General features: G+C 43.0%; 1 protein-coding gene and 1 long non-coding RNA gene across 3 annotated transcripts; one reads left to right on the top strand and one right to left on the bottom strand.

Annotated features, from left to right (window-relative positions):
• Positions 1 to 29,213: 29,213 nt before the first annotated feature.
• Positions 29,214 to 93,819, top strand: CXADR (CXADR cell adhesion molecule). Of its 2 annotated transcripts, XM_074997498.1 has the most exons (8): positions 29,214 to 29,387; positions 56,587 to 56,756; positions 57,419 to 57,623; positions 63,133 to 63,288; positions 63,737 to 63,859; positions 64,205 to 64,343; positions 68,864 to 69,050; positions 93,171 to 93,819. In XM_074997498.1, exons 1-8 carry the CDS (start codon positions 29,330 to 29,332, stop codon positions 93,210 to 93,212), a joined length of 1,080 nt encoding a protein of 359 aa, XP_074853599.1. In that variant the 5' UTR covers positions 29,214 to 29,329; the 3' UTR covers positions 93,213 to 93,819. The 2 variants fall into 2 exon arrangements, with proteins under 2 accessions (XP_074853599.1, XP_074853589.1); XM_074997488.1 differs by lacking the exon at positions 93,171 to 93,819 and having other exon boundaries at positions 29,215 to 29,387; positions 68,864 to 71,028.
• On the bottom strand, positions 36,691 to 44,233 carry LOC142007655 (uncharacterized). The gene is made up of 3 exons (XR_012643973.1): positions 44,172 to 44,233; positions 37,418 to 37,483; positions 36,691 to 36,749 (listed from the first exon to the last, which is right to left on the bottom strand). It is a non-coding gene; the product is annotated as an uncharacterized LOC142007655 (long non-coding RNA).
• Positions 93,820 to 144,179: the final 50,360 nt, after the last annotated feature.

Below are 144,179 nucleotides of genomic sequence, written 5' to 3'. Positions count from 1 at the left end.
CATACTGTGCCTCTCCCTTGTAAAATTTCATCCCCCCGCCCCGCCAGCAAGAAGGTCTGCCCCCCATTTTGTGCACTTCTGCTTTAAAAAGCTTATTTTTTTCCTTGATGCTAGTATGTAAACTATGATCCCACTGACTTTGGACTGAGTAGGTGGATAGACCTGGGAAAGGGAACATCAGCTACCAGGAGATTACTAACTCTTTACTGAAGTTGTAGATACAAGTAAGTGTTCAGCTGTAGGTTGAAAAACAAATTAAAGCTATAAACAATTAAATTTGCTTCAGAAGATCATGGATGCAAAAGAAAGGGATAATTGCACTGTCAGATGGCTTGAGGTAACCCCTCTGTGCCATTTGTTTTTTAAGGATGAGACCCAATAATTCTTAGTATGGCCAACAGAAAGGATGGACAGAGCACATGACCTTTGGTTCAGAGCCGTTAAATTAACGCTGTGAAACAAGGACAGCGGTAACCATTCAAACTACAATTGCATCATGTAAATAGATAAGCAGAATGCCCTTCTCACTCACTGAAGCTTAAGACAGTTATATTGTTAAGGACGCTATTAATTATATTTAACAGTCTTCTGTCAGAAAATTGTACACAATGGACAAAAAGCTGCTATAGGTAGAGCCTGCAGGCAGAGCCATGTGTCATTACGTAGAATAGTGGCAAAACAGCTAATTTTCACTTTTCAAGCATTGACTGAGATTTTTATAGTGAAAATTTTGATCCAGACTCAAATGTTAACCACTTCCATTGCTGATGAGGATCTCAGAGGGGTAAGCATTTAGTCTGTAGCTTCACTAAAAATAAAAATAATAATAGAAAAAAAAAGCAAGCAGTCCTGTAGCACCTTAAAGACTAACAATTTTATTTATTAGGTAATTCGCTTTCATGGGCTTGCTAGTGATGATAGCTCTTCAGGGCAAAACTGCATGCTCATGCTTTGTTTCTCATTTTAGGAACCTGAAGAACTGGGGGGAGGGGTGAAAGCTATTTCACTTTATGATTTTTTTAAGCAGGCTTTCATGAGCTTTTAATCTGCCAGTGAAATTTGATCTTTTAGTCTTTTTGGCTTCTGATGTCTCCCTAGCTTTCATTTCTGACCACCAAAAGCTACCTGCAGAGATCTGTATTGCAGTCTATGAATTTAGTTTCCTTGCCTGACTTTAGCTATTGGTGAAGAGGCCTGTGAGGGTTTTTGTGAACGGTGCTAACACAAAATCAGTAAGGGCCCTATTTATTGCAAACACTTGTTATGGAGCACAGTGCTTTGGCTCTGCCCTACTCATGGTAGTAAGCAATGTGTTTGGTAACAGGTGTATGCCATACCATTACTTTGTATTTGGTTGTATTACAGTGATAACTGAAATTAGCATAGTATAAGTGAAATACTTTGTTCTTTTCAGGAACAAGTAGCGTATTCGTTGCTCTCAGAATGAAGCAAAGAAGGGAGAAGAGAAGATCACATGAAACATACCCTTACCAAATGTTCTGCTGAAGTCTTTTTCATTCCTTGTAACATCATCCGTGAAAAGCTTCTATTTGGGATTTGATCCAAATGGTGATTCAGTTGTGAGTCTAGTGTGAAATGATTGACATCCTTGATGACATGTTTAGAAATGTTGGTTAAACAGCCAATAGATGAGACTTGCTAGGATGTTCTGTATATACAGATAAACTGTTGGTTATATTTTGACCAGTGATTCTCAACTAAGGGTACAGATATCCCAGGGAGTACTCAGAGGTCCTCCAGGAGGATCAAAACCAAAAGTGAGCCCCAGAGCAGCTGAGTTCTGCTCCTGCCAGCACAAGCAATTCCATCATCCAGTTTCACCCATACATGTGTTCAGCTCTTAAAATTAAGTTGCTTTTCCCACAGCTCCTAGTGAGAAGCTGTTCCAGAACCTCACCCCATAATGGTTAGAAATCTCCTAATTTCCACCCTGAATTTGTTCATAACCAGTTTAGTCTCCCCCAAACCAGCAAAGAACAATTATTTACACAGGTTTTATTAACAAGCAAAAGTGATTTTATTAAGTATAAAAGGAAGGATTTAATTGCATAAGAGATAGCAGACAGGTCTTACGAAAGCTCATTAACCTAATAAATGAAATCATTAGTCTTTAAGGTGCTACAAGGCTGCTTGTTGTTTTGTTTTTTTGAAGCTACATACTAACATGGCTTCCCTTTGGCCCTCAGAGACAGGTTACTGTTTAGGTTACTAAACAAAATAAAACAGACCCACCCCCTGCCATCCCCGATCCCTAGGATTAACCCACCTCAGATAACAAGCTCTGTGTGCTGCTCCTCTGCAGTCTCTGCCTGCCCCGCTTCTCAGCGCAGCTGCGCGGCTCCAGAAGGAGCAAACTCAGCCGCCTTTTCCCCAGCTCTCCTGCTCACTTCCCCCACCTGCAGCTTGGGCAGCTCCCTGCCCTGCCACACTGAAATAATGGCACTAAATTGAATTGGTTTAACAGCCTGACCCCTCCCTCCGCCCTGCCAGCCATTAAACCAATTCAGTTTAGTGCCATTATTTCAGTGTGGCAGAGCAGGGAACCACAAGTGGCTCCAAAGCTGCAGGTGGCCAACCCCTGCCCCAGCCTGACTACACCCTGCATCCCACGCTGACTTTGGCTGGCTTGGCTAATATGGTACTAGTAGGCATCCTTCAGTCTGCATAGAATATGGTACTGCTGCTACAGGAAAAGGCTTTGAGGGCTGAATAATAAGGCTTTGTGGGACAGATTCTGGCCTGCAGGCCACATGTTGGCCACCCATGTTCTAATCCATTGACACATTACATTTACCTCCCACCAGTGCCTGAGCACAACTGTTTGTTTTCTCCCTTCTAAGCCAGAATTTAGCACTTAATGAGCAGACATTAGAAACTTCAGAGTCTGTCCTTCCCTAAGGAGTGCTGCTCCCAGTTGTTATGAATAATACCTTGCAAAGGGGTTATGTGTTCCTTGGTTAACAGATGAAGCTCAACCAAGTTCATGTTACGCCTTCTGTTTAAATGGCGAAACCTGATGATGCTGACAGCAGCTAGAAGAGTGTCCCAAAAATCCCCTAACTTCTTTTTGAGCTATTTTTCTTGCTTTTATTTTGTCTTACAGTTATTATTCTGGAATGCTAGTACTTGCATGAATAACATGGTAGCCTTCTACCTGGTCATTTCTTATCCCTTGTTTGTAACATCACAGTGATTGTAGCAGAGAGTTTGTAAACATTAGAAATTTCCAGCAAATGTAAGTTATGAATTTCATAAACCAAAGAAATTCCTCTTGTGTTAGGAATAATAATAGAGTCCAGATGTATTGGTAGGAAGAAAGCTAATAACTGAGAAAGATTAATTCAAAGTGCACAGGCCACACAACAGGAAACATTATTAAGCAGAATAACCAGTTCTCATAGAACTCTACACCCACAGACCTCAAAAGGGATAGAAAATAAGTAGTTACATACGATAGATTGTATAATTACCAGTCATTACACACATCTTGGGTGTGGCTTAACATACCCAAGATGTATTTCATTAACCCATTATGCACACCCAACCTTGAGTTTGTTCCTGCAGTTATAAAAGATGCTATAGTGACAGAAACAACTATTGGTAAATAATTCACCAAAGAAAACAGTGGCATTCTAGTGCTTGCATTTGATAGAACTATAGACTGGTTTTAGCTTCGGATCTCCTAGGCCGTGTCTACACCTGCCCCAAACTTCGAAATGGCCATGCAAATGGGCATTTCTAAGTTTACTAATGAAGCGCTGAAATGCATATTCAGTGCTTCATTAGCATGCGGGCGGCCACGGCGCTTCGAAATTGACGCGCCTTGCCGCCGCACAGCGCGTCCAGACGGGCTCCTTTTCGAAAGGACGCCACCTACTTCGAAGTCCCCTTATTCCCATGAGCTCATGGGACTTCGAAGTAGGCGGCGTCCTTTCAAAAAGGAGCCCCGTCTGGATGCACCGCGCGGCGGCAAGGCGCGTCAATTTCAAAGCGCCGCGGCTGCCCGCATGGTAATGAAGCGCTGAATATGCATTTCAGCGCTTCATTAGTAAACTTCGAAATGCCCATTTGCATGGCCATTTCGAATTTTGGGGCAGGTGTAGACGTAGCCCTAGTGCAACAGATGACAAAATATTAGGAGACAAAGGTATCTGTAGCATCCAACATGTTAAAGCTATTTTGTCTGTAGTTGTAGCAGATGAAACTACTACAACAACTGTAAGATAGAACTTTTAATTCCTTAAAATACCTAATTTCTCTTTTCTTCTCTAATTCCCTTCCCTCTTTCCATGACCCTCTTCATATTTTTTTCCTACCCAGCCCCTATTATTTTTAATCTCCTTCCTTCTCCTTGTTTGGATAGCACTAGGGGTTCCCTGCTTCTTTTATTTATTTTTTTTAAAATAGCCCTGTTCTGGTGCTGGTAGAGCTATAAAAAAAGGAGAGGCTCTGTTACTGGCTTTGGCAAACAGCTGTGTTATTGTTAAACAGATAAGTGGAATGAGCTGATAGCAATAGCTTCTCTTCTGATACTCACCCACCATTGAGTAGCTAAGAAAAAGTGAAAGTACAGTAGTATCAGTGCTTCATTTGAAATGAAAGCAGTGCCCGCACTCACGCCATTAGGTTCTGGGGCTCAAAACATTTTTTTTTTAAATTCAAAACTGATGCAGTGAGACTGAGGTGCCAAGGCTTTGAACAACCAAGTCCTGAAGTTTCCAGGCTCAGTCATAGAATCATAGAATCATAGAACACTAGAAGTGAAAGGGATCTTGACAGGCTATTGAGTCCAGCCCCCTGCCCTCACAGCAGGACAAAGTACCATTTTGACCATCCCCAGTAAGTGTCTATCTAACCTGCTTTTAAATATCTCCAGAGATGGAGATTCCACAATGTCCCAAGGCAATTTATTCCTATGTTTAACAACCCTGACAGTTAAGAAGTTTTTCCTAATGTCCAACCTATGTCTCCCTTGCTGTAGTTTAAGTCCACTCCTTCTCATCCTTTCCCCACAGGCTAAGGAGAACAACTTTTATCCCTCCTCCTTGTAACCCTCTTTTAGGTACTTGAAAATGGCTATCATGTCCGCTCTAATTCTTCTCTTTTCTAAACCAAACAAGCCCAATTCTTTCAGTCTTTCCTCATAGCTCCTGTTCTCTAGACCTTCTCTAGTCCTGGCATATATTAAGCCCTGAAAACTGGGATTATCTCAGTGCAAACATCAGAATGAGTGTCATTAATAACAGGTGAAAAATAGACCCATGTTTCTCAAGTTGAGAGTTCTGATCCCTGCAAGCAAGTTGAAAGGTTATTTTAGGGAAGGAATATAATATACCCTTACTTCTGCCTTGCCTAGATAGACACATCTTTGGTGATTGTCACTAAACATGACTTGCATGTTTAATGCACATATAGTGATGCATAGCGGCTACCCATGTGTTGTTCTTGACAGCCGGCAGAGGCTGTGTTTGTTATACCTCAAGGCAAGCAGAAAGGCTTAGACATCTGAAGCAGGGATAGGCAGGGGCAAAGAGTAATCAGCTGTTGGGGTTACCGCTGAGGTGGGTATTGATGGTTAGTGCTAGTGTGGCAAACTTCAGCATTGCTGTCAGAGATGGGCAGTGGGAAAGCAGTGGCTGCTAGCCAAGTGCCCAGCTCTGAAGGCAGCACCCGACCAGTAGTAGTTGTCAGTGCCGTCCCTACCAATACACAAGATATGTGGCCACATGGCAGTTTGGGGCACCAAATTGTCCCAAAGTTCATGGTGCCCTGGCCAGGTGTGTGCTATGTAGGGTGGCACCAGCTCTGATGGCCAGCCCCAGCCCCAGCCCCTGGCTGCCCCCCTCCTGCAGGCTGAACCCACCAGAGCCATCCCTAGCAGGGGTGCTGAGCCTGGGAGAATCTAACCTCTTGGCCCTGCTCCATCCCCTCCCCATCCTCATGCCTTCTCTGCCCATCACCCCTATTTCACCTGTTCCCCCAAGCCTGTTCCCCCAAGAGATGTAGACTTGGGGACTAGTAGATGGCTTGGCACCACCAATTGGGGTTGGGGTTGGGCTTGGCCCTGCACTCACCAGCAGCACCAGGGAGCAGAGCAGCTCAGCCCCAGCCTGCTCCATCCCTCTGGAGCCTAGCTGCAATGCTCCACTTCCTGCTGCTGGTGAGTGCTCATCCCTTTCCTCAAGCCCCCTTCCCCGAGCCCCATGGCTGGGAGCTAGGGGAACCTAGCAGGCTGTGGCTGGGTTGTTCCATGTGGCTGCAATCCTGATTAAAATGTGAGAAAAGGGCATTTGGGCAAACTCCACAGGAGGAAGCACAGTCATCAATAATAATCAGCATGATGGGACAATAGATAAAGGATGAGAAGAACAACTCAAGAAACCATTAGGAAACTTCAGAAGATCACAAGCACCCCCAAAGAGAAAGCAAGATCTGCTGACCCCTTTGTAAGAAATCTGCTTTAAGAAGAGGGATGCTCTGCAACAGACTTTGGGTTCGTCTGTCAAGTCCACTGGGATCTGAGCCCGGGCTGAAGGAACCTGGTCCTGATCCATCCTTGTATTTCATTAGCCTGATCAACTAATTGAAAGTGAGCAACAGACTGGTAAAAACAAAAAAGCAGTCCAGTAGCACTTTATTAGGTGATGAGCTTTTGTGGGACAGACCCACTTCTTCAGACCATAGCCATACCAGAACAGACTTGAGTCTGTTCTGGTATGGCTATGGTCTGAAGAAGTGAGTCTGTTCCACGAAAGCTGACCTGATGAATTATTTTGTTAGTCTTTAAAGTTCCACTTGACTGCTTTTTTGTTTTGATAGCATATAGACCAGCACGGCTTTCTCTCTGTTACTATTCAACAGACTGGTAGCTATAACATCAACCTGCAAGACTCTGTGGCCATGGCGACACTAGCCCCCTCCTTTTGAAAGGGGCATGATAATGACCCACTTCAGCAGATGCTAATGAGGAACTTCCATGAATATGCAGCACCTTATTAGCATAATGGCGGCCATGCACCTTTTGATACAGCCTCTTTCTAAATGCATGCCACCCATGTAGACAGGGGCCTTTCGAAAGGACCCTTCAGACTTCAAAAGCCCCTTATTTCCAAAACCAAATGGGAAGAAGGGGCTTTTGAAATCTATGGGGTCCTTTTGAAAGGCCCCTGTCTACACAGTCAGCCTGCGTTTCGAAAGCGGCTCTTTCAAAACGTGCACTGCCACCATTATGCTAATGAGATGCTGCATATTCATGACATATGCTAACTGCTTTTCTACTGTATTCTCAATGAACATGGCATATTGCCTTTTCCCTTGAAAAAGATTCTGTGTGCTGCTTATAACATAACAATGTCAGAATGCCATTCTCCATTTCCAGGCTGCCCATTTTTTACTGGGTGATAGAGCTTCAGCAAGCTGGTGTGGGTTTTGCCGAGTCAGTTTTAGGTCACTTTACCAATATATATTGAGCAATCACTGTTTGCCTCTGGGGGAAATCCTGCTGATACTGGGACAGAAAAGTTGTGAATCACCTGAGCAATTGTTGAAGAATAACACACAATGCTCTGTTCAAGACAGACTTTTTTTTCATCTAGATCTTCTTTCCTGTGTTCTACACTGGTTGTTTGTGTGAGGTTTTGTTTGTTGGTGTTTTTGTTGTTTTCCCATTCTTAGTCCCCATGATTTGTCATCTGAGTAATGTGTGATGTGATGTATCCCAAGGTTCATTCTGATAATCATTCAACCTTTGACCAACACATATTGGAGAGAGCTACAAATACTCTGACTGTCAGTTTTCATTACTGAATTGCTACATTCCTGAATGGATTGTACTTTTCCCTGTCAAAACAAAAAGCAGTCAAGTAGCACTTTAAAGACTAGCAAAATAGTTTATTAGGTGAGCTTTCGTGGGACAGACCCACCTCTTCAGATCATAGCCAGACCAGTTCCTGGTCTGGCTACAGTGTGAAGAAGTGGGTCTGTCCCACGAAAGCTCACCTAATAAACTATTTTGCTAGTCTTTAAAGTCCTACTTGACTGCTTTTTGTTTTGATAGTGTACAGATTAGCACGGCTTCCTCTCTATTATTTTTCCCTGTGTTTGACTTTGTCAAGTGAAATAAATGGGTTGTTTAGAAAGTCTGGCCTGACTCAGAGGAAGACAGAGAAAAAAAGGCATAGTTCAGCAGGCTTTTTTTCTACTGAATTGTATTTCTTCTGCTTACTTTCATTTCACTCTTTGTTGATACCCTCTCTTCACTTATCTTTAAAAAATTATATCTTGTTTCTACTTTTTCATTTCTGTTTTTGACAACTGTAAAGCCCTCTGCACCTGCTCTCAGCCTTTTTTATATGTAATTTTTTAATTAAGCACAAAAGTTTGTCCAAAAGACGTCTTTGTATTTCTCTTTTTCCTGCTTTATATCAACATATGCTAGTATAAACTTACTACTTTGGTTACAGTAACTTCAGAGGTTTAACGGCAACCTACAAAGGCATATGTGAAGTATTTTTTAAAGGTGGGGTGGGGAGGGAAGTTAGTGCTTTTTGTTGTTAGGGTTTTTTTAGGGTTATCAAGCAAAAAAATTAATTGTGTGATTAACTGTAGGGCTGCTGGGGTTCTCCGAGCCCCAGCTGGGGTCCCCACAGTTGCAGGGATGCATAGGGACTCTGTGCCCAAGCCAGCTCCCAGATGCAGAGCTTCTGGGGTCCCTGGCGGGGGTTGGCAGTGGGGCTCTGTGCCCCAGCCACTTGCAACCATGGGGCTGTCAGGGTTCCCCCAGCCACAGCTGAGGTCCCCGCATCTGTGGGACCCTGGCTGGGGTCAGTTGCATGGCTCCAGCCAGCTGGGGAACAGATTCTGCCAGCAGCCCCATGTCAATTAAAGTGCATTAATACTTGCAATTAACACATTAATTTTTTAGCAAGTTAATTCTGCCCTGCATTAATCACAGGCATTAAAGCATGTTAATTGACAGTCCTAGTCTTTTTTTGTTTTGTACCTTTCTGTTTTTTGTTTTGCGCCTTAGTGATGTATAAACGGTCTGAATATCTTTATGATTTTCTTTTGTTCATTTTGTATTTGAACCCTGATTTTAGGCATATGAGTGGGTTTGGTTTGATTTGGTTGTTTGTTTACCATGGTAGTTATGCCAGTAGAAGTCATGATGTGAATGCAGATATAACAGTATAAATCAGCATGGTTAAAGCAATACAGCTTTCTGTTGTAGATGAGGCCTTAGAAATAGCAGGAATGCCAACAATGGTCTTCCCTAATCTTTTCTGGAAGACTACAAGTGGCACAATGTATGTTTACTGTGAATTTACAGCATCCTAACTGAAGGGTGAGGGTGCTGTATCTTTAACAAAGGGACTTCTTTTATTCAAAATACTTATCTCTCATTGAAGCTAAACAGCTGTCAACAAAACTTAACAAAAAACCTGGCTCCCAATCTCTAGGTAATGTGTCATCAGAGTTCCATATAAATCCCCCAGTATGTCTGACAAAAATCCATTTCACTATTTATAGCCTATCTTTCACTCCCCTGGTGCACAGAATGCTTCTTATATTAGAAATCCAAGTTCTGACTTGGTCAGAAAATTCTCTGAGGACTGCAGAACCAATGACGTATTGACACACAGACTAAAAAAAGTAGTTCCAGGCCACTTTAATCATAAATGAAACAAAGAAAGAATGGCTATGGTCTGAAGAAGTGGGTCTGTCCAAAAGCTCACCTAATAAATTATTTTGTTAGTCTTTAAAGTGCTACTTTACTGCTTTTTTGTTTTTAAAGAAAGAACAAGCATGTTGTCATTGCTTTGTAAGTCACTTTTAAAACCTGAGGCTAGGTCTACACTGCGCTTTGCTCAGTACCGCTGCCAGCAGAGCTATGCAAAATGAGCTCCTTGGGATTGCAAATGGCGTGCCATAACCCTGCGAGATTTCAGCGTTGGCAGAAGAAGGTGCCGGCACTGCAGAGGCCATGTGGACTCAAGTTTGAGGCATAAGGGACTGGCGATGGAGGGGGTCTTAGCGGCAGAGGCACGTCGACATAGCCTCTACAGTGCTGGCATCCCCCTTGGCTGCAGCCAAACTCTTGTGGGGCTATGGTAATGAGCTTTATGAGTAGGCAAATAGCATACCATTTGCAATCCAGAGAAGCTTATTTTGCACAGCTCTTCCAGCAGCAGTGCTTGCTGGGTGGAGCACAGTGTAGACATAGCCTGAATGTAGTCACAATTTAGGACTTAACATTTCTAAGAATTGTGGTGTCATGTTTTCCAGGACAAGGGATGAGCTACCCTGTATGAGCTATCCTGCTGTTTAGTACTTTTTCCCCTCCCCCAGCTTTCAAAGTATGGTGTCTTGAGTTTTTTTTTCTCCTCTGTCTTATCTAGTTCTTAAATAGCTCCATTTCTGACAGTGAGGGAGTCGTGGGCCTTCAGGAAAAGGGACTCCTTAAATGAACTAATCAGATATCTTTAAAAAGGAGATTTTGGTTTCTTAGTAGCCCTCCTGGTCATTAATGACTGGCGCTGGCTTCTGTGCCGGCTTGAATTTAAATAGTCCCTTCAGGGTCTTTGAGCTAAATAGTTTTTTTTTATTTTATTCATTTGGTTGCTTCTTAATTCTTTCCTAGGGGAACTCCAAACTAAGCTCTAATGTTTAACTTGACTCATAAACTATTATGCCCTCCTCAGTGTTTGTTTGTATATTAGTGAAAATGTTGAACTCCATCCCCAGTTTGCTCTTATTGCAGTATTTTACCCGAGATTTTTCCTGCATTGATCTTTCTTTACATTATATTAACAATAAACCAAAAGTTTCCCAATTAGCTCAGAACAGGATAATGTTCAAAATCAAACATGGTCTTGTTTTATTCAGTAGAGTCTGACAGACTGCACTGGGCCCCGGACAAGCTGTTGAGGGGTGCTATGAATCCTTGGAATGGTCAAGGCTTTGGTCAGAAGGGGTGGGCTGGGGCTGATCTCCCACAGCCAGCCCTCTGTGCCTCGTGGAATGTGCTGCCCAGGGCTCTGGCAGCTATTTAAATGGCCCAGAACTCCAGCTGCTATCATTACTGCTGGCTTAGGACTCCTGGACCCTTTGAAATCACCACGCCCTGGAGCAGCTGACCCCTTCCCCATTGGTGGGCCTAACTACAGTGTTGCCATTTCTCATTATTTTTTTCATGAGTTTTATGCTAATTATTTTCCTTAAAGTCCCACCTCCTGGAGTCAAGTGAATATGTAATAATTTTAACCTTCCTTCTTAAAGAAAAATTAAGTTTTTAGTCATTGCAGCTGTTTCTATAAAATGTTTCTGCAAAAATTTCAAAATGTTCTCCCAGTGCACCCTAAAGGCTCGAAAAGCAGAAGGCAAATAAAAAAACCCCATGAAATCTGGCTTTACAATGGTGACATTATGTAAAGAATAAGAATCACATGATTTTTGATGAGCCTGACCCCAGATTATTGAACAGGTGGTGTTGGCAGCACTATCTATACACCATCCACCCTTCTTGTCTCCAACCAACATTTAAAAACTTAACAGGATAAAAGCAGAGACTTCATTCCATAGTTAGGCCCCTTTAAAAAAAGGTGACTTGCTTTTTAGAAGGGCTGGACACCTGCCATTTACTTCTCTGTCTCTTATGCCTCTCTCTTTTATGAGGAATGTAGGGCCTTCACCACCACCTTCTGAAAGGTTAGTGTAGGTTTCCATAAACACTTTTTTTTGGAGGGGGAGAGGGTGAGCACAGAACCAGGTCATTAGCCTAATCCAAACCCATATCGGGGGGCCAATTGTCTACCTTTAGACTGGTTTCTCACCTTCTATTTGTCTGGCGTGGGTGACCCTTACTAGGAGTTATGCTCCCTTTGGCATAGCAGTCAGGGTTGTGGGCCTGCCCATCATATAAAGACAAAGTCCCCAGGCAAGAACTTTGCAAAGTACTTCCCTGGTGCCTAAATATGCGTGCACGTCTCTAACTACACACTCAGGTTTGAAAATGTTATTCATGAGCAACAGCACAATGTGTTTCATTCCCACGTCAGCTTGCCAATGCAGCATGGTTAAAAAGTTAACCCAGGAACCAATCCCCCAATAAATCCCATTGCCAACTCTGTCCACATTTCTACGCAAGTGATACCATCATAGGACCTAGACACATAAACCAAACCAGCAGGGGCTCATTCATGTGCACATCTGCAATGTTATTTATGCCATCATGTGCCAACAATGCTACTCTGCCATGTACGTTGGCAAAACCAGACTGTTTCTACGCAGAAGAACAAATGGACACAAATCAAATTTCAAGACCCGTAACACTCAAAATTCAGTAGGAGAGTATTTCAGTTTCCCTGGATACACTGTTACAGGCTAGAAAGTTGCTATATTTGAGCAAAAAAACTTCAAAAACAGTGTGAAACTGCAGAGCTAGAAATTGTATGGAGATACACATCTCATAGAACTGGAAGGGACCCTGGGAAAGCATCAAGTCCAGTCCCCTACGCTCTTGGCAGGACCACGCATCAACCCATTTTTTTGTTTAATCTAATTGCCCCAGATCCCTAAATGGCCCCCTCAAGGATTGAACTCAGAACATATGCAAACTTGAAACTGTCAGGCTAGGTTGCAACAGAGACTGGGAGTTGCTACCTCACTACAAAAATTAACTTCCCCCTTTTGATATTCTCACCTATTCATCAACTGTTGGGAGTGGACCACATCCACCTGTACTGAAGTGGCCTTATTAGCACTAGTTGTCTGCATAGCAGTGCAATGCTCCCATCTTTGCATGTGTACCTATCCCTGCCAAACTAATATTCACACCACATGCAGCAGACAAAGTGGACTCCAGGCCACAAAAGCTTATGCCCAGATACATTGGTTAGTCATTAAGGTGTGTTACCTACCAGCTCTGTGTTTTTGGGGAATCAGAGCATGACCAACTGTCAGCCCTGTGCTCTTGGGGAGTCAGGCAGTGATACTTATGGAAAACAAGAACAACAAGAAGTCTTATGGCACCTTATAGTCTACCAGATATTTTGGAGCATAAGCTTTCGTGGGCAAAGACCAGCTTCATCAGAAAACAAATCCCTTCTCCCAGGCCTCTGCTTGAATCAAGACAAAGCACTGAAACTGGAAGGGATGGACACCCCTAAATCCCACCAGCAAGGGTAATTGGTTAAGGAAACATCCCTAGCCTCATCTGCATTGGAGATGGAACACAAAGACCTCTCTATTAGCATACTGAATGAGAACAGCTCTTCCAAAGCAGGAGCCCCACTGAACTATGGGATATGGAAAGCAGAGAAGCACTGTCTGAGGAGAAATCTCTGCTCCAGGTGCTAATGAACCCAGGCCTACCCACACCCAAATTAGTCATTATCAGACCAGTTCTAGTAATGGATCCTATCGACACCCAAAATACTGAAACTGCCTAGTTGCATTATGAGCTGGTTCAAAGAACATTACCCATAGCCAGGCATGATCAGTCTCTATTGTCTCACCTCTGTTTACCCATAATTAAACCCAGTGTTCTTCTTGAACCATTGTCCTGTCTCTACAAAAACATTTGCTCTTGCTCAAGAAACTGTTTTGATGCTTGAATGTAAACTCTGCATCAGTTCCACTGAGACCTCTTCATCTCCTGCCTGATAGTGCTGGGGGCTCTGCTTGTCTCCTGCCTTCTGGATCCCTAATCAGTGCAAGCTCCATGGAGTGGTGAGATCTCTCTCTCTCTCTCTCTCTCTCTCCCCCTCTTCCCCTCTCTCTCTTTTTCTATCTCTAGGTATAGCTTCCTGACCTTGCCTTATGTAGTTAGTTTCATGGTTTGCTAGCCCTAACATTTGTAATCAGTTTACTTACTATTGTAACTGTTAGATATATATTCACTGCTCAGAAATAAATAACTTTCATTGTTAACCTGGTTGTTTCTCTCTTTCTTCCTCTCTGGCTCACTCTTCCTCAGGGGCATTGTTTTGGCTTCCCCATTCACGCTGCAGCAACTCTTCTTGTACCTGAGATAAAAGACACTTTTGGTGCCCAGAACTCCTGGGGGGTTTCCCCATCGAGTGGGTTACTAGTAGAATGATTGTGCTGTGAAAGTGGGGCTTGGGGAGCGGGTGCTGAATCAGGGTAGCATACGAGGGTGGCAGCTGAGAGTGTTGTTTAACCCAGCCATTGAGTCCAAGGGCACATAAGAGCCACAGCTTGGCACTGCTGTGAAACCCAGCCCACTGAGTACAGGGAAATATAAGTTGTCAGCTTGTTAGTGCTGATTAACCGGTTCTGTCAGATGAGCTCTGGTTCTCTGTGCGTGTGTGTGTGTGTGTGTGTGTGTGTTTATCTGAGCCCAGGGTGGGAAGAACTTAATCCTGTGGACCCTGGGTCGGTCAGAATAGCTCCATGGGGAGGGAATTAGCAGAGGGGAGACATAAAGCTCTTTAGGAACCCTAGTGTCACAAGCAGCACACTGATAGCATTATTCACCTCTCCCCACTGTAACCCCAAATAAATGAGCATTTCCCAGAGTAATGGGCAAATCTGGTAACAGGTGCCACATGACAACTCACTGTTTTTGCTGAAACAGATTAACATGGCTGCCCCTCTGAAACTTGAAAAACAACAAGTAGTCATGTTGCTGAAGTAAAATCTTTTACTGCACCAACTTCTGTTGGTGGATGGGACAAGCTTTCAACCTACCCAGGGCTTTCTTCAGGTCTGGGGTAGAGTCTTAAACAAAGTTCTGTGTAGCTTGTAAAATTGTTCCTTCCACCAACAGAAGTGAGTCCAGTAAAAGATATTTCCTCACAAACCTTGTCTCCCTTATAATGTATCTGACTCCGATGGAGCTAAAACCTGCAGTGTGAAATATTCACCCCAGTGAATTCAGTGGGGCTTTGCCTGTGACTTCAGTGGGACCAGGCTTTCACCTTTCTGTGCTATCTTTAGGCAATGAGGAAATGATTTAATTCAGTTATTCATTAAGCATTCTTAATTGATTGATTGATCGTTCAGTCATGAGCTAACTTGGGTATTACTTTTAAAAGCAAAGTCTCCCTTGATTTATTTTGTGTATGCCTCTGGAAAGCTACATGAGTTAAAGTCCAAGATCTGCTTTACACCAGGAATTTACAGTCATAAAGCTGTGTGCCTCAGGAAGGTGAAAAATACACACCGCTGAGTCACATCGGTATGCTGGCCTAGGGTATGTCAATACTTAAAACGTGACAGTGGCATAGTTGTGCCAGAGTAGCACTTCAGTGTAAATGCTACCTACACTGATGGAAGGGATTTTTCCATTCATGTAGTTAACCCACTTTCCCAAATAAGGGTACCTAGGTCAATGGAAGAATCCTTCTGTCAACCTGACACTGTCTATGCAGGGCATTAGGTTGACTTAATGATACCACTCAGGCATGAGGAATTTGCATACCCATGAGCAATGCAGCTAACCTGACAATTTTTTAGTGTAAATCAGGCATTAATCCTCAGTGTAGATGGCACTGGGTTCCTGGACCTATGTGCTGACAGGATTCTATGCCCACCTCTGTAACTGGCATATTGGATGATGTTAGACAAGTCACTACGCTCTTCGTGCCTTAATTTCCCAATCTGTAAAATGGGGATAGTGATACTGATCTCCTTTGTAAAGCACTTTCCCATCTATGCTGAAAAGCACAATAAAAGAGTGAGGTGGGATTATTACTCAGACCTGGCCATTCTGTAATACAACTGGATTTCTGAACTTTCAGAATGTTGCAACTCACAGCAAGGTTGGCAGAGAGGGGACAGACAATCCAATAGAACACCTGTAAAAACTCCTTTAATTTAGTTAGCATTTTTATATAATGATATTAAAGCATGTTATCAAATATTACTTAGTTTTTCAAAATAGCCCTCTCAAGGCAAGTAAATATTATTACACACAGTATTCAGAAAGTGAAGATTCATGAGTGAATGGCAAAATGAAGAATAGAATCCAATTGCCCTCATTTCTGGCCTCCTATTATAATCACTACACAACATTCCATACAGCTTTGAACTCCTGACTATGTTTTGGTTGTCATCCTGCAGGATTTCAGTTATCAATGAAAGATTAAAAGATAACTCAAGATGACACTCACCACTTAAACCTGCCTAACAGGAAGAGTGAAGCCAGGCCATGCAGAAGAAAGGAGAAATGCTTTTCATAGTTTTGTAGAGTACAGGACCAGAAGGGACTATCAGATCATCTCTGACTTTCTCCATAGTCATTAATTTTCACTCAAAAAGAAGCACTTCAGTCCTCAGGAGACTCAACTGTGTGCCACAAGCAGAGTGGTTCTTAGGGAGGTGCGGGGCCTGAGGGGTAGAAGTGCCGAATATGTTACTTCTGGGACTGATCTGTCATTTCCAGGACTGACAGCACGGCCCAATCATGCTGGACCGTGGGGACCCCCAAGACATAGAGCTTAAAGCGGTTGCCCCAATTTGCCATCCCCTAGTGACAATTCTGGCCATAGGGAGACAACAGGAGAGACTTAGGCAGGTTTACAGTAGGAACTTGAAGTAGCACAGCTGCACCACTGTAGCACTTCTGATGAAGATGCTTTAGGTAGGGATGTCAATATTGTTCAAAAAGTTACATTAACCATTTAAATTATTAAAAATCATCCTGTTTAACCAGCAATTGAGAGTAAGGTTGGCAGTGCGGGGATGGGGAAGTACTCAAAGCTTTTTTGCATCTGTTTTCATGGACAACTCCCAGACTACTGCACTAGGCAAAGCAGTATGGGAAGAAGGTGGGCAGCCCTCGGTGGCAAAAGAAAAGGTTAAGAGATATTTAGAAAAGCTAAACATACACAAATCCATGGGTCTGGATTTAATGCATACAAGGGCACTGGGAGAATTGGCAAATGTCATTGCAGAACCATGAGCCATTATCTTTAAAAACTCATGGAGATCCGGGGAAGTCCTGGATGACTTAAGAAAGGCAAATGTAGTGTCCATCTTTAAAAAAAGGAAAGAAGGACAATCCAGGGAACTATAGACTGGTCAGCTTTACATCAGTCCCTGGAAAAATTATGGAGGGGATCTTCAAGGAATTATTTTGAAGCACTTGGAAGAGAGGAAATTGATCAAGAATAGTCAACATGAATTCACCAAAGGCAAGTCATGCTTGACCAATCTATGATGAGGTAACTAGCTCTGTAGCTCTGTTGACATAAGGAAGTCAATGGATGTGATGTACCTTGACTTTAGCAAAGCTTTTGATACAATTTCCCATAATATTCTTGCCCATAAATTAAGGAAGTATGGATTGGATATATGATCTGTGGATAAAAAAGCTGGTTGCATGGCCAGGCCCAATGTATAGTGGTCAAAGGCTCAACATCTGGTTGGTGGTCAGTTTCAAGTGGAGTGCCCTAAAGATCAGTTCTAGGGTTGGTATTGTTCAACATCTTTATTAATTACCTGGATGAGTGGATGGATTGCACCCTCAGCAAATTTGTGGATGACACAAAACTAGGGGGACAGGTAAATATGTTGGAGGGTAGGGATAGAATCCAGAGTGACCTAGATAAATTGGAGGATTGGGCCAAAAGTAATCTGATGAGGTTCAACAAGGACAAGTGAGGAGTCCTGCACTTGAGATGGAAGAATCCTAAGCATTGTTACAGTCTGGGGAGCAACTGGCTAAGTAGTAGTACAGCAGAAAAGGACCTGGGGATTACAGTGGATGAAAGATTGGATATGATTCAGCAGTGTGCCCTTGTAGCCAAGAAGGCTAATGGCATATTGGGGTGAATTAGGAGGAACATTTCCCGCAGATCTAGAGAAGTTATTATTCCCCTATTCAGCACTATGAGGCCATATCTGGAGTATTGCATCCAGTTCTGGGACCCCCCGTACAGAAAGGCTGTGGATGCATTGAAGCGGGTTCAGTGGAGGGCAACAAAAATGATTAAGGGGCTGAAGCACATGCCCTATGAGGAGAGGCTGAGGGATTTGGGTGTATTTAATTTGCAGAAGAGAAGAGAGAGGGGGCTTAAGTTCCTGAAGGGGAGCTCTAAAAAGGATGAAGAGAGTCTGTTTTCAGTAGTGATGGAAGGCAGAATGAAGACCAATGGTCTCAAGTTACATCGGGAGAGGTGTAGGTTGGATATTAGGAAAAACTATTTCACCTGGAGAGTGATGAAGCTGAAGCACTGGAATGAGTTACCAAGAGAGGTGGTGGAATTCATCCTTAGAGGTTTTTAAGTCCCAGCTTGACAAAGTCATGGCTGGGATAATTTAGTTGGGGTTGATCCTGCTTTAGGCAGGGGGCTGAGCTAGATGACCTCTTGAGGTCCTTTACAGCCCCAGGATTCTATAATTCTAACCAGTTAACCAATTAAAGGGAGAAAGGCTGGGGCTGCTCTGCCCAGCATGGGACTAGAGCTACTCTAGCCAACCAGTTGGGGGCTAGTGTTGGCCAGCTGGCCAGCATGGTTGTACCCACTCCAACTGAACTGGGGCTCCTGCGTGCAGGGGTTTTACCCGCACTAACTGTTCATGGTAAAATTAATGCTTAACAGTTAATGGTTTTAGCTATTTAAAATGTTACCTTCTTAGGTCTAAGCTGATGAGCATCCTCCCTTTGGCTTATTAACTCCACCTTCACAAGAGGTGGTAGCTATGCAGGTGGGAGAAGTTCTGATATACCATTGTACACACAAGGGGTCATGTTCCACACTTCTGAGTGACTGTATTCATACCACAGTTAGGGTTATCATATTTGACCTTTCAGGAAAAAGGACACCCCTCTACCAACTCACACTCTGTGTCTACATTAGCCCTCTGAAATACATTGCCATTACATTGAAATTCAGTGCCTCATTAGCACGCCAGCAGCCACAGCACTCAGAAATTGCAGATAGGAATAAGGGGATTTTGAAGTTGCTGGGGTCCTTTTGCAAAGGAGCCCCATCTGGACAAGCCGTGTGGCAGCAAGCCGCGGCAATTTCAAAGTGCTGCGGCTGCCGGCATGCTAATGAGGCGCATGGCCGATTCAAAGTTTTGGTCTAGTGTAGACGTAGCCACAACGTATTAATGTACTCTATATACTATATATTATAACATAGTAATACAATGTGAATTGATAGATACTGAAACATATACAGTCCACTCAGAGTTGTCCTCTTTGTTATATGGTAACCCTACCAAAGTAAGAGATTAGTGTAGATCTGGACCAAGATACCACTAGTGTCTGAGGCACCTGTAATAGCAGAGAATTGGTGGGTGAGATATGACTAGATGATGCCAGCAGGTGAATCATTCCTAAAGCTAAGAGAGGAAGGCAAACACTTGCTGCTCACCCCTGGTCCTTGCCAATCTGGCCTGGGAAAGAATTCTTTGCAGAGTTTAATAAGAAAGTTCAAATGCGGTTTCACTTCCTTATTCATGTTTACTTGCAAAAGTAGCTCTATACATAACACCAGATTACCTCTGAATGAAATGAAACCTGAAATAATAGCTATCTCCAAAAAATACCCACACTTAAAATATTGTAAAACTTTACAGGTCAATATTCTTCTATTTTTAATTAGTTAAAAGCTGGTTCTTTGGGTGGTCATTTAAAAAAAGGTTCCACTGTAAATGATTACACAAGCCATTTTTTTCAGAAGTTCTTATCTGCCAGAATAAAATATTGTTTATACTGTCAGCACATTTGCCAGAGTTATCACAATGCCAAGAAGATATTGAAACTTGCCAAACCTGTGTGTTGTCTTGCAAACAAATTGCACAATCCTAACTACCTTTAACAAACGTTTGATTGACCAGGCTTTTAAAGGTTTTACCATGCTGTGATGCTACTGAGTTTCAACCAACAAAGGTAGCAGTTTTTAAGTCCACCTGAAACTGGCTTGCAATAAAGACCAGATCCTGTTGTATGTAAATAAATAAATAAATAAATAAATAAAAGTAAGACAAAATGCCTTAGGAAGAAAAAATCCCATCACCCTGATTACCATGCCCCCTTCAAAGTTGGGGACAAGGGTAGACAAGCACAAAAGCACAAAAGGTGCATGATAACTTTTATTGGATATACTTCTGTTAGTGAGAGCCAACCCTTCAAGCTTACATGGAGCTCTTCAGCAAGAGAGGAGATGTCAGTATTCCATTCTACTCAGTCATTGTTTATCCCACATATAAGCAGAGTAATGTCTAATATAAATTATATTTGGAAAATGCAAATCAATCAATGAAGTTAAAAAATATATAGTGCTACTGTTTTACAAGGAAGAACCACTTACCTTTTCTGTTTTGTAGACAAGAAGTAAAGTATTTTTTTAAAAACCTTTTCTGTTCCTTTTTAGGGAAAATGGTGTAATGCAACTATCTTAATTTTGGTCACATTTTAATAAACAGCAGAAGAGAGTATGGGCCTTGATGTTAATTTCTTTTTCCAGTTTCACTGACTTTAATGTTCTGTTTTATATGAGCCACTGATTTTAAATAAATATGACACATAATATTATTATTTTAAACCAACTGTTTCCATATTTTACTATTGCAAAGGCATTGGAGTGTAAAATATTTTCCCACTTAAGCATTTTGCTGAAAACTGTCTCCAGGCAAAGAGCAGTGGTAGCAAGGTTTGAATTATGATTCCCTAATAATTAACACTTTAATGAGGTACTAATTTTGAAAGCTTTCATACTCTTTAAATACTAAGTTCAATCAGTATTGGTATAAGAAAAAACACTCCTCTGGAATTAATACACTTCTTTAAAAAACAGTTGATTTTGGCCAATTTATCCTTCAAATTATTACCTTTTAACTTCCATTCCCTCTCACCCAATAAGGTATTGATTTAATTAGAACAATGTAAATCATACCTTTATACAAGAATAGCCATCTAACCTATTTCTTTTGTTAGGCCCTATGCATGGGCAGTGGATAAAGCTCTTGTTTGAGGAGGTAACCTCCCCGAAGTGTGGCTCTGTCCATACTCCACCTCTGCTCTGCTGAGACCCCCATCTCCTGCCCACTGCCTCACTCCCTTTCCACTCTCTCCCTCTTCTTTCTGCCCACAACTTCCAGCCAAATCCCTGAACCCACATGTATCAAATGCCTCTGCGGGGGGAGAGGGACTTCTAAAATGTCTTTCTAAAGAAAATGGAGCATGCCAGATTATGAAGACTGAACATACAGAAGGATCTCAATTAAAAACACTACATTTGGTAACAAAAACTATTTATTGCAGGGTTTTTTATATATTTTGAAGTTTGTCATAAATTTATGTGCACAGACTCTGTAGTACGGGCAAGTCAGTTGTCTAGCTGAATACAATATTAAAGTAGTAAGGAACAGATGATGCAGCCCTCTCTGTTTTACATTTTCATCAGCATTTCTAAGCTGATTTTATACTTTAAATACACTCTTAAATTCTTCATAAAGAAATCATTCCAGATGACTACACATTTAAATTCACTGAAATTAAGACATTATTTGAATTAATCAGAGCAGCTCAGTGTGTTCATAAAAAAGTACATTACTTTTAGAAAATGGGAACACTTATTTATTTTATGTGATTTTCATAACAAGCCATGTTTATGAAATGTCACTATATATTTATGTTAAAACATGTTTCCAAAATTTTAGGCATATCAAAGGAGTTTATCTATTATTAAGGTACTGATTTTGGGGGAAGGTTCTCTGAAAACTAGTTAATCAAATAGTCAGAAGTACAAGGGAAATTCATTTGTTCAGCTAACTGGAAGAAAAGGAATGTTGACTATTTAACGAGTGTCTTCAGCAGGGAGGGTGACAGAGGAGTAGGGATGAATAGAGAGGACATGGAAACTTTGGAAGAAAAGTTTTGTACTACATCAGCAGTTCCCAAACAATGTTCTGGCAGAACACTGGTGTTCCATCTGCTATGGGAAAATGTTCCACCATTGAAACTGAGTAATGTCACTCTCTTTCCCATTCTCAGGGAAAAAAATAAATTTCAGGATACAATTTTCATGGTTTTAAAGCACTTTAAAGACTAACAAAATGATTTATTCGGTGATGAGCTTTCTTGGGACAGACCCACTTCTTCAGATCAATTCCATTTCCAATACAGACTGACATTTATAAGTGCAGAGTCCCCCCAAAAAAAAATTGCAATAAAGACCTGAGAATTTGTGTCCTGGAACACAGAGAATTTAACAACAGATTAGAGTGAGAGATTTCTGAATCAGAGTACATATTCAAATTCGACACATTGACACGTGGTATGAACAGAGACATAAACTGCCTCAGGCATTACAAGGACTGCTTCCCTTCCTTTGATGCTCATAAATATCTCAGACAAGACAATTAACTTTCCCTCACCTCTTACTCCCTTCCTTCAATCCTATTGATTCGTCAGTTTTTATTGCAAATTTTTTTTTGGTGCTCTGTACTTATAAATGTCAGTCGGTATTGGAAATTAAATTGATCTGAAGAAGTGAGTCTGTCCCATGAAAGCTCGTCACCAAATAAATCATATTGTTAGTCTTTAAAGTGCTACATTTCTGCTCTATTAAAAATTTAATCCACCTTTCTCAGAGATGTGAACAATCCAGTCCTGAGTGATATAGTTCAGTGATCTAATTCTCAGTGGAGACAGCACTAATTGAATGAAAGAACTCATCTGCTTGCATGACTACCATATTTTGGGAAGTTGGATTACATATGCTGATAGGAGAACCTTCCCATCAATGCAGGATATGTCTGTGCTGATGTGCTCCATCTGTGCTACTACCATGTTTCATATCAAGAAAATTTCTTGCTGGAGACATGCAAGACATGCAAGTCCTCTGGTGGCAGCAGACATTTTCAACAACTTGCCAGCTACATTTGTTCTAAGTTTAACTGATATAATGCTAAAAATGGTCACCAGAGCTAGAAAGCCATTTACACTCGAGTGCCCAGGGTTGCCAACACTACTACAGCTGAGCCACAGTGGCTGTGTCTACACTACCACCTTCCTTTGAAGGAAGGATGGTAAGTAGGGTGTTGGGAGTTTACTAATGAAGTGCTGCCGTGCATAGGCAGCACTTCCTTAAGCAAATTCCCTCCCGCAGCAACTCCAAAGTTTTAAACTTCAAAGTACTGGCACGCGTCTAGCCGCGGTGTAAGTGCTGGGGCAACTTCAAAGTAAATAAGGAATTCATCTGCAAACATCTGGAAGAAAATAAGGTGATAGGTAACAGCTAGCATGAATTTGTAAAGAACAAATCATGCCAGACCAATCTGATAGCTTTTCCTGACAGGATAACAAGTCTTGTGGATAAGGGAAAAGTGGTGGATGTGGTATACCTAGACTTTAGCAAGGCATTTGACATGGTCTAGCACAATCTTCTTATCAATAAACTAAGCAAATACAACTTAGATGGGGCCACTATGAGGTGGGTGCATAACTAGCTGGATAACCTTTCTCAGAGAGTAGTTATTAATTGTTCCCAGTCATGCTGGAAGAGCATAAGAAGTAGGGTTCCACAGGGATCTGTTTTGGGACCAGTTCTATTCAATATCTTCATCAACAATTTGATATTGGTAGAGAGAGTAAGCTTATTAAGTTTGCCGATGATACCAAACTTGGAGGAGTTGCAACTGCTTTGAAGGATAGGGTCATAATTCAAAATGATTTGGGCAAACTGGAGAAATGGTCTGAGGTAAACAGGCTGAAGTTTAATAAGGACAAAGGCAAAGTACTCCTCTTAGGATGAAACAATCAGCTTCATACATACAGAATGGAAAGCGACTGTCTAGGAAGGAGTAATGTGGAAAGGGGTTTAGGGGTTGTAGTGGACCAAAAGCTAAATATGAGTCAACAGTGTGATGGTGTTGCAAAAAAAGCAAACAAGATTCTGGGATGCATTAACAGGAGTGTTGTTATCAAGACATGAGAAGTCATTCTTCCACTCTACTCTGTGCTGATTAGGCCTCAGTTGGAATACTGTGTGCAGTTCTGGGCAATACATTTCAAGAAAGATGTGGAGAAATTGAAGAAGGCCCAGAGAAGAGCAACAAGAATGATTAAAGCTCTAGTGAATATGAGCTATGAGAAAAGACTGAAAGCACTGGGCTTTAGTTTAGAAAAAGGAAGACAGAGGGGATATGATAGCAGTTTTCAAGTATATCAAAAAGGTTTACAAGGAGGAAGGAGAAAAATTGTTCTCCTTGACCTATGAGAATAGGACAAGGAACAATGGGCTTAATTAAACTGCAGCAAAGGAGGTTTGGATAAGACATTAGGAAAAACTTCCTAACTGTCAGGGTGGTTAAACACTGGAATCAACTACGTAGGGAGGCTGGGGAATCTCCATTGCTGAAGATTTTTAAGAGCAGGTTAGACAGACACCTGTCGGGGATGGTCTAGACAGTGCTTGGTCCTGCTAAGAGGGCAGGGAACTGGACTTGATGAAATCTCAAGGTCCCTTCCAGTTCTAGTTTTCTACTAGTCTATGATCTATTTTATTGAGAGATGATTTAGTATGTTACAAAGAAAGACCATATATAAGATACAAACAAAAGGAATGAAGCTGAGGCTTGAGCTCTCAAGTCTGAATTTGTTTGCTTTTGAGCTCTTATTTCTCTGCTTTAACGTTTCATTAATGTTAGAAATTTTTTTTCATGAAATAATGACTAGTTTTGAGCGGTATAATTAAATAAATTGCAGGAAAAATCCTGATGTAAATGGCAATACTAATTATGCTAGATCATCTCAAAGGGAAAGCTAAACAAGTGCCAGGCCCTGTGAATTTTCAAGTATTTAAAGTGCAAGTGTTAACAGTACTCTGTTGCATTCTTAGGCTAAATCTACACCGCCACTTTACTACTCTGCAACTTTCTGGCTCAGAAGTGTGAAAAAAACACACCCACCCAAGCACAGCAAGTTACAGTGCGTGCTACTATAAACCAGGCTATGGTGCTTGGAGCCATGCTCTAAGAGCACTTTTCTACTTCCCTCATGGAGCTGGTTTACCCAGAGCACTGAGAGAGGTCTGTCTCAGCACCCTTGCTGTGACCACACTGCCGTGTTAAAGCACTGCTGCAGCTGCAATATACACTTTTAAACTCAAACAAAGCCTTGCAGAAAATGACTTGCTTCTGCTTAAGATCCTCTAGCCTTATCAGAACACAGACTCACCCTTGGCAGGTAAAAGCCATAGCTGTATTTACAGCAACCAACTCTTTCATCATATGTCCTAGGACATTCATACAGTCTTTACCCACGTAGAAATGGAGACCTCATAGATCAATGGGAGGCTCAAAGCAATGGTACACGACAGCTATGTCTACACTAGAGAGTTTTGCTGGCTAAATGGCCATTTTGCTGACAAAACCCATGGAGCATACACATTCTCAAGGTGTTCTGCTGACAATCCAGCAGAACACTGAGATACATGCATTCAAGTTATGCGAATTTTGGGTTAACACAGCTCAGAGTGGCGGGCAGCTGGCATCTGGCTCTAGGCTGCCCACCACACAGGGAAGCTAGAAAACTGACTAGTACAGCAGCACTGGTCAGTTTCCCAGCTTCTTTAAGTGGTGGCAGTCAGGAGCCAGGTGCCAGCTCCCTGCCACTCACAGGAGAGGGGAAACTGACCAGGGCAGCAGTGCTGATCAGTTTCCTGTCTCTTGGGCAGAAAGCTAGGAGCCAGGCTTCAGCTCTCAGCCACTCACATGAGCCAGGAAACTGACCTGCGCATCAGCACTAGTCACTCTCCCCGCTCCTGTGAGAGGCAGGGAGCTGGAGCCTGGCTCCTAGTACTGTGCTGCTCACAGGAGACAGGAAACTGTCCCACACTGTTGTGCTGGTAGTTTCCTGGCTCCCCCATATAACATGAAATTTGACTTCTTACACGGGGTTGCGCAAGAATGCAACCTCTGTGTAAGTAGGGGGCCTACTGTAAGTTGACAGCATAAGACACTTCTGTCAACAGCTGTACCCTGCTCCCCATGAGGAATAACGCCTCTGTTGACAGAGATCTGTCAACAGAAGTCCAGTCTGGATGTTCTGGGGAGCAGAGAGGCTCTCTGTTGACATACAGGGCTTCTGGGACACCAGGCAACCCTGTCTGCTGTGCCTCCAGTTTGCTGTTTTGTAGAGAGAGCTGCCAGGCAGTTTAGCTGCAATCCGTCGATGGAATTTTTGTACAAAGATATCTTCTGAGAAAAATTTCTGTTGACAAATCCCTGTCATCTAAAGACGGCGTACAAATTTATGATGGGATTTTCCATGCCACTGAGCAACATAGTTATACCAGCTTAGCCCTTGTTATACACACGCTATGTTGATGGCAGTTTGACTGCTTCTCGAGGAGGTGGAATACCTATGTCAATGGGTCCAATAAAAGATATTAACTCACCTGTCTTAACTAAGAAGAATAGTGGATATAGCTGTACCAGTGACTAACATGTTCTGTTAGCTAACAGGTTAAAAAGGACACTTTTGAACAGTGGCCCATTAGGTCTATTAACATCTACCCAGGACAGAAATGACATCGGTTTTCAGGGTCTCATTTGAAAGATTCACAAACAACAAATTGTACAATATGTTGAAGTATTTTATGAAGGTGGATAAAAATCTTTAGCTGAACTCCTGCAAAAATTCAAACCTGTGTTTCCTAGATGTCTAAAGCCTGTTCTACACATAGATTTTATGCTAGCATAATAATTTAATTTAGGGGGTAGTTCTCTACTCCAAAAATAGTTTTACTGCTATAGACAGTAGTATGGATGCGGAAATATGAGTATAAAGGTGCCTTTACTGGTATAGTTTTTTCCTTCTTCCTGTTGGCTGAATGTGAACAGACTAAGTACCTTTATACCAGAATAACTGTGTCCGCCCTTGGCATTTATATTACTTTGGCTAAAATGATGTAGTTAAATCAGCAGTAAATATTAATAGACATTAAAACAGTTTATATGTATATACGTATTAGCTGCTTATATCACTGGACTATGACTGAGCCAACACCACCCGACTCTCTCTTGCACTGTATATCAAAGGTCTCAACCTTTTTCTTTCTGAGGCCCTCACTCCCACAAAACTCCATAGCCCTTCTATGCCTTAATGACTGTTTTTCTGCGTATAAAAGTCAGGATCAGCATTGCGGGTAGAAGTAGGGCAAATGCCCAGGGACCTCATGCCACAGGGGGCCCTATGAAGCTAAGTTGCTCAGGCTTTGACTTCAGCCTTCAGGCTGTGGAGCTTTGGCTTTTTGTCCCAGGTCCCCAGCAAGTTTGATGCTAGCCCTGCTTCATAGATCCTCTGAAATCTGCTTTCAGCCCCCTGCCTGTCCCATCAGAGGGCCCTGCTTGAAAACCACTCTTAGATATAGTTGTGGAATTGCTATGGTCTTGTTGTCTATGGCATACAAATCTTATTTTTCCCTGGCTGCATCCGCTATTTTGTGCTCAGCACAAATTACTGGATCACAGAGGAAACTCACATTGTATTCTCTCACAGAAACTTTCCTTTTGTTTGTTCTTATTTTCTGTTTTCCTTTAAACTCAGGTCAATAATTCAGAGTGAAAGTATGAGGTTGTTCTATATATGGAAAATGAAAACAAGATATCTTTATGGGACTGGTGATGGTGTCTGAAAGTCAGTGAGGAAATGCTGAATATAATGTTTGTTCTTCAATATCAGTTCACAGTACTGTGTAATGTTTATCCCATAGGACATCATCTAAACTGGCAAAAATGGGACCCATAGCTCATCACCAATGGTAAAAAGAGTTCTGCAATGCGGATACATACTCCTGTGACTAGCCTACACTATAGCTTCTCCAAGTGTTACCAGATGTGTTCGTTATGCCTTCCATTTTTACCCAGATATAAAGTCCATGAGATCTCCCCTCAAGGAAGACCTTTTGGCAAAAACCTACTATTGCTACTCCACTGATGCCAACAATGGTAACTCCCGTATAAAGGGTGCAGGTGCTTTTAATCACACCAATGAACCTAACATTGTTCAAAGGATGTTTTAGATGCCAGAATCCTCCTAACACTCAGCCTTCGTTTATACTGTAGTGGAAGATGGACCTGCTCAGGTTTGATCTTCCGCGGTTTTGTCTTGCATATGTGCAAAATGGCGCTTTCCAGGGTCAACATCAATCCTGGAATTCTTTGCAATCGGCAAGGATTAAGGAAGGTCAACAGGAGAAATGCTCCTGTTGATTTTCTTCCGTGAGGACAGCCCTAGCTGTTAACCACTGATATGTCGATTTTAGCTATACAATTGATGTAGCTAAAATTGTGTATCAGTGGTCAGCCACTATGTCTAGTGCAGGCATAGCCCCATCTTTGCTTATTGTCCATGGAGCTGAACTGCTGTTGCAAAGGTGGACACTTTCTTTGGAGGAGGGGGAAGGAGCACTGGTGCTGATACAATCTGAGAGGCACTTCAGTGAGGGAGTCACCCATGTGCCAGAGCCAGGGTAGAGGGGTGAGTGGGTAGCTGACTGTGAAGAGACTAAGTGAAGGATTTCCCTTCAGAGGGGTGGCTCTGTTAGTGTGTAGCTTCACAACAACAAGCAGTCCTGTAGCACCTTAAAGACTAACCGTTTTGTGTACGAGGGACGTAATGAGCATCCCCACGTCTTCCGATTCAGGGGGGGAAGGACGTAGCTTAGTTGTAGGAGGTAAAAGGAGAGCAGTGGGGCGGGGGCATTAGCTGTACAGGAGGGGAAGCGTTCGAATGCAGCTGCCAGGGGAGGAGGTGGGCGTCCGAGTGGGGCAGAAGGGGGCGCGGCTCTGCGGGCTGTAGCGAGGTGTCCCGGGGCGCAGCTCGGGGACTAGCTTTGCCAGGCGGCCGCTTTAGGGGCCGGTAGCTGCGCAGGGGGAGGGACGGGCTGCCCGGGAACGGCGGCCGAGCAGTGCTCCAGGGGAGGCTCTTTGTGTCGCCGCTCAGGAGGGGGCAGCCGCCTCTGGGTGTCCGTCCTGGGCAGAGGGGTGTGCGCGCGCTGCGGGACGGTGCCTGCGGTGTGTGCGTGAGCGCGCGCGTGGAGGGACGGTGTCTGAGGGGGGTGTGTGTGTGTGGAGGGACGGTGTCTGGGAGGTGTGGCTGTGTGTCGCGGGGAGGTGCCTGTGCGGTGCGCGCGAGGGGGAAGTGCGTGTCCGTCCGTCTGTCCCGGCAGGAGGTGTGTGTGTGTGTGTCTGTGCTGTGCCTGGGGGGGGGGGCGGGGCGGACAGGCAGCGCCCGCGGGGCTGTGGCCGGCCGGAAGTGACGGCTCGTTCACCTGCTGGGAGTGTCCGTTGGGAGCCCTGCGAGGACGCCGAGCGTTGTCCTGCCATGGAGCTGCCGCCGCCGGCCGCGCTGCTGCTGGGGAGCCTCCTGCTCTGCGGCGCAGGTGAGAGCCCCGCCGGGGTCGGTCCCCCCAGCCCAGCGGGAGCCGGGCGGCGGCGGTTTGGGGGCGGCTGTCCCGGCGGCGTCACCCCCCACCACACAACACACACACCCGAGCGGGCCGGCGGGGTCCGGCGCTCGCGCGGAGGGGGAAACCCGGGCGAGCGCCTCGGGAAGCTGCGGGCGGGAAGGGGCTTTGTGAGCGCGGCGCGGCTGGTGCGGGCTGTGGGCGCCGGTACCTGCGGCTCCTCTCTCCCCGAGCTCGCCTGGCGCCGCACCTCGCCGGCCGTGGGAGGCTCCTTCCACCTGCGGTGCGGGGAGCGGGGATCGTGGGCGGAACTGGCTTCCACCACCAGCGCTCACGGCGGGACGGCGGCCAAGCGGCTACAGGACTTGGAAACGCTTTTGTCTCTGGGCAGCCAGAGCAGAGCCTTCGCTGGGCACAGCCCGCCGCGTCCTGAGTGATCCTAGTCCTTGCCTTGGCTAGGCTGGCAGGAGGAGTTAATTTGATTAAAGGGATCTCACCCACCACAGCTCATCTTCTCAAAAAATACAAGTGCTGATCTTTGAGGGGCTGCGGGCTTTGTTTTGAGAAGGCGGGCAGGCGTAGTTGAGTGCTTTCAATTTATTTGTAGTCACAGAGAGGTAGCCTTGTTAGTCTGTATCCTGACCAAAAAAAAAAAAATTAGTTCTGTAACGCTTGAAAGACAAACAAAAATGATCTGTTAGGTGATGAGCTTTCCTGGGGCAGACCCCTTCTTCAGATTTGGAGTACTCTATATACAAAAAATGTTACTTTCTCTCCGCAATGTGTACCAGGAAGTATAATCACTATCATTTTGCAGCTGTTAACATCTCATGTTGATATAAAATGGAGGTAAACAGCAATGTCTTAGTGTTAATTTGAAACGACTAGCAGAAAATATGATTTATAGTTCATGTTATAGAGCACTATCTCCAGATCTGAAGAGTTGGGTCTGCCCCCGGGAAAGCTCTTTACCTAATTTATTTGTAGTTATTGTACAAATGATAGATATTTTAGATATTGGAACTATTTGAAGGATGGGTTCCTTGTTTTTCCACAAAAATGTTTGCTCTACATGATAAAGTTTATCAAGGTAATGGGTTAATTCTACTTAACTTTAGGAAAACTGCTACATTTAGTAATTTGTTGAAACTCTTCCTGTTTTCCAAGCTTTCATATATTTCTTACTGTTTTGCATCAATTTTAGTGTAATAAAAGAGACTGTTAAACACCTGTGAAGGTTAAAAGCTAGAAAAATGCTTTTCATCAGTATTAGGATGACACTATCTGTTTCCTGTTGAAATGTTAATACTATTGTTGATGTCACAGCTGTGTTGGAGAATTACTCATGGGATCAAAATTTGTTTAGGAGTGGCTCCAAATTAATCTATTGTGTGATAGTTCATGAGTAATTGTAAACTTTTTCTTGTCAATTTCATGCAAAATTACATGGGTAGTTTGCCTTTTGCTACCTGTTTTATTGAATATACTATGGTTGTTTAGGAATGAAAAAGATGAATTTAGTTTTTTCATGTATTTAGAATAGGCACTGTTTGTAATTTAACTAATTAAGTTGTAAATTTAGAGACCTGTTTCTGAGAAATTCTTGGATAGTTCTGCTCACTGTGAAGTATGAGCACAAATGTTGTACATAAACACAAAACACTTGATTCAAATGAAAACTCAGTATACAAAAAAAATGTTATTTTCTCTTTGCATATTATTAAAGTGTACCTGCAAATAATTACTATCATTTTACAGCTGTTAGCACATCATATTGATATAAAATGGAGATAAACAGCAATGTCTTAGTGTTAATTTGAAACTGAGTAGCAGAAAATGATTTATAGTTCATATCTTCAAGTCATGATAACGATTTACTCTTAAAGTAATCAGTACTGTATCAAGTTGGGATGCTATGGTTTTGGCTACAGTTTTGAAAAATAGTTTTCAGATCATCTTTAAATGTGACTTGCAAATGTGTCTCTTACCTCCACTTCAAACTAAAATATTAATATTACATTAAAATACTAAGGAATGTTAAGGTTGCAAAGTCAACCAGTCAAACAATTAGGAAATGACAGAATTAATACTGCACATTCCAATCTTAAATGAGCCCATTTCAAGCCATGTGTAAAAGGTCTCTTGCCTCATCCTGTGTATATAATGGGTTTTGTTAACTCCAGCTATTCAATGTTTTGTTTTAGCTTCACTATTTAATTTGTCTCTACATGTCTAATTTATAACCTTATTGCTTTGTTTTGAATACAGAATTAATTTCTTCATGGTCTTTTCTTAAAGAGCTTATCACTGTAATATAAGTCTGCTTCATAAACAATTTTTGTAACACTTGGGTAAGGTAGTATTCTGTGGAGCAACTGGTGCACAAGGAGATTAAGGTGTAGAAAACATGCCAGTTTTGCATTCCCTGTTTGAAACTCAAGGCTACTAATTTTTTTTCAGGACATTTAACATATGTCCAGAACAGAACTGTATTAGTTTCCATTGCAGTTCTGAATGGCCAGCTGTTCTGGAAATCAGGCCCTAAATCTGTCAGACTATGCTCTTGAGAAATGAACAAATAATTTAAGGGCTATCAATGAATAAACTGATTTAAGTTGGGGTAGTCACTTTTTTTTTCTTTTTTGACAAGCCATAGTCAAAGTCCAGACACTAGAGAAGCAGTTTTAATATTGCGATGACAATAATTTCAAAAGTGTCTGGCACTCTGGATTTGGCCTGTGGTCTGCCTGTTGACTACTTCTCATTTAATTGGTTTGTCCAGCATCATATGGAAACCCTGTGGGAGATCCAGAGATAAAAATCAGTTCTTCAGGATGGCATTTAACTGCTTTTGCCAAAAGACCATCCTTTCTTTCTGGATTCTCCTGCTTTAGACATTCATTTCAACTTCTCTGAAACAAATGATACAGAAGTCTTACAGACAATAGCCTAATTTTCTATGCAACCTTGATTCATTTCTAGAACACCACTTATCCAGTGCACTGAATTAAGCAGAGGTCTTGCAGAGAGAAAGGGGTGTGATCATATAATTAAAAACTTTATAGGCATACCTGCATGGAGTCTGAATTAAGGTGGCATGGGCAATCTTAATTCTAGCTTTTGGGGAAGTAACTTTTTTTTTTTAAGCAGGTGGGTGGTGGTATGGGGGGAATCCCATAGAAATATATGCTGGAAGGGATCTTGAGAATTATGATCTCTTCTCCCCACCTGTTCCCAATTCATAGGGAAAACTCCATAAATTCTCTGCCCTGGTACCATTTCCTTTTCCTTTCCATAAAATGGAGCCAAAGAAGAAGACTTGGTGGTTCTTATTTAATAAGAAGAAGTTTCTTCTGGAACATCCATGAAATTGTTGAGGCTTCTATGAGGTGGAGGAAGGAGGATGTTTTTACAGTGCCTTTAGACAGCTGTGCTGAGGCAGCACCAAGTTAACTTCCAGTGGTTGGGATTCCACATCCTTTCATATAAGCTATTCTAGAATTTGACTACCTTTTAGAGTCAGTTTTCTTAATATCTGACCTAACTGCCCACCCGCCCATTAAGCCTGTCACCTCTTGTTCTGCTTTCAGTGGAGATGGAGAACAATTGATTGATTCTCTTAATAACAGCCCTTAATATATTATCAGATCTTGGCTACGTCTACACGTGCCCCAAACTTCGAAATGGCCACGCAAATGGCCATTTCGAAGTTTACTAATGAAGCACTGAAATGCATATTCAGCGCTTCATTAGCATGCGAGCGGCAGTGGCACTTCGAAATTGACACGCCTCGCCACCGCGCATCTCGTCCAGACAGGGCTCTTTTTCGAAAGGACGCCGCCTACTTTGAAGTCCCCTTATTACCATAAGCTGATGGAAATAAGGGGACTTCGAAGTAGGCGGCGTCCTTTCGAAAAGGAGCCCCGTCTGGACAAGCCGTGCGGCAGTGAGGCGCGTCAATTTCGACATGCCACGGCCGCTCGCATGCTAATGAAGCGCCGAATATGTATTTCAGCGCTTCATTAGTAAACTTCGAAATGGCCATTTGCGTGGCCATTTTGAAGGTTGGGGCATGTGTAGACATGGCCCTCCTTTGTCTTTTTTCTCAAGACTAAAGATGTCCATTTTTTAATCTTTCCTCATAGATGAGGTTTCACAAACCTTTTACCATTTTTGTTGCTATATGCTGGACTCTATCCACATCTTTCTTTTGTTTAGGCATGGCTTGATTCAGTTTAAATCAACAGGTATTATAAATGTTGATTTCAGCTGATGTATTGAAATCAAGGGAAAAAAAATCCATTAGTAACAGCACAAATGCAACTCCATGCCTCTCTCCCTGTCCTCCTCTGCAGCTTTCAGTTGCAGGATTGTGTGATGACACCCAGGTTTGTCATGAGGATTGAAATCCTTGGTGTTTGGCATTAAATCACAAACCTCTCTCTCTTGATCCACAGATGCGCAAAGTGGGGGGGCATGAAATTTTGTAAGGGAGGTGCAGGACAATTGGCTTCTGGGTATCAGGACCATCAGTCTCATTAAAAATGTTGAAATATGTTACTGTTTTATGTGTGTTCACGTTTATATACCAATTAATAGTTTTTACATTCTACGCTCTTATTTTTGTACATGTGCCAAAGTGATAGTTTTATCATACGACCAGAACTGAAATTGTTTGGCTTGGAATACATTGGACACATGCGGGGGGTGGGCGGGGGCGGTGTCCTGCTAATTGCCCGGATGAAAAGCGGGGCCTGTCTGAAAAGGTTTGCTCAGCTCTCACTTAAACTAAGGGACTAATCTATGCTATTATAAAAGGAGAGCTGTCTGTCCACCCGTCCGTTCCATTGTAGGAGTTCTGTCTGCTGCTGTGTGTGTGCACCCCACTGCTTGATGGGAGAAGCATGTGGTGGCCCTGGCGGCGGTGCCCCCCGCTGGCCGCTGTGGTGGTGGCAGCCCTGGTGGGCCGTGGTGGCTCCAGCTGCTCTGGTGGCCCTGCCAGTGGCAGCGGCTCCAGCAGTGGCTCTGAGTCAGCAGCATTGATTTAGCATGGGGTGGGGCTTGAGGTGCCCGGCCCTGATGGAGGACACATACTTAGGCTATAGCTGCCACAAAGGGGCGGGCCTCACTAGTTGATATTAGTAGGCAGCCACCCTTTATGTGGATCAGACTAGAATGAGATAGCCCTCTCACTTTCCCAGTGGGTTTTGCATGCTAATTGGCAGAGTGTATGCGAGACTGTGGAATCCTGGGTTCAATTTTGACTTGTGCTCTAATGGTCACAGACCCTTCTATTCCTGACCCCGTAATTGTTTTTCTCTCACAGTTCCCATCTCAGGCTTTGTCTACACTGGTAGATATAAAGTGCTGGAAGTTACAGCACTGCTCACTCAGCGCAGCAGTGAAAGCACTGTTGTCTGTCCACATTCTCAGCTTCCAACACAGTAACATGACCGCTCTTGCGACGTTTGCAGTGGCATTTGGAGCAGCATCTGGGCAGCTATCTCACAGAGCACCTTTTCATCTTCTGCCGCAGAGACTTGTGGGAAGGTTGCAGTGTATCTTAGGTCGTGTCCCAATGTCATGTGGTGCATCACTTTGCACCCCAGCAGCCTCTTTGCTTCTGTCTGCATGTGGCACCATTTTTCAGTGGCTTTTGTGCAGAGCTTTCTGCCACCTGGGTTTGTGGAAATGGATCCAGAATTACTGAGGAAATGCAGACAGATCTCACTAACACATCATGAATGGCAATTGAATTACTCTTTAAGCTACAACATGTTATTCGGATAATGCTGCTCTAGGCATACTTATTAGCTATGACACAAGATGTCTTCTGGCACTCATGGAGGTGCTAAACACAGTGAAACACCACTTTTGGGTTCGGAAAGCATACACAATGTAGTGGATCACATTGTCATGCAATTCTGAGATAACAAGCAGCTACTTCACAACTTTTGGACGAGGACAGATGCTTTCATGGTACTGTGGAATGAGCTCACCCTGACTGTGCTGCACCTGGATGTGTGAATGAGAACTGTCCTGCTGCTGCAGAAACAAATGGGCTATGGGTACATTACAGTGATCTGTCAAGAAAACTCCCTGTTGGAAGAGTTTTTTCCCAACAAAACTTCTGTCGACAGAGTGCAGCCACACACAAAAGCCAAATGGAAGAGCGCTCCACTTTATCGACAGAAGGGACTCACTGTCCAGCCACTTTGTTGACAAAACAGGCACCCGGAAGCATAGCAGACAGGGCTGTCATTGTTCTGGATACCCTGTCTGTTGAGTGAAGGCCTCCAGAGCGTCCACACAGAATCCGTTGACAAAAAACACTCTCTCTCATCTGGGAGAAGCAGAAAGTTGTCAGTGAATGGGCCAGGTTTTGTCAAGATACTGTTGACAAATCCCATTTTCTGTGGACGCTTTTCTAGTTTTGACGACAAAACTGGTGTTTTGCTGGCAAAAGTTGCTGATGTAACCAAAGCTGTGGTGACTGCATTGTGCTAGTCCACATGACTACTGAACAGCCTGAGACCAGGTCTATTATAGGGTCATAGCATGGAGTTGTAAGAATCAAGGGTGCATTGAGCCAGCAATTTGATGCTGAAAACCAGTAATGTTTGTTGCTGTGCACAGGAGTGCAGTAAGTGGGATCCTAATAGGTGACAGTGATTGGTCCGTAGAAGGCACTAAATAGAAGAGTGCCTGTTGCTTTATTGGGCTAAGCTTAGTTGCTTCCATGTAATGGAAGATTGCTTTGAAACCCAAGAATTTCATTTACTAAAAACAAACACTGAGCATTTGCACTTTGTGGGAGGGGAAGGAGGAGGTGAGGCCCTGGCATGTTTATGGATTTGTATGTCTAAATATCATATGCATCCCTGCGATATGATGTGTTGTACAATTGGTGCTGTACTTCATCAGGACTAAACTATGCAGGGTTGGGGGTTGAGTGCAGGTGGGAGTCTGCAGGCCTGTATGGTGAAGGGGCAGGTGTGGAATGCAGTGGGTTCTGGCGGAGGACAGGTTGGTGGCCAACATGTTTTAGCAATGACTGGGAAACATGAAAGGATGGAAAACACATCTGGGCCATTAGCAGAGGTGGGTAGGAGGGTGTGGTTGGTAGTGGAGCTGCTCCATCTGCAGTGCAAAGAGTGCTTAAAGTGTGACAACTCAGCACTCCATAATGTTTGAGCTGCTCTGTGGCTTTGTTCCAGCCCTCAGCATCCTCCCTCCACTCCTTCATTTCTTTCTTTTTAGCAGCAGCCTGCAGCATGACTTCGCACAAGCCCTCTTTGTTTTTCTGAGGTTGTTTCCATGCCCTGCACAGCCGTTCAGCTGGAGATAACAAGAAAGGATGGGTTCCCAAGGTTAAGTCTTCGAAGCCAAAATGCATTATTTTACAAGAGAACGTTATTAATGCGATGTAGAGTACTAACACAACCCATTTTAAACATGATCCAAAGATGAGTGCACATAAGATGCAAGACCCCCAAAATGGTAAGTTAACCACTAGGGCAGGAGAATTCATTTTTGCAGTGCCTTCTTGTAGTCTAGGCACATTTTTCTTGGGAAGAGCCAACACCGCAAGGTGCCTTATAATCAGTATCCACACATTTTCCACAAGCCGTGTCCATCCTGGAAGATATTTTGCTGCTGAAGGTGAGCTGGGAAGCAGGAGAAGATCTACTGTGAGATTGCAGCTGCTGTCCTGGCTCTTAGGCAGCTAGCCTTGTGCAGTTCTCCTCCCTTCCATCCTTCTTATGGCATAGTGGTATGGGAATCCTTAGTGGGACGAGGAACAAAGCAGCTCTGCCAAGGAGCCTGCAGAAACAAATTGCCCAGCATCTAAAGGACACATCTATGAGGCCAATTACCATCAAGAGAGTTCTGTATCTGACTAGCCCTGTATCAGTATTGGCACTACACAGACTCAAGTCTGCTTTTTGCAATGCTCCTGCCTTCAACAGCTCATTTCAGCATGTCAGAGAATCAAAGCCACTTACCAGGGGCATCCTTTGTTGTTTATGCTTCCCCAGCCTCCAGCTTCTGCGACTGTTTTGCCTCCTCCCCTGTAGAAAACAACATGCATTTGTGGGCATTGTTGTCTTCTGTCTCTGGGTCCCCATTGCCTTCAGTACCCTTGTCCATTATTTGGTTCTCTTGGTTCAGTTCATTTTGGGACAGCACCTGAGGCCCAGATGTTCAGCATGGTAGTGAAGTTGCCCCAAGTATAGCCTCTACCTCTTTGTAGAACTGGCCGGTCATAGATACAACACCAGAATGGCGATTTGCCTCCCGTGACTTGTGCTAGGTGTTCTGCAGGTTTAACCCTATGCTGCAGTGCAGCTTGGTCATGGCCTCTTTTTATTCATGCATTTTGATATCTGCTCATAGGTATTATAATTCCTATGAATGGTTGCAGATGGCACTGGGCAGTCCCCTCTCCCCAAATGCTGATGTGATCCAGTACCTTTGCATTGTTCCAAGTAGGGGATCACTTGGTGCGTGGAGCAGGTATGGTCATCTGGTAAGATGAACTGAGAGGACTCTGTGTTGTCCAGCAAACAGGAAGGGGACTCTCAAGATTCCCAAAGAATGTAAAGGGTGGTCATCTGAAGGCAAGGAAGCAGAGCTCAGACTGATAACCACAGACTGAAGAAGATGCATTGTGGGACAGACTGAAAGCTAGTTACAGTACTCTGATACACCAGGAGGTCCACACCCTCACACCAGCATTGGAGTTGCTGTACAGGAAGCTCTCCAGTTCTCATCAAGGTGGATTACCTAGAATACAGCAGTTGTGAAGTTAGTGTGCACTAACTATCTTGCCAGTGCAGACACCTCAGGAATTAGATCTCTGAGAGCTGGTTTACTGGTCTCTAATTTGCCAGTGTAGACAAGCCCCATTCTCCCTTCACTTTCCTCCTAACTCGTCATCCTTTTGCATTCCAGTCAGGTCATTCCTTCTCCATTGTGCCTGAGTTGAAGCACCAGAGGGTTCAGAGCAATGGATATACAGTCTCCCTGCTGATTGTAGTGGTGCAGAATTCGGCTTACCCTTGCAGATGTGGAATAGATCATGCTTATTTATTCTGCAGGAATGGTGCATGTACAGTTTGGATGATATGGAGGAGCTGTGTGAGGATGGCTGGTGAGCATATGGTAATTACAGATAGTTCTTTGGAAATTTAGCTACTACTAAAGTGCTAACTTTTAATTGAGTGCATGAAAGTTATATTTTAGGGTCTTTTGAACAGATTTTTACCAGGCCAGCACAACTAGGCACCTGACAGCAGGGTGTTTCCTCTGCCAAATTTCTAGACTGTGTTTCAGGAGAAAGAGGTACTAAAGCTTCTCAATAAAGTGAATATAAAAGGGGTGGTTTTCATATGAGCAAATTTCTAAACTTCTGGGTTTTGTTGTTTTTATTTTGTTCTTTAATTCAGATTGAGGTAAAAATGCAGTATGAAAATTCCAACCCAAATGGTGAAAGGTTGGGAAACATGTAAACAAGTGAAAACTGAATCTTATAATGGAAAGCGTTTGGGCAACTTTAAGTACAGGTTGAACCTCTCTAGACCAGCACTCTGGTCTGGAAAAATCTATGGTCTGGCATGGTTTACTAGTTGTACCTCCACTTATGGGTGTGACCAAATTTCACACAGTCTCATAAAGTTTATTGGCAGCCACCAGTTCTGGCTGTCAGTGTTCTGTGCTGTTCTTTAGCTCTACATTTAGTACAGGTATTCCTAAATGTTTTCTCAGCCCCCAGTAAGCAGCAGAAGAGGAAATATTGCCTAGTAACACTACTAACACATTTGTTGTCTCTAATATCCTGGGACTGGCACAGCTACAAAAACACCGCATACAAAAATAGAACTATGGCAGATGTGTATCTGATCAATTAAAGGTTTCTTATCTCCTCTTGTTTTCTTGAAAGGTGAAGATGTTTCCTTTAATGGTTTGGGGGGTGGAGAAGAAATTATTCTGCCCTTGCAGCATACTCACCAGTGAATCAACTCTTAGGGTACATCTTTGCTGTAGGGAAGATTGATCACAACAGGATCAATCTTCTGAAGTTGGATTTAGTGCACTGAGTAGAGACATGCTAAATTGAACTTACAGGGTTCCTGTGTAGGCACTGGTACTCCTGTCCCTCATTAGGTGTAAGGGAAGTTGACGTGCGCAAACATGCCTATCCATCTACCTTAGTGGAGATGGCGCAGAAGCCTGAATTATGGTACCTGGACTCCAGCTATATAATTAACGTAACCAGAATTACGTACCTTAATTCAAACTGTATTGTAGACCTGCCCTTAGTGACTTCATCTGTTTCTTCACTTTCCCAAGCAACTACTAAATAATTACCATGGGATTTGGGTTGAATATCACTTGCTGCTGCTTTCTGTATTCAGAGAGAAGTAGTGCATTCGTTCACAGATGGAAGCATATTTCTGCAGTTGTAAGAGCTAAAATTGTTAAAGTGAAAGCCACAGAAATTGATGGCTTAGCTCCTCCGTGCAACCTATTTGAGGGAGCTTCCCATGTGCTGCTAATTACTGGGTGAATACTTCTTGTCATCACATTACCTATAGGTCATTCTCTGGTAAAAGGCTTTGTCTTCTTCAATCCTTTTAGCTGATGTTCAGGATTATTTGCGGAGAGTTAGCTCTTCTCAATATTGGTTGACATTTTTTATTAAAAAATAAAAGCTTCACTGTGTATGCCTAGCTTAAGTAACTTAATTTGAATTGTTATTTTAATGGAGATAATGAAGAAATAATCTTCATATAAGTAGCTCTTTGGAACAAATCCACTAGATTAACTTATTTTAAGAAGGAAAAAATATATCCTGCTTCAGCAAAAAATTGGGTTTTCCTACTTCATATCTTCACTTATGATATATACACTAATATCTTGACATAGTATTTCCAGAAAACTCTTCCCTTTACTTGATGGAAATAGAGAATTTTAGTTTCAAATAGTAACCTTAAAACTGTTTACTCTATGTGGTCTGTGCTGAGATTTCTCTGACTACTTTTCTCCTTTTTTCCTCCCTTCCCCCATCTACCATCTGTAAAGGCCCATACCCTTGGACTCACTTTATCTCTTAGCAGTTCTAGAATAACCAAACATTTTAACACTTCCGTGGTGTCATTACTTCTAACCTACTCTGCTTGATGTCAGAGTACCACATTTTACAGTGTCTCTACTTGGCTATTTTTGTACCTTTGCACATTCCAAGGTTAAAACAATCAAAAGTTGATTTCTTAAAACATTTCAGTAGGTTCACTTTTGCTAAATAAAATGTTTGGAAAGTAGACGGTATAGTAGCTTTTGAAATTACAAATTTTAGAGGCAATTTAGTCTGATTTGCTTTTGTTTGCCTATTGCTTTTTTCCCCTCTGCCCTAGAGAGCACACATGTATGTACCATTGTTTGGCTAACTCAGAGTTCTTACTCATAGGGTCTTTTGCTGTCATGGGTATATCATCCAAGGGCATGAAGTCTGAAATAGCTGTGCTGGCAAAAACCTATAGAGTAGATGCAGTTATACTGGCAAAACTGCACTTTGCTTGTATAGTTTGTTTTGCTGAAGAGAGCAAATGAAGTAAGCTACACTGTACTGTCAAAACCCTGATTTTGAGTGTATAAGTTACATGCATGCTAGGAGTGTGTTACCAGTATAATATACTGCTATAGCAATAGTGTCAGTCTAGTCCTAGTATGGACCTGACCTAAAACTGTTTTGAGAAAAAGATACAGCCATAAGATGGTAAAATGTGGTGATGAATCACATGGGAATGTAATGACTGAGCTACAGAATCGATTTTGTCCATTAAGGCCCATTTGAAATGTTCATGATTTTTAAAAAATATCAATGTATTCACTACTTTCTTCTGTAATATACATGAATAGAAAAACTAACAACATTGACGTGGTAAATAGAGGACAAGTATAAATGAGCTGAAAATTGGGTTGGTTTACGGATTTCCGGGTGACTGAGGTACATGGGACAAAACCAGAAGTTATCCCACTAACGTGATACATTTCTACGAAAATAACAGAGGTTTGAAGATTCTGTGTGGTGATCCTCTTGATGAAATAAGTTTTATGCCAGGTATAATAGAATTTAGGTATGTCTTTGTGCTGTACAAATCAACCAAGGAATACATATTCCCAGTATCTCTTGGATGAGCATTTTGAAGCTACGCTGACACTAGGTATGGCTGTTTATGCTACTTAATCTTTCCTTCTTTCTGGTCACCTTGGTACATTGTAAAAAATCACTTTCCCCTTTTCAGGTCACCTTTAAAACTAGGGTGTATTATTGAATAAGCTTGCTTCAGTACTGACATCAAGATCACCACATACTTAGAGAAATTCTGTTGTCCGGTAGTTCTGGACAGCCAATGATTTCAGTAAAATATTACAGGATTGTGCAGTGTGACTCAGTCACCTTAGTGACCCTAGAAACATGGAGGTGAGAGGAAAATCAGGATGCACCTGGTTCGGGGGAGGAGGGAGAGGTGGAAACTACTACAGGTTGAATTTCTCTAATCTGTCATGCTCTCATCTGGCAACATCTGTAATCTGGCTTGATTTTAGTTAGCTAGATTATCATTTGTCATGGGTATGGCCAAGTTTTCTGTGATCCCATGAAGATTGTTTCCAGCCACCAGTCCTCCCTCTGTGTTCTATGCATTTATTTAGCTCTAATTTATTGTAAATGTCTTCTAAGAGCCCAGTAACCAGTGAACATGTTGGTAATGCTGCTAGACAATATTGGCCTCCTGCGATCCAGCAAATTCATTCAGGTTCCAAGGGTGCTGGACTGGAGAGGTGCAATCTGTATGAGGAACTAATGGTGGAGGCACTGGAGGCTGGGAAGCGGTGAGCATTATTTTGGTATAGTGTATTGCTCTTTCATTGATGCTGATTTTCCTGCTAGTGAAAGGGGAGGCAGTGTTTCTTCAATTGCCCAGATTCCAGTTTGGTTACTCTTCTTCACACTACCTCCATTACATATTTTTTAGCTTGCTGTACTGGAATGCCAGACCATGTTGGATCATTTAAATATGTCCAGATCAAACCAAACTGAATTTATCAAACATGCATCATGTGTAGTCCTCTAGAGTTTGGAATCCTGGCTATTGAAAAAGATCAAACTCTATGATTAAACTTATTTTGTTGATAAAGCTTTAGAAGCCCTGTTGGATAATGGTTGTAAAAGAGGAATTGTAATCCTTGCTTTCCACAGCAATGGAAAGAATACAAGTGTTCTGTTCTTCTGAACTTGATAACTATGTCCCTGAGGAGCAAGGTCATTAACTAGTGATGTTGCTAGGAAACCATTCAGGAACAAGGGCTTCAAAAATGTTCAGAACAGCTTGTGAATTATAGGGATAGATTTTAAAAAAAGGCACTATTAGGTAAAGACTAAAATACATTATTGTCCCTTCATTTTCCAATTTTTTTAATGATAGTCGAGTAAAATATTTAGAAAAGTTCCTTGTTCACTTTGGAGTTACTTCCGAAGGCCCAGATTCTGCAAACACGTATGTTAACTTTACTCACCTGAGCTTTGGAGATTACTAGCGTGAATAAAGCTAAGCTTGGGGGTATGTGTTTGCAGGTTTTGAACCTACATTATCTATAGGTCTGTTTTGAAGTTCTACAGTTATTAGGCTTTGCTTTACTCTGAGAAGAAATAACTTCTTTGATAATTGCTGCAATTTGCAAAAATTGTACATATTTATCAAGTCTTTGCCAATCGGGTATGCAACTTTTCAGAGTGGCTACTGTCAGTAATCACATTATTGATTGAAACATTTGCACATTCTATTACAAGTACCTCCCAAGGTGCAACAGATTAGAGGAGAACATAGCTTATTTTGTCAGTTTCTTTCCTTTGTACATAGAAACATTTTGCCACTTTCACTGTTTCTGGTGTATGCATCAGTTTTTCCTGTTTGTGTTATCCTTTAGCACAGCAATAAGGGAATTTTTTTAAAAATAGGAAAACATTATTATATTTGCTTTGTACTTTTGCATACAAATGGGCATCTATCCACTGCCCTACATATCTCTATCGTAAATTATAAAAAGAGAAGTAAAACTAACAACCTGCAGAACTCTACATCCATGTAGATGGAGATCAAACTTCATGCTTTTTGGCAGCCTTTGCAGATTTATCTTCCAGTATATTCTCAGTCAGTGGACCTGGCCTGTTGGGCAGAATGGGGAACACTGGTCCCGAACTGCAGTCTACTCTGATAGAACAAACTAACTTCTTCTGTTAAATTCAGAGGGATCCAGCAAATAAAGTGTCTGGTGGACCTCCAGGAGCTAAGTGCTGGTGCACTGGTTCCAGCCCAATGACCACTTATTGTTCACCCTGCTCTGAGGACTAGTCTACACTATATCTGTAAATTGACCTGTTAACATTACTACAGTTAGGCACATTACATAACTGAAGTTAATACAACTTAGGTCAATTTATAGGTGTGTCTACATTGTGCTATGTCCACTCTCTTGTCAAGATAGTGGGGCTTCCCAAACCCACTAAATTGATACTGCTGCTGCAAATTCAGCAGTCCTGTTTATAGTCATAGGTATAGATGAGGCGTAAATAAGGCCACAAACTATATTATGCTTTGTTGGCCAAAACCAGCTTCAGTTCAGTAAAACAATAGGCCGTCAATGTATATTATAGAAGTGAAGTGTCATATGCAATCATTGAAAATCACCACTTACTATAAACAGGTCATTGTATTCTGCACCAATTTAAAATTCCAGGTTGAGGGTGTTGCAGTAATCCAATCTGTAATGAAACCCACAAAAATCAGCAGAGGACCTTGGTAGCAAATGAAGTAATAAATTTTTATCACACTGATTTGCAATCTCATTTTGAAAATGTTGATGTCCCCTCTTGTGTTTACTGGAAAGCTGTGCTCATAGCTAAGTTTGCACAGCACTAGGTGTACTTTATCATAAAAGTATTAGCACAAATTATTTTTAACCTCTGCACAGTAATAATTTGCCATTTAGGACTACTACTTTAATTCACAGGATTGTTGCAGCGGTGTTGGGTATTAGCAAAACAAGCTTCTAAATTTACAGAGTGCTGTCTCACCAATAAAAGTTGATCTAATGACAGACATTGCCTCACCCACCTTTTCTCTAATTTTCTTTGTACTCATATTGCAGTCAGACTTTCCTGTTTGCCTTTATGCTTACCAGAATATTCATTTGTTGGCTTACTCCAGTGTCTCAAAATACTCTCACCAACATCATACAGCTCTTGTGCAGTAATTCTTATTAAAAGTTGCCATATACTATATCTGATTTGTACTAGGCATATGGTGGTTCTGTTTTGTTTCATGCTGAGCAGCAATTTAGGAATGTGACTGATTGGGAGAAGTTTTATAGTGTAAGACTGACTTGCATTGTTATCCCTCTGCAATCAGCAAAAAGTTTTTGGCAGTTGTTAATCTGTAAAGCTCAGGGTTTTTTCAGAATTTGTGCTGATCTTTAAGACTTTCAAATAGATACAGATAAACTTCTTTAGTAGCACAATTCAGTAATATGTGTATTGAAAAACCCTGTTTGCCAAAATTAAGGAATTGGTTTATATCTTGTACGATTATTAAAAATATATGTATTTTTCTACTACTGTTGTATTCTATGTTCAACAAATCTATGCTGAAGTTAGAAGCAATATCCCATCTCCTCCTTTCATCCTCAAATGCTCCAAACCTACCAAAACTAAGAATTTTGGATGTTTTTTCAGGGAAATGAAATGAAATATGGTTATATTAAAAAGCTTAAATGCAGCACCACTGTATTTCTTTTCCACTTATTTAATTTTCATATTTCCCCTCAGTTTATCTTTCTCCCTTTTCTTTGTTTTATTTTTGTGGGTTCCTCTTCTTTGCCCTCTCATATCTCACGAATATTATGTTTTGTTTCTTTGGCATTAGCCAAGGCAACCTTTGGCTATCTGTTTTTTCCTACTGCATCTTTGCCAGTTGTTTTCACTAATACCCGAATTGTTGCTTGTTTATCACTGCTTCTTTATCCCTTGTGTGTGTGTTTGCTTTCTCTGACCCTTCTAGAATAAATGAGGTGGTCCTGCTGGGTAAGGTAGTTTTCAGTAACACATTTCCTAAAAATGTATCGGGTCTAATGCACCTAATTAATTTAAATTTCAAACCTTGTCCTTCAGAACCTGATATTTAGAGCCTCTAAAATAAAACAGATATATTTCAATGGACCATTTCCCTTGAGTTTCTTTCTTTAAAAGAAAACAAATTATTTGAAGGTTACAAAAGGGGCTTGTGTTCTTCATCCTTGTTCCAGTTCTCTTCATAAATTTTAAAGAAAAAGTCCTAATTTTCCTAATTGTGGTGGAATACGATACAGATAGAGGGATTACAATGTTACACAAGTAATTGATTACTGGTGTAGATGAGAGAAGACTTAATGATTAAATGTTTTAATTATTAATTGCAGAGTCCTGTCAAACTCTTGAAAGGGAAAAGATTCAGCCTTCAGTCAGCTGTGTGTAGGATGTGTTTTCTTGCAGAGTTGCACAAGTTTAATTTTCTGTGTAAATTTAAACAGGTTTTTTTAAGCCCTTGGTGTAAAATCTGTGTGGGTATGCTTAAATTCAAACTTGTCTTAGTTATGTTGAGTTTAAATTGATTGTTTAGTTTAAACCTGTTGCCAGAAATATGTGTGTAAATCAGTTTAAACCGGTGCAAGTTTGTACTTAGACAAGGTTTTGGTACAGGTTGGGAGCTCTCTGAGGTGACACCCTTGGGACCTGAGCAGTCCCAAAGGAGGGAGTTTGCTGGACCACTGTGGTTGGGCCACTCTGGGCTGTCTCACTCCAGCCATGGAGGGGAGGGCTGCTTGCCCCCAGCAGCTCCCTGCCCAGAGTCGTCAGCAGCTCTGTTCCCCCTGTCTACAGGGCTCTCTGTCGCACGACCTGTGACTGCTCCACTCCTTTCTGGAGGCTGCCTGTTACTAACATGTACATAACCTGGGAGATGGGATGTGAAGGTACACATAACTGAGGGAGGAGCAGAACTGGTTGAGTGACTTTGTGCAGGTCCCTTTGCCTCAGTTTCCCATCTGTAGATTGGGGTTAATGTTGTCAAGTTCTGTATGAGATCTTCTGATGAAAAGCCTCTTACTGAAGCTAGTTGTTTTTTTTATAATTTAGTCACAGTAGCATACTCAACTAGAAACCAAGGTGAGAAGACTACACCTGTCTAAATGAACATTAACGCTTGCCAACCAATATTTTTTCTGTTTAAGAAAACAAAAAATATTAGAATTAAAGTTGTCTAGTGATAACTTGTCCCCTTTTCAGTGTCTTCTCGCTCTTCAAAATTGCCTTTTTGAACTGCTGAGCAATATTTCTTTTCATAGCAGGTTACTATATTAACTGCTTTAAGCATATTTAATACATCATTTCCCATGAGAATTTCTGATGGAATGCAGTCCAGTACACCAACTTTTTAAAAGCCTTCTAGTTCTTTGCAATCTAAGTGCACTTTAGCTAAAGGCAGACCTTTCCAGTGCCAGGAGATTTAATTTTCCCATGCAGCATGTCAGTCTGTCAGGGAAGAGAAATCTGGGTGTCAGTGTCCCTCCATCCTGGACATGCCTTGCTATTTACTCAGGCAGCTTTAATGAAGTCAGCAGCAACCTCCAGTGGGTCAGAACTTACACAATTTATCTGGAAGCCTTCATGCACTTCTGTGGATCCTTTGTTCACAGTGGCCATATTAATCTAATGTGGCGAGTTAGTTTGTACCTTCAAAAACAACGAGAAGTCCTGTGGCACCTTTTTAGACTAACAGATATTTTGGAGCATAAGCTTTCATTGGCAAAGACCCGCTTCATCAGATGTGTGAGTGGGGGGGTTCCAGAGGAGGGTCTAAATTTATAGGCTCATGAAAAGGAGGGAGTCCCAGTCAAGAAGAGGGCCAGAGTGGCCCATAATCAGTAGCTAATCTGGAGGTGTTTCTCTTCTCTTAATGGTCACACCTCCACATTAGCTTCTGTTAATGGGGCACTCTGGCCCTCCTCTTGACTGGGACTCCCTCCTTTTCATGAGCCTATAAATTTAGACCCTCCTTTGGAACCCCCACTCATGTAAATGACGAAGTGGGTCTATGCCCATGAATGCTTATTCTCAAAAATATCTGTTTTTCTATAAGATGCCACAGGACTTGTTGTTTTAGTTTAGGACAGCTGTTCTGTAGCTTCTCAGTAGAGTGATATCAAACACCTTCCCAGACCTTTGTCTTCTGAAGTGGGTCTGCAAACATGATTTCCAGGAGAGGGTCAATAATGGGCTCAGTCACAGAGACCCCATCGTGACTGTCACTTGATGTACTGAAATACCACTGAGCCTACTTTGCTGCCCTCCTGAACACCTCTGAACTCTGTCCTGCTGAGACAGGCTCTCCAGCCTTCTCCAACACTGACACAGAGGCTGTCTACCCTTGCCGGGAACGTCAACAGCTGCTACGCAATTATAGGTATGCCAACTGCATACCTAAAATGGATTTTGCAGCCGTCAGTATTGGTCCCTGTCTTCACTGGAGAATGTCAATGGGAGCATTCCTGCTATTGACATTCCTTAATCCTTGTGGCTCACAAGGAGTTCTGTGTTTGACAATGATCCCAGAACGTGCCATTTCATGCATGCACGAAATGGAGCCCCGGAAGATCGAATCTAAGTGTTTTATGTTCCTCGGCTATATAGACCCTAGTCAGAGCTAGGCTCACACCTCTTTGTAGTATAACACAGACAGAGATAAGCTCAGTTCTGGGAAAGCTCAGTCAAAAGACTTGCCTCAGCCCCCAGTCTCTCAGTCTGGGCTCAGTCCATTCCCCCTGTTCAGTATTAGATGTTTCCTACAGTCTTCTTGGGGTAAGCAGGGGTGTCCTGATGCCTAGCAGCAGTCCCTATTGTTTGGCTTCCCAGTATTTTATAGATTTTACAAAAATCAGTAACCCTTTGTGTTAAATGTAAACGTTTTTCACTTTCAGTTGAAAATTACAAGTTTTAAGATGGATTTCAGAATCAGGAGACAGTATCAACCATAGCTACCCCCTCTCAGGCTTATGGGAAAAACAGTCTATTTATAGATCATTTTCCTGAATATTGGGCCATTGAGTTCCTGGAGTATTAATGGCCCACACTTAGTTTGGCTATGTTAATAGTATAGGTTTATATTCTGTATTTCCACTTTCAAATACAGGAATGATACATGCATACAAGTGCCATAATCATATTCAGTAGATTACAAGCTGATAACTCATGTGAAGGATTTTGTATAAAGCACATTCCAGTTATGTCATACTTATTAACATATTTTCATGAAGCCTGTGGCATTCCCTGCAACAGATTCAATTCTGGATAGATGAATGCTTGGGTTCTGAATTGCCTCCCTTTTCCTGAGGTAAAATAGGAAATTGTATCACTCTTTCTGTGTCTTGTATTCACTAGATGTTCTGGCCCAAGGGTCTGCAACCATAACAGAGAGAAGAGCCTTTTTTCAATTCATTACAAAATAACGGCTTCAGGAGCCGAATGCACATGAATGCAAGACAATCCTTAGTAAATAACATCAAACTGTACTTTTTGCAACCCCTATTTTCAGAACAGCTCACACGCAATGATTTGTAACAGCTAGAAAGTTGTTAACTCCCCCGTCCCCAGGCTTAAACCCTATCGGTGCCAAATCGTGCCCCCGCATCCCCCTGATCCCCAGGTTGAACCTGCCTCAGCTGCCCTGGCCCAACTTGCCCGCTGAATCTGGATCTTACTTGCCCAACTGCTGCTCTGTCTCCACAGCACTCTGCCCCCACCCAAGCTCTGATGGCCAGAAAGTGCCTGCAACTTTCTCCTCTGGTCCCAAGGCCGGGTGGGGAGCTGAGCTGGGTCCTGGGTGAGTTGACCTTGCACTGCCGAATGCTGCTCCAGGCTCTGGTGGCTGCTGTTGGAGGAAGGAGGAGCTGGTGGGGTACTGTGCTGCCCAGAAGGAGTTGCTGGCCCTGTGGGGGAGGGAAGCTGCACTTGAGGAGGCCTGCCCTCGCCTCTTCCTCCTTAGCACAGTTGCATAGCTCCGGCAGGGGCAGACTCGGCTTCCCCTCCCCCTGCTCACTTCCCCCACATGCAGCAAAGTTGCCTCCCTGCACTGCCCCTGCTGAAATAATGGAACTAAACTGAATTGGTTTAAAGGCCAGATCCCTCCCAGTGCCCTGCCAGCCATTAAACCAATTCAGTTTAGTTCCAATATTTAAGCTGGGGGCAGTGCTTAGTGCCACGAGGAGTCAGTAAAGCTGTGTAATGTTAGACATACCTTAACAATCAGGAATGAAAAGTTCTTGTTGCATTTGTCCTGCAAATGATGCATTCCAGCAGTCTGGCTGACAGTTGGGAGCGCAATCAGATAATTTCTGTGAGGAAAAGCTTCAGTGATCTGACTGTGTTCCAGCCCCTCCCCCCGCCCCTGGTGAAAACCACAAAATCCTGTAATCTAGAGCTAGAAATACTAAATGTTACTCATAGTTACTGGGTGGTGTTTTTGTGCTTAAATTGTTCATTTTGGTACCTTAGCACGTTTGTACTTCTTTTAGGAAATTAACTCTGAATTACATGGATTTTATACTTGATTTTGTGGGATATTTGGAATACTTTGTTAATGTATCTTCAGTTACTGACCTTGAATGAACTCTTAACTTTAACTCCAGTTTTAATTTTTTGAATGGGACAATCAGTATGTAGGCCCCTCTGTATGTGAGAGCCTGTAGCTGTTGCTGTGTGTGTCAGCCTGCCTCTAGAGACTACAACTCCCATAAAGCTTTGGGAAAGAAGGTGGTTGGTTTTTTTTTGGCCAGGCTGCAATAAAGAGGATGATGGTCTCCTGTTGTTGGACAGAGAATGCTGTTTGAACAGATTGCTTCCAGGCAAGGATGAAGTTTTCTCCCAGCCAGGAACTGCATTGGAGAGCTGCAGCCTGCTGATGAGAGACCCTGCAGGAAAGGAACTTGATCTGTGTATGTTAAGTGCTGCAGAGGCCAGCTCCAGGTCAGAGGTCCTGTTCAGTTGGTCGCTTTGCCTGGATTGACGCACAGAACCCTGACCAAGCTGTCTGCAAGCTAGTGAACAACAGATGCATGCCACCACAAGCAAGTAACCAGAACTTTGATAATTAAAGTGTGTACACTCTTGGGTGAGAGAACTGAGGGCAGTGTACATGCCAGTTATGTTTCGTTTATTTCTGCGTATGTTGTTAATTGATTTCATTCATGTTTCGTCTATAACCCTCTTTTCTTAAGTTAAGTAAAGGTGTGTGTTCATTCTTATGTGGTCTGTTAAACCTATGCTACTTATAATGTTTGGGAGATAAATCCAGATTATAACTGAAATAAGTTTCCTGGAGGCTCCCAAGGCACACCATTAAGTGTGTACAGGGGCCAGCCAGGTAGAGGCGCCACCCTGTTACAGAGCTTTAGAAATCAGGGGTGGAAAGGGATTCCCAACTATCCAATATCACCACTGGGACACTCAGGATCTCCTTTAATATTGAACCTCTCAGGTGCCCCAACACTCAACTGAGTGCTCCCGCGTAACCCAAGGAGGAGAGAAAGGGCTTACAAGTATAATGTAGTTTTCAAAGCAGACTATTCTGCAGTATAAATTGGACTTTTGTGTATGTCACAAAGGCAGCCCACAGATCAGGAGAGGGCAGTAAAAGAGTGGTGGCCTGCCAGCGTTAGTTTCTGGTGAGCTGCAAATGCTGTATTTATCTACACCTCTACAAGTATTGGGTGATTGCAGTTTTCATTGTCTGTGCATCACATTTTATGGCCAATGGGAGTGGTGGGAAATGATGTGGAACCGGATACCATTTCCCGCCTCTCCTGTGAATGGTGAGCTGCAGCCAACGAGAGCAGTGATGGCCTGATGCCTGCAGATACTCAGGTAAATATAGAGGTGGAGACCCATCTGGCCAACAAACTGGTATTTGCCAACCCCTGCAACAGATGATCATTTTGCGTACCCTTGGTTGGACTTGTATTGCTTTTGGAGTTTAGGCTATAGCTAGAAGGCAGACTTTAGGATGTCTCTTCACTCTCATGCTATGTCTACACTAAAGGGTTCTGTTGACAACACCTAGGGAGCATCCAGATTCCCAAGGCCAGGGGTCTGCAAACAAAATAGTGAGAAGAACCATTTTTAAAAATTAAGTTACAGAATCAATACTTCAAGATCTGCTATGCATGTGAATATGAGACAGTCCATAATGTCACACCATATTTTTTGTCACCACTATTTTAAGAACAGTGCACACACAATGATTTGTACACATTAGAAAGTTGTTACCCTCATCTCCAGGCTTTACCCGCCTCAGCCCCCAAATCTACCTCCTATTTTCAAGCTTTACCTCCCATCCTGCAAATGCATATACCTGTTCCCAGGCTCAGCCCCAAACTGCCCCCGCCCCATCCTCAGGCTAAATCTTCGCAGCCCCAACCCCCACCCCCCATCCTCAGGATTAACTGAGAGGAGTCAGCGTTGGTAGCATCCAGAACTTCAAGTTGCCAGCCCCTGCCCAAGGTGTTCTGTTGGCCTTAAATCAATAGAACGCAGCACTTTAGTTGACAGTCTTATCCCACTCACCACAAAGCATAACACCTGAGTTGACAGAGATCTGTCAACATAAAGCTTGTCTGGACATCCCAGGGGGCCCTCTGTAGATAGACAGGGCTTCTGGGACACTGGACAGCCCTGTCTGTAGTACATCCAGTTGGCCATTTTGTCGAGATAGCAGCTGAGCAGTCTTGTGATCCACTTGGCAATTTGGATGCCATGTGTCGACAGTTTTGTCAAAAGGTATCTTCTGACAAAAACTTCTATGGATAAATTGCTGTAATCTAGACTGGGGTGCGCAAACTGGGGGGTGTGCCCTCTTGAGGGGGTGTGAGACTTCACAAGGGGGGGTGCGGCACAATTAGCTCCCCCCCCATGCATGGGAGACCTCCGCTGCCTCCTGCAGCCTCTGTCAGCTCAGCAGCACTGCAAAGATTTAATTTCCAGTCCCTGTCCCTCCTGCCGCGCATGCCTCTGCTGCCTCCCTGGGCTAGGTGGACCTGTACTGCCAGCCTTCCTGCCCCCCAGTGGACCACTGTCCCCTGGGAATGCTGAAAGCATTTCTGGTCTCCCAGCCTGAGCAAGCTGGGAGGCATGAGTGGGGGTAAGCTTCTACTGGGACAGCCCCTTTGTTCAGCTTCTGAGACTTTTCTTTTTTCTTTTTTTCTTTTTTGAAGTACAATTATGTTGTTCTTTTGTTCAACTTTTCTGGGGAGGGGGTGTGAAAGCAGGATCTTTAAACAGCAGGGAGCTGTTGGTCCCCATTCCACGCACCTCCCCAAACTGGAGAGGGGGTTGTTAGTGGGCTTGAAACAGCAAGATGAAGAGGTTTTTTTAATATATAATGCACTCTCCCTTTCATTAAATTTTTGAAATATGAAATGTTACTGTTGTAATGTCTGTGTACTCTCATTTATAGATTTTACGTTCTACACGCTTATTTACTTATGTGCTGAAAGGGTTATTTTACATGAACATAAGTGAAATTTTCATTGGTTTGGATTACATTAGACAGGTTGGTGGGGGGCAGCTAACAGCAGGAACGAAAAGGGTGGCCTGACGTAAAAAGTTTGCTCATGCCTGATATAGACATAGCCTTACTGAGGTGGTGGTAAGAGAAAGAGGGAGTGGTGAAGGGAGAAAGGGGACAGCTTAACTAGCCTGATACTCGGTTGGAGATCTTTGTTAGTCTGCTTCTTGAGAAACTAAACATATTGTAAAATGTTAATATGAATTCACATAGCAACACTAGTCTGTAACAGTCAGTGACTCTGCTGAATTATTTTCTAAGTATGTCTCTGGGTAGACCTTAACTTTCTTAAACTGTTCCATGGAACAGTGGTGTTCCGTGAACATCTCATAAGTGTGCCGCATACATTTGGAAAAATACACTGGTGATATATATTTTCTATTGTTCAAAACACATACAATGTTAGTTCTTCTTTGCTGTGATACCTGATTACAGCAAAAACAAAATGAAGTAATTTATATGTTAAGAAAATTTCCATGGGTGTTCCACATAAAAATTGTTGTTTGGTGTTCAGTTGTCTCTCAAAGTTTAAGAAACATTGGCATGACTGTTTTTGTATTTTGGAGCAAACCTAAGTATTTGGTAGAATAAACCTCCCTCTAAGAGCTTCAATGCCACCTAGTTACAGTTGGCTTTGGGTTTGTGTAGGAATCTTTAGTGACAGGTAGTATCTTACTTTCGAATAGTGAATTTTGGCTCAGTCCACAGGAGGATGCTGTCATAGTTTGAAAACAATGTTTACGAGTACATCTATGTCGCACAGCTTTTAGGAATAAGGCTTTATCGACACAACCCCGTCACTAAGACTACGTTTACACTACAAGTGTCTGTTGACAGAAACTCTGTGACAGGGTATATTTACACACACAAAAGCAGATTGTCAACAGAGCAGATTGCTCTGTGAGAGAGCAGCCAGACTATCCTGGCCTCTGTCGACACAATGGCTGACCTGCAGTTCTGTGAACAGGGCTGCCTGAGGAACCGGAATCCCCCTCTCTCACCAGAAGTGTTCACACTGCACTTCTGTTGACAGATGTCCGTCAACAGAAGCTTTATTCATCACATTTTCAAGGGATAACACTGAGACAAATACACAGTTCTTGTGAGAGTTGTTGACAGAACGTTTTATGTGTGTGGATGCTCCCTCCATATCTTGACAAAACTCTAGTGTAGATACAGCCTAAAAGTCATTGATGTGAATGCTTTTTGTCTGCACTTTTGGCTACAAAATGCTTCCAGTGAGAGCAGGTTTTGCTTTATAATCAGGAGAGTTCAAAGGACGGCGGAGGAGAGGGAGATTAACCACCAGTGAGCTATGCAAGTTTTATTGAGAAAATGAAAGAGTAGACATTGCCTATATTTGCTAAAACAAAATTCCATAAAGCCAGTTTCTAATACACTCTGGCTTGCCAGTGTAGATAGTTTCAAACTGTGTTAGAACCATATTTTTAAGAGATGTTCTGACTTTGGTTATGGTTCATACACACTGGCTGGCAATAATATGTTGATCATTTTTCTAGAAACTTCTCAACTGAGTCTGTATATTGCATATACAATACGTTCATTCTAGACTCTTTGGGTAGCTATCTCACTTGACCCATAAGCAGGTAGACTGAACGATTAAGAGTCTGGTTACCGTCTGACCATATGACACTTTGACTGAGCTCCCACATTTCTTCTCTGCTACCCAAATTGATTTTTTTTTCAGAATTTATCCCCAAATTAGTAATTGAATGCAGAAGGTTAGGGTCAGTAGCTTTTTGTCCTTCCTCCACTTCTATTTATAATGCATCTTGTAGTTCTGCATATTTGTAATCAAAGTAACAGAGAATTTCTTAATCACTATCTTCTCAGCAACCTGGGACTTTGTCATATCTGTTTATGAATACTCCGTATCTGTAGTGAGGTTCCGCTGGCTGTTGTGATTTCCTGATATTATTTTTAAAATCATGTAAAGGTAGCTTTGACTTCAGTTTTGGAGCAAGGCTGATGACTATCTTGAAACGGTTATTAGCTAAGACAGAATTGAGTGTCTCAGAGAGATCTTGTAAGATTTAGGACAGAATTCTAATTTTACTACTACTGATAAGAAATTACTATTTTAAATCACTTAATTTAGTAGTCTGTCACAAATGCTGACTTTCAGGGAGATGTTGACATCCAACGAGTCAAAAATCAAGTACCTTTCCAGTTCATTTTACAGTTTACACAGAGAAAGTAAGCTGCCAGCCTCTTGCATAAATCCTTTTTGAGGTAAATCCTATTTGGTCATTGTATAGTTTATCTTTCTTTAGAAGCCTTGGATCAAGCAGAATCTGTCACTTGGAAACATATTGTTCTTTGAGCATACCATGCAAATGAGGATTATGCTGATTTTTCCCAGGGGGAATTCAAGCAGAAGAGGCTGCCATAAAAAATAAACCTTAAACTCTGTAGGAATTTTGGGAAGGATTAACACATCCATTCCTTTAAAGCAAAATGATCCTTATGCCTCAAGACCAAGTACTGTAACAGAATGCAAGCTACAAGATTTCACAGCTGTCCTTAGGGTTGCTAGGTATTTAAAAAACTTAAGTTGCACAGGCAGCTCCAGCTGCAGGATCTCTGGCCAGGGGATGGAGGGAGCCTGGCAGCCCTGCAGCTGGGAATCGGCTGGGGTGCCAAGTTCTGCTAGTAGCCCCAGCTGTGGGGAATTTCCCTGACAAGTCCGATGGGATATTTTTGCGTAAATGTGGGATGTGGACTTGTCAGGGAAATTTGGGACTGTCCCGCATGTTGTGGGACATCTGGCAATTCTAACTGTCCTGTCAGGCTTAACTGACTTTAGTATTGGTATATGTGCTCATCTTATCAGAGAGGTACCCTTGGGACTGTGGTTTGAATTTAGTATTGATGTCAAAAAGTAATTGTCATATAATTTTAATCAATAATATGTATACTTCCTATACGACTTCAGTTGCATAAAATCAGGGTGTGTTTATGAAGGAGATGGAAAATGAGGAAGGGTGTAGCTTTTCCTGATTCAAGTAAATATTTATAGGATTACAGGCTTACTGATTAACATATCCAGTTTGCTTCATTGTTGAAGAACACAATAATGCACAGGATTTGTTAGGCAGGCTCTAGTAAAAATGTTTGAGTATAGAAAATTCCAATTTTATACACTTAACCATGATTATGTCTGAGATTTTCAAAAGTGGGTGCCTCAAGTTAGGCATCTGTGTAAGCATGTTGACCTTTCAAAGATTCTGAGCTGTAAGCAGTTCTCACTACAAGGGAGCTGTTGAGTGGTCAGCACTTTGGAAAATTTGACAGGTTTGGTTTCCACCCTTGAAAATATTGGGCTATGTCCGATCAAAAGTTTATCATGAAAGCCAAATGTTTTCCATAGGTTTGAGTTATTGTTTGTTGATTTAGTAGAAGTTTAGCACTTGTTTATACCACTCCTTGTTTTTTTCCAGGTTTAACAAAAGGCCTAACCATAACTTCAGCTGACCAGACTATGGTTGAAAAAGCTCAAGGAGAGAAAGTTACATTGCCGTGTAAATTTACTCTCTCACAAGAAGATCAAGGCCCACTAGATATTGAATGGGTCTTAATACCAACAGATAATCAAAAGAGGGAACAGACAGTGAGTAGAAACAGCTTTTTAGAGACCTTTTAATTCTAGTGGTTGTAAGAGCTCTGTATGTGGAAAATTTCTGCCGATGGGCACACCTTGTTCTCTGACCTGAAAGAGACAAAACTCAGAGAACTTGTGATCTTGCATGGCTATGAAGCAACTTGCACAAGAATAGCCAACCATGAGTACCAGCTATATAAACGTAGTTATAATATAGAATAATATGTGACTACCCGCTAATTAATAAGTTAGTAGGTTGTAAAGAGAAAATAACTCCAGAATACCTGTTTTGTTTTTCCGTTTCTGACACACACTGGTGTTTTGGAATCAAACGAGTCAGATTTTACATTTAAAAAAAAATTAAAAATCATTCTTAAATCTTAATGTATTAGCCCCTTACCCATTCCATCCTTTTTTTAGAGGCAAAATTCTGATGAACCCTTAATTCTGATGTTTACAGTATAAGTATTAGTCCTAGATATTTTATTCATTCTGCCCCCCCAGAGTAATTTCATTGGGTGAGGGTTTTTTTTTTGTTGTTGTTCCAGGTGGGATTATTTTCACACATCAAAAAGTCTCTTCCAAACAAATAGAATTGTGGTTCATTTGAAATATTCAAATTGCTATGTGGATTTGTTTGAAGAAAATAACTCTCTTTTGCATTCCTTTAGATTGTCATGTATGCTGTAGACAGGATTTATAATAATTACTATGATGCTATGAATGGACGGGTACAGTTCACTGATCCTGATCCGAAATCTGGTGATGGCTCCATAGATATCCTGAATCTTAAGTCAACAGACACAGGCACATACCAGTGCAGAGTGAAGAAAGCCCCTGGAATACAAACCCAAAAAATACAGTTGAGTGTGCTTGGTAAGATAACTTGCGTTTGTTTGTTTGTTTGATTTTGTTTTAGAAGGGCAAATTGTTACATATTGCATTTGACACTTAGAGTAAGAGAGGAGGTGCTTGTATAAGATAAATTCATAATCTAATACTTAATTGTAAGTGGATAAATTATTTAGTAGGGCAATCAATTTAAAAAGATTAATTGTAAAATTTAAACACTTTATCGTGATTCATTGCAGTTTTAATCTCTCTGTTAAATAGCATTAAAATACCATTTTTTAACTTTTTGAGAGGATTCTACATTTTCAAATACAGGGTCAGGGCTGGGGCCTCTGCACTTCAGCCTTAGTTGGGGTTCCGGTCTTTGGTGCATGGGGCTCCACCTGTTAGCCGATGGCCAAGGATGTTTGGTGAGGTGCCAGCTATGCCCGTTTTATACCATCCGTGACTTTAACCGCTAGGACGCACTGTCCCTTCGCGGCGGGCAGCCCGGGCTAGGCTGACGGATGCCCCAAGGTCCTAACCACCCGTGACTTTAACTGCTAGAGCTCAGAGCTCCTTCGCAGTGGGCAGTCAACGCTGACTGACGGGTGCCCCAATGGCAGCACTAAGAGCCTTTCCACACCCGTGACTTTAACTGCTAGAGCTCAGAGCTCCTTCGCAGTGGGCAGTCAGGATTGACTGACAGGCGCCCCAAGAGTTTGCCCCGTGGAGGCGGCACAACTCAACGCTAGGCTCTTAGTACTCTCACCTAATGGCCAGGCTTTATAGCCAAAACGGCTGAGGTTCTTTAATTGTGTTGGCTGCTTTACAGTACACCAGAGAAACAAGTCAGGCTTATGCACAAATGGTTACCAAAATTTATTAAACTAGATTCTAATCATGTGGTTACAAAATTGCTAGTGCCTACTTATTTAAATGTATAGATGTTACATACACACAAACAAGTTACAAAGCTGAAGCCACAATCCCAAAGAAAGAAAACAAAGTATAGAGCTCTATGTCAAAATATGTGTACACTAAAGATAGGAGATCAGGTGTGGGTGCTTCTTACCCTCCTTGCATCTCTCGATTCCAGCGGTGCCAAGCCAGGATCGGTCACTCAATTCCGCGGAAAGACGAATAAGGGACAAGGCTCAGGGACCCTCTTAGCTGCAGAAGCCTTGGGAGGCTGTCACTTATCTGACCAGCAGATAGATAGTGAAAAGCACTCAAAAATCATGGTGCTGTAGGTCCCATACTTATACCTCTGTACTCCTTTATTCTCTTTCTCCTTTCTTATGCCAAATTGGGGCTGGTCTGTCTGGGTGACGCCAGCTCTCGCAAGAGTAGTTTACACTTGCAAGGGAGAGAAACAATAAGTTTCGACTACTGGACATTCTTTTATTAGGGTAAATATTTTCCCACCTAGGATGTGGGTGTGTGTGCATCACGTTATTTAGTAGGGGCTAAGAGCCATGTCTGTCACAGCTTCTCTGTCTGCTGTGAGCCTAATCGTGGTATATGTTCCCAGAGGCACATTGCAGCAGCACACCTGTGCTTCTCACAGCTTCAAAGGCTGTGCTGGAATTTATGTTAAGTGCCCTGTTGTTTTGGCTCCCTTGTGTTCCCAGCAATGCTGGTCTGAGAGGGGGCTGGCTGTCTGGCTACACCACCCCAGTGCCAAAGATGCCTGCTGTTCTGTCCACGAGTATGCAATTAGTGTGTTAGTTTTTAACACACTCAATTTGCTTTCAGTTAAGCACAGGCATTAAATGCGCTTAACAGCCCTATTTCAATATCCCTTTCCCACTCGTGGAATGGGGAGGAGAACAAAAATAAAGACACAACATTTATTGAATGTAACTTGAAAATTGGTTTGGCTTTTATATGAAACATAAAATTTAAAAATCTTAGTCTGATTCCAAGTTTTGAGCAGTAAAAAATGATTTACTTGCTAAGACAGTTAATGAAAACCATAATTGCTGCCTCTGTCCTTTCCCATATATCTTCTCTCTATTTTTAACACAGTGTCTTAACTGAGTCCTCTGCTGTGCGTGTCCTACCACCACATAAGCACAGAACAAAACCAATCCTCTCCAGCCTGTATCTTTCTTTGCATGTTACCTTTTAGTTGTCTGAGAAACGGAAATTAAAAAAATCAGAACTTTCAAGAAGCAAGGGCTAGTAGTTAGGCTGGTCAGACTAGAGCCATTAATTTATTTTATGAGACTGTAAGCATATGAATAGTATGTTTGTGAAGAAATTTATATGTAACTTATTTTTAAATGACTACACTCATCCCTCATTTAATAAGTACTTTACTAATGAGTACTCACTTAGCATCAAGAAGGCATTAGGCCCCACCCAGAACAAGATGGCACCTCTGAAATCCAAATCTGGTGATGTCATCGCTGACAAAGCCAAACAGATGGAGTGCTGGGTTGAGCACCACTCCGAGCTGTACTCACGCGAGAATGTTGTGGTTGATACAGCCCTTGATGCCGTTGAGCTCCTACCAGTAATGGACGAACTGGACCAGGAACCAACTGTGGATGAACTGAAGAAAGCCATCGACAGCATTGCAGTAGGAAAGGCCCTGGGCCAGGATGGTACACCACCAGAGGTAATCGTGTGCCACAGACACTCTCCTGGAACCCCTACATGAGCTACTGTGCCTGTGCTGGAGAGAGGGAGAGGTTCCACAGGATATGAGTGACGCTAACATCGTAACCTTGTATAAGAACAAAGGAGACAGAAGCGACTGCAACAATTACCATGGAATCTCCCTCCTAAGCATCACTGGTAAACTGTTCGCTCATGTCATCCTCGGCAGACTCCAGAAGATTGCTGAGAGGGTGTATCCCGAATCACAGTGCGGATTCCACGTAGAGAGATCTACTGTTGATATGGTCTTCTCTCTGAGGCAGCTGCAGGAGAGATGCAGGGAGGAGCGGAAGCCACTCTATATTGCCTTCATCGACCTGACCAAGGCCTTTGACTTGGTCAGTAGGGGTGGACTGTTCAAACTACTCCAAGATAGGCTGTCCACCACGGTTACGCAAGATGATCCAATCTTTCCACGAAGACATGAGAAGAACCATCCAATATGGTGGCACATTATTGGATGTTTTCAGCATTAGGAGCAGTGTCAAACAAGGATGTGTCCTTGCTCCGACATTGTTCGGGATCTTCTTTGCTCTCCTCCTGAAGCATGCCTTTGGATCTTCAACAGAGAGCATCCTTTTGCACACAAGATCTGATGGGAAACTGTCTAATCTTGCAAGGCTGAAGGCTAAATCTAAGGTGCAGGAAGTCCTCATCAGAGAGATGCTGTTCGCAGATGACGCTGCTGTAGTGTCACACACAGAAGACCAGCTTCAGAAACTGCTGGATCGGTTCTCCAAAGCATGCAAGGACTTCGGGCTTTCCATCAGCCTAAAGAAGACAAATGTACTTGCTCAGGACATTGCTGAAACTCCATCAATCAGCATTGACAACTATACCTTAGAGGTCGTCCACGAGTTGGTTTACCTCGGGTCCACCATCACTGACATCGTCATTGGAGTCTGAGCTAAATAGGAGGATTGGAAAAGCAGCCACAACTCTGTCCAGACTCAGCAAGAGGGTGTGGAATAACATCAAGTTGTACACCTACACCAAAATGCAAGTCTACAGGGTCTGCATGCTCAGCACCCTCCTTTGCGGCAGCGAGTCTTGGACCCTGTACCCCCGCCAGAAAAAGAGTCTGAATGTCTTCCACTTGCGCTGCCTCAGGCGCATCCTTGGAATATCATGGAAGGACAGTGTGTCCAACACCACCATCCTTGAGCAAGCTGGAATCCCAACCATGCACACCCTCCTCAGGCAGTGTTGGCTCCGCTGGCTTGGCCACGTCCACAGGATGAATGATGGAAGGATCCCAAAAAATATCCTGTATGGTGAGCTAGCCTCTGGCAAAAGACCTCCCGGACGCCCCCAGTTGCGCTACAAAGATGTTTGCAAGAGAGACCTCAGGGAGGTAGACATCGAGCTGGACAGCTGGGAGGAGCTGGCAGATGATTGCAGCAGATGGAGGCAAGAACTACACAAGGGCCTTCAGAAGGGTGAGATGAGGATCAGACAGCTAGCAGAGGAGAAGCAAGCGCACAGAAAGCACAGTAAGGACCTGCCAGACACCCATTACATATGCAACAGATGCAGCAAGGACTGTCACTCTCGTGTGGGCCTTCACAGTCACAGTCGACGCTGCAAATGATGATCCCAAATGGATCTACAAAGGACGCGATCCATAGTCTACATGGACTGAAGGATGCTGCTGCTGCTACTACTACTACTACTCACTAAAATGAGGAACATACACCTACCTTTATGCACTATATGAGTAAACTTCCCCTGCTTATGTGAGCAGGGTCCCTGGCCAGGGGGTAGGGAGACCCCCAGCTCTGCAGCTGGAGTCTTCTCCCTCCCTTCCCTCAGGCATGCAGCTGTCTGACAGAGCTTGGGCTGGGGGAAGAGAGGGAGAACGCTTTTAGCCTGGTTCCCTCCCCTGCAACGGCGGGAATGTGAAACTGACCGGTCATAAGTTGATCAGTTTCCCAGTCCCAGAAGCCATGGGGTGACTGGAACCAGCCTGCCCCTGAGTTTCCAGCTCCTGCCACTCTGGGAGCCAGGAAAATGACCAGCCCTGGTGGTTCCTGGCTTACCCCCTTCCCCTTGCAGGAAAATTTGAGTTATGCAGGGGTTGTAGGAACAACCCCTGGGTAACTCAAGGGTTTACTGTATTAGTGCCTTCTGCCCGGCCCCACAGACCTCACTCTTCACCAGATTTTAACCCCACCCCCAGCAGCCCCAAACCACCACCAGCAGCCCCAAACTGCCCCCAGTCTTAGACCCCACTTGCATCCCTCAACATTCCCAGCCTGAGACACTCCCCCTCCTGCAGCCTCTTCACCAGGACTGCTAGGCTGGGTGACTCCCCCAGCCCTCCTGCTCCCAACAATTAACTCAAATATTAAGGTTTCAGCACCTAGACATAAGGTAATTGCTCTCCCTAGTGATGGAGGTAGCTCCCGGAGATGGCAGCTATCTCTAGTGATAGATATCTGCCTGAGGCAGCAGTGTTAAGAAACTGCAAATGGCTTTTTTAAGAGACGCATGCAGCTGGGAACTGCCCAGCTGAGGACCTTTAACAAATCTAATGGGACCCATGTTTGGGTCCTAACCAATAGCTTGAGAATCCCTGCTCTACATACATACACTACTTCCTATTTCTGGTGCCAAACTATTCAAATACATCAGAAAAGTACCTTAACTGGTTTATGTCAAGTTACAAACACTTGAACCAAATTGGAGACTTTTACATGTATTTTAATGGGAGTTTAGTGTTGCTTTTATGTGTTTTCGCCTATGAGCAGAAATTTGGCAACCACTTGTGCTCGTATAGGGAGGGATGAGTGTAATTTAGTATATTTGATTTTAAAAAAATCAATCTGATTTAAATAAAAATATTTTAATTTTTTTAAATTATCAATTTATCTACCTTGTTCATCAGTAAAGCCAGCGAGGACTAAATGCTACATTGAAGGAACACAGGAAACTGGAAGAGACCTTACTCTGAAATGTGTATCACACGAAGGCTCCCCACTCTTGTACTACGCATGGAGGAAATCAAGTAGCACAGAGGACCTTCCGGCAACATCATTATTGAGTAATGTTTATCCTTTATAGTGCTCATAAATTTGAGATGAATAATGGGCTTTCTTGTTTTTATTTCAAGGTGAAATGCTAAGCTTTTTTTTTACCTAGTCTTAATGTCTTAAGATCCATAATACCTTGCAGATTGCCAGTGTTAGACACATTCTTTGTTCTTGACAAAAAAAAAAAAAATCTCAGCAGCCTAGAGGTATGGAGTACCAAGACTTAATACTGAAATTAAATGATATGGAATAATGTTCCCATTATTAAGAATAATTGTTTTACATATGACAGCTCTTTACATCTTGACAAATGTCCCATTTTTTTTCAAACTCCTGACAACATAGCTAAAATACATTGATGTTTTAAGTAAAATTTGGTATAATGGATTAACACTTTGGAAATTATGAATAATAAACATTAATGGAAAATGTTAACCAAAGTTCCTTCAATATTTTTAGATAAAGATACAGGTGAACTACTTCTGAAAAATGCCTCTCAGGAATACTCTGGCATGTATAGTTGTGTGGCTACAAACAGAGTTGGCACTGATCAGTGTTCCGTTGAGCTAAACATCACTCCCCGTAAGTACTTGCTGTGTAGTAGTTGGTGTATGAGTTTAAAAAATTAAACCATTTGATCTTTCTGTAAACTTTGAAAGAAGTCTACTGTAGAACAGGCAGCTGACACCATTTTTAATTTGTTATATTTTTGAGTATTGAGCATTCTTTCAGCTCCAACTGAATCAGCCTTTTGATCTATGTGAATGAAATTTTTATTTAAAATGTGACTGTGTATAAGTATTCATGTATCAGCTTTGTAATATTTCTCAGTGTAGGGAAATTTGGTTTTATTTTAAGCTATAAGGAGAATTTATATACATTCATGTAAAGACCAATGTTGCAATAATCTGTGTTAATTTATTTTAGCTATAAATACAGCTGGCAGAATTGCTGGAGCAGTTATTGGAACTCTTCTGGGTGTCTTTTTACTGGCTTTTCTTGTCTTCTGTTGCTGTAAGAAACATAGAGAGAAAAAATATGAAAAAGAAGTGCATCATGATATTAGGTAATGATCCACTGTTTTTACCCTTTGAGCAGTGATAGCTGAAACTATAAAACAACTTCATCTTAATGTTTTTTATTAAGCTAAGCCTATAACATTCTTCAGCCATATCAATGCTATAGGGTTTTTGTCAACAAAATGCCAGTTTTGTTGAGAAACCCTCAGACTGTCTACACCTATAATGTGTTGTCAACAGAACTTGGCCCTTTTATTAAAACTGCAGTGTAGACTCTGTGCTTGGGGGTGGGAGGGTGGAGGGGTACTTTTTTCAACAGATGAGTCCTCCATGGCACTGCCTGGGGGGCGCTCTGTCCAACACAATCAAAGCAGTTCTTAAAGCTACAGGTAGCCCAGGGAACTCCGTGGGAGGAAGCGGACAGCATGCAAGTGGCAGAGGCACCACGCTGTCTGCTCACAGCTGCACAGGAACTCTCTCTCGTGTCAGAGCCATCACATGGCAGTGAGCCAGGCACTGCACCTGCTCCCCCCCCACTTCCTGGCCTCTCCAGGGAGCAGGGAGAGGAAGCCCAGGGGTCAAAGAGTCATGCCCCCTCTTGTAATGAGCCTGAGATCAGGGACCTGTTGGGTGTGTGGTGCAAGGAGGCCATCCTGTTAGACCTGGCTATCAAACAGCAGAATGCCCTGGGCTGCAGCTGGGTCACCACTGCTCTCGCAGCCTGCAGTCACCCTGCCTGGACCATGGAACAGGTCTGGGCCAAAATTAAGGAGCTGTACCAGTGCTGTAGCTGGGCTCAGGACACCCCAAGGAAGTTGGGGGCAGGACAACCAAACTGCCCATATTACAAGGAGCTGCACCAGCTACTACAGATGGAGTTCCCCTCCAGCAACACCCCTGAACTCCTCCAACAAGGCTCTCCCCTCCCCCACCAAAGGAGGTGGTGCAGCTGGAGGAGTAGCAACAGTCTGGGACCCAGGCGAAGCCCAAGCAAAAGGGCGACACCACTTCCATGACAAGCAACGGGACCCTGGTCATCACCCTGGAGCTGGGCCCACCTTCTAGGTAGGGCACCTTCAGGGCATCCCTGGACCTTTTTGAAGGATCCTCTGGTGAGTACCGCACGGGGTCATGCACCCTGGGGCATGCGGAGCAGGTGAGGTGTCCTGCCAGCCCCACCAGTCTAGCTTGGGCAGGACCCCACACTGCGGACCCAGCACATGCACCTGTGTGCAAGGCAGCTTGTTCCACCCAGTTTGACCATGCAGCCACATGGGGGGGCACTTGAGCCCCAGGGATGCTGCCTGCCCAGCCTGACCCCAGACACACCATCAGGGTGTGTAACCTTGAGCTCATGAGCATGCCCACAGGCAACAGGCAGCATCTGTGCCCTTGGACAGTGTCCTGAGCCACATGCCTGGTCCACCCACCACCCATGTGGGGACCCCACCATGGCCAGACACTCCCCTTGACCAGTGGCCCATCAGGTGGGGGGGAAGGTACAGACCCCAGTATGGTCCACAGCACCTTGGGGAACCCCTGTGCGGCACAGCTTGCCTGTGCTCATGCTCCTGGGACATCCCCAGCCCAGGGTGGGAGCTGCTGCTTGTGATGGGTGGGGCACAGGGCCTAAGGGACTGTGTGGTGAGAGGGATTCACAGTCTCTCCTCCTCGTTTCCCTTACAGGTGCACCGTTGGAGGTCTGGGCCATCTCTACCTCTCCACCAGGGGCAGCTAGCCCCAAGGAGGATTCGAAGCGGGCACGCTGCTGACACGTGCTGATGCCCCACTGTAGTGGTGGGGGAGGGTTGGTATGGCTGGAGGGCCTGTAGTTGGGATGAGGAGGACCGGGGACCCTCAGCTGGGTCACTGACCTGCTGGAGCAGTGGCTGTGGGCTGACGAGGCATGTCCTGCCTAGATGCCATCAATGATGTCTGGCTGGATCAGTTGGTCCAGCCACCCGTACCTGCTGCCACTGCGTCCCCTGCCCCCACGCCCTCTGTCTTGCCCCTGCCAGACATCTTCCCAATGCCCCCTTCCTCCAGGCCCCTCCACCACACCTCCCCCTTCCTATACCTACTCCCCCCGCCCCACTGAGCCTGATCGCACACTAGATCCTCCCCATCTGTACCTCACTGTTAAGCCAGCCATCCCACCCATGGAGAAGCTCCCAAGGCAGCTACTGCTCCCTCCCTGGACTGATGCTACCTCAGCTATGCCACCCCCTGTCCTGTGCTCCCCACCTTCCAAGTTCAGATGCCACCCTGACCCTAGGGCCCTTTCCCCCTCCCTGCTGTATATAGTTAAATGTTATTGCACGCTCTAGAGAGTTTCTGGTGACGTTTATTTTACGTGTTTTTTCTTTATTCTTGTAAAAAAGTTTTGGTTCACCACCCCCGCATCCCTCTTTATTGAGGAGGGATTGTGGGGTGAGTGAAGGAAGGGGTCATGGTGGGGCCAGGGTGGGGTTGCAGGCCTGAGGCTCCCACTGGCAGTGCTGTCGGGAGGTGGTATTGTGGTCCCTAGGAGAAGTTTTCCCTAAGGGCCTTATGAATCCGCAAGCCATCCTGATGGGCCTGTTGGATGGGAGCTGTACTTGGCTGCTTGTACCCATGGCCAGCATCCACCCCCTACCGCAGAAGGAAGGCTTACCTCTACCCCTCCACAAGATTGTGAGGGGTGCAGCAAGCCCACATAAATTGGGGGACATTCTGCTCCCCCATGTTCAGGTTCGTCAGGAGACACCTGAACTGTGCCTTCAGATGCCTGGTTCCTTGCCTGGATGTGGCAGGCATTAAACAGGTTGTGGGTGGGGTCCACGTGGCTGGGTTAGGGCCTCATAAACCAGGGCCTGAGGGGTTAGGAGGTATCCTCCCCCACCATGCACAATGGCATGTCCGTGTCCTGGATGGCCAGTTCCTGGTAGGGGATGAAGGTGCCTACCTCCATCTTCCAGAACAGGCCAGAGTTGGGGAACATGCAGGCAGGCAGGCAGGCATCATGTGCCTGGCCTGCCCACCCAATATATGTCAATGAACTGTCCCCAATGGTTGACTTGGGCCTGCAGCACAATGGAGCAGTACCCTTTCGATTGATGTACCGGGCCACGCGGTGGTCCAGGGCATGGATGGGAATGTGGATTCCGTTGATGGCCCTGAACTAATTGGGGAACCCCAAAGCATCAAATGCAGTTATGACTGCATCCATGTCTGCCAGATGGATGACCTGCAGCAGGAGTGAGTTGATGGCCCACACTACCTGCAAGGGGAGGAGATGGAACACAGGGAGAAGGACTGGGGAGGTAGCACTTGGGAGGTTTCTTAGTACCCCCGCCCCCCCAAGCTCTCCGGGATTCCCCCCAGGAGGCTGACCCCCAGTGGCAGGGCTGTGTGAGGGTGGGATGGACAGCATGGTTCCCTGGAGATGAGGCTCCCCTCTTAGCCTCTCCCACCCCTCACATCCTTGATACCACTCCCCTTGGGTGGGACACCTCCCTTCTCCCTGTGTGAGGTCTGCAGCCTGGGAGTACCTTCTCTGCATGAGGATGGCCCCCAATGGTAGACCTGCCCACACCAAACTGGTGCCCCATGTAGCAGTAGCTGTTAGTGGTGGCAGGCTTCCAGAGGGCAGTGGCAACTCTCTTCTCCACAGGGGTGGTGGGCCACAGGTGAGTGTCCTGTCTGTGGTGGGCGGGGGCAAGCCAGGCACACAGCTCCAGAAAGGTGTCGTCCTGCATTCTGAAGTTCTGGAGCCACTGTTGGTTGTCCTACTAGCCGATGATGAGCTGGTGATGTATCTCTAGACCCACCTGATCACCTGACGGGGTGGAAGCTAATGTTGCTCTGCAGCGGCGGGGGCATACTCACTATTGGTGTTGGACTTGCCCTTCTGGAGGAGGAGGGCCAGGATGAGGTGCAGCAGAAGCTGCAGCACCTGTGTGTGGGTCCAGCACAAGCCAGAGGACAGCTCTAGCACATGGCTCACTGGAAAGATGAAACTGTCTCTCAGCAAGCGTAGGAGCCTTGCAGTAGCTTTGCTGTCCTTCAAGGAGATAGGCAAGCCTTGACATGGGCAGAGAATGTGCGCCAGAGGGTGGGGGGGAGGGAGTGTCAGGCCAGAGTTCCAGGAATAGTGTGCCGTCAATGCCACCCTGTCTCCAGGTCTTTCAGGGTCCATTCTGTCAAGAAAGCAGCCGGGGAGTCTGGCTGCTTTCTGTCAACAGAGTGATCCACTTTTATGCATGGAGATACTCTGACAGAGGCTTTGTCAGGAAAACATTCTGGACAGTCGTTTCTGTCCACAAAGCTCCACAGTGTAGACGTAGCCTTAATGTAGTACAATAATAAACCTGCATCCTATTCTACTTTTTTCAAAATGTATTGTTCAGTTAAAAATTGGTTATAGAAGTGGGTGAATATTTGGAAAATACTTTTTGTTTAAAATAATGAATAATTGGTTTTGCTACTTGTATTTTAGAGGAAGTAAAACCCACTAGAAATTTTACAAATCATCCCAAAGTACTATAAATTCTTGGTATGAACAATTTTTATTTTTAACTATTTTCAGAGAGGACGTTCCTCCTCCAAAGAGTCGAACTTCAACAGCCCGCAGCTATATAGGAAGCAATCATTCTTCTCTGGGTTCAATGTCTCCCTCCAATATGGAAGGATATGTCAAGACTCCTTATGATCAAGTACCAAGTGAAGACTTTGAACATCCTCCTGGTCAAAACCCGAATTTTGCACCGTCAAAGGTAGCTGCACCTAATCTAAGTAGAATGGGAGCTGTCCCTGTGATGATTCCAGCACAAAGCAAGGATGGGTCCATAGTATAGAATGGTGTTAATTTATACTACTTTTTTCCTTTATAAATATTGCGGCAGTGGGGGTGGTGCTTCCAACTTACATTTAAAAAGTGCACAAAATTGCCCTTAAAGAAAATGAATGAATTAGTTTGACAGCTATAACTTTTGCTAATTAATTTTGATTTGTTGTTAGAATATGTTAATTTATGAGACACGAAACAGTCAATTTTATGTAGGCAGAAGAAATATTATGTAAACTAGATGTGGAATTCTGAATATGAAACAATATTTTGTGTTTTTGACAGTGAAAAGACATTCCAAATACAATCCATGAAGTTAGATTTTTAGGGATTTCACCCTCAAAATTTGGAATGTCTGAAATATTTTGACCCCTTTTGCCATTCTGTGATAATGGCCACAGTGTCTGAAGAACTTAGATGATCTAAATATCTTACTGGAAGTTTATGGAAGTCTTTAACTTTTATAATGTGCTTTGGAGCATTTTCTGAATTACCAAGAACTTATATTTCATTGGCTACCAGTTGCAGTTAATTGAATCCAGTCAACTAATAAACCTGACTTGGAGATTAAATGTAGTAAGTGGAACTGCTACAGGAGAATTTGCAAGCTGTTTGGTACCCCAATTGTAACAGAAGACCATTTTATTATAGTCAGGATAAGCAACCCCAAATCAAACTCTTTACTGGCATTAAAGGGGTATGATCACGTTTGTATCAGCTTGTTACTCATAGAGAACCTAGTCTTCCAGAAGTTCAGATGAACTGTTGTTTTTCCCCTATGAAGACTGGATATGTGTGTGTGCACAGATAGTTTAAATTATGCGGGATAGGTATTTACCTGTCAGTGTTCAGATTTTCAGAACCTTGCTTTAGGTTTCCTAATCCATATTTTGATTCCGAAGGTGTAAGCACCCAGAAGCTCCTCCTGGATTTAATGGGAACTTGTAAGCGCTCACTTCTTGGTAAAATCTGTCAAGTTATTTTGAAAATCTTGGCCCTATAAATACATACGCACACAGAGTACAATATAAGCTTGCCATTTCAGGATATTGTGTAAACAGTTTTGTATAAGAAATTTGTAGAGGCGGTGAAAAACTTATATTCCTGTGGAATAAAATTATCCTCAAAATATTGGTACCAAACACTAATTCCATTAACTTTCTCATAGCAAAAGAAAATGATAAATTTCTCCTCTTCATGCAGTGTGATTAGCCAAAATTGTAGCTATAGAACTAAAATTCATCGCTTTCTTGATGTTTTTCAAAAAACCTTTCACAACTTACAAACTTTTAAAAAGATTTAGAGAGTGGTTTTTGTAATAGTTTAAGACTTATTAAAGGACTGTTAATATTGTATGGTGATAAGTTTTGGGTTGTTGTGGAGAGCATTTTTGAATTTTACGCAGTTTTATTCTTTGTGAAAGTGCTTTTTCTGAACAAAAAATATGTAAATTTAAACTAGATGTTAAACTGCCAAATCCTTTAAGTGGAAAAGGAAGTTAAAGTGCAACATCAATCATATATAAAATAAATGAACTGCCTATGTGAAGGGTACTAGATATATCTGTATGACGATGGTATGAGACAAAAGACTTTCTGAGGAGTTTAGGGGGGCTTTAGGCTATCATGTCTAATTTTTTTCTATAGTTGACCAGGTCTGTGAAATTATTTGGCTTTCTCTTAGATGTTTGTGTTAGTTGTAGGTAGGTGCACAATTTTTATCCAGATTATTATGTAGAATATAAACCCTTTTCATTCTGAATTTATACAATGAAGTGGATATTAAATGTTAAGTATGTGTACAACTTTCCACACATTTGGAATTTTTTTTAGATTGTAATCTGATGCTGTTAGAACTAAGATTCTTTTATCTGTGCCTTTCCAATAAACTTATATGCCTGATTGTAACTTAAGTTTTTAAAAGAAATTTCTGGTGCCTAATTGCTTTTTTTTTAAAAGGTGCTTCTTAAACATGAAGGTACAGACTTCAAAGCACAACACTGTGATTTCTTCTCACTTACTTTTTTATATTTATACCTCTTCCTGATGATATTTTGGGTGTGGCTTAAGTAAATCTGCATAAATGTTTTGTATTTCAAACCACTTCAGTTTAGTTTCAACTTCTTTTTACATGCTAGTGAACGTTATGAACGCTACTGAACTGTAGTACCAAATTAGATCATTAGAACCCTTATATGTGAAAAATGCAACTGTAGTCATTTTCCAGACACATGAATAAAATAAATGCTTTATTTTAAGGAATATTTGAAGTTATAGGAATGAAGACTTCCTTTCCCATAGCCAGTTACAAACATGGACTATGTTGACAGACTATCAGAGTTAAATGATATATTGATACACCAAGAATTTTATCTATCCCAAAAGTAAGGTGTTTATTTTTAAAATGCTGTTATCTTGATCTTAAAAACTGATCTGCTGTGCAAAACGGGGTGAAGCACATTAAAAGCTAGTAATAGAGCCGGGCAACTAATAGTCTAAAGTGATGCATTAATCCATATGTGGACATGTATGTGAAATGGGCTGTGATTGCACAGGCCAATACTCTTGTCATATAAACAGGAAATGTATGAAAAACATAAGTATATTACACTAAAGCAGACATAGCTGGATTAATGCATATTTAATGCCCTGTCAGATCACAAGAAAGTAGTAAGTGTTAGAGAGGAAGGACGGCATGACGTGGCCTCAAAACATAGCTTTTAGGCCTCTCAGCTTAGACCCTTTCTATTTATGAAACAGCATAGAAAATAAAGTAATAGGAACTGACATTCTTCCTATGAAATACATAGGACTACCTCCTTGGGATAGACTGCCTCAAGTACCTAACATCCAGGCCCATTGAATGGACAAAACATTATTACGAATGGCAGTTCATTGTTGTAAATCTGTTTAGTACTACAAAATAAATATTTTAGTAACTTATTCGTTTCTTTTCATTTGAAGCATTCATATACCTAATTTGTTTAAAGCAGATACCAGGTTGATAATGTGTTGCCTGTTTAGAAAGGGAATTGATTGGACCAAGTAGCTTAGCCCAGTACTTTCCCATCCCTCCCCCACGTTATGGTGTTAATTGTTACAGTGCGATTTCTAAGGAAAACTCTTTTTGGAAGCAAGATCAGCTAGTTCACCACTTAAAATACATCATGCACGATGCCTCATTCCCACAGTTTTATTGTGAAGGTAAACACTTTTGTAAATATTAAATCTAAATGGACTGATGAAGTAATAACTAGCTAACTCAATAACTGAAATATTACTTTTCCTTTGTCAGTGTGGTATACTCCGATTTTAGTTTGGGGTAAATAAAGTGTCAAAGCCTTATGTAATTTTGGAAAAAAAAACAAAAACAGAACACTGCATTAGACCAGATATCACAAAATTCCTTTTAATAACATTTCTGAAACAGATATTTAACGGTGTTTTTGTGAGGTGGTGTTTTACACTGAATTTTTTGAGCACATTTTAAAGTGTGTACTGTGTTTTAAAATGCCTTGCTCCAGTTTAGCAAAATAAATACAGGTTGAACCTCTATAGTCTGATGCACACTCATCCAGCAATGTCTATAATTTGGCATGATGTTATTTAGCTATAATTTACCCCTAAATGTCTTCTAAGAGCCCAGTAAGCAGTGGAAGTGTTGGTAATGTTGCTAGACAATACTGACCTCCCATGGTCTGGCAAATTCTCTCCTTCTGCACTGTGCTGGACTAGTGAGGTTCAACCTGTACCATTCATATTTTATAAATACCATTAGGTATGGTATTTTGCCTATTCGGAAATGTACAAAAGTACACATAATGTTGTGTAGTATATTGTTACATGTCAGATTAAATATCCATGTACTTATTGTTCAGTAACAATAGAGTTAGAATCATAGAACACTAGGACTGGAAGGGACCTCGAGAGGCCATTGAGTCCAGCCCCCTGCCCCAATGGCAGGACCAAGCACTATCTAAACCATCCCTGATAGATAGAGTTAAGTGTTAAAGGTGTCTTTAAAATATCTGTCGGTAAATCAGGGCTTTTCTCCAATAAAAGAAGTCAACAGTATAGATAGTAGTTTTCATGGCAGACTTTTTTGTTCTTTGTACTCTTGCCATGTAGGAGGTAAGTCCACAATAGACTCCTTGCATCACTTAAACCCCAGTTAACCGCTGCACTACGTGTTTTTAGAGACTTTGGGCTTCTCAGTGTTGGGGTACGTTTCAATTTATACTAAAGCAATATTACCTATTGGAGTAAGTCTCTGCAACTGTAAAAAGGTATTCAGTACGTCACATGCACAAAGTATAGTATTTGATATGGTATGAATCTGAGCATGCAGTTTTATATTTAATTTAAAATTAAACAGAGAAGCGCTGAAATTTGTAGGACTCAATTTGTTAAGAAGGCTGTAGTTTCATGACAGACTTGTCCTTTTGAAATAAACCTGTTAGAGAAAACAGGAGTCTGTCTTTATTCTAAAGCAGAGCTTGTTTGTGTCTTTAGTTTTCTCTTCCTCTTGTGCTGTTTTAAGTGTACTAATAAACATGACTGTCCCTACCACACTTGTGCTCATCTTGTTTTTTCTTATTCCTCTTTTGTGACCTCTTTCAACTGGAAGCAAACAATCTTAAAACTCAGAGTATTTTACACTTTTCTGTGGATATAAGCATGCACCTTTTAGATTCTGTAACTTGATTACTCAATGCCATATAGATCATGGGTTCTTAAACTTCATTGCATTACAACCCCTTCTGACAACAAAAATCACACAACTCTAAAAGGAGGACAGAGCCTGAGCCCCACCGTCCAGCAAGGAGATCAATGCCCAAGGGCTTCAGCTTCATTCAAGGGGGTCTGTAAGCTAGCTTTGCTGCTCAGGATTAAACCTCTGGAGCTTCAGCCCAAGGTGTTCTGGCTTGGGCTTTAACTTTGGCTCCAGATCCCAGCAGCTCTAAGCCAGCCCTAATGACCCCATTCAAATAGGATCCTGACCCACATTTTTGAGAACTGCTGATCTAGATTACAATTTATGTTCCTTTTTCAGACTGGATTGATTATCCATTTTTCCATTGCAGGAGTAAAATACTTGAATATAAAGTTGTTTCTTCAGGAACTTAAACATCATTATTGTAGACCAGTGGTGTCCAAAAGAAATTTAACTGATCACCACAGGACTCCACCCCTCCCCCCCAACACACAGCCAGTCACCTGCCCCCCCGCAAGATTACTCACCAGAGCCATGCTGGTCACCCCACAGCTGGAGGAGCTGCCTCTAACATTGCAGCCGCATGTTTGTCCCACCATGTGGTGGGACGGCCAGAAGGGCACCCCACATGTGCAGCTGTCTTGAGACGCATTTTGCTGCACTCCACTGCGTGGCAAACAGAGAGCATGTTGGACACCGTGGTTGTAAATACTCAAGTGAGTGCTGTGCTATTCCATGTGATTTTTTTTTCTTGTTAACCACTCAATCATGGTCTATGAAATAAGATGTCCTACAGGTTGGTGTAAACACCTCAAGTTGGCCATTTTAAATGGGTTTTTAAGGATATTATCATCTGAGAGAAACCTGATCTGAAGCCTATGAATGTGACATTCTTAGTGCGTATGTATAGTATTTCTAGTAGAGTTCAGTTCCTCAGATCTTGAATTTAAAATTGAATGGATTTCTGTGCATTTTTATTTTACAGTAAAGTCATCTAATTTAAAATTGTGTGTATATGATTACCAGATATATATTTTATCATTAGCATGAGTAGCAGTAAAGACTTAAAATCCTAGGGCAGGAAAGGACCTCAGGAGATCACTGAGTCCAGCCCCTTGCCTAAAGCAGGATCAACCCAACTAAATCATCCCAGCCAGGACTTTGTCAAGCTGGGACTTAAAAATCTCTAGGCATGGAGATTCAACCATCTCTCCAGGCAAGGCATTCCAGTGCTTCACAACTCTCCTGCTGAAATAGTTTTTCCTAATATCCAGCCTACGCCTCTCCCTCTGTAACTTGAGACCATTGCTCCTTGTTGTGTTCTCAGTAGTGACTGATGGCAGCCTCTCTCCATCCTCTTTAGAGCCCCCCTATCAAATCACCCCTCACTCTTCTCTTCTGCCAACTTGAGGAAGTAACATACATACATAACTGATGTTTACAATTTGAAAATACTCTGAAAAAATACTTGGATACATATGTTAGTACGTGTCTAAATCTGTACAATGCCAAGTACATGCTGAACTTTGTTTCAGTATGTGTAAGTAAGGATTGACCAATGGAGATTGTGAGAACACTAATGAAAAATCTGTAATGACAATTAGGCCATGTCTACATTAGCTCCAAACTTCGAAATGGCCATGCAAATGGCCATTTCGAAGTTTACTAATGAAGCGCTGAACTACATATTCAGCACCTCATGAGCATGCGGGCGGCTGCGGCACTTCGAAATTGACGTGGCTCGCTGCTGCGCGGTTTGTCCAGACGGGGCTCCTTTTTGAAAGGACCCCGGCTACTTTGAAGTCCCCTTATTCCTATGAGCAGATGGAAATAAGGGGACTTCGAAGTAGGCGGGGTCCTTTTGAAAAGGAGCCCCGTCTGGATGAACCGCACAGCGGCGAGCCGCATCAATTTCGAAGTGCTGCAGCCTCCTGCATGCTAATGAGGCGCTGAATATGTATTTCAGCGCTTCATTAGTAAACTTCGAAATGGCCCTTTGCATGGCCATTTCGAAGTTTGGGGCTAGTGTAGACATAGCCTTACTGTTTTTCCCCATATAGTTGTCCTTGCTGTCCTTTCAGCACAGAAAAGCTTTATTTTAATATATCCAGAAATTAAGTAAGCTGTACATTTAACACAGGATATAAGGAAACTGAAAAATTAGCATTCTAAAACTAACAAGTTTCAGTTGAAGAAAAACTGATCTGATATTAACATGTTCATAAACAGGCTAGATCGTATGTCCTTTAACCAAGTATTATAAGCCACCTCCAAAGTAACTCAGTTTCTTCAGGTGGAGATGAGGGATATTTCTGGAAAAAGTCATGGATGAAACAAGGAGTCATCAGAAAAACATGTCCAGTGCAATTAATAATTCTAGAATACCTATCCTGCAATGGAAATTTAAATATTGCTGATACTTATTTAACAATTTGGATCAAAAGGTTTTCCTCAATGGCTGCGCCTAGTAGGAAGAGGGAGCAATCACTGCTTATGAGATTTTTTTTTTTCCTGACTAGCTGCATTTCCTACAATCTTGCTGCTTTGTGATTGTCAGTTTAATTTCTGCCTCAACTGTAGGTAAACATACGTCATAAAGCAACAGCCATTTGGACAGGTAGAAGATGCATGGGTATGGCAGTGCCCAGATTTCTTCAGTGGCATTTGTGATGTCCAGTTTTGCTTTTCCTTGAGACAGAATAGAGCAGGCCCCATCTTAGTCTGTCTGCCCTCTGAATAGTCTTGAAATTTCTGGGTACTCTTGTCTCTTAAGTACTCTTGCTTCTAGTTTTGTTAACTAATACACCTTCAAACTGCACCATCACTAGGCTGCCCAAGTGAGAAGCTGATACTCTCATTCCTCATCCTTTGTTCAGTATAGGCAGTCTTTCATGAGATCACTTGAGCTGCACTTTCTCCCTGTGTTGGAAGCCGCCTTCTCTGCAGTCGAGTTTTCATCCATGTCATCATTTCAGTAATGGTGGCCACGTGAATTTCTAAGTGCCGACTTCAAATTCCAGAATGACAGTGTAGAGGGGGGCAGCCTTGAAATAAGTGCCCACTTTGACATTCCCTTATTCCTACCTAGTTTTGTACACTTTGAAAATTGTGTGTCTGCCATTATGCTAATGAAGCAATGAATATGCACATTAGCCTGCTTTGAATTGCCTCATTACAATGCCACCTCTGACGGGAGTGGGTGAGTGTAGAAGCAGCCTTAGTCAAGAGAAGAAATCCCACTTTCTAAGAAAAGCAGCAGTTCAGTAAAGGGGGAAAAAAATAGAAATCTCTACATTCATGAAGCACTGATTTTTTTCCAACATCTTATTTATTTTTAATGTCTGTTACACACTTGGTACCATAAGTTAAACCAAAATTAGTACAAACATGCCCCTTCCGAAAGGGAGGTGTAGTGTGGTTGCAGCCTGAGTGAAATAAGTGCCGTGGCAAAATCCCCATTTCTAGCCTTGTATGAACAAATCTTGTGAATGCCAAATCTAGTTGTATCAGTTGTGCTGAGATAGAAAACTAGGAGAAGGGTAACCAGGGCCTAAACTGCATTATATTTTATGAATCTTTAGCCAATAGTTTTAAAGCACATTATTGGAGTTCAGAGACAGCAGCCTTTATCTGGGCCTAAATGCTCAGTGGAACAGATCATTAAACTAAAACTCGTTAATTAATTCTATGCAAATTGTTCTTAAGAAACTGGTAGAATAGTTTCAGAACACTAGTGTTTCCACTAAACTTTCATGATGACAAGGCCACTAAGATGCAGACTTAGTTTAAACTAAGTTGTGTTACATATCTTACAGGTTTCTATCAACATAGTAACATCGCCTTCCCAATTGACATTGCCTATCACAACAAAAGCACTTTTCTTAGTGCCTATGCAGGATATGTTACTGGAATAGGTTTGACAGCCTGAAGTGTATATGGTATTTTTTGTTTTTTGTATTTTTCCCTCACATGCAGGAACAACATTGATGTGCTGGCAAAACATTGTATGGTTATAACTTTCCTGACACTTATCTCTGATCCTGATCTTCATCTTTACTGTACAAATTGCTAAAACCTGTGGAAATTGAACAGGACCAGTGTCATTAATTTCCTTAGTCAAAATCGATGGCAGATAAATACCTGGGCTCATTTCAAAGTATGCACTTGCCAAATATATTTTTTTTTTGTATCTGCTCTCCCGTTACTATAGTTTCAATTTACCATCAGTCTGGCTCAGGAGGGAATTGAGCAACTAACACAGAAATTGTGAGATGAGGCTAGTAACTAAACTGAATTTTGACTTTTAAAGAAGATGACATCTGTGGGACACAGCTGGTGGTTTGTGAAGCACTGTCAAAAGCTAATTTTGTGGCTGCCAGCAATGTATATTTTATGTGAGTAAATAAGATGCCCTTTCCTATCACTTGTAATCCCATAACTGCTGAAAGCAGAAATATTTCCTCTAGAGTGTACAATAACTTGTAATACTATGCAAATGCTTCATTTAAAATATATTAATGTTTGTCCGGTATGCATGCACTATAGTTTTCCCTCAATAAAAATAAAATGTGGCAGTCTTAGATGAACCACTATGAATATGAAATAGCAAGAGTAAAATTACCCATTTTAAATTTAAAGGGAAAAAAAAAGGTAGTAGTGAGCCAAAGTGACTTCGATTCCTTTCCTTGGTCTCATCACGCTCCTACACATGCATTGTAAGAGTATAATCTAAATACAAACGGATATGGCCACTTTCAAACTGGTGCCTCTGTTGGTCTTGGGACTATTGCAGAGTATTACTTTGTCCATCATAGGTTTAAGGTTGGGAGAGTAGCAACAGTATGTTTTAATACATCAGAATGCCTCAAAGCTAGGAAAGTTCCAGAAAACAAGAAAGTGGTCTCTAATATATGTTTGGTAATACTTAAAAAAATCTATAAAGAAGTGGGTTCAAGGAATTTCAACTTGTTTGAGTAGATGGGTAATGTAGAAGGCTATTGGATGGTTATGCGAGAGGAGAAAGGTAGACTGACAAGCCTTCTCAATCATTGTACCTGACTGCTACGTCAGCATGCCATTTCCCTTCATACACAAGCCCAGGAAACTCAGATAAAGCCACCTTTTCCCAAACAATTTGCATCTCCCACTACTTCCAGTGAAGAGATGTTGTTTCACTACTTTAGCTAGAGCCACACTACAGCAGAACATCGACATGCTGAGGGTTGATCTTCCAGGGTTTCATTTTGTGCATGTACAAAGTGATGCTCCCAGAGGGTCAGCGTTGACCCCTGGACTCCTTGTGAGTGGCAAGAAATAAGGAAGATCAACGGGAGAGACACGCCCATCGACCTTCCTCCATGCGGGCAGACATAGAAGTAGAGCACATATAAACCAATTTTAGCTATGCAATTGGCATAGCTAAAATTTTGTGCATCAGTGGTTGACTTCTATGTCTAGTATAGACATAGCCTTTGTGTGTGGCTCTCAGCAATTGTTTATAGAGTACCAGATAGGTACTTGATGTTTTACAAATAATTTACCATTGCCCTGTCTTTAGTATGATCTCGAAATATAAACCAGTCATGTGAATTCTGTGCTTGCCAGTAGTGGTCATTTATGTTTTAGCTAGAGTAACTGTCCTTCCAGTAATTATCTTCCCTCTCTTCTAAAGGATGCTGGTTGAATAATTAAACACATTTCCATGTGTAACATATAGACCATTTCAGATTGTTAAAAGTGAATTAAAAGCCTAATTTACTTGTTTTTATATGTTCTGTTTCCGGCATTTATTTCTTAGTTTTAGTCAGAGAAAATAATTTAGATAATTTTAGTTTTTAGTTTACTTTCTGGTTTACATGCATAAATTCAGTGCTACAGTATCTGAGTTCCAAACATATTTGTAGGCGGTTCTAGACCAAATTACTTTAAAATAAAATTTAAAGCATTAAGTTGTGTAACTTCATCTTGATGCTTTTTGTGGCTGAATCTGTATGTTTAGACAGCATACTTGATTATATTCTAATGGGAGACTTTTTTTTTTAAAGAGACTTCTAAAAAACTAATAGTTGCTTGAAGAGGATGCATTACTCCCCTGGTTTTAGGAAAAAACAAAGTTTCTACTTTATCAGTTGTTTTTAAAAAGGTTAATAAATTAGTGGAAGCGTTTAAAAATGGATGTTCCTTTATTAGTATCCAACTCAGTTAATCAATTGCTTACAATAAAGGGCATATAACCATTTATAACATCTATTGAAGTACTTATAATCTGTAACACATACTGCTCATGACTAAAAAAACTAACTTCTACTAATCATCTACAAACAGAACCTTAATATATAGTATGACCAATGTTCTGTTATGCGGGCTGCTTTTGGTTTTGTTTGTATTTTGTTCCTTTGAGATTTCAAAAAGCTCTTTTCAAGAAGGAATTAAATAGTTCTGAATTTCCTGCTTCTGGTCTCCTGCATCTATGGAAAGTCCCACTGACTTCACCGGAGCTCCACTCAGGCACTAGTGTCTGCCTGTTTGCCTTCAAAACAAGTTGTGGGGCTGGAACCTTGACCTGGCTTATACGTGGAATGTGGAGAGAGATTTAGCAAATTAAACAAATAGGTTTTTTTTTCCTTCACAAGCTTCTTTCAGTTATGTCAGTCATGTCACCTTAACTATAATATGTATGCAGTATAGCTGTATCTTTGTTGGCCCCTAGAGATAAGAGCGACCAGGTGGACCTGGTAATATCTTTTAATGGACCATTTTTGGTTGGTGAGAGAAACATGCTTTCCAGCCACTCACAGTTCTTCAATGTTTGGCTGAAGAGGACAGTTGTGTACAAAGCTACTTCTTTCCTAAGGAGTCTGTGTACCACAGTTTGACCTTTATAGAATGGTGGAAAGATAACTCTGCCCAAACCTGAAGAAGCTCTGTGTAACTCAAAAGCTCCTGTCTCTCACCAAAGGAAGTTTGTCCAGTAAAATAAATTCCCGTACCCACTAAGTCTCTGTAGCATGTCTGATGTCTTCATCCATAACTGTATTTTTTTCAAGTTAAATATCCCTTTGAACAAAGTACGAATAATATAAATTAGAATGGTCATTAAGTATAATGTGAAAAGAATATTTTGCAGTATCAGAATATTTTAAATAGTTCATTATTTGTTGCAACATTTTTTTGCTTCCAAGTTACCTACAGTTATATTCAGAGGTAGGTAGAACTAGTATTTTGGAGATCATAAATCGGTCTCTTTTATTCTTCTGGCATTGGAACATAAAGCTCTGTCTGTTGACTAGACTGATTTAACAATCTTCATGTGTTTTACGAAATTGTATACAGCTATGCAATGTTTGACAACAAAATTTGTGTCGTCATGCATAGTACAGCATGATATAAAAAAAGCTCTTAAAATGATTATAAAGTTCCCAACAAAAGTTCTGTTGACAGAGTGCGGCCATGCACAAAAGCCAATCAGAAGAGTGCTTGGCTCTGTCCACAGAGCCATTGGACTGCCCAGCTGCTTTCTTGACAAAGCAGGCATCCGGAAGCACTGCCCATTGTTCCAGATGCTCTGTCTGTCAAGAGAAGACCCCCACAGTGTTCACATAGCTTTTTTGTTAACAGAATCTATTGACAGCAGCATTATGCGTCATGGCTGACAGGCACAGTGCTGCCAGTGAAAGTGCTGAGTTTTGTCGACAAACTGTCAACAAAACACATTTTGTGTGTGGGTGTTCCACCAGTTTTGTCAAACCGGGGCTTTGTTGGGAAAACTCGCTACTCTAACTGTAGCCTCCATGTAAACGATGAGAGAAAAATGATTGATGAAACAGAACTTTCAGGACCTGATCTGAAGTCTACGAAAAGAGTTTTTTTTACTTCAGTGGGCTTTGGATCAGGCCTCTACCTTGTCAGCTTTATAATTCACAATTCCCTACACAAAGCCCCCGAAATAAGAATATTAGTCAAAACCATGTAAAAAGAATAGACATTGTGAAAAATGCTATAATTCCAAAAAATCATTTCCTCTGATACCCTACCTTCCCCACTTCAAAAGTAACTTCTAACATGTTGAAAAATCACAGCATGTACAAGTATACTCATGCATAATATGGCTTGGTGAGAGACAAACGGATGCCCTCTTGTGGCCAGTTATTTCTGATTGTTTTATCCCTTTTTTTAAACAGTGTTTTCATGCACACACCAGTGATTGAAACGTGCTCCACGCTAGCTTATGACTTGCTATGAATTGTCAGTTTGTAGTAAATCACTTTAAATAGTGTTCTTATCTGTGTGGTAAAGCAGAGAGAATTTAGCCTACGTTCTCAGATTCCAGATTATTTTAAAACCTACTACATATCATAACCCAGATAAACAAAACTGAAAACATTGAATTAAAAAACCTATTGCAATTCCTATCAATTGCAAGAGTGATAAAATGATCTTTCTGGAAGGAAAGCTGAATTACATGAAGATACAGTAAAGAAAAAGTACAGATTGGTACATAAACTTCCTCATTTGATCACATTAAATTGTTGATGCAAAAACTATTTACAGACTGTTTAAACTTATGCAGTCTTCAGGCAGGTGTGCACAATACCATTAGACAAAGTATCTTGGGACATAAGTTAAGGAATTGCAGTGGAGAAATAGTTCTGAAAAATGCCATGTAATTTGAATGTATTTGATATAAATATAAGAGAGGATGTTGTTAAAGTTAGATCTGAATTTAATTGAAACCCAATCAATTCTAAGGCTACATTTACACTACAGTGGACATCGGTGTTCTGAGGTCAATCCACCCCCAGTTGATTTAGGTGGACTTTGTGGTATTGTAGGTAAAATGTAAAATAAATGTACTGTACTAACACATGGGAGCGTCAGATGTCCTCGACAAGGCTGGAGCCATCTAATGTCTGTGGAAACTGTTTTTTTTGGTTTGCTGCTCTTTCAGGAAAGATGTAAATTCCTAAGGCAGATCTTAATGTATCTGATGAGATGGTTGTACTTAGGAAAATGAAAGTACGCTACACAGTACTTATAATGATCATGCCAAGTCTCTCACTTGGCTGATTTTTTGAAAATATGTCTCTCTCTTTTTAAGATGAAAGGATGAAGCTGTCTAGTTATCTAAGAAACTGATGAACGAATAAATTCTGCTCAGTTAATTAGTACAGCTTAAAGTTTGCTACCAGTCAGAGCAAGGTCATTTCCTTGTGTTTCTTGTAGGCTCAGCCCTCATGTTGCTCAGGAGTGAGTACATATATCACACACATCAAATAATTATGCTTAAATTTTTAAAAATGAAATGTACATAGCAGTAAAAGTGACAGAAATGCTCTTTTCATTCCTTATTAAGTCCATTAGAGGTTTTTTTCACTGCAAAAATCAAGAACTGGGGGGAAAAAAAACAAAAAACAAAAGAACACACAACACTCACTCACCCTGCAAAAGAAAAACTTCTTAGGCCTTTCCAGACTTAGTGGCTGGCTAATTTCCATTATTTCTCCATGTCTGGGCAGGGAATTTAGTTAGCACCCTGAACAAGCATAAGGGATAATTTACTGACAATGAAAATAGGGTCATTTCAGCACATGCATGAATTGTGTTTATACAGCATCCTGTATCTTAATCAACCCACTTTAATGGCTACCTTGTTTTCTAATCCTGCAATGTGATTTGCACATGGGAGACTGCTACAACTGCGCGGAGCCTCACTGATGTCAAGGGGGTTCTGCATAGGCATGGTAGAGCGTCAGATTCTGAAATTCTCTCTCATACTCAATGTCTGATCAATACGCTCTTGAGACATAATACTGCATAAAGTTTGGATTTTTCAACTCTTCCCACAAAGCTTTCAGTATGCTTTGATTTAAAGTAGTTGTAAATTTGTCCTAAAGAACATGATAAATGTTCATCAGTATGGATGCTGTTTTAGATTTGTAGAGACTAAGGTCAGAAGAGGCTACCTAGTCTAACCTGTATATCACAGAGCATTACATTTAATACAGTTATCCCTGTATTGAGCCCAATAACTTGTTAGACAAATGCCTACCTTTGTTTTTTCTAAACTTATCTAGCAGAAGAAACATCCAGTTTGATTTGAAGGCAGCAAGAGGCAGAAGATCCAAAACTTCCCTTGGTAGTTTGTTCCAGTGGTTAATCACCACTTGTTCTTTCTCCTCTATAAAGAAAAAAGTGCCTGTTTTCTAATTTGAATGTCTGGCTTCAATTTCTACTCAATAGTCTTTATGCTTTTCTAAATTAAGAACCCTTTATTACTTAGTAATTTTTTCTCTGTGAAGGTGGCTTAGACTCTGTAACCAATTCACCTTTTGGTATTCTTTTTGATAAGATGAACAGATTGAGCTCTTTAAATCTCTTGCTGTAAAGTATTTTCTCCAACCAACAAACATTTTTTTCTCTTTCCTGCATCCTCTTAACTTCAACTTTCTTTTGAAATGTGCACAGTGCAACTGGATGCAGTAGTCCATTATTAGTTTCCCCAATGTACCACACAAAGGTAAAATTGCCTCCTTACTTAGAAAAATATTATGTACTCCCATGTTCTTTGCTGCTCAAAATTTCCTTAGCTCTTTTTACCATAGCATCTCACGTACACTTGCATACTGCTATGCACCCTAAATCCTTTCCAGAATCATTGCTTTCTAGAATTGTCTCCCATTTTTGTAGAAATGATCTGCATTCATTGTCTCTATAATCTTGCATTTTTAGCTGTACTAAAGTGCATTTTGTTTGAATGGACCCACTTTGCCAAGTGACCAGATTGCACTGTATGACTGCTCTATCTTCCATCCTGCCAATCTTTGTGTTCCCCACAAATCTTATTAGCTGTGGTTTTTTTGTATTTCAGAACACTGACAAAAATGTTGAATAGCATCAGGCTCAGCACCAAATCCTTCAGCACCCCAGTTGATGATTTCCCATTGATTACTACATTTAGAGATCTGTCAATTCTTGGTCCATTTAACGTGTGCTTTATTGATATTACATAGTGCTAATTTTTTAAATAGATTATCAGGGCAGTATTAACTCAAAGTCTTATATCCTACATATCAACCCAACTGGTAATCCCACTGAAGAATGAAACCTGTGATTGCTTGCCAGCTCCTTTTGCAAACCATGTTGATTTCTTTTGTTGCTAATATATTATACGTACAACAAATACCTTCTTTGAGTGCTATTCTGTATTCCACTGAGGATACAAATGTGCCTGAAACCAGAAGATTCTTGCTATCAAAACCCATTAGTCCACACCTGCTCCTTTTCATGCTCTGATTCAAGGATATAGAGGGCCATGTGGACTAACATCCTCTCCAGTTCCTTTTTACTACCGTATGGTCTGAAGTGGATCCCTTCAGCATTCACCACTGATACTTGACTCCAGTTCTGTAAGTATTACATAATCTTTTTTGTAAAAATCTATAAATATTGGAGAACTGTTTACAAAAGTTGATAACTTAATGAAGTTACTATCCCTCTCCAGGTCAGCAATGAGCACCATCGGTGCCTATGCTGCCTCAGAGAAACTCTCATCTCTGCTCATTGCAGCATCATCCACACCTTTTTGTCACAAACCTGTCAAGCTGAGGAATTCAGGTTAGGAAACAATTCATGGAGCACTCAGAGTGCCCAGTCAGATTCAGGTCAGGCAGATTCTCTTATACCGCAGGCTAGGAAGTCAAGGAGCGTGCTGTCCAGCATTAGCTTTGTTCCTGTTTTTCTCAAAGGAACGAGCCCACTCTGGAGGATTTATGCTTTGAGGGAAACAAGAAATCAACTTTTTAACTGGACAAGGCCTTGCCCTCATTAAATTACTAAAGGCAGTGCTGCATTTCTTCAGGATATATACTGCAGCTCTCAAGTGATACTACAAAAGGTAATAAGCATAGATGAACAACAAAGCCTTTCTTTCACCAGAGAGCTTATGAAGTGCAGCAAAAGTGTCAGAGGATGCAAAAAATTAGCATAATATTCCTCCTGTCCCTTCTTTCCAGTGGCAACAGCTGCCAAGTAGTGCTGTTGATGGGATCTATGACACCTCCTATCCCAGGTTCCAGGTTTTCCCTACTCCAAGATCTGATTTGATGTCACCTTAGCCCATTTTTCTCAAATTTAGTGGATAATAATGGAAAATAGATTCTTGATACTGTCCATTTAGATTGTATGAGAGTTCCCCTTTCCCCTCTGAACCCTTTCTGTCATTCCCTTTCAAGGACTGCCATTTACAGAAGATACACTCCTTGCTTCTATGGGGAACCCATACTACCTCTGCATTAGAAAAAGCGTTTTTTCTCAAATATTTTTCACTTCCCTAAAGGAAAGAAGGCTGGAGATGACACTTCAATGTTTAGCCTAAGACTAAGATTAGGATGATCTCCATACCTAAACAAAAACAAATGGTAAGTGGGTCTCAGCCTAAAAGATGACTCCAGCTATATGCTTTATGAGCTTAGCTTTCATTAAAATATGTATCAGGCTGGCACAAAATAGGAAAAAAATAGTTTTGTTCCCTTCTGTAGTCTGAGACTCTCTAGCTTAAGGAGCAGATCAGGGAATGTAAGTCTAAGTGTCCTATTTGCTCCACCACCTCCTCAGAAGATGTTAATTATAGGTGTCTCCCTAATAGGTTAGGGTATTCATCTGATCAAGAAGTCCAAGAAGCCAGTACAAGATGCTTACTTCTTCACTTACAACTTATTCAGCTGATGTCACATAGTGCAAGAACCAGGATCTACGTCAACAAGAAGTGAGAGCAAGATCACCCTTTTTTATAGGTGGGTTGTCACTATCCATCTTGTTTCTTTGTCATCACATTATACTGTGAGCAGTTCACTGTGAATACAGGGAGCAAAATTCTTTAGGAAATCACCCAGACTGTTTTGTGCAATGTATGAAAGTCCAAGCAATATCTTCACAAAGGCTATCAAAGTGGATCTCTGACTCTTATCTGTTCTGTTACTCATTACAATATACTCTTCCACCTTATTGAGTGAAGGCCCACTCCAGTAGAGCAAAGACTCTTCCAGAAGCTTTGCTTTGGGAAATGCTACTCATTGACTGTAGGCTGTGTCTACACTAGGAACTAACTTCAAAGTTAGGCACTATTTCGAAGTAGCCAGCAGAGTCTCTACACGCATTTCCCCTTACTTCAAAGTTAACTTTAAAGTAAGGAGCCCAACTTTGAAGTCCACTGCCCTACTTCGAAGTTTAACTTTGAAGTAGGGTGTGTGTAGACACTCAACTTTGAAGTTGCTTACTTTGAAATAAGTAACTTCAAAGTTATTTTTGTAGTGTAGACACAGCCGTAGAGAGTCATTGAAAGTTCTATTCGTAGCTTTGCACAACAATCTACCTTAGTAAAACCTCCTCAGGTGATACATCCTTTGGGTCAGTGGTCCTACTATCATCATCACAGAGATCTTTACAACCTCCGGCTTTCTGAGTGGTGCTTGTCAGTTATGCACAGTGAAATACATATTGAAACCAGCACTTGATGAAAAAGAAGTTACTTGCTTTCCATAACCAGAATTCTTTGAGATGTGTGGTATCTATCTGTACTTTACTACACACACTTTCCCTTCGTCACATCATCTTTGATGTGTGGCAACAGAAGCAACTGATCTGAACCACCCTATATATGCTTGGATCAGAGTGTGAGAAGATAGAGAGCACAAGAGTGAACTAACAGACTCTACCAGCAACACTCTTCTGGTTTCAAGCAAATGGGGAATGTGTGCATATGCAAAGTAGAATACAGGTAAGGACCTCACATCTTGAAAAAACTCTGATTATGAATGGTAGGTGGTCTTTAATATCCTTAGTCCTGGCATCTATAGATTTTTCCATGGTGTCTTTAGCTACCCTTATCAGTTTTCTATACTTTATAACTTCTAATTAATATATATTTCTATTTCACATCTTTGCTTCTAGTTGTTGCTGTCTCTTCTGTCACTCAACCAGGATGTGCCATTAACCAAAGTTATTTTTTTTGTTGATTAGGGAATTGTGGCCATCTAATAAACTCTTCCTAAACTATTGCCAGTTTTCATGTACACTTTTCTTCTTCTCCTCTCCTAATCAATTTCATTCATAATTTTTCTCAGCTTCAGGAAATTAGCTCCTTTCAAACACTATCCTTAGTTCATATTGAATGTAATAACTTGTCTTTAGGCAACCAGTAACCTAGAAATAAGTAATTAATTTGTCTTTATCTATCAATGTGAAGTCCAAAATAGCATTATTTCCTCTTGGTTTCAGTAGCTATTTGTGTTAGAAAATTATTTATATATAATTTTTAGAAATTCTGATTTAGAATCATAGGGCTGGAAGGGACCTCAGAGATCATATAGTCTAGCCCCCTGCTTCAAGCAGGATCAACCCCCACTAAGTCATCCCAGCCAGGACCTTGTCAAGCCGGGACTTAAAAACCTCGAGGGATGGAAATCCACCACCTCTCTAGGCAATGCATTCCAATGCCTCACCACTCTTCTGGTGGAGTAGCTTTTCCTAATAGCCAAACTACACCTTTCTCTCTGTAACTTCAGACCATTGCTCCTTGTTCTGCTATCTGACACTACTGAGAACAGTTTCTAACCCTCCTCTTTAGATCTCCCCTTCAGGAAGTTGAAGGCTGCTATTAAATCATCCCTAAGTCGTCTCTTCTGTAAACTAAACAAGCACAAATATATTTATCAATTATTTATTAGTGGCTATGTGAAATCACCTGCATTTCCTAAACAGCAGTCTCATGTTAGCTGTTGATTTTGGTGCTTTGGGAATGAAAAGGCAGTTTTCTTATTATCCTTTGTTTGCTACAGAGATTTTCCTACAGAGGAAGGATGAACTGAAGAAAATAAAACTTGAGGGTTAAGGATTCATGGTATTTTGGACAAATTAATATGCACTGGAAAAAATGCAGCAATACCCTATTAAAACCTATCAAAACAAAAAGCAGTCAAGTAGCACTTTAAAGACTGGCAAAATAGTTTTAGGTGAGCTTTCATGGGACAGACCCACTTCTTCAGACCATAGCCAGACCAGAACAGACTCAATATTTAAGACACAGAGAACCAAAAACAGTAAGCAAGGAGGACAAATCAGAAAAAGATAATCAAGGTGAGCAAATCAGAGAGTGGAGGGGTGGGGGGAAGATCAAGAATTAGATTAGTCAAGTATGCAGATGAGCCCCTATAGTGACTCAGAAAGTTCCCATCACGATTTAAACCATGTGTTAATGTTCCGAATTTGAATATAAATGTCAGTTTGTCCACTTCTCTTTCTAAAACAGAGCGATGATGTCTCTTCAGTAACACACACACCTTGAGGTCATTGACAGAATGCCCCATTCCATTAAAATGTTGACTAACTGGTTTGTGGATCTGGAGTGTTTTGATGTCTGTTTTGTGCCCGTTGACCCTTTGTCTAAGGGAGTTAGAATTCTGTCCAATATATAAAGCATCTGGGCATTGTTGGCACCAAGGATGGCCTGATCAGTACTACACTGTTCCGAAAACCTACTGCTCGCTATACTTATCTACACCCTTCTAGTTTCCATCCTGCACACGTGACTAGATCCATTGTTTACAGTCAAGCTCTTAGGTATAATTGCATTTGCTCTGATCCAAGTGACAGAGACCAAAAACTACAAGAACTTTACCAAATATTCATAAACGTGAATTACCCACCAGGAGAAGTAAAAATACAAATTGACAGGGCCAGATGCATACCCAGAAACCAGCTACTCCAAGATCAGCCCAAAAAAGCCAAGAACAGAACACCACTGGTCATCACCTACAGCCCCCAACTCAGACCACTGCAATGAATTATTAAAGACCTACAACCTATTCTTAATCAGGATGCTACACTCCAGAAGGCCCTGGGTGACATGCCTGTTCTGTCCTACAGACAACCTCCCAACCTCATGAGGATCCTTACTAACAGCCACGGTCTATACCCCAGGAACACCAGTCCTGGAACCTTTCCCTGCAACAAAGCCCGCTGCCAGCTTTGTCCACATATTTTCTCTGGAAATACCATCACTGGACCTAACCAGGTCACTCACAGAATCACGGGCACTTTCTCATGCTCCTCTACTAACATCATATATGCCATCATGTGCCAACAATGCCCAGATGCTTTGTATATTGGACAGACTTCTAACTCCCTTAGACAAAGGGTCAACGGGCACAAAACAGACATCAAAACATTCCAGATCCACAAACCAGTTAGTCAACATTTTAATGGAATGGAGCATTCTGTCAATGACCTCAAGGTGTGTGTGTTACTGAAGAGACATTATCGCTCCGTTTTAGAAAGAGAAGTGGACAAACTGACATTTATATTCAAATTCGGAACATTAACACATGGTTTAAATCGTGATGGGAACTTTCTGAGTCACTATAGGGGCTCGTCTGCATACTTGACTCAATCTAATTCTTGATCTTCCCCCCACCCCTCCACTCTCTGATTTGCTCACCTTGATTATCTTTTTCTGATTTGTCCTCCTTGCTTACTGTTTTTGGTTCTCTGTGTCTTAAATATTGAGTCTGTTCTGGTCTGGCTATGGTCTGAAGAAGTGGGTCTGTCCCACGAAAGCTCACCTAATAAACTATTTTGCTAGTCTTTAAAGTGCTACTTGACTGCTTTTTGTTTTGATAGTGTATAGACTAGCACGGCTCACTCTCTGTTACTGTTAAAACCTAGATTTGAATAACGGATCGTTACTTCTCCAAATGTCTGAGTAGATGATTGTTTATGATGTAAGATTTAAGTACATCATCTGGTGAAAACTGACATTGGGGCAAGTATCGTCTGCATGGGAGCTGGGGTAGGAACAATGGAAATGTAGACTTGTAAAAGTAGGTCCCATTCTTCTCTAGTCAATGGAGTTTGTACCTGTTGATATCAGAGATCAGTTTAGCTCAATAGTTTTCCCAGCTCATCATGAATATTCTGACATTTAATTACAACATGCAACATAGCAGAATGTTCCCAAAAGTAGGGAAATATCTTGTTAACTTACTCTAGATTTGTTTGATACAAGGGAGTGCGGGCACAGTATTCCTGACGAAGGTCCTCAGCTCTGGAATCTACATTCCTATCCAGAAGCTAAGTTTAACATTGTGGCAGTTGTTGCCTTTGTTGCATAGGGGAAGGAAGATTATTTGGTAATTGGGAAGTGTGTCTTTTTATTTTATCATTTATTTGAACTATGGTACCACGACAAGACCTCAGCTAAGCGCAGTTTGTCTCATTGTGTTACGTGGTGTTTAGAATTAGAGTGGAAGGGTGGTCCCTCCCCCAAAGAGATGAGTTTATTTAAAATAAGATGAAAAAGGTGTAACAATCATGCTTTTACATTTATTTTGTATTGTTTTTGTTGCTGTAGTCACAGCTGTGGGGAAAGACACACTACATGGAGCAATAAATAGATCAGTATGTTTCAGTAAGAATAGTTTTTTTGTTCTCTGTACAGTGGCAAGTATAATGGGGATACGAATAAGTTTCTAATAAGGAAAAAAGCAAATAGCTAATCTTCCAAAATTTTTGGTTGGGGGAAAGGGAGCAGCCAAATTATCCTATTATTGCTTTATGGAGTCACTACATTTAACCTGTACTACATTAAAGTAATAGATTATGGCAAAAATGTAAATACCCAAGCACTAACCTGAAAGGGTTTATAAAGAACAGAGACAAATCAAATTAGATTAATTTTGCAGCTAGATTTACAAAACTGGTAGGCAGAGGGTATAAAGTAAATGGGCATGGTTTGATTATAATGCAGCACTTAACAGTGCCTTGCAAAATCTAGCCTGAGAATGTAATTCCAATTTAATCATTTATCACTTTCACATGGATTGAGTAGCTGGAGTATTTTACACAAAGGTTACTCTAACCAGTAGTCTGTCAAGTTATGAGGAAGTTATCTATGGGGAGTGACAGAGTACAGCATTACTGAAATTTCAGTCTGAGTCAACATCTTCATTAATGATTTGGAAGAGGAAATAGTGTGCTAATTATATTCATAAATATGATGGGATCCAGGAATGTTATGAACAATAATGAAGAATGTGAAATAATAGAAGGGCATAAGTTTGAAAATTAGGTTAGAAAATAACAACAAAATGCTTCCTGGACAATTTCAAGTTTCCATGATCTAGCTGGGGGATATTAATCAGGAAAAGAGACTTTTTCAATGGTTACTTAAAAAAAATGCTGAAAGTCAGCAAGGGGTAATGGCAAGAAGCATACAAAAGATCTACATGACTTTTGAAAACAATGTGGCAGCCAAAAAAAGTAATTGATTTGAGTTGGGTCCTGGAACAGCAATTTGGAATACGATCTCACAAACTGGAGATTATTGTTCCTCTTTAAATATTGTTATTGAGATAGCAACTGAAGCAGTCTGTTCAGTTAGGGTACCAGGAAAAGGGGGAAGAGACAGATCAAGGACCTAAAAGGACAAGAAACTTTTAAAATAAATATGCAAAATAAATGCGACTAAATAGCCAGTTATGCTGGGAAGGGACTTGATAAATAAGTGCTTAAATAACATAAACACCAAAAAGTTAAAAATAATTGTAGGGTGGCACGATTGGTAGCCAGGAATGATGGGGTGAAATTAAGGAATAGGCATGTTAAGTTGAAATTCACAAATATTTTCATAATAGTGGTGGTGGGAGACCTCTTGCTTGTGATTTTAAACTAGTCAAGGTAAATACTAGCAAATACATTCTTGATACCTTTACACTGCTAGCTGATGGGTGAACTAAGGATTCTGATCTAAGGCTTGATCTCTGTTAGGAAGATAAGTCAATTTCTGATACACACTTCTAGCTATGGCAATTACGTAGCTAGAACTGACGAATCAGAAATTGACTTACCCAACTGTCCTCACAAAGGAAGATCGACGGGAGCATTTCTCCCATTGACCTCCCTTAGTCCTCGCGATAGCCAAGGGGTTGACTGCTGACCCCAGACAGATTGATTTTGTGTGTCTTTACCAGACATGCAAAATCGAACTCTGGGTCAATCTTCCCGGAAGTATAGACGTGCCCCTTCAGGCACAAGAGGTAATGGCAAAACTCTGACTTCAGTGGGAGCAGGTTCTATTCTAACATACTAATAGTGGAACTTATTCTCCACTATGTTAAACTAATGTAATGTTGTTGTAACTTCATTGATTTCAGTCCTAATAATTTGCATCTTAGTATATTTAGGATAAACCTAAAGGTGTGTTTATCATAACTACATATTTATTTATGTGATGATCAACTATACTAAGATCTCTTATAGATTAATGGTATTCTGTTTTTTATAGTACGACCTTGCATACAAGATTCGTGATATAACAGTGGTATGAACATGAAGAAACAGACTGCACTTATCCCAAGAATTTCAACTGTGGAGAAACTGAAGTCTATTATGAAATGAAGTATTGTTTGCTTTGTTTGCCTATTTTCACTTTGGAGTCAAGCTTATAAACTTTGCTCTCCTCAGTTTTAAAGGTAGCATTATCTTTTAATCTCACCTACCTATCCCTAATGCAGCGTTTACAATGTGATTGTTAAAGGATTTTTCTTCACTAGTTCTAGGTTTTAAAGACTTTTTAATGTGAGGATAGTAATGCCTCTGGGTAGATGTAAAAATATATGATGAATTTAACAGAAATCAACTCAGGTGGCAAAAAATGTAGCTTTGGTACTGAGTTTATTTCAGTCCAATCACAACGAAATTAATATGTAATTAAAATGTTGATTTAGAGTGAATTTTGTTTACAGTTAGTTAATTGCCTTATTTCCTTGATAGGAAGTCTGCCTTGCATGATGTATATTTAAATGCTATGATGATACCATGTTTTAATGCTGTCATAAAAATGATCTTTGTAAACATTTGTTTAAAAGCACTTTGCTACACTGTAATCCAAGACTGTAAATCTTGTGACATATATTTAATAAAACATTACATTATAATAACTATAGTACAAGTATGCATAACAAAATCTGGTAAAATGTAAGCTGCAATAGGTTAAGCAGTTTATTGCCCTGCCTTTGCTGTTCATAATTTTATCGTAGAAAAAATGGCAAAGACTATGTAAATAGCTATGGAATTGTTCAAACAAGAAATTTACCTACATTAGCTTTAGTGTCTCCCTTGTGCTAAGGTGGCTTTGTACAGTTCTGACAGTGCAAAGTGACCATAAATCTGGTGTAGCTGGCTATGGATAATTGCCCCATCACAGGCAGGGTTTCTGGTGGTAAATAAGCCATAGAATCCACTCACTCTGCAGCTGATGTCAAGACTATGATTGGGAGAATAAAGGAATAGTGAGAGGGAGTGTTCCAGTGCCCCAATAATCCCCAAGCATTGCAATGGTTCCAGTTACCATACACAGTCAGCCTAAATTAAAGCACCTTAAAGGACCAGACTGATATGCAGTGGCCTATTGTTGAGGGAACACAATTGTCTTAAAGCTATTGTGTGCGGACAAAGAGACACTCCTGAGGTACACTGTGTGCTCATCAGTGATTGCTGAAAATCTCATTTGATTGTTGGATTAGTAAATCAGTGTGAGGTTAACCTCCTCTGACAGGCTGGATCACAGAAAGCCTCTTGGGCTTGTCCTCCAGTGTGCTGTTCATGTCACTGATGCTTGCCTTCCTGCTCTCTGGGGCACCCCGTTACCAAATCCTGCTGGGACCGAAGCTCTGGTCTCATCCAGCAAAGGCAAAGAATTGGTGTTACCTCCCTGCTGTAGAGCAACACAGATGCTGAACCGATTCATTCTGCAAGGGCTCAAATATAAGGGCTCAACACCCAGGAAACCAATCCCCAATGGGGACCAAACCCCCAGATAAATCTGTTTTACTTCAAATAAAGATTTTACACAGAGAGAGCTTGTAAGACCCACTCCTTTTATCAATGAAAGTGAAATATGCACTGAGGTCCTCCCACTCCCGGATAACAGTTATTTACAGTGGGATTGATAATAAACAAGTGTGTTTTTATTAAGTGTAAAAAGTAGGATGTAAGTGATTGCAAGTGAAAACAAATCAAAAGTAAATTTCTGAATTAAAATAAGACACCAATTAATCTAACCCATTAAGAAACTTGTTTCATGCAAATTCTCACCCTAAACATCTTTCATAAGCTAAGCAGTGTCCTAGAGCTGGCACAATCCTTCTCCCTGTTCTGTCTGAGGTGTTTCAAGCAGGCAGCTTAGGGAGTAAGAGGGAGTTCTCCTGGTGTCTGGCCCTATTGTTCTCTCCCTGCCCTCCTCCACCCCATCGGCTGCCCATTTGATCTCTTTTGCCCAAGGTGGGGATCATTTGTACTCAATTTAAACTCTTCTGACCCTGAATGGAAAAGTACCAGGTCCAAAATGAGTTTTGTCATTGGGTGTCCTGGCCACATCTTTGTCGGATCAACCAGAGTTTAGGATTACAGGACCAACAAGACTATTCACGGGTTGTTGATTTTAATATTGTGCCATTATGTTCCTAAAGAATCTTTAAGGGCCCTCATTAGCACATTAAGAATTAAAACCAGATTCATACTTAATATTTTAACTTCACATACAAGAATGATACAGATTCAGCAGATTGTGGTACTAAAATTGATAGGTGGCATGATGCATTTTGCATAAATCATCTTTGAGTTATGTATAGTCATATTCATAAGCCATTTTTCATAAAGCATAGGCGGGGGAAATCATGTTTCCTCTACTGATAATCTGTCACTAAAAAAAGAATGATTTAGGTGGGGGAGTTTCCTTCACACCCTCTATATTGAAGACTAACGCAAAGAATTCATTACTTTCTTTTCCTCGAGTCTAGTGGCCCTACTGATTCTTTGGCAGGTTTTCTGCTGCTGATTGGCTTTACATTATCTATCTGCCAGCCATCTAGTACTAATTGAAAAAGAATTCTCTCTAGTTCAAAAGTGTGTCTTTTCCATCAAAAGAAGTTGTTCCATTGAAAGATACTACCTTATCCACTTTATCTCAACCATAACATTCACTTTAGAAATTGTACTGTGAAATCCAAGCAGAAGTCAGATGTAGTTCTTTTTAAAAAGAAAAAAGCATTATAGAAATACTAGATGTCAATGCTCTTATCCCCCAAATGTCAATGTGCTTTGGCTCAGCTTGCTTTACTTTCTTGTTTTCACATGATGTGCTCATTTAGTCCTATGTAGAGTAACGGGTGACTGACAGTGATACTTTGAAGCTTCAATTACTGTGCAGCTTTATCTATCCGAAAGCCCATTTAAGACATATATTCTTTAAGCTAATGTGAAGAAATTGAACAGTCTGAGATTGACCCATTGTGTTTCTTTTCTTGTCAGAACCCCCCTCTCCTGCTGTTAAGTGTCTCTGTAACTTTATTCCGGTCTGTCTAGTAATTCAGACAAAAGATTCCTTTGTGACACTAATTTTAAAGCTATGCAAGCAGTCAGTTGGACCTGATGATTGTTTTGGTGTTGGTTGGTAAGGCAGCCAATAAGCTCCTCAGAGAAACTTGATCTGTGATGTCCAATTCTAAACTTCCAGGTTGTTTCTCACAGCAGTAAAAGAACAGCACTATCCCACTGCTGCATCTTCTATTAAGAATTGATGTAATTTTTGGTATCAGCAACATCTTGTAGTGCTATTGTTTAAACCTTAACTTCTAAGAGCCCTCGTCATGGATCAGCACTCCCTGGTGCTGGTCTAGTTATAAAAACAAAAGAATTAGATACAGGCTGCCTCTAGTTCTCTACCTTAATTTCATGATCTAGTTAATTGTCTTTGTGCTTTTTCGTTTAAATAGCCACATCATCATAATGGGGACAAGTGAGGAGCAGCTAGAGCTATGATTTCTTTCTCTTCTCTTATTGGACCAGCTAGCAGGGAGGTGGGAGGGAAGAGTGTCAGCTAAACCCCCTAAAGTGGGTAAGGAAGAGTGACACTTCGGGAAATCTGCCCATTTACAATTTATGACATCTGTTTGATTGTGAACTCTCTGCATAAATCTTTATTAACCTGCAAACTCCATTTTGAGTACTAAGCTTGGCTGCCTTGCCTGTTGTCTGTGTTCCTACACCCTGGCATGCAATTCCAAGGGTGGTGACACAGAGCTAAAAATGGAGGATTTGCAGACCTAGATAACCTTTTCAAGTGGAACAGCACTGGACAAAGGAAATGACCAAACTTAAAAAAAAAAAAAAACTGGTTGTGAAAGGTGGATTAGTAACAAAGCAACAGAGCATCTGGTGATGGACTCAGACCATCTGATGACACTGATCAGAGGATCACATGACAGGGGAGTAACAAGTTTATAGGAGGAGGGTTCCCTCACCAGCCATTTTAGAGAAAGAGAAGAGGCCAGCAGCAAAAGCAACCCTATGCAAGAGGGGGATTTGAAGCACACTCCACTAAGTTGAGGAAACCGAGAAAGGTAATAGTGTGCAGGAGTGCTTTTGGTTTCCCTGTATCTTGTGTATTTCTGTACTATTTAACATAAATCATTATTGATTGCAAAGTCTCTGTGCTTCAATGACCATGTGTCCCTGGAGAAAGAATCACAGGGCTGGAAGGGACCTCAGGAGTCCATCTAGTCCAGCCCCCTGCTTCAAGCAGGATCAACCCCCAACTAAGTCATTCCAGCCAGGACTTTGTCAAGCTAGGACTTAAAATCCTCTAGGGATGGAGAATCCACCACCTCTCTAGGCAACACATTCCAGTGCTTCACCACCCTCCTTGTGAAGTAGTTTTTCCTAATATCCAACCTATTGTCTCCTCCTGTAACTTCAGATCATTGCTCCTTTTTCTGCCATCTGTCACCACTGAGAACAGTTTCTCTTCATCCTCTTTAGAACTCCCCCTCAAGAAGTTGAAGGCTGCTATTAAATCACCCCTCAGTCTCTTCTGTAAACTAAACAAGCTCAAATCCCTCAGCTTCTCCTCATGTGCCATGTGCCCCAGCCCCTTAATCATTTTTGTTGCCCTCTGTTGAACCTGTTCTAGCACATCCACACCCTTTTTATACGGGGGGCCCAAAACTGGACACAATATGCCAGATGTGGCCTCACCAGCACCAACTAGAGGGGAACAACCACTTCTCTAGATCTTGCAGTGCTCCTCCTAATGCACCCTAATATGCCATTAGCCTTCTTGGCTACAAGGGCACACAGTTGACTTATATCCAGCCTTTCATCCACCATTACCCCTAGGTCCCTTTCCGCTGTACTGCTGCTTAGTCAGTCAGTCCCCAGCCTATAACAATGCTTGGGATTCTTTTGTCCCAAGTGCAGGACTCTACACTTCTCTTTGTTGAACTGCATCAGATTTATTTTGGCCCAATCCTCCAATTTATCCAGGTCACTCTGGATTCTATCTCTACCGTCCAATATATCTACCTCTACCCCAACTTAGTGTTCTCTGCAAACTTGATGAGGGTGCAGTCCAGTCCCTCATCCAGGTCATTAATGAAGATGTTGAACAACACCAACACCAAAATCGAGCCCTGGGGCACTCCGCTTGAAACCAACCACCATCCAGATATTGAGAAGCTATAGAACAGAGCACCCACAAGGGATGAAGCTCTGAGAAAGGCTGTGCTTAAACAACTGGGTGTACTGGGGCCTTTGTCAGCTGCACGATGAGGTTCTGTCTCTGTGACAAGGTACCAGACGGAGAGGCTGCGCCCATGTAGCGTACCATAGAAGCTACAGAAAGAGATGATGCTGGAGCCTGCCCATATCAAGAGGCACTTAGGAGCACGTGGATCCAGTGTGGTGGGATCCAAATACAGGAGGGTGGTGAGTATGCAGGTAAGAGATCTGGGCTGTGATGAGCTGTTAGTGCAATCGTTCCCCTACATGCTGGGACGCTCTGGGAGACTTCTTGTGCTTTTGTCTCCACACCTCCCAGCATGCTGTGGCCAGGCATGTTATGCTTAAACAAAGCACATGAGTTCTTTTATAGGGGAAAAGGTAATACACTGCACTTATTGACAATACAACAGTAGCATATGCTTTTCAGTCACTCACACTCATGCACATCATGCACAGTCCTGCCTGATGCTGATATAATTATCAATCCAGAGCCTGGATCCATCTAGTGGCTAGCGAGACTGATCACAGAGGGGGAGCAGGGCCTTGTCGGTCGTGATCCGATGGTCTCTTGGAGTTGGTGGCAAGATGAACCCAAAGTCCCATGGCAAAGCACTCTCCTTTTATAATCCTTTTCTCCATTGAAGTTTGCTGTGTCAGTCTGGGACTGGTGTGTTATCTTTTTGATGCCAGTCATTTTCAAAACATCTCTGAAAGGCTGTCTTTAGGGGTGCCTGCTCCATGCTTTAGAGTCGTCAGTCTGCCAATCTGATCACTTCTTGAGCATGGGTACACACTGGTGGTCCTTCTCGGACCCCGTTAAGTCTGTCTTCACCCACACTTTGCCCCTCCTTTATTGGCCATCTGGATCTGGGGATAACCTTTGTACCTTTATCTTAACACAGACATACCACTTGCATACGTAAACAATTCTTACAAGGACTCCCAGAGAAAAGCAGAGCAAAAGGCATTATAAATCAAACAATTAAGGCTTCAGGCTTCAACATCCCCCTAATCTTATTAAGATAGACATAGTGCCAAAACTCTGTCTCTTTACTTACTAAATTCACTCACTAAATTTTAAAACAGAGACGTATATCCAGTTAAAGAACTTAATCAAAAAAATGTTAAATGTGTTAATATACTACCTTACATTGCTACATTATTAAACCTAAAATTCAAAATATAAAGAGAACAAAAGAGAATAAAGCTTTCGACTCAGGCAATAGGCACGCTCAGTCACTGTCATATGTATCCTTACCTTTTAATACATGATGCTTTTAAAAAAATCTGTTTCCGCTCTTCTTGTCTCCTTATCTTCTGAATATTGAAGCCGTTCCAGGGAGTTGCAAGAATGTTTGTGTATTAATCCTTTTATAAAATCCAGTCCATCTTCTGCTGCTTGATTCTGATTTCTGTTTATTTTGACTAATCACCCACTCATCCCCTGCTCTGCCCTGGTCTTTGAGTCGTTTGCATTGTAGATTCATGTCTGTTGGTTACCTCCAGGCCCTTTGGTGTTATATTATCATGGCTCTGCACAGCTGAATTGGGGTTGCTTGCTCCAAAAAATTCTGTCCACCCATAAAGTATCAAGCATCCACCCTCACATAGGCTCTGAACCTGCAAACGTGTTTAGCTTCATGCATGTATTCAGTGAGACACATTTTCTGCATAAAGGCAAGCCTAAATGCAAGTGTTTGCATGACCACAGCCAGTTTCTCAATAGGAGCTTTTTCTGAAAAATCTCTGTTGGAACAGGCTCTTTGCTAAACTGTAAATAGTTCCCCATCACTATTTGCGGTGTGGCAAAGGCAGCAGCTTGCTCGCCTAAGTGGGGTATCGGAAGAACTGAATTTGGTGTTTTAAAACAGTTAAACATATGTTCAAAATCAATATATAAAGATACAATAATTTGAATTAGAACTGTGCTCGAAAGGAACTTTTTCAGAAGGAACTATTTATGATACAGTGCAGTGATCTTGTTGGCAAGAAAGTTTCAGAGGCCTGTATGTTTGATCAAAGAAGTTACATGGGTCCAGAATCCTTTTCCTCCAATAACAGAGCAAGTTTCATTCTAGCTATTCTGTAATGGTAGAGTGGAGGTGACGTTCAATAAATGCAAAGTGGAAAACCAGTCCTGTTCAAAGACACCCCTTCAATTGCCTCCAGTCTAGACACTGAGCCAGATCTTGCATTCCTTGCACACCTCTAGATATCACTCAAATGCGTGCACAGGGTGTATTCAAAGTCTGATTTTGCTACCATGTTTAGATACCAGTTGTGCCTGTTTAGGGGATTTAGTACCTACAGCCTTTGGGGATAAAGAATTCCTAGGTTTATATGCCTGGGAACTGGAAGCAGGTTCTCTTAGAACATAGTCCCTGCATTTGGAATATACTCATCCCACTGTTCCCATGGAGCCCATATTTGCCGAAACAAGGCCCATCTACTGGATCAGATATTTGATTTAGTGAAGATTGAGGATTTTGTTGAGGTGTGTAAATTGAGCTTTGGCTTGAACCTGTGCAGCTTTGGGGATATCACATACTCCTAGCCAAGACTTGGGAACAATCAATGAACAGATCGATTTCAGGAATCCCTGCCAAGGTTTTATTGTCACCTACGTGCGTTGTGGAAAAGGATTTTTTTTTTTGGAAGATTAGTCAATGTTATGTGACCACTCAGTCAGATGTGACTAGTAAAGCTCATACTGTGTCTCTATCTACTCTTGGTACTTGGATTTTAGAGAGCTCCTCTTTAACTTGGGACCTTGTTCAAACTGTAAGAATTCATGTGTTGTTTTGTAATTTAATCAGGAGATTTAATTTTATTCATGAACTCATTTGACAAGGACAAATATAAACCTAAAGAATTTAATGAAATGCAGAATCAAATCAGTTACTTTATTTTTTTTTAAATCTGTCAAATCCCCCAATCTCATTTCCATTTCCATAGGGCTGAGCCACCTTCCTGTACTTACACATCAGTTCTACACGTTTTTTAATGTTTTAAAGATGAAAGCTTTTTTATAATGTGTATTTTGGGTAAAATCCCAACCCAGCTGAGATCAGTGGGAGTATTGCCATTAACTTCACTTGGGTCAGAATTTCACCTGTCATTTTTAAAGCATTCTGCTTCCTAGTGAGGGAAGTGGGACATTGTACAAAATAATACAAATAATAGAGCTCAGAGCAAAACATTTTAATAAAAGCCATCCCCTTAAAGTCACTTAAATTAAAAAGGAAAAAGGTGGAGAAAAAAGAAATGGAGAGAAAATAACTGTTGGCTTAGCAATTAACAACATCTTTGGAAAAGAGAGAGGGAGAGTATTTAGGTCTTTATCTTGGCAAAGATTCTACTTTTGTGTGACTCTGTGCTCCAGGAATGGTCTTATTGGCTGTAATGTGAATTGTCCCAATGTGCACAAAGTTAAGCCCACATGTAAGCCTTTGCAGGTTTGACGCCTTTATACCTGCTCCCGCTCCTGTTAAAGTTAGAGCCTATTTCTCCAGTGACTTCAGTGGTCATGATTGGGCTCAGTAGGTTTTTCTTGAAAAATAAACTGAGGTAGGCAGCAACAGATCTTGTTTTTCTTTACGTGCTTTGCAGCAAAGGTGCAGTCTTTTCTATAAGCCTAAGACTCTGGTCCTGTCCATGCACAGCACATGATTGACCTCACTCTGGTACTCAGTGCAGAGTTAAGAGTTGGCTTGTTGCATAAATTAAGCATAGGATCAGGGCCAAGGATATTGTGGAAAAATCCCTGTGTAGCCTTTCATTGTGTTCAAGGGTGTGTTTACACTTTTGTCAGAAGCATGGCTGCAGCATACCCCAGCTAGCTTTTGTAAGGCCAACAAACGCAGGTTGTCAGCAGAAGGGATTGAAGCTGCAACCATAGGAGCTGTAGCCCTGTGCTCTACCACATGAGCTAAAGGCCAGCTGGCTCTCAGCCAAGCCTCTAGAGCAGAGACTTAACTCTCTCCTTAGTATGTGGTCTCAGTGCCTCTGGAGTTACACTTTGATCTAGCTAGCTCAAATACCAATAGCAGTGTAACTGGCAGCCATGCAGGCTACCTGCTCTAGTACATACTCAGGCCTGGTCTACCCTAGGATGTTAGGTCAAACTTGAGTGACTTAGTTCCAGAGGGGGAAAAGTATAGCCGCTTTCACTTCTGGATACTTGAGAACAATAAAAGTGCACTTTTACTCAAGTACTTTTCCAGAGGTGGGGGTGCCACTTAAGATTTGTACTTAAGTACATACACAGCCCAAGCAGGAGTACTTTTACTCAAGTAACTTTTTGAGTAATTTTCCTACCTCTGCTTAGGTCAATTTGCTAAGCAATAAGTCCATGCTACAGGGTCCTTTCTGCTGACTTCTGGGGCACCTAAGGCTGATTTTGATACTCCTGCTTTTCCTGAGGAGTAACACCAAAATTGAGGCACAAGAAGAACTTGAAAATGTTTTCAAATATCCATCTGGTTTTCCCCTTGCCATGGGGCTCTGATCATGGAATAATATATACAAAGTGTACAGTGCTCACTTTCTGTATTGTATAGTAGATACCCATGTATTTGAAAATGTAGAAAAAAATCAAATTTAATAAATTTCAGTTGATAATCTGTTAACAGTGTGATTAATCATGATTTTTTGCTTTAATTGCATGAGTTAACTGAATAATCAACAGCCCTGAAAGGGTTAATACAAGCTCTCCTGGCATTTGTGTTGAGAAATGCAACACAAATTATGCAACTGGCATGATATAAATCAGTAGATAAGTCTTAAGTTTTAGAGCTATTCAGATGCGTGTAAAGAGAGACTCATCAATTATTGCACAAAGGATTTTATCATGAGTTTGGAGAAATACATTCATTAATGCCCAGATCCCGAAAGATATTTGGGCCACCTAGGAGTTGGACACCCAAATAATTTTTGAGGCTTTGAGTCATAGGCATTTCTGAAAATTGTATTTGGTGTCTGGTATTTATTGCAATAATGGTTTGTGGCATATTTTACATAGCTGAAGCCGCTATTTTTATTTTGTTTGTATGTCAGAACGAGAGCTTTGCCAAATAATGACTTCTTGTTTCAGTTAGGTCAAAAATTTTTTTTTGTTAAGTCTTTTATTCAGTCTTGTGAACATGACCCGTGTATACTATGTAATATTGGTCATTATAAAATTTCACGTCATTACTGTGATGATCTCTATTAAAATGGCATCATTAGCTGAAAGCTGTATGTAGTTTGTTTTAGTAAAGTATGCTATGGTGCATGCACCAGTTTTTTGTTTCTTCTTATGAGACAATGAGTGTACAGGGGTCCCTGCTGTGCATTGTAGATAAATGCCAGGAAAATGGGACTTATAAGCAAACAGTAATAAGTGGGGGATTAATGTAAATAAGGTGTGTGTGCATTCTGAGAAGGCCTCTAGGTTGCCTATGAGTTGCAGAGTGGGGAACATTATCCCATAGGAAACAATGAAATACAGGAGGGTTAGGTTCCCAGACCCAAGAGATGTAACAACTGTTCTGAACTCGTCATACCGAACAACCAAAATACAACTCACACCCCACATACATTTTAAAACATTTCATTTGCACTTATTTTAAACTGAACATCATTTAATAGCTCGTTTAAACAGCATTTTAAAAAACACTTCATTTGCACTTATATTTACTAACTCCCCTTTTGCTAGCGCTGGCGATGCTCTTAGAATTAATTGTTTCTGACCAAGGGGGTTGAGGGAGAACACAGGGAACATAAGGATGTAAAGCAGAACGGTTCTGCTTTTCTGCAGTAATGCAAATGTGAAACAGCATTAAGCAGGGAGACGTATAATGAGGATCCCCGGCACACTCAATCAAATCACTATAAAAAAAAAAAATTATCAACAAATCAAAAAAAAACCCCATACAAACTTCAAGAGGCCCAGGTTAACCAGTTACAAAGGAGACAAGGGTAAAGTAACCCATCCAAGCCTCCTAACCTACGTGGGAGAATGGTCTATTTCTTATCAAACTGAGACCTCCATGTTGAATTGCAACCTCCATTTTGGATGAGGCACCCTTTTTGTGTTATGTACTGAACTCACATCTAGCCAGGCCTATGGTAAATTTGTTATTTTCTATCTTATTTCCTGTTGTCTGAGGTGGTAGAGATGATTGACTCCTTTTTGGGTGGGTTATCTCAGAGAAGCCCTTAAGACATATCTAGGGCCCTTGTTTCTTATCAGATCTTAATTACTGATCCACCCCTGTAAAGCAATGGGCTCCACACAAGAATCCAAATTGGGAAAGGAACAAGAATGCCAGAAGAGTAGAGGACAAAAAGAGACATGTACTATTTTTAAGAAAGACACTTATATCCATGGCCACAGGCATGTCCACTGGCCAGCAGAAAGTGGGGAGGCAGGAGGGACCATATGTACCTTGAAACACTGAAAGACTTATCCAGACAGGATTCTCAGAAGGGGTGAGATTAGACTAGATGTGGGGAGCATCACAAGCTTTTTATTGCTTTGCACAGTCCAGTAACTTTCTAATGTTATGTAAGAGTAAAATTTCTGTGGTTAAGAAATTCCTTCACTAACTCTGTATCCCTTGTCAGTACCATCCTGCCACACGGTTCCCATGAGGTTTAACGTAGCAGCCCAGAATGCTCAGAGCCTAAGTTGACTTGTGGAAGAACAAAAGCCACTAGGCTCAGGAGCTCTGGGATGGCTAGATTGCAAAGCCCTATGCCCCAGGAATGTCTTAGAGAAGAAAAATGAACTCATAAGTGCACACTAGTGGTACAAAAGTTGAAAGAGTAACTAGACTCTAACCAGACCCAAAAGGCTGAGAAGCATGTGTTTGAGTCTTCTCCCAACAGACTGGTGGCCAGCCAGGGGGACACTGGACCAGATCATAAGAAGCTGTATTCATGGATTTTCTTTTTAAGCTGAAAAATATTGTTAGGTTATACAGTCTGACCTCCTTAGAACATGGGTCGTAGCACGTCATCCAGTATTTATTTTTATATGGGGCCCAAGAACTTATGTTTGACTCACTACAGCATATGAAAAAAGCATATGTAGAAAAGATAGACATACAAAAAATCCATGGGTCTGTATTTAATGCAACCAAGTATACTGAGGGAATTAGCAAATGTCATTGCAGAACCTTTGGCCATTATCTCTCAAAATTTGTGGAGATCAGGAGATGTCCTGGATGACTGGAAAAAGGCAAATATAGTGCCCATCTTTACAAAAGGAAAGGACGACAGTCCAGGGAACTATAGATCAGTCAGCTTTACCTCAGCCCTCAGAAAGATCATTAAGGGGAATCCTCAAGTAATCCATTTTGAAGCACTTGGAAGAGGAAAAAGTGATCTGGAATAGTCAACATGAATTCACAAAGGGCACATCGTGCCTGACCTGTCTGACTAGCTTCTATGATGTGGTAACTGGCTCTGTGGATATGGGGAAGTCAATGGATATGATTTACCTCGACTTTAGCAAAACTTCTGATACAGTCTCTCACAATATTCATACCTGCAAATTAAGGAAGTATGGATTGGATAAATGGACTGTAAGATGGACAGAAATCTGGCTAGGGCCGAACAGTGACCAATAGCTCGATGTTTGATTGACAGTCAGTTTCAAGTGGAGTGCCACAAGGATTGATTCTAGGGCTGTTATTGTTCAACGTCTTTATTAATGACCTGGATAAGGGAATGGATTGCACCCTTACAAATTTGCAGATGACACTAAGCTAGGCAGACAGATATGTTGGACAGTAGGGATAGGGTCCAGAGTGACCTAGATAAATTGGAGGATCAGGCCAAATGAAATGTGATGAGGTTAAACAAGGACAAGTGCAGAGTTCTGAGCCTGGGATGGAAGAATCCCAAGCATTTGTTACAGGCTGGGAACCAGCTGGCTAAATAGCAGTGAAGGAGAAAATGACTGGGGATTACAGTGGATGAGAGGCTGGATATGAGCTAACAGCGTGCCCTTGTAGCCAAGAAGGTGCACTAGAAGAGCATTTCCAGTGGATCTAGAGAAATTATTATTCAACTTTAGTTGGCACCAATGATGCCACATCTAGAATATCATGTCCAGTTTTGGGCCCTCCCAATATAGCAAGGATGTGGATTAATTGGAGATGCTCCAGTGGAGGTCAATGAAAATTATTAAGGGGCTGGAGCACATGACCTAGGAGGGGAGACGGCTAAGGGATTTGGGCTTATTTAGTTTGTAGAAGAGAAGAATGAGGTGTGATTTGATAGCAGCCTTCAACCTCCTGAAGGGAGGCTCTAAAGAAGATGGAGAGAGGCTGTTCTCAGTAGTGACAAATAGCAGAACAGGGAGCAATGGTCCCAAATTACAGAGTGGGAGATCTAGGTTGCATATTAGGAAAAACTATTTCACCAGAAGCCTGGTGAAGCACTGGAATGCATTACCGAGAGAGTTAGTGGACTCTCGATGCGTAGAGGTTTAGAAGTCCCAGCTTGACTAAGTTCTGTTGGGGTCCTTTAGTTATAGTTGATTCTGCTTTGTTTAGGGGGGTGGACTTTGATCTCCCTAGAATCCTTCCAGCCCTAGAAATCTATGATTATTAGAGACTGGCATACTTGAACCTGAGACCTCTGGAGCTTAGTGCATGAGACTCTATAGTTTGAGCTAAAAGCCAGCTGTCTGGTTGCAGAGAAGAGTCATTTTTTCTCTCTGTAAGTGGTGTAAGGGACAGTGACCCACATGCCTAGGTGTGTGTTGTCATGATTTTTTACCATCAGGGACGTAATCGCCCCCGTGGGCCAGGGAACACATGCCTTTGGCTGTGTAAAATCAATGCAGACACATGAAATTCTAAAGCGTCACAGGCTGCCATTTGGCAGCATTACCAACGGTCACTTTTTGTCAGTTAGCTCCCTGGCAACCTCAACTCATAAATATTCATGATCAGAAATTTACATGCAAGCCTCTGATTCGCTGAATCAAAGACTTTCCAGAACTTTCTATACCTCAGAGGACCTGTTTAAAAACTGTGACTCTATGGTAATCAGACCATGAATATAATAATAGAATCATGAATTATTAGTAAAAACTGTGTATATAAGCAGGGCTCGCCTGCCATTCAGCAGCCCTTGGGACCACGGAACACTCTGTGAGACCCTGAACAGGGAGGTGTGGCTGCATAAGCAGCGTCCACCAGCCCTCAGGCCAGCCCAATAGGGTGAAGGCTCACCTGCTGAAATCACTCAGCTGTAATCACTCAATGTGCGGCCTTACCATCGCAGCGCCAGTGTCTCAGCATCCCTTTGAAGGGCGCCTTTCCATCTCAGCAGCGCCCTCTGGGAGCAGCTAGCGGCCTCAGTGGGGCGGCGGCCAGGTGTCGAACTGGCCCATCGCAAGGCGGGTACTGCGTACCTTGTCGCTTAACCCTGAGGCCGCCATCTTTAATCAGCTGCATCGTCAGCTTTAACCATCTACAGCCATCTTACCTGACTGCGACCTTCACACCGGATTTGACTACTTAACTGGATTAGACAACCCTACCGACTGGACACGTAACTTTCCTACTAGGCTCGTGGCTTTGCCCGGAGCCTCTTTAATTTCAGCACCACAACACACCACAACAACAGCTTGGGGTGCGGGGACCCCCAGTGGGGGAGCAGGGGTCACGCCCCTGCTGTGTACTTTCCCCGACAGGGGAGGGGGCAGTGCCTGGGGGCTTGGCCCCACTGCCAGGCTTAAAAAACCCTAGGCTGGGTATTACAACCAAAGCACACATTTAATTTAGTATGGTTAGTGTCTAATAGTAATTTATCTTTAAAATAGTTAGTCATAAGAATCTGTTAAGGTTACAGTCATTTTGTTATCATTAATAAGCTGATTGTTAATCGTTATAAAAACCAGTGGAGATAATTAAAAGGGAAAGCATAGCTTCCCACTTCTACTCCTCCACTTTCGAATAATTATATAGGGCCGGAAGGAGAGCATAAGTGGCCTCCCCGGGCCCCATTTGATAATTGGGATCACTGGGATAGTGAAGGAAGCCTTCCAGGATCTCCTCTATTTACTGAGTCAGGTTAGCACCCTGACTCCAGTAGGGGGTGGGGCTTAGCAAACCTCCTCCCTCCTTTATAAGAAAGTCAGGAGGGTTTAAAGTCATCCACTGATACCCTTTAACCTAGTTTTTTGCATTCCGGCTAAATAAAAACTCAATCCAGCAATTGAAGAATCCACTAAGATGAAAGCGAGGTTATTAGTAAGTATTTAGTCATAATGAATAGCCTTACGTGTTTACTTTATGCTTGTTGTTGCTTATTTGCATGTTGCTGTTTATATTAGTTTTATTAGTGTGTTAGGAAGATATTAAAATAATAAATATTTGTTTGTTTAGTTCAGTGCAATCCGTCTCCTGTGTCCATCTCTCTCTCACTGTCGCCGCTGGCCGCTTCAAGTCAGGGGGTGTGACGCCCGACGGAGCTCGTGGTTCTAGGGGCCGCGCCCTCTCCCGGTGCGGGGGTCAAGGTTGTTAAAGTGGGCAGGGGTCTCGGGGCCCTTGGTAGGGAGGGACACGTCCTCCCTTGGGGTGAGTCAACCGGTAGTGCTAAGTGCTATTCACTGTCTGTTCACCATCATGTGTGTTACACATATCTTCCAGAAAGGCATCCACTCTTGATTTGAACATACCATGAGATGGACAGTCCGTGACTTCTTTTAGCAGTTGATCACCCCATAGTTGGTCACCCATACTGTTAAAATATGACTTATTTCTAGTTTGAATTTGTCTTCTCAATGGTTAAATTTCTCTAAGTTGAGGTGCAGTTGTTGCCTATAAAAGCATAATTGAATGAAACCTATATTAAAAGTCAAAGAAGTGTGAGAAACATTGACTTCCAAAAATTTGACCCAGGTTATTTCCTCCCACAAAATAACATATTTACCACACTCCTTTCACTAGTAATTAATGCAATATAAGACCATAACTAGATCATATATGCTTTTGGAAAGAACCGGAAATATGTGCATATATCCTTTGCCATGGGAGAAGATTGAGTGGGAGGAAATCTCTGTAAGGCTTTCCTTATGGCTCCCCATCATTCCATCCTGGGATGCTCTCCCCTCTGAAGAAAAGGCACCTGGGGCTGCCATAAACCCTAATAACTGAAGGATACAAGGCCCTCTGTGTGAAGACACTGTCTCTGCAGTCCTTCTGTCAAGAACTGTGCTGCTAACGCCTCCCCAAGATGACAGCTGCTCTTTGTTCCCCGGTGGTAAGACTTTGTGGAAAAGGTACATCTTGGGGCTCGATTATCTTCTCTGGGGCTGGCAAGAGAGAGGATGTGCAAAACCTGGGTCTTCTTTTAGCCTAGCGATTCTCAACTGCTTCCTACTTAGGTGATTCTGAACCGGCAGGTTGAGTAGCACTGGCAAGTCTGCAGCTCTTGGGTGAAGAGGTACTGGGAGGTGGGAAGAAACACACTTGGCTCATAGTGTTTTTAGTGCCTTCTCATGGTATGTTGTACTGTCAAGTTGTGATAAAATATCTGGACTAGACAGCTTTTTAGGGTGTCAGCAGATCCTTTCCACACCCCACAAGCATACTGTGAAACATAAGCACAGTAATACCTTACTTATTTTATTGTAAGATTGTTCAAACTAAGAGTAGTTGCTCATCCTTCATGTTTTGAAATGTATTTTTGGTATTGCTCTTTCATGTAGCAGAGGGTCATTTATGAATCAGGATTAGTCTTTTTCCCTTGATAAGATGATTTCTGCACAAGAATGTGCATTTCCAGGAAAGCTTACATTTCAAGAATAAATAACTGTAGAAAGGTCTCCAGTAAAAATGCTGCAATGCACAGAAATCTGAAGCACCAATAAATGTGATTGGTGAGAGCCAGTTAAGATAGGGACCACTCACTGAGTTGAATTCTGCAGCAGCGGTCACTGTGCTATTTGTGTTGAAGTTACGCCTCCTAATCTCCTTAGATGTAAAAATCAAACTATTATAAAGGCATATAGCACACACAAAAGTATTAAAATGCAGGCACACATTTTATATTTGATTTATGTCTAATATTCAAATGCCTTCTCCCTGCAGCATTTTTATTGCGTGATTTTGTGTTAGCAGTACAATGGAAAAGCCTTTAACGACTGTGTATTAGTAGTGACAGATTGGAGAAGCATTACTATAATGGTATCAACATTATTTCTTAAATTGGAAGTATATTATGGAATATCTAATGCTTAACAAAACTGAAGTCATTTCCCATTTTGATCATTGTAATGTTTTTTCAAAGATGCTGACGTAACCTTGTAATTAGCACAAATTCAGTCAGTCAACGAGCACCACAAGAAATTCTTGTTGCATTTGTGGCTGTTTTATCTTATTTGGGTTCAGTGGAAATTTATAGTGTGGAACAAGATTTGTATTTGTATACATGGGATTTTTCTAATGCATCTATTTACCATGATGGGAAGAGGGAAATAACGGTTATATATGGATTAAAATATTTCTTTGTTTATAAATCAGAAGTAATATATTACATATTTTAACAAACCCTTCTAGGGTATGAAACACTCAGTAGGGAACTCCATCACGCATTACTTGGGACTAATCTGAAAGATTATTCAATTGGTTGAACATTACCAATTTTGCAAACAGGATGACCTGTATGTAAATAGTAAATGGAAATTTTCAGTGAAGTTAGCTCCAAGAAATAAGCATATTCCGCCCCCAAAACTCCTTATCAGTGTCAATATAGTCCCAGAAATCTTCATTCTCTGGAACAGTTATTCTGGTGGTTTTTCAGCTTTCACCTATACAGTAGACTCTTGAGTTACATGAGGACTCCGGTCTACCCACCCTCACATAACCCGGATTTTGCATAAGTGGGGGTCCAGCTTTTTCCTCAGTGGAGCACACATTCTGGAGCCAGGGAAGCAGCAGAAAGGTAAGTCCTGGGGTGGGGAGCAGCTGGGGAGGGTTAAGCCTCATGGTGGGTTGGGGCCGCAGGGAGGTGAGGGGTGGAGTAGAGCTGGAGCTGTGCGCAGGGCTGGTGAGCCAGAGCCCTGCTCGGGTGGTGAGCTAGGACACAGGGGGTTTGAACCAGGGCCACATGTGGGGGTTGAACTGGAATGGGGAGGGGGGGAGCTGGAGCTGGGCACAGGGGGTGAGTGGTGACCCGGCGCCACGTGCGGGTGGTGAGCCGGCAGGGGGGCTGAACTGGCACCTGGGGATGTTGAGCTGGAGTTGTGCTTGAGGGGTGATGAGCTAGAGCCAGAGGTGGGGATGGGGGGGTGAACAGAGATGGTGGGGCTGAGTCAGGACTGTGCGGAGGCAGGGGAGTTCAGCCAGAGCCAGGGAGGAGCAAGTTAAGTGCAATTGCTTTGAACGATAGGGTCATAATTCAAAATGATCTGGATAAATTGGAGAAATGGTGTGAGGTAAACAGGATGAAGTTTAATAAGGACAAATGCAAAGTGCTCCACTTGGGAAGGAACAATCAGTTTCACGCATACACTGTGGGGACAGACTGTTTAGGAACGACTACAGCAGAAAGGGATCTAGGGATTATAGTTGACCACAAGCTAAATATGAGTCAACAGTGTGATGCTGTTGCAAAAAAAGCAAATATGACTCTGGGATGCATTAACAGGTGTGTTGTGAACAAGACACGAGAAGTCATTCTCCCGCTCTACTCTACACTGTTTAGGCCTCAGCTGGAGTATTGTGTCCAGTTCTGGGCACCGCAGTTCAAAAAAGATGTGGAGAAACTAGAGAGGGTCCAGAAAAGAGTCACAAGAATGATTAAAGGTCTAGAGAATGTGACCTATGAAAAAAGGTTGAAAGAATTGGGCTTGTTTAGTCTGGAAAAGAGACGATTGAGGGGAGACGTGATAGTGGTTTTCAGGTATCTAAAAGGGAGTCATAAGGAGGAAGGAGAAAACTTGTTCTTCTTGGCCTCTGAGGATAGAACAAGAGGCAACAGGCTTAAACTGCAGCAAGGGAGGTTTAGGTTGGACATTAGGAAAAAGTTCAGGGTGGTCAAACAGTGGAATAAATTGCCAAGGGAGGTTGTGGAATCTCCATCGCTGGAGATATTTAAGAATAGGTTAGATAGATGTCTATCAGGGATGGTTTAGATAGTACTTGGTCCTGCCATTGGGGCAGGGGGTTGGACTTGATGGCCTCTCGAGGTCCCTTCCAGTCCTAGTGTTCTATGATTCTATGAACTGGAAATCACATATTTCCAGGGTTTACTGTAGGAATCGGAGTCAGCTGCATAAGGGTGGATTCGCATACTCTGGATTTACCTACTCTGAGACTGTATTGTTTGCAAGCCACACATTTGCAATGTTCTAGCACGAGTCCCTTACAAATATTAGTACAAGTCCTTTAAAAAAATTAGTACAAGAAACAACTGTAAGCAAGCATGAAATGGGGGAACTAGACAGCTCAGAGCACTGATAATTAACTAATCTTTAGTCCATAGATTGGCACTTTGAATTTAGCCCAAATGAATGACCATTAGTTATTACTGACAGATGGCTGCTTTGGTGCTTATGTGAAATGAGTTGAGTGTTCTCATTTCATTTCCTAGTAGCAGTGATGGGCATTAATTTTTGATGGTGGCTTCTTCAGCAGTTTGGTAAGTGATCAAGGGCCGCACGCTGTCATGATATTAATGGAGGAGGTACAGGACCTGGGATGGAGGTGGGGTGCAGGAGGGGGTCCGAGATCTGGAAGGAAGTTTGGGGGAGGGAAGGAGTTGTGACCAAGGGCAGGAGACTGGGATGCAGGAGAGGGGTTCTGGGAGAAGATTATGCCCTGGGACAGGGGTGCTGAAGAGGATGCAGGCATTTGGGTTGCGACCAGGGGCAGCACATTGAAGGCAAGGTCTGGGAGGGAGCAAGGGTGAAGAAGAGGATTCTGACTTGGAGGAGAGGTGTAGAAAGGGGTACAGAGTCTGGCAGCTGGTTGTGATCTTGGGCAGGCATGCAGGAGGGGTGCAGGGGATTGGGGTCCAGGGATGAGGTAGGGGTTCTGGAGGGGATGCAGAGCACAGGAGAGAAAGAGGGTCAGGTTCTGGTCTGGAGGTGCTTACCAGGGCAGATCCTGATCAGGAGCAATGCACAGCAGGTTCCTCAGCCAGGCTTCCAGCCGTCCATGCCCCTGCTGGCCACTCAGAACAGCCAGCAAGGGCCACGTGCTGCTCTGAACACGGTGAGCCTGGATGAAAGGTACTTTGTGTGCTGCCTGTCCTGCAAACAGGCAGATCCCATTGGCCAGAAAATGGCCAATATAAGCTGCAAGACTTTGCTGATGGTGAGGGCAGAAAGCAAAACCTCTTCACCCTTCCTTCTTCATCCTCCACCAGTCCCCAGGCTTGCAGCACTCACAGAAGCACATGGCCATCACATCTGGCTTCTCTGAGCAGTGTGCCGGGGTAGGGCGAGTAAGGAGCCTTCTGTGCTGTGGGACAGATCCAGCCTATGGGTTATATTTTGCCCACCCCTGCCTAATGCTCAAGTATCTTCCTCAGCAGAGCTGATCTTGCAATTTTACCTTCACTTTGTAATCGCTGAGCTAGTGAGTGTCCCAAGCAGGGAGAGTGCTGCAGAGAGTGGGAAGCTATCGCACTTTTGGTCAGGGGCCATCAAGAGTCAGGGACTGATGGAGGGAGAAGGAGGGGGCCAGGCTTCTAGACCATGTAATTTTATGTGCTGGCAAGGCCTAGCTACTTGCTGGGATGTTCACAGCTCTTTTGTTTGTGGCAATGTCATGGAATGCTTTACATTTATCTAGCCGAAACAATAGCGCTGTAATGTCAGAAGCCAGGCTCAGAGCCACAGATCTGTCAGTGAGCTTTCTAGCTGAAGAGTAGAACAGGACCGTGGTGTTCAGTAAGCATGTGGCTAGGATACCTTCCCCTCTCAGAGGCCTCAGATGCCACCCAAGGAATGCTGCTGTGCTCTTGAATAGGTTCACTTTTGAAAAGTCATTTTTCGAAATGAGGGTCATAAGGCTAATGACTCAGGACCTGTGTGGGGATATCTGAGGTTTGCCTGTTCAGAAGCTGTAGCCAGACATGAACCCCCCACTTGGCCTTTTCTTCCTCTCCCCCCCCACTGGGAGAGACAGAGAGATAAACAAGCAGGGGAGACAGGCAGCCTTTGATGTCCTGGGAATGCAGGTGTGCTGTCTCGCCCAGCTTCTCCACTATACACAAAAACCAGACAATGAATGGACTAGCTAATGGCCGCCCTTCTGGCTGATCTCGGTAATTGACATGCCTTGATCACTTCCCCCTGAAGAACGGGGAATCTCTGCCCATCACCTCCAAAGGTGCCCAATTGTCCACAATTCACAGGTGCGAATTGAGCCTTGCACCTTCCCTGGGAAACCTGGGGTTCAAAATATTCCTCCCAATTGTCCACTTGAGACAAGGAAGAAGCGTACGTGACAAAAGGAGTATAAAGGGGCTTGGCAGACCCCCCCACCTTTGAGTTTCAATCACCTACACCTGCTGGTCAGGTCTGGAATTAGCTCCTGAGACTGGGGATGCCTGGTTCGTATCTACTTCTTCCCGAGGGATTGAGAGAAAGATTCTGGGTCACACTGGATCTAGGAGGCAGGGGTAAGAATTACACCTGTATTACACTTCTTTCCTATAGGAATTGAGGGAAAGACTCTGGTTCCACCAGGTCTAAGAGGCAGGGGTGAAAATCACACCTGCAACTTGCCTTTCTTGTGTACACATTAATTGGATTCGTTTAAGCCAGCTAGTTTGTCTAAAACTTTTCTTAAGTTAAATTGTGTTGTTTCCCCTTTAAAAACTATGAGTACTAACTTGTACTTTAATCATTTGTCTTAGTTAAATTGTTTGTATCTTTGTATAAATAAAAGGTAACTGTTAAAGCCTCTCTAAAAGTAATTTTCCTCTTGCTGCTGTACCCGAACTAAACACAAACCAAAGAACCCAGCCCGCCCTGGCTGCTTAGCGTAGCTGCTGGTGTGGCATCACCCCCTTTGCCCCACCAGACCCTTAGCTGGCACCTGGGCATCGGCTCACAGAAGCCCACATTAATCAATTACGTGATGGGATAATACTACTAACAGCCAGAAACCAGTCAAAAAGGAGAAAAGGCTAATGCCTGTTTGTTTTCCTCATTTATATCCTTGCTATCATAATAAGTATTGGAAACAGAAACCCTTCTTAAGTTAGGACAAATACCTCCTACATCAGGGAATCCCATTTAGAATCACAGGTGATTTGTTTGTGATGTCTGCACAGATACAGTTCTTAGGGCAAAAAAGGTAATTCTGAATCAAAGCAAGCAAAGACATGATCTGTACCTTAACTGCTGCTGAACTTAACGAAGTATTAATTTTTTGGTGTGTGGGGGGGTCTCATTTGAACAAGTGGAACTGAACACCCAAACAATCCAAATCTAAGCAATTCATCTGCTCAGGCATGGGGATGTAGTTGGGAATGAAAACTGTCACTCATAATGTAGCCCGTTATGAGTGCTGTGAGTGATGAAGGCTGGCTTCCTGTCGGGGGTCAATGTTTTTCTGATTCTGCAGCTGCTGTCATGAGCACTATGAAAAATATCCACTTCTGCAGACTAAGAAGTCCATCCCATTTCATGGAGTTCTCCAGGAGACTGTTTATGCAAGTCAAGGATTTATACCTGGGCTGGGGAAATGGACTTAATGGACTTCTTAAAAATGCCGATTACAGTGATTCATCATAGTATCATCTGGGCATCATCTTCCTGCTGCGGAAAAGTGCCACCCACCCATCCATTCTTATCTATCCATGACTTAAAACTCCTTTCGGAACCTGAATAGGTTTCTCCCCTCATCAGTGTTATCATCAATTTGTAATTAACTTGTATCATTTCTTTAAAAGTAAATGGTGTTGTCTTGGTTCTGTGGTATCTTCACTTATACGGACCCGAATCCTGCCATAAAGTTTTCCTGTTTGTTATTTTTTCAATTTAAAAATGTTTGATTCCAAAGTATTCTGAGATGTTTACAGAGTTGCCAGGTCCCTCAACTGTATCATGTCTTGTCATATTTGGAGTTTTTCTTTTAAATGCCCTGGGTGCTAGAATTGAGTGTGTGCAAGAGAGAAAAGCAACTCTCATTTATTAAAAACAAGTTCAATTTTCAGCTTTCATTGGGTAAAGCAAAGGAAAAAAATCCCAGAGTAGGAGCCAGGAATCCTGAGTTCTCTTCCTAGGTGCTTTACTGCCTGACTCACCACAGTGTAGCTCTGGTCACTGAGACCGGGCTGACGTCAATGGGTTGTGAGTCAGGGCCTTAGCTGGGACGAGCAAGGCCAATCTTGTGTTAAACTTCCATGATTTTAGGTCTCTTTCTTGCTGTTTGGGAAGATGAGGAAGAGACGCTGAAGGAAAGGGGATGAATTGTTGCCATCTGTTGATGATAGGCACGGACTAAAATGCTAGTGGGATAGAACCATATCCAGGCCAGCTAAGTACTTAAACCCGTGATTAACCTTAACATATATTATGTTATATTTATATATGTTATTATATTTTAATAGATATATTAATATTTGTATATTATGTTATATATTACCATTATTTATATTGTGATAGTGCCTCTAGAGGCACTAGCTGGGACCTCTTATGCTACATTCTATATGTACGGAACAAGAAAAAGTCCCTGCTCTGTAGAATTTATGGTCTAAATAGACAAATGGTGGGAGAAAGGACACAAATACTATTATCCCCATTTTACAGATGGGAAACTGAGGTACAGACTTGGAGTGAATTGCCCAAGTTTGCACAGAAGGGACTGTGGCAGAGCCAGAAGTTGAACACAGATTGCCCAAATCTCAGTTCAGCACACAAAAGCACATCCTTCCTTCCTGATGTGGTATACTCTGTACACAGAAGAAAGACACAATTACATAACTGAGTAAGAGAGGAAGGAAACTGAAGCTTCATGAAGCAGAGGGTAGGATTATGGAACTGCAGCAACATTTTTAACCTGTGAACTTTACTTTCATGCCCTGGAAGCATGCGTGCCAGACCTTTGCACTGAGGGGTATTCATAATATTCTTTGGTTTGATTCCATGGAGGAACCTGTATAAAAATGGTGTGACTCTCTCTTTGTTTGCTTTCATTTGGCTCGCTGGAAAAACATTTGTATCTATTAGTTTCTGGAGATCACTGTGTATATGTTGGAAAATAACGTACTGTGCCACTTGAGAATAATTCAGAGCAGCAGATATTACCAGTGAAGATCAAATGATGAATTCTTGATCTAAAATTTGGATTAGATGCACATACTTGATATAAAATAGCAAACACCTCAAAGAGAAGCTAATTTACTATTTGGATATTTTTATTTAGACTCTTGTGTTCCTTTAAGAATTGCCACTTGCTAGTTGACGTCACACACTAAGGCTACATCTACACGTGAAGCCTACTTCGAAGTAGCTTATTGCGATGTAGCGACATCGAAATAGCCTATTTCAATGAATAACATCTACATGTCCTCCAGGGCTGGCAACAGCAGCCAGAGGTCCACCCAGCCCTCCCGGCAGGAGCAGGGCTTGCCCTGATCCATGCCATGCGGGAGGCAGCTGAGCACCTCCTTGCCACACCGGAGGAGGAGCGGCCCCCAGGGGAGCAGGGCTCAACCCCCAACCCTGCAGCACGCCGACCCGCCCCCCCGCCTCACACGCCGCTGCCTGTGGAGCTACCCCACCAGCACCGACTGGTGGGAGCGGCTGGTGCTTGAGGAGTGGGACGACGACCACTGGCTCAGGAACTTCAGGATGAGCCGGCAGACATTTATGGAGCTGTGCCAGTGGCTCACCCCCGCACTCAGGCACCAGGACACTGCCATGCAGCGTGCCCTCCCTGTGGAGAAACGGGTTGGCATCGCTGTCTGGAAGCTGGCCACTCCAGACAGCTACCGATCCGTGGGACAGCAGTTTGGCGTCGGCAAGGCCACCGTCGGGGCTGTCCTTATGGAGGTAACAGGACCCGGGGTGGGGGGAGGGCAGGGGGGCCCTGGCAGGGCAGGGGAGGGGAGGGCAGGGCAGGGCAGGGCCATGCACACCCTGCTCACTCACCCCTCATTGGTGCTCTCCCATGTGCTTTCCCTGCAGGTCGTGCGTGCCATCAATGCCCTGCTCCTCCACAGGCTCATGAGGCTGGGGGACCCAGATGCCGCCATCATGGGCTTTGCCACACTGGGCTTCCCCAGTTGCTTCGGGGCTCTGGATGGGACTCACATCCCCATCCGCGCCCCGCAACACAGTGGAGGATGGTACATCAACCGCAAGGGCTACCACTCAGTGGTCCTCCAGGCCTTGGTGGACAGCCGGGGCCATTTCCAGGATGTTTATGTGGGCTGGCCTGGCAGCACCCACGATGCCCAGGTTTTCCGGAACTCGGGCCTGTGCCGCCGGCTGGAGGCGGGGACCTACATCCCCCAGCGGGAGATCCCTGTGGGGGATACCACCATGCCCCTCTGCGTCATCGCAGATGCGGCGTACCCACTCCGGCCCTGGCTCATGCACCCGTACACGGGCCATCTCTCTGCCAGCCAGGAGCGCTTCAACCAGCGCCTGAACCACGCTCGCCAGGTGGTGGAGCGCTCATTTGGCCGCCTCAAAGGGCTCTGGAGATGTCTCCTGACCCGCCTGGATGCGGGCCCCAACAACATCCCCCAGATTGTGGGTGCCTGCTGCGCCCGACACAATTTGGTGGAGAGCAAGGGGGAGGCCTTTTTTCAGGGCTGGGCTGTGGAAGCCAGCAGGGGCGACGTGCAGCCACCCGCTGCCCCCAGTCGCCAGGTGGACCCCGAAGGGACCCGAGTCCAGGAGGCCCTGCGGGCCCACTTCGAGGAGGCCGCAGGGTGAACTCTGCCAGGCCCCCCACTGCACCCCCCCATTCCTCCACAACACTCCCTGCCCCTACGCCCACACCACGGAGCTCCCAACAGCACACCTCCCCCCACTTCTCCTGTACAAATGACAGCACGCACTTGTGGCTGAAATTAAACTGGTTTTTCTTTTAGAACTGTTTTTGTATAACTATAATTAAAACAAGAACAAACTATATACAAGACGTCTTTAACAAAAGTAATCTGTACAAATAAAACAATAATAATAAAAAAGTTTGCATATAATAATATGGGTCTGTTGTTCAATAAACAGAAAACCAGGGATGATAAGGAAGGGGAGAACTATTTACATGGGGGGGGACGGGGCAAAGGGGGGCACAAATATAAATGAAACAGTCCATCTTCATTCTTTTTTGGAAAATAACTATATACAAGGGGGGGGCCACATCCCGGGCCCCACGTCCCTAAAGTCCGGCACTGGGGGTGGGCGGCCGGGAGCCCTGCCTCGGCCGCAGCCCTGTCCGGGGCGGACTGGAATATGTGTCCGGCGAGTCTCAGCTGGCCCCAGGTGTCCCTCGGCGGTCTGGCCCTCGGTGGTGCGTGGCGGGGCGACGGCGGACAGGATGGCGACGTGCGGAGCAGAAGGTGGTGCGGTGGGTGGAGCACTCAGGGCGGGTGCTGCGGCGGCTGGCGCGGCATGGGGGGCCAAGTAGTCCACCAGGCGGTTGAATGTGTCCATGTAGGCCCCCCATGCCTCTTGGCACCAGGCCAGCGCCCGCTCCTGCAGGTGGAGGCGGCGTTGCTCCACCCGCAGGTGCTGCTCTGCGACCTCCAGCTGCCGACGATGGATGGCCAGCAGCTGGGGGTCTGTCGCCGTTGGGTGTTGTTGCGGGGTCCGCCGTCTTGCCCGCCGTGGGGCCGGTCGGTCCTCCGCCGAGGGGCTTGCCTGGAGCGATGGCCCCGGAGGGGTCTCCGGGACCACTGATGCCTCACTGGCGCTCTCTTCCAGTCCTTCCGATGGTGCAGCTGCGGAACACAGGAGGAGGGGGGGAAGAAGAATGGAGACAGGCGTTAGTGTGGGCCCCGAGCCGTGGCCCTTGTCCCCCCAGCCCTGTGCTGCAGGTTCCCCATCCCCGTCCCCGGGAGATGCTGCTGTGATGGATGGGGTTCAGGGGTCCCCCTGCACTGTACCCCATCCCCTGGCGGGAGTGACTCTCACTTCACTCAGCAGGGTCTGACAGGAGAGGTTTCTTAGGCCACAGATGCCCAGTTTCTCCAGGAGTGACTGCACAGCAGTCAGAGACAGTCCTTCCAACCCGTCCTGGGGAGAGGACCCCAAGGGGTGCCCCTCTGGGGTGTAACTTTCCCCCTCCTCAGGCTGGCTGCCTTCCAGCTCTCCCTTCCCCTAGCCTCTACTTGCAGCCCCCGCCCCGATTCAAAGCCAGCTCGGCTCCTCCCTCCTCTTTGTTCAGGGCAGAGGTGTCACCTGCCAGCTGTAGCCCCAGGATCATCCTTTGCCCCTGGGAGCTATTGAGCTTGTTGCTCATATCTAACCTGAGTCTCCCTTTTGCACTCCCCCCACTCCATCACATGCTGCTGCTGCTGCGGGGTGTCCCACCCCCTCCTCCTGGGGGATCCTAGAGGTTCCGCTCCCCCCTGCCCTGGGGATGGGGCATGGCACTGTCGTGCTGGAGGGGGGGGCAGGGGCTGATGCACTCCTGTGAGGGACATGGCCCTGCTGTCCTTGGGGCCATAGCCATGTGGGGGGCCCTGGGCACATATCTATTACCCCCGCCCCTCAACCCTGGGGGTGTAAACCAGAGGGGGGTACATACCTGTCGGTCCACTCCCACGGTCCGGAGATCCCTGAGGGGCGGACACCCGGCTGCTGCTCCGGGAGGGCAGGAGGAGGATCTGCAGCCTGGACTCTGCACAGGAAGAGCCCCCCCCCTCCTCCTCCTGCCGCGATGGCCCAGGGGTGGGCTCCAGGGGGGGCCCCCGGGGTGCGGGGCTTACCTCCGGGGCAGACTCCGGCTGCAGGGCCTGCTGGGGCTTGTCGGCCGAGGTATCAAGGGTGGCTGGATGGGAGGAGGTGTGCCGCGGGCCCAGGATGTCCCTGAGCTCCCTGTAAAAGGGGCAAGTGATGGGGGCAGCCCCTGATCAGCTGGCCGCATCCCGGGCCCAGGAGTAACCCTGCCGCAGCTCCTTCACCTTAGTCCTGACGTGGTCAGGAGTGCGGGCAGGGTGACCCTGGGCAGCCAGGCCGTTGGCCAGCCAAGCGAACGCATCCGCGTTCCACCTCTTGCTCCCCATCACCTGGAGCACCTCCTCCTCGCTCCAGAGCCCCAGCAGATCCCGAAGCTCGGCCTCCTTCCAGGAGGGGCCCTGCTGCCGCTTCCCAGCCTGGCTGCCCGCCTGGCTGGCCTGGCTGCTCTGGCTCCCCTTGAGGGGGGTCCTCTGGGGGTGCTGGGGGGGGCTGCCGGGCAGCCATGGCAGGTGCTGGCCCTGTTCTGGGTGGCTGAGGGACGTGCAAGCTGGCCGCGTGTCTGGGCTGCCGCCTGCACGTTCCCTCAGCTTCCTGCACAGGAAGGGAGGGGGAAGGGACCTTTAAGGGGCCGCTCCATGTGGCCACCATTGAGCTGAGGGGCTGGAGAGAGCGTCTCTCACCCCCTCAGCTGATGGCTGCCATGGAGGACCCCGCAATTTCAACGTTGCGGGACGCACGACTACACAGTCCCTACTTCAACGTTGAACGTCGAAGTAGGGCGCTATTCCCATCCCCTCATGGGGTTAGCGGCTTTGACGTCTCACCGCCTAACGTCGATGTTAACTTCGAAATAGCGCCTGACACGTGTAGCCGTGATGGGCGCTATTTCGAAGTTAGTGCTGCTACTTCGAAGTAGCGTGCACATGTAGGCACGGCTTAAGTGAGATTCATTTTGGCGGTATTTGTGGCATGGTAACTGTATATTTTATAACAGAGCAACTGAAAATCAATAACGAGACTTTCAAAGGAGATAGTATTTGAAGTGAGACGTAGTCCAAGTTGTGATTTGGGTTTATGGTAGGATTTTCTTTTTTTAAATGCTTTTAAACACTCCAGCTGTTTGGAAGTTACTGCACTGGGCAGCCATTGCAGTTTACATTGTACTGTATCAGATGGTGTAAAGAAAATTGGAATCACTAATAAGTCCAGGGCCAGTTTACAGTTCCCCTGGCTCTCTTGCTGTTTTAGCTGTATTTGAAGGGGAGTTTGTTACTCTGTTATTGGCAGTGAGGATTGCTAAATGAATTTGTTTCTGGAAAGCATTTATGGTGTTTAAAATGGCAAAGGGTTAGAAACCATATATATTTGTATATTACTGGCATGTTAGTTTTACTGGTTTTGACACCATTTATGTCATGCTGAAGACCGCACCTCATTCATGGTCCACTTTCATCTTTTTCACCGCCAGAGGATTTTAAAATTGGTCACTTCCATGTTTTCAGATGTTTATATCTGACATTTCATAGTGTTGTAACCATAGGGGTCCTGACATGAAAGGTGCATGGAGGTGAATCTGATACCTTCAACCCCCACTCCATCCATGCAATAGGACTGGTCTTGTCCCTTCCCAGCCCAGCCAGGAGCTGCAGCTAGGACAGACCTAAAGAGGGCTGGGGCAAGAGGGAAAGGTGCAAAAGGGACAGTTGCCAGCAGGCTCAGTATTTCAAAGGGGCCTGGAGCTCCAGCTGCCACCTCTGCCAAGGTAGCAGCTGTGGTGGCTGGATCTCTCAGGCCCCTTTGAAATGCTGAGTAGCGCAGTGCTGCCACTCCACATGGAGCTCTGAAAGGCTACGTCTACACGTGCAGCCAACATCGAAATAGCTTATTTCGATGTTGCGACATCGAAATAGTCTATTTCGATGAATAACGTCTACACGTCCTCCAGGGCCGGCAACGTCGATGTTCAACTTCGACGTTGCTCAGCCCAACATCGAAATAGGCGCAGCGAGGGAACGTCTACACGTCAAAGTAGCACACATCGAAATAGGGATGCCAGGCACAGCTGCAGACAGGGTCACAGGGCGGACTCAACAGCAAGCCGCTCCCTTAAAGGGCCCCTCCCAGACACAGTTGCACTAAACAACACAAGATCCACAGAGCTGACAACTGGTTGCAGACCCTGTGCCTGCAGCATAGATCCCCAGCTGCCGCAGAAGCAGCCAGAAGCCCTGGGCTAAGGGCTGCTGCCCACGGTGACCATAGAGCCCCGCAGGGGCTGGAGAGAGAGCATCTCTCAACCCCTCAGCTGATGGCCGCCATGGAGGACCCAGCAATTTCGACGTTGCGGGACGCGGATCGTCTACACGGTCCCTACTTCGACGTTGAATGTCGAAGTAGGGCGCTATTCCTATCTCCTCATGAGGTTAGCGACTTCGACGTCTCGCCGCCTAACGTCGAAGTTAACTTAGAAATAGCGCCCGACGCGTGTAGACGCGACGGGCGCTATTTCGAAGTCGGTGCCGCTACTTCGAAGTAGCGTGCACGTGTAGACGCAGCTAAAGAGTGTTGGGGGATTTCACGGCTCACTGCTCTAAGCCCCACCCCTTCTGCCCTTGGCCCCACCTCTTCCGGCGGCAGGGAACTGGGCCCTTCTCCCATCCTTGCCCCAGGCCTGCCATTTCTGTCGGCACTGCTGAGCAAGGAGCCCTGGCGGGAAGACCTGATTTCACAGGGAAGGACTTATTTTATGGTCTGTGGTACGTTTTCCATGGCTGTGACATTGGTAGGGCCCTAACTGTGCCTATTGCTGTGGCACCAGGGTCATTATGCAACATATTAAAAACAAGAATCCTTCAGTGACAGCCCTTTCTCATAAATATCCCAGTTGGCACTGTGACTCATAAATTCCTCCCCTACATCCTCCTTGTTCACTGGGGGTAGTTCTCTACCACTTGCTTGTACCAATGTGAAATTACCACTCCACCTCATGCTGGCTCAGGTACTCGGGCCACTGAATAGTGAAGATGAAGCCTAAACTGCACACATACGATACTTCTTTGGTGAGCATGAGGTGAGCACTAGTGACACTTAGTGCCAAGCTCTTACAGCTAAGGTCCAGCTGGCTTGCCTAAGGAGGAATTAAAGACCCCACTTTTACGCTCTACTTTGAAAGTGTGGTGATTTATGGTCAATATATGGTCATATCAGTGACTGCTTTGGGGTGGAAGGAAGGCAGGCTCCAGAGGGAGTCTTAACTTTTGCAGCCAGCGCACTGGGAGCTGAATTTGGGCAGGAATGATTAATCTTGGAGACAGACAAGAATTAAACCCTTGGAACCAAACCACCTTAATGTAGTGAAGTCCAGATCTAAACTTCATTACTGGCCCCCTGTCTAGAACAGGCTACCTCAGAAAAAAGATCCCACCTCATTGACTCCAGATAAAAACTCTGGGCCCAAACCTGCGTCCTTTGGCTATGGTTACACTAGCAAGTTTTGCTGGAAAACCCCTGGTTTTGTTGACAAAACTTGTGGAGCACGTGCACACACAATGGGATTTGTCAACCGCATCTGGACAAAACTCAACACTTTCGCTGGTAGTGTTCTGCTTCAAAGCTTTGAGGCAGAATGCTGCTGTCAACAGATTCTCTTGACAAAAAAGATGTGTGGATGCTCAGGGGAGGGGAGGCTTTTCCTCGACAGACAGGGCAACCACGACAATGGGCAGCCCTGTTTGCTATGCTTCCGGGTGCCTATTTTGTTGCTTGAGCAGCTGGGCAGTCTGGCCTGTCTGTTGACAGAGCTGAGCACTCTCCTGACTGGCTTTTGTGTGTGGCTGCACTCCGACAACAGAAGCTTTGTCAGGAAAGCTCTTCCGACAGTGACTTCTGTCAACAGAGTGCTGTAGTCTGTAAAATTGGTGATAATTGCCACTGAGTGCAACTGAAACAAAGATGAGTGAAGCTCATCCCCTGACTCAAAAAACAAAGCAAGCAGTCCTGCAGCACCTTAAAGGCTAACATATTTATTTATTAGGTAATTAGCTTCCATGGGAAAGACTCACTTCTTTCAGAACTCCTATCCTCTTTCTATTTGGGCAGCATACGTAGTGTTCATATGGCTGAGGATTAGAAAAAAAAATCCATATGTGACTGGGATGTTAGTTTAACTGGTCTTGATACCATTAATATCATGCTCAAGACCTCATCTCATTCATGGTCTATTTTGATCAGTTTCACTTTTCTTTCAAACAATAGTGGGCCTTTTCCACGAAAACTCACTACCTAATCAATAAAATCATTAGTCTTGAAGGTGCTACAGGACTGCTTGCTTTGTTTTGCAAAGATACAGGCTAACACAGCTGCCTTTCTGAGGCTATCCCCTGATTCAGTCATACAGAACTTCCATGTCCCAGCCAAGTCTCTTTTTCTCATATCCCCAGCTATGATCTGTGTTATTTGGGCTCTGTTGGAAGCTAGTATTATATAAGAGAGAGAAACGCACATAGTCAAATTTAAGGCTATTATTGAAATAGGCCAAAAAAAAAAAAAAAGGGGTTTCTGCATATATTCTGTCGTAGGTGAGGGACTGGTTGATCAAGGAAAAAAGTGATATGAAAAGTGACAGGGAGACTTGGACCTCCAAATTGCTTGGATGGAATGAGGTCAAGATGGCAAAATGCATTAAAATCAATTGGTGAGGTCACTTAAAAATCAATTATAAGGTGCCACGCAGTGCATATCACATCACTAATTTTTGCAGCCTTTACCAGCGCCTGAACGCTAATTTGTATCTGTGATGCAATAACAGATGGTGAGATGTGTTTCACCGTAGGCAATGTGAATACATGCTTTCACTCTCTTTGTACAGTATAACTGCTATGTGGTATTGCTGTCCATCGATTTGCTTCTATGGAGAGTGTGTGTGTAGGGAATCAGTAACGTTTTTGTCAGGAATTTAAAAGAAAACCATAGCGTGAACGTCAGCTTTTGTCTTTTTGGACACAGAAGGAGCTGCATTATAGACATCAGAAAATGTGTTGCCAGGGCCTAATGAGACTAGGGGACCACAAAGCGACTGATATTTAGGGGGCCCTGAAGTCTCAGGCCACTGTTATTTCCTATCAAAAGTGAATTTTGGAGCTAGAATAACATTTGCGTTATTCCCAGATTTGGTTTCCAAAAGAGCCAGTCAGCTAAGCTCTCTGGCTGTTCTATACATGTCACTTTCGGAGAAAGTGGCATGCTAAGAAACAGCCCGAAATAAGCTAATGAGGCACATATGTAAATTAGCATAAGGTCACGTGATTTGAAGAACAGTGTGCAGAAGCATGGCCCCCGGGGGGTCTTCTACAAGGAGGCCTCTTCTTCCCAAAAATTTTTGGAGACAGTGGCATGTGTAGAAACAGCCTCTGTGTGCACATGACAAATGAGCCGATGTAATCACACCTGAATTTCATAAAACAAATTTTATTTTCGTGAAATCCCCTAGCACTTCATGGTTTGCTGAAGACAGCCTAAAAGGGCCACAGGCATGAGTTAGTAGATACCCTTTAATAAATAATGAGTTGCTTTCCTTATGAAGTCTTTTGGTTCTCACTGCTCCATTCCAAGGTGTTCAAGTCCAGGGCAAATCCAGGAAAGCAACTAAGCACATCTTTAGCTGATTCATCTGAGCAGTTCTATTGCAGTCACGTGCTTAAAGTTAAGTATGTAATTTGCTAGTTCAGTGTTGGTTCACTATATGGATGAGTAAATGTAAAATATTCATGCAGCAAAATAAAAACAGAATGATGACAGAGAAATTCTATTTTCTGTGACAGTCTGTTGAGGATCTGATGAATCCTTGAACTGGATTCAGTGTTCGGAGAGGTAGCTGTGTTAGTCTGTATCTTCAAAAAAACCAAAAGAACAGTCCTGTAGCGCTGTAAAGACTAACAAAATGATTTATTAGGTGATGAGCGTCTGTGGGACAGACCCAGAATTTCCAGATCTGAAGAAGGGGTCTGTCCCATGAAAGTTCACCACCTAATAAATCATTTTCTTAGTCTTTGAAGTGCGACAGGACAGGGTTCAGCCTCTCTGAGGCTCTTTGAAATTAGGCAGCTCTTGACATAACAAATGTACCAGAGGATCTTTTAAATTAACATGTGATTCTGCTCACCATTGCGCTCCCTTACATCATGGTTTATTATGGCTAAAAGACAGGATGACAAAGTGCAAGCTGGCCAACAGAACACTTCATAGGGAAATGATCATAGTATACGTAGCATCTCTCCTTACGGGGCTGAACATAATTGTATAGTAGCCAACAAAAATGCATTTACATACACGTGATGGGAAAGGGGGCTGATTCACAGAGGGACTAGGGTTGAGTGTTGCACTGCCTAACTTCAGGTGCCGTGATGCCTAGTGCAATTCCCAGCCATGAGACAGGTGTCCAGGATCACTACACAATATACAAGGAAAGGTAGATACCTGAAAGAGGACCCAAGAACTCCACATGCTGAGAAGAGAAGTATGGCTTGAGCTTGGCTCATCTCAGAGAGGTAGGTGTCCACCTCAGCTTAGGAGTCTCAGCAATGAACACTCTCCTGGAGTTGGGTGTCTAAGCCAGGTCAGCCCTTCCTCACGGAAACAACTGAGGGAAAGTAGTGTGATGATGATACACTTCCTTTCCAATCCCCTAAGGGGTTAGACTGCTAACCTGGAATGTGGAAGACCCACGTAAGATTCAAATCCTCACTCCACCTGATTTGGAGCAGGGACTGGACCCCGAGTCTCCTGAAGGAGTGTGCTAACCACTGGGCTATTGTCATTTTCTCTTTGGCCCAATAAGTATTTTATATATACAGTGAAACATATTCAACAGGCGAGACCCATCCTAGTATACCTCATAGCCTAGGATGCTCACCTGGGAGCTGGGAGCCCAAGCTTCAAATCCTTGTTTCTCTCAGGTGAATGGGGTTTGAGCCAGGGTCTCCCACATTCACGGTGACTACACTAACACAGTGTACTCAGTGCACTGAGGCTTAGGTGTGAGCTAGGTGTCAAGCTGTTCTGTGACACCAGGACTTAGGTCTCGTTGTATGTGACCACTGACAGAACCTTAGTTGCTTATGGGTTTTAGGCAACAGGTCACATGGGCTTTGAGGAGCTAAATGTTGGATTTAAGTGTCTAAAGTGGCAGGGAGGCACCCAAATCCCTTTGTAGATCTGGCCCAAGTATGTTTATGTAGCATTGTGCATTTGTCACCTTCCCCAATCTGGTCAGGTAGGGAAAGTGAATGGTAGGAAAAATATATATTTGTAATACAGGAAAAAGGGAAAATATATTTTCTTCCATGTGACTAACTTCCATGTTACTATATGCTACCAGGGTGAATTGCCGTGGCTCAGATGAAATCAATAGATTGGTAACAATTTACTTCAGCTGAAGATTGGCCTCCACCCCTCTCCCTGCATTAGCTGATTATGTGGAGATAGCAACCTCAGGTATGTATAGATCAGCAAATTTGGCTGGCAGGGCCTGATTCAGTCACTGTTCCCAACTCTATACGATAGGAAGAAAATCCAGAGATTTTGGCCATAAACGCTTTTTGCTCCATGCATCATCCTATAGAAGAAAATATGGAAGAATGATATATTAAGGAACAATGCATGTGTTATTACTGTAGGAATCTTATTTCTTTAAAGGCATGAGAGAGTTTCTCAAACCATGCTCTGACAAATCTTAGTGCTTAATGTTGGCAATGAAACCATCAGTAATTGTAACTTACGGTGATCTTCTATAAAATATTCTTCAATTGGTTACATCATGAATTTACAACTTTTATTAAAAACAAGAACCTAGTTAGATAAAACTGTAGTTACCGAAGGTTACCAGCAGAGAGGGCTTTTGCTCTATTAAATAAAAATGTCTAAATGGCAAATATATCAAAGGAAAATGAACAAAGAGCATTGCTTACCTTCTTCTGCTCCTGTAAATGTCAAATAGGCAGTTTGTGCAGTAGTTATAATTGGATTTGGTCTTATATTTATTTTACATTCCAGCATTCAATTGTCCTTTGGATATGAAGAAGAAAACAATGCATTGAAACGTCAACTGTTCATAACAGTGGAAAAATTGTAAGATTTGATCAAGTCCTTTTCATTGTGGCTTCAAGGGTAATTGCCAAAGTAGTTTAGCAAATGGGCACAACTGAAATAAACTGGGGATTAACTGTTCTACAGGATAAGTGATAGGATGCTAATACGGGCCAGATTTTTGATATCTTTCCACTGACCAGCACCTGCCTCCACAGGGGCCTCACTGCCCCTCACTGCAGTCAGTGGCAGTACTCCTGGGGCAAAGTGCTACTCAGCATTGGCAGGGCTGTCAGAAGAGTGCTGCTCTGGACCAGTGCATTTCTCATTGACTACGGCTGAATACAGATCAAGCGTTCCATGGGAATAACTAGGCCCAGTTGATATTTCTTCTCTCTCCACCACCTGGCATGTGGCACACTAACAAAATATTGCTTAAAGGCACAGAAATGGTTACCCTTTTAGACTTCAAATGCTCCCTTTAACCACCCAGGTCTCTGAAGGGTCGCTGAAATGAGAAGAACTCAAGTCTGTACCTCAGGGCTTAGTTTTCAACTGAAACAATATTGATATTTGCTGAACATAGAAGCGTGCAGACTTCCTGCATTGTTTTTCATGCAGCCTAAAAAGAGCGTGGGGAGAGTCTGTGGTATTTGATGGCTGATGTCTTTTAAGACACCCATCTCCTTGCAAGTTTCCATTAGAGGTGAAGGCCTGGTAGGGCACATGCACAGCAGTGTAACTGGAGTCAAATTATTTGTTAGATCTCTTCTAATAAAAATAGAGGAATGAGTAGATGAAACGAGTCTCGGTGGGCAATCTTCTAACAGAGCAGATATTGTACCAACCTCTTTACTGAAGAATAAGTATATTGTGTTGTGCAATCTGCAGGAGTTTCAGTCCTCTAGTCTAGAGCCATTGGGTCTCATTCTGCATTCCTTGCAGAGTGCAAACTTCTGTGACTCCAGCAGAGTTCTGAACATACAAGAAATATAGACTCAGATCTGTAATGTAATCTTGCTCTAAATGCACAGGTGCGCTTGTTAAACCCACTGCTATAATCTTCCCTAAATAATCTGTCTTCTTGTCTAGATTTACTGGTGTGTCCCAACCAGTTTACCTGTCCCTTACATAGACATGTCATAGACTATCTTCAAAAGTGTGTATTGCATACTTCATAGCACATTGGTGGCACTACCAAATCATTATCTGAAGAAACACCCCCAGGGTAACATTTACATACATAGCTCATTGAGCTGAAAGGGACCACAAGAGGTCATCAAGTCCCGTCTCCTACCTTCTTGGCAGGACCAAGCACCTTCCCTGACAGATTTTTATTTTTTAATCTATTTGTCCCAGACCCTAAACAGCCTTCTAAAGGGCTGAGCTCACAACCCTGGGTTTACAACGCTAGTGTTCAAACCACTGAACTATGTTTGTTCTTGAAAACTAAGGCTTTGATCTTGCCCTGGGAGTCACACACACAGGACTTGTGCCTTCAGCAGAATTCCACAGGATTCTGAGCCAGAGGCTCCTGGGGTCTGGCCATCAATTGTTACTGAAAACAGCAAACATAAGAACGGCCATACTGTGTCAGGCCACAGGTCCCTTTAGCCCCATAACCTGTCTTCCGGTAGTAATCAATGCCAAGTGCTCCAGATGGAATGAACAAAACAGGCAATCAAGTGTTCTATTGCCTTTCACCCTTCTCCAAATTCTGGTAAACAGCAACTAGGGACACCATTCCTGCCCATCCACACTAATAGCCACAGGTTGACTGTCCATTGTGTGAGGAAATCTTGGAAACAGAACCAGGGCTGTCCTTAGGGTTTATGGGGCTCTAGACAGACTATTAAACTGGCGCCTCTCTTCCAGATGACAGCCAGGTAGGGAGTTGATTTTTCAGAAATGTGATTTTTTTCTAGCAACACACTAAAGTAATATATTTAAAGAAAATTTTAAACAAAGGTCCTGTAAAACACAGTAAAATTCAGAAACTGACAATGTACACCTGGAGTTGGCAAATGCCTGTTAAGTGGCTTCATTATCACTTGAATGGCTTTTTCACAGGTTCAGTGCTCTGTTAAGAGGTCGGGCCAGGCTTTTCTGCTTTTAAGTTAACTAGATCCTCTCCACAGAATAGGGGCAGGAAAAGGCAAATGGGTAGTCTCATTAAAACCCAGTGGTGGCCCACACAGCTGCATGTTCTACATATGAGTAAGGATGACCCTGAACATAGCCCTTCAAAAGTGTTTTGACGAAATCTAAATTTGATATGAAAGTTGACTTGAGCGTAATCCCTGTCTTTGCTTGCATTTAGGAGCATTTCATTAGACATAAGGGAGGGATTCAAGGACCTTGTTGTGTCAGAAAACACAGATTGACATTCACAATTATTGGTGATTTTTCAGGTATGTATTTGGTGCTGAGCAACCACAACTTTAGCCCTGGTAAGGCCATATCTGCAGTATTGCATCCAGTTCTTGCATTGGAGCAGGTCCAGCTGAGGGCAACCAAAATGATTTGGGGCCTGGAGCACATGATCTACAAGAAGAGGCTGAGGGATTTGGGTTTATTTAGTTTGCAGAAGAGAAGAGTGAGGGGTGATTTGATAGCAGCCTTCAACTTCTGGAAGAGGGGGTCTAAAGAGGATGGAGAGAGACTGTTCTCAATGGTGACAGATGGCAGAACAAGGAGCAATGGTCTCAAGTTACATAGGCGGAGGTCTAGTTGGATATTAGGCAAATCTTTCACCAGGAGGGTGGTGAAGCACAGGAATGTATTCCCAAGAGAGGTGGTGGAATCTCCTTCCCCAGAGGGTTTTATGTCCCGGCTTGACAAAGTCCTGGCTGGGATGACTTAGTTGGGGTTGATCCTGCTTTATTCAGGGGGCTGGACTAGGTGATCTCCTGAGGTCCCTTTCAGTCCTATGATTCTCTGAACTTTAATTGATTTCACTGGAGGAAACAGATTTTGCTGCTCTGAAAATTGTGCTACCAGAGAGGGCTCAAACTGCTGTGTGAAATAAAACTAGCTAACCCTATGAGAAGCTAAATGCCACTGGCAAGGGGCGCAGGCTCCTGCCTCCCATTAATTTCCCACAGGATGAACTGCTTTATTTTTAAAGAATGTTAAATAAGGGCTTGTCTACACTGACACTTTATTGTGCTGTAACTTTCTCACTCGGAGGTGTGAGAAAAATACCCTGGTCTGAGAATGAGTCAAGTTATAGCACTGTAAAGCCCCAGTGCTGTAACTTGCTGCGTAAACAGGCTCCCAGCACTGTAAGCGATTCTTCTCATGGAGGTGATTTACCTACGGCACCTGGAGAGCCTCTCCCAGTGCCAGTGCCATGACCGCACTGCTGCATGAAAGTGTTGCGTTGGCTTCTCTTTAAACTTAGCAGTACAGACAAAGCCCAAGTCTTCCCAGTCTCTTTGATATCAAGTGGGCGATGCAGAAGGCATTTTTTGCTTTTGTCATGTACTGCTCAAGAGCTATGAAATCCCCAGTTTAGGATAACACTTACTCATATGTATCAGTTCTGCTTAATAAGGAAAGCACATCAAGACGTACTCATGACTTTAAGCATATGGCGTAAGCTACTGACTTCAGTGGGACTAAAGCATGTGTTTGAGATTATACATGTGCTTTCATGCCTGAGGACTGAGACACTGCACGTTCTGTTTATCATATCATAGAACTGGAAGAGATCTCAGGAAGTCATTGAATCCAGTCCCCTGCCCTCACAGCAGGACCTATCACCATCCCAGACAGTGTTTTCTTAATCTAACCTGCCCCAGACCCGTGAAAGGCCCCCTCAAGGATTAAGCTCACAACCCTAGGTTTAGGAGGCCAATGCTCTAACCACTGAGCTATTCTCTCTGCTGCTGGATGAAGTAGTGCAGGTGGCCTGGCTGCAAGTTTGCTCACATTAGGCATGCTTTCCTGAAGCCTACATGAACAAAGTAATACACGTAAAAGGTTTGGAAGTCTAATTGTCCCCCCGCTTATACCATTCACATGATATAAAACTCGTGTAAGTCAGAGAAGAATCAGATCCTAAGGGCACATGGAAGCTGTAAATTTAAGGATGTCTTTTCAATTAGGTTTTCTTTTCCTGATGCTTAAGATCTGTCTTCATCAGTTTCAATGCTCTCCCTGGCACGGCACTCAGCCATGGTTTCACTGTAATGTCAGCAAGGGAAGGGAGAAGAAAATGATGCAAGACAGCAGGTATGCTGCCCTCATCTGCCATACCCCAAAGACAGCTTTGAGAGATTAAATTGGAAATTGCAGGTCTCCAGTGAGTGCCTTGTAAAGGTTGGGTTTTATTTCTCTTCTGCTAACATTTTACGACAGGGCTTCCCATTTCAGTGTTGTTAGTCGATAATTCCCCCATAGGAGAAAAGCTGTTTGGATTCAAAGAAAGGCAGTGCAGGATAGGAGTGGTGTCAAGCTTGTTGTTTGCAAAATATTTAGCTGGGTCCATAGCTGTGGGTCTGAGTTGAGTCTTCAGTGTCTGGAGCTTGAGGAAAGAAGGGGAAGAGAATTCAACCCCCCCGCTCAGTGGAAGTGTTAGATGAAACAGCATTGTAGATGGGGGCCTGAGGCAGAGAGTTTAAAGTATCCACAAATAATGGGTGCCCTGTTCCTGGTTCTGATTTTTCAGAGCATCTAGTGTTATATACTCCTTCAAATGGTGAAAGTACACTCTATGATGCTTAGGCCTTTTCTCCTGCATCATGGTACAATTCTTCTCTGAGGCTATAAATACTAATTTCCTTGCTGTATGCCACTGGAAATGCTGAGTGCAGAGCTCCCACCAACTTCAAGTGCAGCCATGAGCGTTCTGCACTCTTGCAAATGGGACTCTGGGTTTCAGAAAATGAAGAACACTAAATTAGTCAACCCCTGTTGAAAAATCTGGCTTACCTAACCAGGCGACTTGCTCAGAACCACAGAGGAACTGTGTGGCAGAGGCAAGGATAGAATCCAGCTCTTCAGGGGAGTCTTCAACTGCCTTAGCCAGGAGACTGTCCTTTCTCTTCTCTCAGTTCCCTACCTCATTCACTAAAGGCCTTCCAACTTCTTCAGCAAATGAGGCAGGAGTCCTACCAACCACAGTCTCCTTCACTACTCAGCCCTGATTGATCTCCAGAACAGGACTATCCTGTGCTATGAATAATGCAAGTGGGTCAATGGGGGAAAAACCCCCACAAAATGATAATATAATGAAAGAGTCAAAACAAAAAACAGTCACGTAACACTTTAAAGTCTAGCAAAATATTAGGTGAGCTTTCTCACGGCTCCCTCTCTGTTAATAATTAAAGAGTGCATTGCATAGGCACAAGAGGGCAGAATAAAGGTTGCATCAGCTACCTTAATTTTATCATTTCCTATCTTTTGAGTGCTGGACTTTGCAACCGTAAAAATATTCTGGGGGGGTGGGGTGGGGGGAGAAGAGGTGCGGGGGTGCACATGTGCGGGCACGTGCATGTGAAATGTGTTACATTTAAAACAGAATTTAGGAATTCTGTCATGTGGCATGTTTGTTATGTTCACAACGTACATAAAAAGAAGTTACATTAAAAATATAAGTATTCTTGCTGGAATTGTTGCATCGTAACTCTTTCTTAGAATTCAGATCAATAAGACCCTCCAAAATAGAGAGAAAACAACTCACCCCACCAGATTGTTAATCCCAGATGCTTCACTAAAGAGACACTAGTTTGTGAGCAAGACCATGAACAACACTTGTTCTGTCCCCTCCACATTTTTTTCCCTTTAAGTGAAAGCTTGCAACTCTGACACAGTCCTCAGTACACCAAAATACTGATACTCACATGGATCGTCAGCAGGACTGGTACCTTTTAGAATTCAGATCGCTGCTGCCTAATGTAACAGAGTAACTGAGAGCATTAGAATGTCGTCATTCTCTGTGTGGCCCAACGTTAAAAGGGGACAGGACAGTGGCCAGAGGATTTCACAGATGTATGCTGAGAGCAGAGGAATGGTGAGGCTTTGAATCTGCCCCACGTTCTAGACAGGAATAGGTTCTAGCTGGCACAGAATTTTCTTTATTCACCTTAAGTTTGATGCTTTTACCTGCTTTTGTCTCAGTCCAATCTCTGCTCCACTCTAGCTCTTCATTCCAGTTCCATCCTCCCCACCTTCCCAGTCCTAGTCTGCACCCCTCAGGTTTCTCATTCTCATCCCAGGGTCAGCCTAGCCATTCTCAGTTCCCCTCCTGGCTTCTCTTCTGGTTTGTCTCTCTCTTTTCCACCCTGCCCTCGATTTCCCTCATGTCCTCTTCCATTTTCCATACGTTAGCTCCTTGCCTCAGTATCTCTCTTAGAACTTCTCAGCCACTTTCTGCTCCAGGCTCTTTGCCTAACCATTCCTAGTTCTCCCACTTGCGCACCTGCTTCACACCATATCTGTCAGCCCTCCCCCTTCTCCCACCCTGCTGGTTCTTAATCCTGTTTTCCTAACCCAGACAGCCCATCTCTCTACCTCTGGCTCCTCATCCATTCTCAGTCACTACAGTGTCCCTTCCCAGCCCCCAGTTACTTTGCCCAGACAGTCTCAGTTTTCCTTTCCCATCTCTTCCACCCCCAGGATTCAGTCCCCATTTGTGCCCCACTTGGCTTCTTTGGGCTAGAGCTGCAAATGGATTTAGTGCCTATGTCCAACATTAAAGTATTCTGAAACCCTCAGAAGCCCTGCTCATCTCTTCCTTCAGCATGGAGGTGCCTCTGATTGCAATGACAACATCCCAAAGGTCAAGGCTTAATTTGTAACAAAAGAGTTACTGGGGCTCAAGCAACTTTTTAAAAATTTGTAACTGGTGCAGCAAGCCCTGATGTGCCAGGGCTATGAACTTCCAAGCCCAGGTGTGCTGGTGCTTAGGTGTGGAAAGCTCTGCCGTAAAGTGCTGCCAAAGATGCCTTAATTTCTCCTGATGGCCATGCACACAGCAACCTCAGTCCTGATGTTGCCACTGCCTGGCACCTTCCTCACATCGAAGGACTGCCAAAATTTTCACAGTAGGCATTGGTCTATCTTGCCAGCAGTACGTGTGCTTACAGCACAGTTAATCTGCAAAACACATGGTGCCTCAGCATGCCACAGACCAGAGGCCCTGGGATGTAAGATACTTAGGTTTGAATCTTTCCTGTAACGTGGAAGCAGGTCTTCCACTGCCCAATACTGGAATTTCTTGTAGCATGGTAGTCAGGGCATTTTGGAATCCTAGCGCTGGAACGGACCTCAGGAGGTCATCAAGTCCAGCCCCCTAATAGAATGGGCCTTTCTCAACCTGCCCAGTTGAAATTGCTGGCTTATTTTGAATTAAATAATTTAACTATTTGGAGCAGGAACTGCAATGGAGGTTTCCCAGGTGAGTGTCCTAAACCACTGTGCTCTGGAGTCAAATTCTCATTCTCTGTCCCTGTAACCACCCTCACCATCGTCTCTCTGGGTTAAGCCCCTAAAGCCAGGGGATGAGTCACAGCTGTGAGTCCTGACTACAGGCGGTGAACTAATTTCTCTTGGGCAGCTCCTTGCTTTGCATGTTGGCATCTCAGAATCCCATTCTTTGGTACCCCCCGCACTCCCCATGCATTGTACAGGGACATCTAGCTCAGGGTTGCACTAAGTGGTAATGTGCTTCAGTCCGCATGTGGATCTAACTCAGTGGTTCGCATGTGCAGCTCTCTGTGGTATGTGGGCCACACCCACACAATATATATAGTACCTGGATGGTACTGAGACTGTTACATGGCCACAACTGTGTGCTGATTGAGCCACACTTGAGAACCACTGCTCTAGCCCCTTTGTCCCAGTGTAACCCCAGCAGATTCAGCTTTTCTGTCATCTGAAAATGGAGGGGACAGCTTCATCTTCCAGGCTAACTGGGCCCAACGACTGGGTTGTGAAGAGCACCAGTGAGACCAGCTTTCTGCTTTCAGTTCATGTACCAGGCCTACAGCAGCTCAATTTTTGGTCAACACCTCTCAGTCCTGTGCCGAAGCATGCTGAATGGAGGTCCAACCTTCAGTGACCTTAGCTGCTAAAACAGTAGGAATTTCTGCTGAACATGCAAGAACCAGGATTTTTCAAAGGCTTACAACTAGCCCAAATGTGACTAGATTTTTCACAGGAATGGCAAAAAGTATATGCCTGATACAAAGGTTGTTCTCCTTCCAAGTTCCTGCTCTAAAGCCCCAGCATTCCATTTCCCGGACAAGGTCACTAGAATTTTATTTTTTTAAACATGTGCAAAACAATTATTTTTTCCCCTCTTGGCAGTGTTTCTGGAAACAGCTGAACTGTTTTGGCTGAAATTTTCCAATAATAGTAATCAGCCTTAGGCAGAGAGTCAGCACGGCAAATTACAGACCAAATAGTTAACGATGGCAAAAGTACAAGCAACTGAAAATGGTTTTAGGATAAGTGTTGTCTAGCTTCTACCTATCTATCTCATAGAACTGGAAGGGACCTTGAGTCCAGGCCTCTGCACTCACAGCAGGACCTTTCACCATCCCTGACAGTTTTTTATTTTTCTCAATGTATTTGCCCCAGGGTCCCTAAATGGAAGGGAAACGAAAATAAATTAGGTTAGAATATATCAATATGCATGCTTTGCTTATAGGAAGAAGCACAAATTGTAGCTAAAATTTTGAAACCTGATTAGCTAAAGTTAGGCAGCTAAATATTATATATGTAATATACAGCTGATTTCAGGGTAGAGCCAGAAACAGTCCCCAAGATTTGACTTTCAGTGGGATCTATGGTCCTAAGCTACTTTGGCACGTCTGAAAAGCCCACCCACACTTATGATCTTGCACAGTTTCAGTTACCTTCATGGATGCAGCTGGATGGCCTCCTATTCAACAGGAAGATAGAAATTATTCTACAAGTGTCTTTCCTTGATGGCAATCTACCAATGATCTGAATTTGCTATTCTTTGCCTTTCAAATGAGTATCTTTGAATAAATTCTGGTCCAAAACATGACATCTTTTTACCTTTAATTTGTTTATTATTGTAATAAGCATGAAAATATATTCTTGGGTCTCACCACAAAAGCCAAACTGCTTTGAGTATTAGTCATAATGAGGGCAAAAAAGAGACCTGGCCATGAACAACAGGGACAATAGTACAGATCTGTGCAGGGTCTCCGTGGCAAAGCTGAAGTGATGCAGCTGTTTCTTTTAAACTGCTTAATTGTGGCCCATTTGAGCACTCAAATGCTGAGAGTTATTGTTTGGCTCTCATTTCACAGAAAAGTACATCCTTGTACATTGTGATCTATGACTCCACCCTTCCCCATAAGTAGACCCTTCAAAATGCAGGTGTTATTAAAGACTGCCTACGTGGTGACATTCTCAGGGCGCATGGCTCTCATCAGAAATGTGTGTCTTTGTGTCTAATTTTGAGAAAAATTGTTGTCTGGTATGGAGAAACTTCTTTCTGTGTTGTTATTTCAGTTTAAGACCATGTCTTCACTGAATAACAACGTGTGTCTATACACGGCCGCAGCAATCGCTATTAAAATCCTTCTGCAGACAAGCACAATAATTCTTTCCTTGGTGTGTAGCTAGGAAAGGTCGCCCCTAATTAACCCACTGTGGGTTGACTGGGACAAGCCACATCAAGGTAAAACCTCTAAAGTGCCTTGTTTCCAATAGGATTTGTCATCAAAATAGATCTGTTGGGGGTTAAAACACAGTTTTTTAAAAAATTCATTTATTTATTTATTGCATTAAAGACAAAGGCTACCTGTTAAAAGCAAAGCGAGCTCTACTGCACTGTAGCTGAAGCCTCTTCCCTGACCTCCCCCCAGCTGTTACTACTGCACATGGCCACTCTGTGTCATTGTAGTTCTTTCTCACCGGCTCTGCAAATAACAAGCAGTCCTGTAGCACCTTAGGGATGGACAAATTTTTTGGTTCATGAGTTTTGTGGGTAAGATCTGAAGAACTGGGTCTTACCCATGCCCTAATAAATTTGTTAGTCTCTAAGGTGTCCCAGGATTGCTTGTTATTTGTAAAGCTACAGACTAGCATGGTTACACCTCTGTGACTATTCTCTGGCTTTGGTTATGCAATCAGAATCAGGCTTATGCACCGGGAGATAGGATGGCTCATGTCCCTACATTCAGCCCAGACTAACCTCCCCAAAACCCAGGGACACTTCTCAGAACATTCCCTCTCACTCAACCAGCTCCACGCTGACTCCCCAGTAACCAAGCTCTGTAAAAATGTAAATGCATCTTTTGATGTCATTTATAAAATACCAGACCCCCAGACCATTCTGGCTGAGTGAGAACTGCTGGTTGCTCCCATGTTGTTTATGCACAGCTTTTGAGTCTGTAGTATGCAATATGTTGCTCATCTACTGTAAAGCCTTTGGTTTTCAAATAGCTATGGACATGTGACTTTTAAAAAGCTGGTCTTAGAGCTGACTTTGCCATCAGCCTCGACCAGTGGAAAGAGACAAGTCAGGAATATTTTTACTGTTGGGAATCAGGATAGAACCTTTGCTCCAGCAGGTCGAAGGATGGTAAAGAAGGCTCAGTTGCAGCCGTGGCTTGTTTGATAAAGTGGTTATCAAACAGATGAACTGTTCAGCCATTGCTCATATTAGGGCATTTCCCAGGTGCCACTGGGTAGGTTCTGACCTGTAGATTCAGCAGCATTGGCAAGACTTATTCTTTACTGAACACCTCTAACAGTGTGGCCATGAGGATTTTACATTATCCAAACTATTACAATGCTTCCCCCATTGAAATAAAAGACTACCATCAATCCTGAGACCCAGCTGTACAGCACTTAACCACATGGAGAACTTTAAGCAGGGAGATTACTCAGGTGCTTAAAGAACACACAGGCTTGACTGTTTTGCTAGGTCAAAGCCTAAGGAAAGATGTGTTCAGTACTAGTCTTTGATACCATCTCTGCTAGGAAGACGTATTTTTATTGCATAGTCACACCATAGCTATAGCCACAGTAAATTGTACCCCATGCTATTTTCAGTTCAAAGTGTGAACAGTTTGGAATTCAAATTCCAATTAAAATAGCTACTGGAATCCCATAAACTGCTAGGAAAAAATGTTAACACTGACTTCAAGTGAAAATCTAAGGTACTGTGGTAGACTCTTATTTTTCAGCTTAGACTGGTACAAGTAGCACAAAAGGTGGGAACATTGACTATTTCACCAATGAGCTCTTTTTTCCTTAGAAGGAGAATTAATCAATAGTTTTATTTTATAAGATGGCATTTGCCTTTACAGTTTACTCATTTTTGTGCTGCATCAGAAAGCTGGAGAAACATTTTAAAGTGAAATCTTTATAGAGAGTACTAGCCTGCACAGGAATGTATAACAAGCAAGAGTTACTCAAAGCAGAATTTTGGCAAATAACATCACTCGTGGTTTGTTGAAATTCCAGTTTATCTGCCTTTCCAGCCAAAATAAAACAATATTTTATGCTTTGTAAGATGAATGTGCTTTAGCTACATAGTCTTTTAAGTGACAATCACATAATGGTTGTGTCTACACTACAGAAATAAATTCAAAGTTGTTTACTTCGAAGCAAGCAACTTCGAAGTTGAGCATCTACACGCACCCTACTTCGAAGTTGGGCACTACTCCACTCCTGGGAATGCAGTAAGGACTTCGAAGTGGGCTCCCTACTTTGCCGTTAACTTTGAAGTAAGGGAAAAATGTGTGTAGACTCTCTGCTGGCTACTTCAAAGTAGTGCCTAACTTCAAACTTAGTTCCTAGTGTAGATACAGCCATTGTGTTCCATTATGGAAAATCATCAGAAATATTAGCTTGCATCTGCTCTTAGTGGAACAACCCTCCAAGTTCTTTAAGGCATCAGAAATTGACCTGTGTGTTAATGTTGTATATGAGATGAGTTCTCTACCTCCTCTAAATATTTGGCTAGAAAAAGGAGAGGAGCAGCAACTATTTAAACATTTCCCAACGGAGTACTTCATTTAAGAGGGGTTAGCCAGACCTTTGCCAACTCGCTGTGTTTTCAAACATCCCTGCATATATCTCTCACATTGTTAATATACAGGCATGCACACACACGTTTTTAAGAGCTAGGTACTGAATTACAAAATCCATGAGAAATACAAATTTAGCAGATGGCTCCAAAACTTATCGTGCACCTTCACTGTACCATCTGTCTCTGCCCACTCGTGTGTCTGTGAGGCCTTCTTCCAGCATTCCAACCCACCTTTTAAAAATAACAGCAACAAAACTTGGCAAAGGAATGATCCCTCACCATTCTTAAATACTTGGGCCTGCGGCAAAAGGTGGATGACGATAATTCTTACAGCTCTGTATTTTGAGACTGCGCAGGCTTTCACATGTTCTCTGTTGCAGATCTGGCTAGTTAAACTCCATTATAGATATAAAGGGCATGGGAGGTGCTATCATCAGAGCCACCTTGATCAAAAGCGGAGAGAAGCTAAAGTGAACAGATTTAAAGCTAGAGCGTCCACACTAAAAATGCATGCTGTCAACCAAATTTGGCACTTTTGTTGACAGCCTTCTGCCCTCTCCTCCATGAGGCAGAACACCATCAACAGAATCTGTCAACAAAAAAGTTGTGTAGACACGATGGGTGGCCCTCTCGCTATAGACAGGGCTTACCAGCCACCAGGCAGCACTGTCTGCTGTGCTTCCAGTTGGCTGTTCTGGATGCAGAGGATGCAGGTTAAACAGCAAGTACCAAATGTATCAATCATTTGGTATGTTTAGGAATAAAAATAAAAAAAGAGGTTCCACACCTAGGAAATTGAAAATATAATTTGGAAATGACTTGTCACATTCCAGGACATAATCCTGACCAGTATTATAACCTGCCCTGCTATCTTTGGTGCCTCACAATGCTTTGCTGTAGTAGCTATCAACTTGGTCTGCTCAAAAATATCCTATCAGCTTGGAAGTCCCACCCCAAGTGTCTCTGTATAGCTGCAGCCTTGGTCCAACTGCTCTGACCCCAGTAGCAAATACTAGTTGCATCCTGGTAGGCCTCTTTCTTCCCACACCTGAGTTCCAGGCATTTTGGATTGAATTAAGTTTGCTTTGTTACTCTTCTTGAAAGAGTTCAGGGCTATGCCTGCCCAGTATGGGGGCTAGGCATTCAAATCCTGAGGAGCAGTAGATCTTAGCACACACCCCTCCCAGCACTGCCTGCTTTGGCTATAGCACATGACTTCCTGATTTAGGGGCAGGCTTTTGTAGATCTTACACTCACCCAGCTCTATTTCCCCCATGTATATGGAACCTATACACCCACCTCTGTTTGACTACAAATTAGGTGTTGCAACCGTTTAGCCCCTTATAATACAGGTATGCAACTGCAAAAATCAGCTCGCAGCTTCAGATAATACAGGTGAGCTAGCCTAGCTCTAGCACTGAAGTTACTTGTGCTACAAGTCTTTACCCAGAGCTCCAGCTTGGCTTTTGCAGCTCATAGTTACATCTTCACTGGATTTGGGACCCAAAGTAACTTGACTAAAAGCTCAGGCTCATTGATGTCAACTCAGCCTGCAAGGACATAGCCTAAATATAGGCCAGAGCTCTCCTTCACCTAATATAGGTAGGCCAGGGAAACTGGTTAGAAGCATGAGTTAAGGATATCTACATTTGTCAAGCGTGTAAGCTGGCAATAGGTGAAGGATACACATTAGGCTGAAGTTTGAAAAGGCACTTGGCTTTTCAACCACATAACTGTGATTTGCTATTACCTTCACATCTTTCCCATCAAGGCATACAATAAACAGTGTTCATTTAGTCTGTCCTAAAAGCATAAATCTTCTGAAATGCAATCACAGAGACTTTGCCATTATCATCAAAAATTTCTCTTGCTGAACACCAGTCATGCTTGTAGTTTCTTATTACATTACAAAACTTTAAAGGTGGTCTCGTAACCAGAGAATCCACATTCCCAGACAATTTTAAATATAATGGCACATTCATTAATCTACAAGTTCTTGCAGGTTTCCTTTTGCATGCAAGAGATGGGATACCACACATACTTCTCCCTTCAATCACAAAATAACCCGGGGCAGACAAAGCCCTATTGTTCTTTTCCAAAGGGTGAGAGTCTTGTGCCCATTGCTCTCTCTATTCTTCTCCATCCATATGTGGAACATCCATGTGTGTACACCAAGGCATGCATGAATGTGCACCACAAATAGATACACAAAGGGTGCTCTGCTAACCAGCAAAAGGCATTTGGATCTCTCTTGACCGGCTGCTACAGCCCTGCTCTGCCTCCCCACTGCGCCCCTTCCCCCACGTAATGCTAGGAGCCAGCAGAAGTAGGCTGGGGCAGGGTCACTCTGCTTCAACTGCTGCCATACTGCAGCCTCTGCTTCCTCACCCCATCTCCTAGGCTCCCCTATGCTTCCACATCCCCCTGACATGCAGGGCCTTCCAAAACATATGGCCCAAGAAAGTTGGCTTGAACCATTCTATGGACAGGACAGCTTGGGATCCTATGCATTAAAATATACAGAATCTATTTCTAAATAGACCCCAAGTAGTGTGGTTTTTCATTTTAACTCACCTGCACGTTTTACCTAGTCCAGGCTCACTTTAAGGTCTAACCCTAGACCTTCATTGTAGATCATATCAAACTACAGAAGTATAGTTTAGTCTGCTACATGTGACTAGAAAGGGACTAAAAAAAAAAAAAAAAATCTTTGAAAATTGCAAAATTTAAAGGTAACTTCAAAACTGCTTGAA

The sequence above is a fragment of the Carettochelys insculpta genome, chromosome 1 (assembly GCF_033958435.1).
Source record: "Carettochelys insculpta isolate YL-2023 chromosome 1, ASM3395843v1, whole genome shotgun sequence".
Taxonomy (NCBI): Eukaryota; Metazoa; Chordata; order Testudines; family Carettochelyidae; genus Carettochelys; species Carettochelys insculpta.
The sequence above is the reverse complement of the archived record's forward strand: the minus strand, read 5'-3'. Positions and strand labels throughout refer to the sequence as shown.

Excerpts from the sequence above, each read along its gene's own strand:
- CXADR (XM_074997488.1), top strand. The coding sequence starts at position 29,330 with ATGGAGCTGCCGCCGCCGGCCGCGCTGCTGCTGGGGAGCCTCCTGCTC. Across the intron at positions 56,757-57,418 it reads ATCAAAAGAGGGAACAGACA|ATTGTCATGTATGCTGTAGA; the intron begins GTGAGTAGAAAC and ends GCATTCCTTTAG. Across the intron at positions 63,860-64,204 it reads TGAGCTAAACATCACTCCCC|CTATAAATACAGCTGGCAGA; the intron begins GTAAGTACTTGC and ends AATTTATTTTAG.